Source organism: Hemiscyllium ocellatum, chromosome 36 (assembly GCF_020745735.1).
Source record: "Hemiscyllium ocellatum isolate sHemOce1 chromosome 36, sHemOce1.pat.X.cur, whole genome shotgun sequence".
Taxonomy (NCBI): domain Eukaryota; kingdom Metazoa; phylum Chordata; class Chondrichthyes; order Orectolobiformes; family Hemiscylliidae; genus Hemiscyllium; species Hemiscyllium ocellatum.
Window position 1 is genome coordinate 35,036,594 of NC_083436.1, and position 108,851 is coordinate 35,145,444.

The 108,851-nt window shown below is 42.1% G+C and overlaps 1 protein-coding gene across 8 annotated transcripts; it reads right to left on the reverse strand.

The window, feature by feature from the left end:
- Positions 1 to 404: 404 nt before the first annotated feature.
- Positions 405 to 78,694, reverse strand: sgms2a (sphingomyelin synthase 2a). 8 transcript variants are annotated; one of them, XM_060851561.1, is made up of 8 exons: positions 78,612 to 78,694; positions 77,979 to 78,106; positions 65,257 to 65,334; positions 32,099 to 32,827; positions 17,048 to 17,165; positions 15,439 to 15,592; positions 8,870 to 9,036; positions 405 to 3,344 (listed from the first exon to the last, which is right to left on the reverse strand). In XM_060851561.1, the coding sequence occupies exons 4-8, from the start codon at positions 32,539 to 32,541 to the stop codon at positions 3,165 to 3,167; spliced, it is 1,062 nt and encodes a 353-aa protein (XP_060707544.1). In that variant the 5' UTR covers positions 32,542 to 32,827; positions 65,257 to 65,334; positions 77,979 to 78,106; positions 78,612 to 78,694; the 3' UTR covers positions 405 to 3,164. The 8 variants fall into 8 exon arrangements, with proteins under 8 accessions (XP_060707544.1, XP_060707545.1, XP_060707541.1 ...); XM_060851562.1 differs by lacking the exon at positions 65,257 to 65,334 and having other exon boundaries at positions 77,986 to 78,106; XM_060851558.1 differs by lacking the exon at positions 65,257 to 65,334.
- Between the last annotated feature and the right edge of the window lie 30,157 nt (positions 78,695 to 108,851).

A 108,851-nucleotide genomic window follows, 5' to 3' on the forward strand; every position in this document is an offset into this window, starting at 1 on the left:
CCATGACAAAGGTTGTATGATACTGTCCTGAAAGTCAGGTAGTTTGCGATGAACAAATGATCTGTTTGAGGTTTGGTGGTTGTTTAAAGGCGAGAAGTGGAGGCGTGGGGAAGGTCTTGACAACTGCCATTGCCTGAAGTGATAAATGAGGCAGAGTGGGGATGGTGGGGGGAGAAAGTAAAGTTAAACCACTCTGTCAATTCACATTAGAGACTGACCAGCAACCAATCTCCAGTCAGAGACAAAGAATTTGAGTGAGGTATAGAGAAGACTGAAGCCACTAAAGCTTAAAGTTGCCAGAATTCTGTTTCATTAAATGCAGTCCATACAATCCAACAAGTTTTTAAACAATCAAATATTTTATTTTAATTGTACACAATTACATTTTGTATGACAAACCATGATTATAGAAACAAGTGTATAACATTCACAAATTAGAGATAAATACAAGGTACGAGATTATTAAAAGTAATTGTCTAAAATATGAAATCAGCATTTTTGAATAGTAAAAATACAAATGATTGTTTTCTGTAGTAAAGTCTTGAAATTTTCTTCAAGATTTGATTTGGAAACATTTTCTGTTTGTAGCTAGGGATGATGGCAAGGTGCAACCTTCAAGGGACTCAAATCAAGCCTTAAAATTCAAATTATAATTACCTGCACTCCTTGGAATGGAAAATATATTTGACTCAATAGCTTCATCAAGTTAAAATGTTCTAAAAGGGAGTGGGCTCATACTGCGGTGTCTCTGTCTTTTAAACTTGTGCTGAGTAGGAATGGGGCACAGGGTTAATCATAGCCTAGCAGCATCTATAGGGCATTTGTTTTACATTACAGGAGTAACAGGAGTAGAGAAACAGCCAGTGGACTCTCTTCTGACTCTATTACAGCCAAATTACACAGAAAAAGGATATCCTATATAAAATGCCAATTTTCAAACTACTGCTGACCAGAGGTTCAACTCAAAAAAGTTGACCAAGGTATAGTAGACCTGATCTTACAGCTATCTCTTTTTTCTAATACTGAGCAACTCTCAGACAACATAGCCCCACAGATGCCAAGCTTGGAGAAGGCCCTACCTGTACAATTTCCATGCAGGAAGTCACCAGAAAAACTGGCAGGCAGGATTGGAAAGGTCACCATAAACTATTTTTCAAATAACTCCAAGGCCGGATCCTCGCAACAGGGTACTGGTGTGTCTGTGCAGCTTTCAAGGGAGAGCAAGAGATAGACATGGAGGGGGTTCATCCACTTCTATGCTGTAACAGCGTATATGTGTATGTGCAATTCTAGTTTCACTTATGTGCAGTTTTAATATTATCCTATTCTTTATGCAAAGAGGCAAACGGGTTGTATGCAGTAACCAAAAGGTTGGACAGAGACCCAAATGCATTCCCCTAAAACCACAGTTACTCACTCCAGTACCAGGCACAAAACCCATTTAACACCACCACATGCAAAAAGATATAATGCCATTCATGAAGTCAACAGGAAACTTGTTGTTCTATGCTGTATATAGGTTTTCTACGTAATTATGGCTAAGATTTTGTGTGGTAAGGCCTAGGATACAAAATTGTTCCTTCACGAATGACTACACCATAACATTTTGTAGCAAGCTGCTTCAAAATAAAATAGGTACTACACTGATGCAGTGCATGCCTAATATTCATCTTTAAAATGTGTCATCTGTATGGGTTCTGTGTTATTGGAGATGACATACATATTTATACATAAATACACTTCACAGTGTCCAGTGTTTTGGGTAACAACAAATTCTAGCAACTTAAAAGTTTAGTTTTGTTTACTAAAATGTATGACTGGTGACAGGAAAACAAAACTATTGCAGATATAAACATTTAAAGTCTAACTTGACAGGAGTCTTTATGGACATTAAATAATAAATTCCACAACTGCACTCAGTGCAACTGCTGTCAGAATTTACCTCTTGGGTCGAGTATTGTTGGACCTTGCCATCAAAACATTGATCCATAAGAATAGAGCTTTAAATCATTGCCAATTGAGTGAGTGAATTTTAAACCATCCCATACTGCACTTTGAATCCTCCCACCCTTTCCCCTTCCATCTATTTTCCACCCACAATCTCGGGTTTTATTGCCGAGCACTAGTTTGGAAGTTCATTCTCGTGATAACTTTCTAGTTACATGCCTACTTTCCACATGAATGCAGAGTGAGCGAGTGGTGGAAAACCATCTTGGTGTTGGTTTTACCCAGTATTATTCAGCAGTACACAGAGTCAAATACTAGGAATCTCTACATAGCTGTCAGGGATAGGAATGCTGACCTCCACATAGCTCAGCAGCATTGATGCCAAGTGTGGGGTCTCTCAATTGCTGAGATCATTGAACACAACCACAGTCTAAACAGGAGACCTCAGCTTCACATCTTCTCTGCACTTGCACACAACCTTCATGGGGTGGGGGGGGGGAAAGAGGGGATTGTGCAGAAGGGATGCAGGAGTTTTACATTTCCATGTAGTAAAGCTATTTAATTCTAGACAAATGATTTTCATCATGAAATAAATATACAATAGTGCCCAGAATGGGACCCCATGAACACCTTTTTGGTTAATTTCTTTTGGCTTGTGCTACATGCTCCCATCCCAGAATCCTGGTTTTAGAAATTCCAAATTCACAGTTGTAGTTATACATGAAAGAATGTGCAAAAATAATATATTGCATAGACTTCTTAGAATATACTCAGCCATGTTGTTAGTTCTCTGGTATTTCAATACTTCCAATCCTTCCTTCAGTTAAAACGTTCAAACATGGGCAGAACTACTCTTCCAGAGAATCTGACTGTATATCCTTATTATCTAGATCACAAGTGAGACTTAATCTGCAGTCTTCACTCATGATTTAACTGACACTTCAGGAATGTCACAGAATTGCACTATAGCCAGACTTGCATTTAAAATGTAGTTGTAGTTAATAAAAACAATTACCTGGGCCTGCAAATCATTGGTTCCCCACTGTTCTAGATTCTTTAGGCTTACGTTCAAGTTGGCATCTAGAAAGTGCTCAATTTGTTTATTAGATGGAAGTGAACGTAAACCTCAAAAAGATAGATATAGATATATATATTTTCCTTTTGATCGGGTGCTGTGCAGGAAAAGACTGAGGATCACTGGGACTCCTGCCACCTTCTCACATCTTTTGAGCCCGAGAGTACCTCCAACAAGATGACTTCAGACAGTTTGGAAGCCAAGAAAGTGGCCACACATAGGAGCAGGGAACTGAAGTATGCACGTTCTTCTCAAAGAAAAGGAAAACCTGGAACCACCAGGCCTGAGAAAATTGATTGGTCTGTGAGGGGGTTTTCAATGTCTGTTGAGAAAACGAGAATTTATATCAAAAAATCTTACACAATACATTTACTCACTCAAACAGGAAAAAAAATACAATGATGCAGAGACTTGGACACCTAATGGAAAACTACCCAAAATCCAGGTTACGTTGCCAAACATCAGTACTCTGTACAGCTAAATCTAAAGACACAATGTCCCCAACATAACACATGGTTGATCATACATCATTGTTGCTCACAAATAAATACCTGCTGACATTTTAAGAATATAAGTAAACAGTTGATCACATGGAAATGTATAAAATTCTTAAAGGTTTTGACTGGATGGATATGGAGAATATATTCTCCCTGCTGGAAAGTCTAGAATTAAAGGTCAGACATTTAGAAACAGGATGAAAAGCAATTACTATTACTATTACTGTTATGTAGACAGTTCTGGTGCGTGCTGTCCCTTGAATAGAATGAGCCAGTTGACCCAGAGTTGGGAGCTTTGATCAGTCTAAATTTGTCTGTGTAGTTAATAAGATGTGGAATAAATTATTCCTGGTTTAAGCGCTACTGGCCTATCTTTTGGTCTATTTATAATTTATAAATTGATCCAAACAAAAACTTTTGTTTGGGGATGTGGTTAAAATTCTTTCATCTAATAAAACATTCCAAGGGGATTTTCTAAATGTTGTCAATCTTCAGGAAGGAGAAGTCATGCCTGGAAAATTTATTAGAATTTCTTGGGGAGGTAACAAATAGGATAATTAAAAGGTAAACAAGTAGATGTAATATATATGGATTTCCATAAAGGTGTTCAATAAAGGTCCAGTACATTTGGTTAAATAAGAAAGAACCCATGATGTTAGGGGTAGGATATTAGTATGGATAGAGAATTGGCCAACTCATAGGAGACCTCCAGAGAGTAAAGAGAATGGGGCAGCCTGTAACTAGTGGAGTGCCATGGGGCTCAGTGCTGGGGCCACAATTATTTACAATACATATTTATGATTTGAATGAAGGAAGTGATTGTGCTATTGCCAAGTTTGTGGACGACAAAAAAAAAGTGGGAAAGCAAGTAGTGACGACGAGAGACAGCTTACAGAAGGATATAGGCAAGTTAAGTAAATTGTCAAAAACTTGGCAGACAGAAAATATGGGAAAATTTGAGGTTTTGCACTTTAGCAGGATGAATAGAGGACCCAAATATTATTTAAATGGAGAAAGACTAGGGTAGGTGATGGCCTATTGGTATTATCGCTACACTATTAATCCAAAAACTCGGTAATGTTCTCGGGATCCAGGTTTGAATCCTGACACAGTAGATGGTGGAATTTGAATTCAATAAATAGAAAATCTGGAAATAAGGATCTACTGATCATCACGAAGTCATTGTCAGAAAAACCCAAATGGTGCACTAATATCCTTCAAGGAAGGACATCTACCATCACCACCTGTTCGGGTCTACCTGTGATTCCAGACCCACAACAAATGTGGTTGACTCTCAGTTACCCTCGGAAAGCCTTTCAGTTGTATCAATAGCTATAAAGTCTCAAAGAAATGAAACCAGACGGATCATCTGGAATCGACCTAGGGACTGGAAAAAACAATGGCAGAAACAGCCCCATCAACCCTGCAGGGTCCTCGTGCTAAAATTGGGAGAGCTGTCTCACAGACTTATTAAGCAACAGCCTGACAGTCATACTGTCAGAATTATAACTTACAATGTCCAAGACACCACCATCACCATTCCTGAATATGTCCTGTCCCACCAGCAGGGCAGAGGTGGCAGTACAGTGGTATAAAGTTGCTCTGGGAGTCCTCAACATTGATTCCATGAAGTCTTGAGGCTTCAGGATGAACACTGGAAAGGAAACCTGCGATTATCACGTATTTCTCTCCCTCAGCAGATGAATTGGTAATCCTCCATGTTGAACACTAAGAGGGAGCATAGAGGATGGGGAGGGCACAAAATGTACACTGGGTGCAGGATTTCAATGTCCACCACCAGGAGTGGCTCAGTAGCAGTACTACTGTTCAAGCTGGTCAGGTCCTAAAGGAAAGGCTACTAGACTGGGTCTGTGGTAGGTGGTGAGGGAACCAAAAAGGAAAAAGCATACTTGACCTCATCCTCACCAATCTGCCAGCTGCAGATGCATCTGTCCATGACAGTACTGATTAAAGTGACCACTGCACAGTCCTTGTGGAGACAAAGTACCGACTTCACATCAAGAATAACGTCCATCATGTGTGGAACTATCAGCTAAATGGAACAGACCTAGCAACTCAAGACTAGGCATCCGTGAAGCACGGTGGGCCTTCAACAGCAGCAGGATCATATCCAGCACAATCTACAATCTCATGGCCTGGCATATCCCCCACTCAACCATTACCATCAAGCCAGGGATCAACCCTGGTTCGATGGAGAGTGCAGGAGGGCATGCCAAGAATAGCACCAGGAATACCTGCAGATGATGTGTCAACCTGGTGAAGCCACCAAACAGGACTAGTTGCATACCAACCAGCATTAGCAGCAAGTGATAGAGCTAAACAATCCCACAACCAACAGATTAAATCTAAGCTCTATAGTCCTGCCACATCCAGTTGTGAATGGTGGAGGATTCAATAAATCACTGGAGCAGGAGGCTCCACAAATATTCCCATCTTTAATGATGCAAGAGTCCAATACATCAATACAAAACATAAGACTGAAGCTTTCGCAGCAATCTTCAGCCAGAAATGCTAAGTGAATGATCCATCCAGGCCTCTTCCAGTGGTCACCAGCATTACACAGATACCAGTCTTCAGTCAATTCGACTTAGCCCACAAGATATCAAGGAACAGTTGCAGATACTAGATGCCGCAAAGATTATGGGCCCTGCCAACATTCTGGCAATAGTACTGAAGATTTATGCTCCAGAACTTGCCACTCCTCTAACCAAGCTGTTCCAGTAAAGTTAGAACACTGGTATTTACCTGACAATGTGGAAAATTGTCCCCAAATACATTCTGCAGATAAAAAGCAGGACAAATCCAACCCTGCCAATTACTACCCCAGTCTACTCTCGATCATCAGTAAAACGATGGAAGGTGTCATCAACAGTGCTATCAAGCAGCACCTGCTCAACAACACCCAGTTTTGATTTCACAGGGCCACTCAGCTCCTGTCCACATTATAGCCTTGATTCAAACCTGGACAAAAGAGCTGAATTCCAGAGGTGAGGCGAGTGTGACAGCCCTCGACATCAAGGCTGCATTAGAGAATGTGCATCAAGAACCCTTGTAAAACTGAAATCAATGGGTATCATGTGACTGGTTGGAATCATACCTGACACACAGGAAGATAAATCGTGGTTGTCGGAGGTCAACCATCTCAGTTCCAGGACACCTCTGCAGGAGTTCCTCAGGGTAGCGTCCTCGGCCCAACTATCTTCAGCTGCTTTATCAATGACCTTCCCTCCATCATAAAAAGGTCAGAAGCGAGGAGGTTCGTCAATAATTGCACAATGTTCAGCACCACACGCAACTCCTCAGATATTGAAACAATCAATGTCCAAATGAAACAAGATTTGGACAATATCAGTCTTGGGCTGACAATTGATAAGTAACATTTGCACCACCCAAATGCCAGGCTATGACCATCATGAATAAGAGACAACCTAACCTACTGCTCCTTGGTGTTACCATCACTGAATCCCCAATATCAACATCCTGGGGATTATCATTGATCAGAAACTCAAATTGGACTCACCACAAACAGTGGCTACAAGAGCAGGTCAGAAGGCAGGAATACTGCAGCAAGTAACTCACCTCCTTACTTCTCTAAGCCTGTCCATCATCTACAAGGCACACGTCACTTGCCTGGATGAATGCAACAACACTCAAGAAATGGACACCATCCAGGACAAAGCAGCCTGTTTGATTGGCACAACATCCAGAAGCATCCACTCTCTCCACCACCGATGCTCAGTAACAACAGTGCACAATATCTACAAGATGCACTGAAGAATTTCACCACAGATCCTCGGACAGTATCTTCCAAATCCACAATTACTTCCATCTTAAAAAGGAGAAGGACAGCAGATATATGGGAACACCACCACCTTCAATTTCCAAGTTACTCACCATCCTGACTTGGAGATATGTCACCGTGCCTTCACGGTCACTGGAATTCCCTCCCTAATGGTATTGTGGGACAACCCACAGCAGGTGGACTGCAGCAGTTCAAGGCGATAGCTCACCACCACCTTCTCAAGGACAGTTAGGAACAGGCAATAAAATGCTGATCTAGCCAGTGACACCCACATCCCACAAAATGAATAAATAAAAAACAAAGCCTGCAGAAAGTTGCAGCACAAAGGGATACTAGTTTTTTTTTGATTCATGAACAAGCAGTCCCCAAGTTCAGCAGGTAAAAGGGAAGGCAAATTGAAATGGTGGTTTTTATTTCAGAGGATTATAACTCCTTATGCCAAGCACGAGCAGTTAGGCACCCACCTGATGCAGGCACATGTTTCCCCATCTTTGAGGTCATTGGTTTGCAGTTCCAATTTATGCCTGCACCATCCTGTTCTCCACTGCCCGAGTGTTAGCTACCTCACTCACCCCCATCTCCTGATTATTGCTTCTCCCACCAAGCCCTCATTCTCTCCCAGACCTCACCTGCCCCTTTCTGTCTTCCCCTTCGTTCTCCCAGTTTGCCCCTTCTTGCCCAGTCTTCGCTGCCTCTTGCTTGAGGCCTTACTTGGCACTGCTCTCTTTGTGCTCATAGGACCATTTAACAAAAGGGGAGATAAAGAGTAAAGCAATACATTTCCAGTTAAATTGTCAAATCACCAGTGTCCCATTAGATCAAAAAGTTTCACTTCCATTGTGACATCTTGAAATAGCTCTGGCAGAAAACCTCAAGGCCATGCAATAACTATCTGATACTCTTAACTTCTTAACTGTACCATTTTAATTGAAACCGGCAGGTTTTGTGTTAGAAGGAGAGGTGATAACACTGTTTGCAGTTTCCAGGTGCAAGCATGCTGAGTCTGGTCTCCATCATCACTGTCGGGAGACATAGGGAGCAGTGCATCACCAAACAACCATTCGGCAGTACCCACAACACAATGTAGATGAGCTAGAGAAGCTGGAACAGATCATCAAGATAGGGAGGGGCAAAATCAGCAACAGATGGGAATTTTAAGAGTTTAAATTGAACGTCATTGAAGTTTGTGAATCTGTTAAATTCTCTATGCTGGGCAGTTGTGACTGCATTATTTTAGACATTAAGAGAACCAATCCATGTGGAAATAGTTCAGGATGGTGGATTTGAAGTAGAAAATCAGGTGCAATTTTAATTGAATGACAAGAGAAGGCTGAATAACCTACTCCAGTTCCTGCTTCTTATGAAATGTCATGGTCTCATATGAGAAGTGGTTACTTGGTTGATAGTTAAATTTGGAAGTGATTTTGGGGAGGAAAAAAAATTCTGTTTCCCGTTCTACCAAAAAAGGTGGTAAAATAGCTGGGCTTCAAGATGGATTTCTCTTTCCATGCACAATGAAAAACTCACCGGAATATTGGCCATCGTATGGTACCACCAGAAAAGCCTCGTTGTAACGTAATAGGCCACTAAAACATCCACACTGTAATGCTCATGGGCTATCAAGATACACAGAATGCCACCTGCACTGAGGAGCCAACAGACCCAAGGGTACCACCAGAACTGACGTGGCGAATCTGTGGAAAATAAACCCAAGGATATTAAATTCTGGTGTAAAGTTCAACAGTTTCAACCTTAAGTGGTTAGTTACCGGTCCTGCTGGATTTTGCATCTGTAAATTTACCAACCTGATTTCCATTCCATCGTCATTTAGCAGTTGATGCAAAGCAGGTACCATCACTCTGCCCAATTACCGACCGACAAATATCAAAACATACCCTATAGGATCCTTATGAAATGTCTCACAGGTATTTATCAAATGCATGCTGTGTTCATTGTAATAAAATGTAATACTGTACAAACTTCTCATCTGCAGCAGTGGCTTCTAAGATCATGGCAGACAATAAGCTAATCTGCCTTTCAGGAAACCAAGGAGATCATGAAAAAAACAGTTTTGCAGCGGTCTGAGTTTACTCCACGGTTAATCGGTAGAATATATATAAATGTGGATGTAAAACCAGTGTTCAAATTTATTCTGTCCATTTGCTCCCATTGTACTCTGAGGTAATCTTCTTTACTATCCGCTACACCTTCAATTTTGATGTTATCTGCAAACTTACTAACTACACCTATGTTCACATCCAAATCATTTATATTAATGATGAAAAGTAGTGGACCCAGCACCAATCCTTGTGGCCCACCACTGATCACAGACCACCGTTCTGAAAGGAAACTCTCCACCATTACCTTCAAGGGCAGTTCTGTATCTAAATGGGTAGCTCTCCCTGTATTCCATGTGGTCTAACCTTGCTAACTAGTCTACCACGAGGAACCTTGTTGAATGCTTGCAGAAGAAATTTGACCAGAATTGACGCAAATGTGTTTGGAAGCCTTCTTGTCAGTAAAATGTAGACTGCTAACAAAGTGCTGTTAGAGCCAAAGCTGAGGAATGTGTTTTTATAACATGACCTTGCAGCTGCAAAGCGTCTCAGTTCCTCTGGTCCCCTAGACACAGTTCTGCTTCATAGATGATGTTTTGTTCATTTTGTCTCCTTATCGGTTTCTGTTTCTGCCTAGTTAAACTTGCAGTATAAGATAACATTCAGTTTTATAGACATTAAGAAATGTAGGTCTGGACAATGTATGCAGACTGCCCCTAGGTTGGGTAGTTAATGGGCAGTGGGCTTGTGATAAACCATATATCACACTGTATCTCATTGGAATTGTGTCAAACTTCTCCGAACGAAAATGTAGTTCCCCATGGCCATGATTAAAAGCTAGTTCATTGCTCAAGTTCTCACCTCCTGACTAATTTGTTTTAAACAATCCTGCAAAAGATTTACATTTCCCCAACAATGCCTCACTGAAATCTGTATAGATCATGTCTACTGTTCTGCCCTCAATCCCCTATTACTTCTTCAAAAACATCAATTGAGTTAGTGAGACATATTTCCCACACAAAAAGCCATGTTGACTATCCCTAATCAGTACTTGCCTATTCATATTTATGTAAATCCAGTCCCTCCGGATTCCCTCCAACAACTTGCCCACCACCGATGTCAGGCTCACTGGTCTATAGTCCCCTGGGTTTTCCTTACCCCTTTCCTTAAATAGTGACATCACATTAGCCAACCTAGAGGTCTCCGGCACCTTACCCGTGACTATCAGTAATCCAAACATCTGAGCAATGGGCCCAGCAATCACTTCCCTAGCTTCCCATCTTGATCAGATGGACCAGTGGGCCGAGGAGTGGCGGACGGAGTTTGATTTAGATAAATGTGAGGAGTTGCATTTTGGGAAGACAAATCAGGGCAGGACTTGTACACTTAAAGATCAGGTTCTGGGGAGTGTTGCTGAACAGAGATCTTGGATTGCAGGTTCAACGATCCTTGAAAGTGGAGTCACAGGTTGATTGGACAATGAAGGTGTTTGTATGCTTTCTTTTATTGGTTAGAGTATTGAACATACAGGACATTGATTAGGGTACATTTGGAATAGTGTGTGCAATTCTCATCTTCCTGCTATAGAAAGATGTTGTGAAACCTGAAAGGGTTCAGAAAAGATTTACAAGGATGTCGCCAGGGTTGGAGAGTTTAAGCTATAGGGAGAGGTTGAATAGGCTGGGGCTGTTTTCCCTGGAGCGTCGGAGGCTGAGGGGTGATCTTATAGAGGTTTACAAAATCATGAGGGGCATGGATAGGGTAAATAGAAAAAAGGTTCCTTTCCCTGGGTGTGAGTCCAGACCCCTGGGAGGGCATTGGTTTAAGGGGAGGGGAAAGATTTAGAAAAAGGATATAAGGGGCAACTTTTTCACGCAGAGTGTGGTGCGGGTATGGAATGAACTGCCAGAGGAAGTGGTGGAGGCTAGTACAATTGCAACATTTAAAAGGCATCTGGATGGGTATATGAATGTGAATAGAAAGGGTTTGGAGATTGGGGCCAAGTAAACTTGCAGGTTGAGTCAGTAGTAAGGAAAGCAAATGCAATGGATGGTATTTATTTTTGAGAGGAGTTGAATATAAAACCAGGGATGCACTTCTGAGGCTCTAAAAGGCTCTGGTCAGGCCACATGAATACTGTACACAGTTTTGGCCCCCATCTCTCAGGATGGATGTACTGGCCCTCAAGTGTGAATGGAAGAGGTTCATGAGAATGGTTCCAGGAATGAAAAGCTTCACATATGAGGAATATTCAAGGCCTCTGGGTCTATACTTGACAGAGTTCAGAAGGATAAGGGGGAATCTAATTGAAACTTACAGAATACTGAATGGCCTGGCAGAGTCGGTGTTGGGAAGATGTTTCATTGGGAGGAGAGACTGGGATCCAAAAGCACAGCCTTAGAGTAAGGGGAAGACCTTGTAGAACAGAGATAAGAACCACCTTCCTCAGCCAGAGAGTGGTGAATCTACGGAATTCGCTGCCCCAGGAGGCCAGGTCAGAGTGTATTTAAGACTGAGATAGATAGGTTCTTGATTGTTAAGGAGATCAAGGTTCATGGGGAGGAGGTGGGAAAATGGGGGTGAGAAATGTATCAGCCATGGTTAAATGGCAGAGCAGATTTGATGGGCTGAATGGCATAACTTCTGCTCCGATGTCTTATGGTCTAAGTGCAGTCAAATGGGACTAAAAATTTAGGATCTGGTTGGCATGAAGGGTCTGTTTCTGTGCTGTATATCTCAAAAAAAATAAAGTTGAGCTCAAGTCAAATCCATATGTGTCAATATTTTCCCATCATATCTTCTGTAAGCATGGTTGAAATGAGTAATGACGATATAAATTGGAATTAAAAAATCATACAGCATACTCTTCCTGTCAACAGTGCCACTATTGTAATTACAGCATGATAACTGTACACAGTTTCCATTATAATTTGGAACACAATTTATAATGGAAGCAAAGTTAAGGCCAGAATGGTCAATTTTGTATTAAGTGGACTGAATAACATCTACAGACAGTGTGACAGCCCTTTGTAACAGGATTTCATAGCTTATACAATGCAGAAAGAGACCATTCAGCCCAACCAATGTTTATGCTCTGCAAGAGCTTTTTTCAATTTATCCTTTTAATCCATTATTGTAAGCCTCTGTTCCCTCCCCCATCTTGTGCATGTTTGGCATCCCATTAAATGCATTGATTGCATTTGTTTCATCCACTCCCTTTGGTAGACAGTTCCACATTCTCATCATGCTTTGCATATAACACTCTCCTAAATTCCCTATTGGATTTCCTGATGACTATCTGAAACCTCTAGCCATGTTCTTCAGGAACATTCTCACCTATAAGCATGCTAACAAAACCTATCACCATTTTAACAACCTTGATTTAAACCCCCTCCCCCCAAATCTTCTTTTCCCCAAAAGAGTATCACAGAATTGCTCCTGCACAGCAACAGGTTATTCAGCTCTTGTTTTTACTGGCTGTCAATGCCAATTTATTGTTTTTTTACATTAACCCCGCACATTTGTTTCCATTTAAATAAGCATCCATGTCCTTTTGAATGCCTCAGTTGCACTTCCCAGGCAGTGCATTCCCAACTCTAAATTGCTGTGTGAAAAAGTTTATTTCTCATCTTGTATTTGCTTCTATTGCAAAAGACATTAAAACTGTGCCGGAGACCCATATTGTCCATCCTTTCCTGACAACGTTATTGGCATTTCTGAGATCATCCTTGTAAATCTTTTCTGTATCCGGTCTTGCTCTGACCACTCTTTAGCTAAATAATTATTTCACCTTGCAATGTCTCACCAGTTTCCCCATTTTGCCTCCACTACACTATCCCAGTCTAAAGCTTCCACCTTGACACCACCCTCTTGACCTATCCATTACCTTTCCCATCTATCCACTCCACCTCCTCTCTGACCTATAACACCTCCTCCCTACCTTCATCTACTCATTGCAGTCTCAAGTTACCTTCCCCCATCCCCCCCTCCCATTTATCCCCCGACCCACAAGCCTCATTCCTGAGGAAGAGCTCATGTCTGAAACACTGACTCTCCTGTTCCTCAGATGCTGCCTGACCTGCTGCGCTTTTCCAGCATCACACTCTTGACTGATCTCCAGCATTTGCAGTCCTCACTTCCTCCTTTGTGACTCAAAACAAAGTCTCACAAATCCCAGAAGTTCAGATCTGACTCTCAATCTGCACGGAGTTGGAGGTTCCCCAAGGCATGTGAGGTACCAGTCGTTCAAGGTGTATGTTTCAAACTGTAGGTTGTTACAAATTACCAGTTAAAAGCCAGATCGTGTTTGGCAGGGACAGGGTCAGTTTGCTCACCATGTACTGCTTTATATATGAACTGCCAACTGGGCATTGTATTCAAAAATGATATCTGGTCACTGTGTACTATCACCAACTTTATCTCCAAATGAAAGAATAGGAAGCAGTAAAAGTGTGCATGTGTGTCTGTTGCATGCATCGTGTATGTGCGGACAGCTGTTGGATGTGTGTTGCACGAGTTCATTTGTGTTGTGTGAGAAGGGAAGAAATATGGGTGGCTTGGATGGGGCTGGGAAACTGGACACTGAACTCAAAAATACTAAAATTAAGTTTGATCTAATCAAAACAGCCATACCAATTAATTTTGTTTTAATTGCGCCCAGAGATTAAATAACAGAAAACTCCATGAGTTAAATCTATTGTAGGAACAAAACCAAATGAAATTAGTTTGGGGTAAAATGCAACGTTCACACAACATTAATAAATGTTCTTTTTGGGAAGGGAAGTCCTGTTCTTGATTAGTCTGGCCTAAATGTTACTCCAGACACACTAGCAATGTGACTGATTCCTAACTGCCCTCTGGACAATTCAGGTTAAGCAACAAATGCTAGCCCAGCCAGCAAGCCCTACATCCCAGGAAAGAATAAATTCTGTTTTTAAACACAAAATAACTTGATATAGCCCTTGTTCATTAAGTTTCATCACAATGCAACTGTCTGTTTATGTCTGGGTGTGGTGCAAATTAATGTGAAAAACATTACAGCCTCTGGAAACAGAGCCTGATACAAGTCATATCGAAAATCTTGGCAGTGCCCTATTGAAGAATTGAATGAAGTCTCTGATGGTTATATAACTGGCTGCAAAACTTGGATATACACAACTATGAATTAAAGGAGAACAACATCAAACCACTTGTATGGAATTGGGCCTGGGGCAAGCAGACAAAAAAAATCAGGATGAAACTTGCTTGTCGTGAAGTGGCCAATCATTGGTTTCTAATGATTTGCAGCGACCACTGTTCACAGCCACCCCTCAACTTTACAGTTCTGCTCTGTTCTAGTCTTCCAAGCATAGGCAAAAATCTGGGAGAAAGCGAGGACGGCAGATGCTGGAGTACCAGAGTTGAAAAAGGTGGTGCTGGAAAAACACAGCAGGCCAGGCAACATCCAGGAAGAAGGGCTTATGCCCGAAACGTCGATTCTCCTGCTCCTCGGATGCTGCCTGGCCTGCTGTGTTTTTCCAGCACCACATTTTTCAACACAGGCAAAATCTGGGAAAACAATCCAAGCTGTATGGGAAATTGGATAGAAGAGTTCAGATTCCTGGAGGAACTGCAACTTGTGAAGAACAGATGGTGTCATTTTGAACATGGGCTAGGACCAATGTCCTTTCACAGAGATTAACAAGAGCCAAGAAGGACATAAAATGCTTGAGGCAGGGAGTAAACAAGAAAAGTGTATACTGTTAAAAGGTATAACTGAGTCAGAGGCAAAAAAAGAGAGAGGGTATCAAAAGAACACAACAGATTAAAGGAGAAAGCTGCAAGTGATAAAACAGGAAATGCAAACTAAAACCCTCTGCCTTTTGATGCAAAGTGTATAAAAAACAAAATTGTCACCCAGAATCGTTAAGTAAATTGGAATTTCATGATATCACGGCAGTAACTAAAACGGAATTGTAACAGGGTCAGGTCTGGAACAATATGCCAGAACTCCAGCAAAAGTCATTAATACTCCCACACCAACAAACAGTAACCACTTACATTCTTTGATAAACAAGTAGGTGATCGTCAGCATGACAGTGTGACCGCTGTATAGAAAATCTCCACACATGATATGCGAGCCAGTAATCGAAAGTCCTCCGCCAGAGATTAACTTTAAAACTCTTTGCAGCTTGGCCTGAGAATCTCCATTCAGCTGGGAAAGAGCAAAACAACCATGGATAAGAAATAGCAGGCTGACAATTTAGGATCCCTGCTACTCAAGGCACATCCAGTCCAGACACTATACACCCACTGTGGCTCCCAGCTTGGGGTTGAGTGAGAGTTTGGAAGATGCAAGAGTGTAATTGATACCAGTTATCCTCTGTTTTTCTTACTCCCAAAAGCACAATGACAACTTTGGTTTTTAGGTACCATCAAGCAGACAATCTCATTCAAAAGGAACCAACTGAAAAACAATTATGTGAGCAGTTAATATGCATTCTTCCAATAAAGCCAAAATATGAACCCTAGAAACATTTACAGCTATCTTCTTTCCTAAATAAATAGACGTGAAATGAATGCAATGCAATGTTTGGATAAATCGTTTGATGGATTGAAGGCTTTGATTATGAAGCATGACAACTTATGAAGATGCCCAAGATAAAGTTTGTCTGTGGGATTTCAGAAAAACCCAATACTTTGCACAGACCTAGCCACTTGAACTGTAAGCCAGTTATATCCTGTTCCATTTTTTCCAAATGTGGGGAAGCAAACCTGCCTCAGCTGTGTCTTACTGGAATCCATTTTGCCCTTTTCACATCTATTATTTACACCTATTTTATATCTCAATTTGTCCTTGGCTATCACTGACACTTTTTGCCTTTTGTTCTGGGCACCCTCACCATCTGTTCCACTCATTCCTCCACTCACCTTTAACATCATTAAAAACCTCACATTTTTCAGCCCCCCAACTGAAAGTTCTGAAAAATATTAAGTCAGATTTGAAACACTAACTCGTTTCTCTCACCCCAGATGCTGCCGGTCCTGCTGAGTTTCTCCAATAATTTCTTTGTGAGGAACACAAGTTGGAGATGGGCTACAATGCTGTAGCTCCACATTTCTAATGTGCAGGTTCTATGACCAGAGTTTCATGCTAAGATATTACCTCTATTTTAGGAATGATTCAGTGTTAGTCAATTGATGTGAAAGTTTCAATTTGTTTTATCAGAAGCACAGGAAACCATTTTCAAATTTCTTCCTTCAAGAAACCCTTTAGGTACATCATTCAAATCCCATTGACCTTCTCAAATCATTGCTGGACCCCTCCCACCTCCTTTTGGAATATCAATACCCAGAAGCAAAACATTCCCTTGCTATAAATAATGTTGAATTTATATTTAACAAATAACATGGCTACTAGATGGTATTATGGATGAGAATGCTGATCTCCCTCTTACTGAGTCAATTGTAGCTGTCCTACTACACCCTCCCACTCAATCTCTACAACTGGGATTAGTCAAATTGCTGCTAAGCTAGGAACTGTCCCCAGATGGTTTTTGTACCTCACAATAGACAGGTCCTTAGCAATAGTGAAATCTCATTAGGCAAATCAAAAATAAAAATAAGTCGCTCTGCATTTGGTAATTTTAAAAAAAAGTGAGGACCTTACCTTTGGTGCACACTGGAAATGCATGCCAGGCACAGGTAAAGTGGTGATGTACATGGTGATACACCTATACAGGTATAGAGTTCCCATTATGAAGAAAAACCTACGCCCCACAATTGATCTGCAATGGGAAGAAAAATTTGCAAAGTCAACTCAGAGTTAAACTAAACAAAACTATTCAGCTATACAGATCTCACTATTGTACCACATAGAAATAGCATTGTAATAACATGCAACAGATGTCCAAATCTCGGTTCCAATTCCAGTGGCTTCTGAATATGCACTGGTTAATGGCAAAAAAGGGATGAATTATTCATCAGTATACATTCACCCTGATGTCCACAACCAGGCTCCACTGACCTGTTATGGTATAATTCCCCAAGTGACCATTATTCCTGAGAGATTATTTGTCTAAAGTGCCAAATAACTACCTGACATTTGTATGGTGGGGGTGGGGAAATTTTGCTATCCTGCAGTGACTGCCGAAAAGGAACGATAGCTCCTGGTGGAATTCCTGCTGAGGGTAAACTTGCCTAAGTGTCAAGTTTTTAACTGAAATGATGAAATTTGGCAGCAGTGTACATACGTAGCATCTACATCATAGTGCTTGGAGTGACCTCAGGAAGTCCCAAAATACTTAACAACAATGAAACGCTATTGAAATATAGTCACCGTTACATTCACTCACCATCCTGACTCAGAAATATATCACTGTTCATTCAGGGTCGCTGGATCAAAACCCTGGAAGTCCCTCCTAAGGGCATTCTGGGTCTCCCTATCGCACATGGACTGCAGCAGTGCAAGGCAGCAGCTCACCAGCACCTTTTCAAATGGCTACTAGGGACGGGCAATAAATGTTGGTCCATCCAGTGACAACCACATCCTATGTGAGTAAATATAATACCAGTAACGAGGCAGCCAATTTGCACACAGGAAACTCCAAACAAATGACTGAATTTGTTTACATTAAAATATCAAGTGACCCATTTATGCCCCTCCTGCGATTCCTATTGCCAATGAATCCAAACTAATATGTTAATCCCTAAACCATGAGCTCTTACCACCATGACAATGATAAAAGTGTCTAACAGAAACTATTCAGTCCATCCTATCTAGACAGATTCGCCAGCTGAGGATTGTGCCTTGGTGCCTTTTCTGTGAAACCTGCACATTGATTACTTGATTGGAAACGATGCCTCAATTGAATTTGCCTCTGCCCCATTTCCAGGCAATGCATTCTAGACCCTAACTACTCACTGAATCAAAGCTTTATTTTTCCCTCTCCCACATTGCATTCTCTTCTTTTGCAAGACACTAAATTTGCATCCTTTCATTCCTCATTTTGAGTGGGAGCAGTTTCTCCCCATCTGCTCTCTCTGCAGGCCTCTAGATTTGAAAGATTTAAATCAAACCTCCTCTCAGTCATCTCCTCCCCAAGGAGAAAACAGTCTGAACATCTCCAATATTTCCTCACCTATGAAGAGGTGAACCTGCAGTTAGATGTACACTTCAAATGTAACACCTAGTCAACTGCCTTCTGTGAATCGAAGTTCAATATACCCACTGGTTCCCACTCACTGAGGGTGCTTGTTACTTCCATTAAAACTGCAAAAAAAAATTACAAAACCACGATCAGTGCGATGGCATTGAGATTTTCTTACTGTCCTGTTATAACCTCCATTATAATAAAATCCACGCAATTTCCCAATGACAGCTTTTCCAGTATTTTCTCTTTTGGTTTTCACTTCAGATTTCCAGCCTTTTTTGTGCTATTTTGTTTTGTATTGATGTTATTATCTCTTCATGTTGCCTATAGCAGTGTCCTTGAGGGATTAATCTTCAATTTCTGGACCCCTATTCACACCTCCGCCCCTTCCCAACCCCCACAAAGTCTGGCAACCCAACAATGAGCGCCTCACTCTGGAAAGAATTTAGGCTGGGTGAAATTAAAACAGACTAGCTGAAAGCCGACTGCAGAACTCTCAGCTCAGTGAAATGGAAAATACATGGTTCCAGATCACATATTAGCGCTTCCCCCAAGAAATGATTTACAACTTTAAAAAATATTCACAGAAATGGCTATATCATGCTGATTCCAAACACTATAGTGTGGGGCTGGGGTAGCTTTTGCCACCATCTTTCCTTGACTGGATTGAAGGGCCTACTTTAGTTTACAGCGATAGTAGAAATCCATGAGTTAGTCTTCATGAGAAGAGCCTTTTAACCAAAGCTTGCTTCAGACAATTGCATGACTGAAATAAAGGTGCAAGTAACTTGGTAAGTTGGACAATATTACAAGCACTGATGTGATCTACAATACAGGCCTTCATCCTGCAAGATCTGAAGCTGTTCTGCTGTTTTCCCACTAACCCATCACCAGACTGGGTGGGACTTAATGTTGGAGATGCATTAACCCTGTATGAAGTATTATCAACAAGCATTACCTTACATAACAGCAACTCATTCTTCCCATTTCTCTCCCTGTTGGTTTCAGCATGCCTTTGGAGCTCTTTTCAAAGCTGTACAGCTAGTTAAGGACATGATGGGTGTTTGGATTATTCTATCCTCCATGCAGTAGGAGAATTTCTGCCTTTGCTTAGTAAGCCCCCTAATAGTTGATCTGGGTGTGTCTATCACATATAGGATTAAACCTCATTCCAGGCACTATGGCAATAGGATATACCATAAAAGTGGCTACCCAATCTAAACTTGCAGTGAAATGTGCTGCATTTTCTATTGGTTCAGCAACTTTCAGCTTCTGGAACGGTTTTTAAAAACAAAGACAACTAGCGCTACGTTATAATGGAAAATGGCGTGTGTTTTGGCTGACCTATGGAATTAAAAGGTTAATGTTTCTCACAAAGTGGAAGCTTAGAACAAAATTTGCAAGAGGTCTACTTTGCACCTAAAAATAAATCAAGTGTTCCATCCTCGGTAGGTACGAGTGAGGGGTTTCTGGCAAAGACTACAGGTTCCATTTCTCAGTGGGCACTCAGTCTGAACACCAATTGCAGAAAAAAAGTGGAGATAAAGTTATTTAGGGCTTCAGTGGTTCCCTGTTGCAGGGGTGAACTTTGGCTTCCTGATATTCTTGTTGTATGGAAATCTGTTTGTGTAGTTCAAACTGGGGAGTGGGGGAGGAGGAAAAGTGGGAAGGGGGGGGAGAAAGGGGGTAAAAAGAAAAAAAAAGGGTGGGTGAGTGGGATTGATAGTCTCATAGTATAAAATTGCTAGACTATTAATCCAGTGACTATGGGAAAGTTTGGGCACCTGGGTTCAAATTTGAATTCAACTGAAATAAATCTGGAATTAACGAGTTTAGTGACGCCCGGGTAACCATTGTTGATTGCTGTGGAGAGCCCATCTGGTTCACTGTTGTCCTATGGGGAAGGAAATCTGCCATCTTTGCCTGGTCTGGCAACATGGCTGACTCTTAACTATCAATGAGGGATGTGCTATAAATGCTGGCCAGTAACACACACATCCTGTGAATGAATGAAAAAAAAAAAATCATACTCCAGGCTGCCTTGCTGATTAGAGACTGGAGATCAAAACTACTCAAGACTTTGAGTTAATGCCAAGCAGGATGTTTTCATCCAGTTACATGGCCTGACCTTCATCGTTTGACGTTGTGAAAGCCCATAGATAATTTCCAACTTTTAGGGTGAATCACCTTATTGTTGGCTGTGAGAGATTGATAAGCTACAGCAACTCTGATGCAGCTACTTCAGTGAAGCAATTCCACCCTTGTGGGGTCTCGTTTCCAGTTGTATACCAGGCATAAAAGCTGAGAACCTGGCAGTGAAGCCCAATGAGAAGTACGATTCTTATCGGGGCAGGTGAGAGTAACTGTTCACACCTTTAATTGAGAGGAGACGGTGGAAGTACGGTTATGTCACTAGACCAACCACCCAGAATCACAGACGGATATTCTGGGGACACTGTTTTGAATCCCACCATGGTATATGGCAAAATTTGTTTTTAATCAAAATTTGGCATTACAATCTAGCTTAATAATGACCACGCAACCGTTGAGATTAACATTAAAAAAAACTAAATGTCCTTGAAGGAAGGAAGGAAATCTGCCATCTTTACCCAGTCTAGCCTTCATTTAACTTCAGACCCATAGCAAAATGGTTCACTCTCCACTGTCATCTGGACAATTCGGGATGGGCAATAAAAAGGTTGGCCTAGCTAGAGATGCCTACATTGTATGAGTGAGTTAAAGAATGCAGAATAAATGCATGAAATGACTAATACACTTATTGATACCTTTAAAGGAGAGATGTTTACAATGGTCATTTATCACTATTATGAATGGCTGTCAACATTTCTACAAAACTAGGGCTTGACTGGGATTTGCAAGGATGGGTAATACTGGAGACATCGCAATAATCTTCACACCAGATGCAAATTCTTCACTTGCTAGAGCCTCCAGTCACGTGTCTCATCTGTCAACATTTTTAATTTGCTACCCTTTGTAAATTTACTCTTGTTGAAAACTTTCTAAAACGGCAAAGTAGTTTGGGTTATTCCTTTAGGACAAGTCAACAGACAGCTCCCAATATCACTCCGTGGGAGAATTCCTGCCTCAAAAACAGGGATCATGAGTTCAAGCTCCACTCAAGCACTAATGCAGACCGTTCAGACATTCACTGCACAAATAAAGGTAGTCCTGAATTACAGCACGTGCTCTCAAGCAGAGTTCATTCCCTCAGATGGGCATTAAAAAAAGGTCACTGATGAGAAAGGCAGTGGCCATTGTATCCTGGCCAATATTTATTCCTCTACCAACTCCTAAAAATCAGAGCTCCGATGAATGGTGATCAACCTTAAACATTATCTCTACTTATTTTCCAATAGAGTTGCCTGGTCTATTTTTTTTTAATTTCTCAAAGCAGATCACTTATCCACTTGGGAGCTCACTGCTTGCAATTTGACTAACCCCAACACTTAGAAAACACTTAATTAGTTGAAAAGCATTTTGTATGTCCTGAAATTGTGAAAGGCACTATATAAATGAAATAAAACATGCTTGTTCTTTGTTTTGGCGAAGAGAGAGTGCTACCTCCCTTTTCTAGATATTTGGCTGAGTCTTTCTAAAGACATTGTGCAAAATATAGACCAGGGACTGTATTGACTCAGTCAGGCAGAAGTTCGATAGGAATGGCTACTTGTGTGTGTCCTCTGATACAAATGTAGTATAATCAATTCTCCTCTGCTACCTCACCTCCACATTGAACGATCCAATATTCCCATAGTCAGGAATTGCTGAATTGGCAATTCCCAACCATACAATCTATTATAGTGTTGCTGTCATGGAGCTGCTGGCAGAGGAAGGTGTATGGATTTGGTGGTGGATAGGATTACACATTCTCAGTGTGATTCAGGAAGAACAAACACAAAGAGAATGCCAGGTTTGAACTACGGTGGCAAGGAAGCCAATAATAATTTCTCTGCTAGAAAATTTATTTTGCTACAATCTTATGCCATCCAAATAAGACTGCTGGACAGAATTTCTTTGCTTTCTGTCACTATGTTCTCTTAGTATCATCTTTAAGTCAGAAGTGATGGGTCTGCATTACCAGCCTTTACTAATTGGTAATTATCTTATAACCCTGCAGTCTCTACTTATCACAAGGGAATTTAACAAAAGATACCCTCATTTCTCCATCTCTTTGTCCTCCTGATCAGATTGTTAACACTCTACAGACCAGATTCACAGGGATTTGTGAATTGAGTGGAATACAAACCTCAGCTTTTGGAGAGAGGAGGTCTAGCAATTATGAGAAGAAAGAGGGTTTCCAGGCTCAACTGCTATATAAAAAAATCACAAGACAACATCACTTGGTGTTTTGACTGATTGACACCTGCGAACAAAGAGGAAAGTCATCAGCAGATGTGTGTTCAGTCCATTGGATGCGTAACTGTTCCACTGCATGATAGCCTCGTGCTGATCATAGAAAAACTCAGACTTCAAATACATCTTTCATCTTGACATTGAAACACATTTTAAACAAAGAGACTTTGTTTCTCTTACCCCCCTGCAGTACTCCAAATAAAAAGTATGTTTTTTTTCCCCTCACTCGTAAATTTGCTTTTCACTTTGATCTCTGCTCCTACATTCAGAGGAATTTTGGTTATTTTCTCTATCTCAACATTGGCTCAGTGATAGCACTCGCTTTGCAGTGAAAAGGTTCAAGTCCTGTTCAGTGTGCTCAGCTAGCCTATCTAGGCCCACACTTTAGGACAGTGCTGAGGGCAGGCAGCACAGTCAGAAATGCTCTCTTTCAAATGGCCAAGAGATATAGGAGCAGAATTAGGCCATTCCGCCCACAGAGACTGCTCTGCAACTGGATTGTGGCTGACATGTTTCTCAATCCCATTTTCCTGCCTTCTCCCTGTAAACCTTGCTCTCCTTACTAATTAAAAATCTATGAGATGTTGAACTGAGACTGAGACTATGTCACACTACTCAAACAGCAGAATAATTTTTGACGTGCTTACCCTCAACAAGCATCACAAGGACACTGCTCACAGAATCACTGAAGTGTTAAGGTGCAGACAGCAGCCATTTGGCCCATATCTGCACCCAGCTCTCTACATGAGCATTCATGCCATTCTCCTGCATTTCCTTGTATGTAATTTAAACAGAAACAGTCATCCAATACCCTCTTAATGCCACAATTGAATTTGAACTTCCAGGTGTTGCATTGCATATCCTAACTATTTGTTGTGTGAAAAACATTTATCAAATTTGCTTTCTTTCAGAAATCCTTTTAAAACTGTCCTCTCATTCTAGTTTTTTCTTCACAATGGGGAACAGTTTCTCCCAGTCTTTCCATCCAGCCCGCTCAGGATATCGAAAATGCCTAGAGGTTTTCCTCAAGGGAAAAAAAAAGTCCCAATCTATCCTCATCTGTCTGTTCCAATCTATCCATTGAAAATCTCTTCAGCTTGCTCCTTGATGCATTCACATTTCATATAACGTGGCACCAAAATCTGTGTATAATACTCCAGCTGGGGTCTAAAAAGTCTCTAATACAAGTTACCTTCTTCCTTTTGTATTCTGTGCCCCTATTAAAACACCCAGGTTACCATATGTTTCATTAACTACTCTCTCCACCTGACCTGCTACTAATGACACCTCCCCCCCCCCCAATAACTTTTTTTTGCTGTGTAGATCTTCAAGGTCCATTTGTGTCACTCACTTCTGAAATTGGGACTCAATATTGGCACCAATTGGTGTCCACCAAACAGAGTGGCTACAAGGTGCAGGTTTAAGGGAACATTGCAGTACACATACAACACCCAGGTCCCTCTGCTCATGTACCCCTTTAGAATTGTACACCACTCATTTTAGTACCTGTTGATCCATTTTCTTCCTACCAAAGTGCATTGCCTCACTTCTCTGCATTGAAATTCATCTGCCACTTATCTACCCACTCCACAAATGTCTGCACAACAAGATTTAGATAACTAATATTCAATAAGAAAAGCTTTTCATGACATTGACAAGAGTGATACTTTGCATGTGTCAGATCAGACCATTAGGTTTGAAGGGGAACTAGTAGACATTACACATCTGCTGTCAGACTCCTATTTCTGTTTGCTTTGTCAACAATTGCCCCACGTTGTGCAGAGTTCAACCCAACAAGGCTACACTGTGCCAAAATGTGTTATCGGGATGGCTTTCATTGGACATCTTTAACAGTGTTAAAAGAGCTGCAGACATGAACTTAGCCCTGCTCAAACAGTACAAATATTTACTGCCCCAGAAAGATCACAATGCATTATCTGATGGATTGCCAAGTTAGCCAGTATGTAGTCATACAGCTGCGGAGTTCTCACAATGAAGATACATCTACATCCCATGAGCTAAGCTCAGGAATAACCTCCACAAGCTGAAAGGTTAAAACAAAACCAGAAATTGCTGGAGAAACTCAACTAATTAACAACATAATGCAAGCCAAATGGTGAAGTTTTGTCACTGAAAGGTTATGCATGCCAAACTCATTCTTTGGAAAAGGGAAAAAAAATATCAAAAGACAGACATGGAAGTGGCCCTTATGGATGTTTTTTAATCAAGCTGTGGTATGATACACCTCTGGAGTATGTGGGACTTAGTACGTATAACAGTACAGCACAGCACAGACCCTTCAACCTACTCTAAAATTAGACTAACCTATATACCCTTCATTGTACTAATCTAACCAAGAGTCGCTTAAATGTCCCTCATGTATCGGACTCTGCCACCACTGCTGGCAGTGCATCCACACACCCACCACTCTCTGTTTAAAGAATCTACCTCTGACATCTCCCCTAAACCTTCATCCAACTCACCTTAAAATGCCCCCCCCACCTCCCCCACACCAATGATATACATTTCTGCCCTTGGAAAATATCTCTGGCTAGCCACTCTATCTATGCCTCTCATCATCTTGTCCACCTCTATCAAATCACTGCTCATCCTTCTCCAATGAGAAAAGCCCTAGTTCCCTCAACCTTTAAGCTATGCCCTCCAGCCCAGGCAGCATCCTGGTAAACCACCTCTGCACCCTTTATAAAGCTTCCACATCTTTCCTAAAATGCAGCAATCAGAACTGAACACAACATTCCAAGTCTGGTCTAATCTGGGCTCTATAAAGCCACAGCACAACCTTCTTGCCGTTAAACTCAACCCCCCTGCTAATGAAAGCCAATACACCATATGCCTATTTAACAATCCAATCAACTTAGGAGGCAACTTTGAGGCATCTATGGACAGTGACCCCAAGATCCTGCTGTTCCTCCACACTGCCAAGAATCCTGCCTTTAACCCTATATTCTGTGTTCATATTCGACCTTCAGTTTTCCAGGCTGAACTCCATCTGCTACTTATCAGTCCAGTTTTGCATCCTGCCAATGTCCCATTGCAACCTACAACAGTCCTCCACACTATCCATAACTCCACCAACCTTCATGTCATTGGTAAACATACTAACCCACCCTTCGACTTCCTCATCCAAGTCACTTATTTAAAAAAAAACAAACAGCAGAGGTTCCAGAACAGATTCCAGCAGAACACCACTGGTGACTGAACTCCAGGCTGAATACCTTCTATCTACCACTATCCTCTGGCTATGGGCCAGCAATTCTATATTCAGACAGCCAGAATTCCCTGTATCCCATGCCTCCTTACTTTCTGAATGAGCCTACCATGGGGAACTTTATCAAATACCTTATTAAAATCCATATACATGACATCCACTGCTCTATCTTTGTCCATGTGTTTTGTCACATCCTCAAAGAATTCAATAAGGTTTGTGAGGCATGACCTGCCCCTCACAAAGCCATGCTGGCTACCTCGACTCAAACTGTGATTTTCCAAGTGATCATAAATCCGGTGTCTCAGACTCCTCTCCAATACTTTTCCCATTAGAGACGCAAGACTGACTGGTCTGCAATTCCCAGGATTCTCCCTAGTCTTTCTTGAACAAGGGAAGATTTGCTACCTTCCAGTCATATGGCACTATGTCAGTGGACAGTAAGGATGCAAAGATGATTACCAAAGGCACAGCAATCTCTTTCCTTCCTTCCTGTAGTAATTTAGGGTATATCCCATCTGGCCCAGGGAATTTATCTATCCTTTATTTTGCAAAATTTTCAGCACATTCTCCTCAGAGTCAGATGTACAGCATGGAAACAGACCCTTCAGTCCAACCTGTCCATGCCGACCAAATATCCCAACTCAATCTAGTCCCATCTGCCAGCACCAGGCCCATATCCCTCCAAACCCTTCCTATTCATATACCCATCCAAATGCCTCTTAAATGTTGCAATTGTACCAGCCTCCACCACTTTCTCTGGCAGCTCATTCTATACACGTACCACCCTCTGCTTGAAAAAGTTACCCTTTAGTTCTCTTTTATATTTTTCCCCTCTCACCCTAAACCTATGCCCTCTAGTTCTGGACTCCCCGACCGCAGGGAAAAGACTATTTGTCTATTTACCTTATCTATGCCCCTCAATTTTGTAAACCTCTATAAGGTCACCCCTCAGCCTCCGACACTCCTTATCATCAACTTGTTATAGTATATCAGTCTATTTCACTCTGCCCTCAGAAACTTCAAGGTTACTCCCTGCAGTGAATACTGAAGAGAAGTTCCCTCCACTATCCCTGATCAGCCTACCCTCACTCTGGCTTTCCTCTTGTTTCTCACGTAAGTGTGGAATGCCTTAGTGTTTGCCTTAAACTTACCCACTAAATCCTTTTCAGGCACCCGCCCCCTTACTGTCCTAAGTCCATTCTTCAGTTCCTTCCTGGCTATCCTGTAACCCTCTAGAGCCCTGTCTGATCCATGCTTCATCTTTAAGTAAGCTTCCTTCTTCCTCTTGAAGAGATGTTCCACATCCCTGGTCACCCAAAAGTTCTTTCAACCTACCAACCCTTCCTTGCCCCAGTGGGGCAAACCTGTCCATCACGTGCTCCCTAAACAACCTCCATATTTCTGTCATGCAATTCCCAGAGAACATTTAGGCATCTGTTTGTTCCAATAGCATTGTAAATCCCCCTCGCCCAATTAAATACTTTCCCATGTCATCTGCTCCTATCCCTCTCCATGAGGGTAATAAAGGTCAGTGAGTTGTATCACTATTACTGAAATGTTCTCCCACCAACAGGTCAGACTCCTGGCATGGCTCGTTGTCAAGCACCAAATCCAATATGGCCTCCCCTCTAGTCAGTCTATCAACATATTGAGTCAGGACTCCTTCCTTTACACACTTGACAAAACTGCTCCATCCAAATTGTTTGGAACCTTCTTTGTTCAAATAATAAGAGGTAAGTTAATGTCACCCCGACAATAACCCTGTTACTTCTGCATCTTTCCAAAATCTGCCTCCCAATCTGCTCCTTTGTTTTCTGTTTGCTCTTGGAGTGCATGTAGAAAACTGCCAGTAATGTAACTGCTCTTTTCCTGTTTCTGACTGCCACCCATAGTAACTGTAGACAAACCAACCTCAACAACCTCCCTTTCTGCAGCAGTGACACTATCCCCAATGAGCAATGCCATTCCTCCACCTCTTACCTCCCCCATATTCCTTTAGAAACATCAAACCCTGGAATATCCAAACATCATTCCTGCCCATGATATTCAAGTCTCCGTAATGGCGACATCATCATAGAGCGTGGATCAGATCTTGGGACTGAGTTCATTACCCTTATTCCTGATACTTCTTACATTAAAATAGACACACCTCAACCCATCACACTGAATGTACCTTTGCCCTATCAAGTGTCTATCTCTCCTCACAGACTGTCTGCACACCGTATCTGGCTATTCACTACCTACTCCATCAGCTGATCTGTACGCCGGTTTCCATCCCCTGCCAATTTAGTGTAAACCTTCCCAAAGAGTTCGAGCAAACCTCCTGCCGAGGATATTGGTGTGCCTCCAGATCAGGTGCAATTTGTCCTTCTTGTACAGGTCACACCTTCCCCAGAAGGTATCCAAATGATCTACGTATCTGAAGCCCTCCCTCCTCCACCAGCCCCGCAGCCACACGTGAACCTGCACTCGCTCTATCCCTCGCCTCACTAGCCTGTGGCACCAGGAGCAATCGCGATTACGTCATTGCTCATCCAGCCTTCTAGCTTCCAACCTAATTCCTGATATTCTCTTTTCAGGAGCTTCCACCTTTCCCTAACCAATGTCATTGGTACCAATCTATACCACAACTTCTGGCTGCTCACATTGTCCCTTAAGAATCCTGTAGACTCTATCCAAGGCATCCCTGACCCTGGCACCCGGGAGGCAACATAACATATGGGAGTCTCGCTCGTGACCATAGAATCTCCTGAATGTTCCTCTAATGATGGGCTCAGATAGAAGTGGGGAGAATAGGAGAGCAGTGATAGAGAATCATAGAGCCAGGGCGGCATGGTGGCACAGTGGTCAGCACTGCTGCCTCACAGCTCCAGAGACCTGGGTTCAATTCCCACCTCAGGCAACTGATTGTGTGGAGTTTGCACGTTCTCCCCGTGTCTGTGTGGGTTTCCTCCGGGTGCTCCGGTTTCCTCCCACAGTCCAAAAATGTGCACGTCAGGTGAATTGGCTATGCTAAATTGCCCATAGCGTTAGGTGCAGGGGTAAATGTAGGGGAATGGGTCGCGCTTCGGCGGGTCGGTGTGGACTTGTTGGGCCGAAGGGCTTGTTTCCACACTAAGTGATCTAATCTAATCTCGGTGTCAGAAACCTGGCCACAGTGGCTTTCCCCTGGTAGATTAGCCCCCTAACAGTATCCAAAATGGTATGCTTATTATTGACAGGAACGACCACTGGGAGGGGTCCCTGCACTGTCTGCCTATTCCCTTTCCTGATGGTCACCCAGCTACCTTTATCCTGTAACTTAGGGGTGACTACCTCCCTATAACTCGTCTCTATCACCCCCTCAGCCTCCCAAATAATTTGAAGTTGATCCAGCCACAGCTCAAAATATACCAGGACAGGCCCAGCAATTCCCATGTCTGTGTCCACTCCTGTGGAGCCTTCGCTCCACCTATTCATGAGGTAACTCTTCAAGAGGGAAGTTTATCTTCCTGGCAGCCCCCTGGTCCGCATTCTCACTGTTCCCACACATAGACGTGAACCCAGGACTCCTGGCTCAGAGGGATGGAAACTACCACCTTACTACAAAAGCTATCAAGCTGCCCATATAGGCTTGCAGCTAACCAGCAGGTTACGATGTACTCTGAGCACTTTCTGGTGTTTTAACAATTTAATTCTAACGCAAAGCCAGTACAATACATTCCTCAGTTTTTCTGTGAAGTTAATCTGCAGAATATTGTGTTACAGTGCACATTATTGGACTAGCAATCCAGGGGCTTCGATTTTGTGGACACTGATTCAACTTGTAACACGGCAGCTGGTGGAATTCAAATTAATTTACTTAATAAAGGAACGTGGAATTGAAAACTAGTCGCAACAACAGTGATGAACATGATAGAGGGAACACTCGTTGCGTATTTTGTGTCCATGCCTTAAAATGTAATGCGGGAAGATATTTTACTGTCCCCAGCATCATCAGAAAGCCATTTACAGCAAATTTTCTGCTCATCCATCTGGGAAATGTGGTCATCCATGTGCCTCAAACCCTGGCAATGCATTAACTTGATGCAAAGTGAGGCTTTCAAGGAGGTTTATTGAATACAGATGTGCTCATTAGACCACTGTCCTTTCCTGAAGTTTACACACCAGACATCACTAAATCAGAGGGAGAGTGACTATCAACTTCCTCTTAAGCTCCAATGGCTGTCAAAAAAAAATGCAGATATTAGAAGCATATTGTGTGAAATACTTATTTTGAACAAAATCAAAAAAGGACATTCATCCAGCAGTCTGTCCTAAATTCCAAGATGAGAATACCAGAGATGAAAGGACTAATGCACCCAACACCCTGTATTTCTATCCATTTCCAATCAAATAATCACACTATCATAAGAAATGCCTTTCCAGACATGAGCATGAAATAGGTCTCAGTGGCTCACAATCATAACCAGATGTGGGCTGACTCACCCATCCCCTGCTGATCCCAGAACCCACAAATCTATTTGAGAGTCACAGACATGTTCAACACGGAAACAGACCCTTCGATCCATGCCGACCAGATATCCTAATCTAATCTAGTCCCATATCCCTCTAAACCCTTCATATTCATATATCCATCCAAATCCCTTTTAAATGTTGCAATTGTACCAGCCTCCTGTGGCAGCTCATTCCATACACGCACTACCCTCTGTAGGAAAAAGTTGCCCCTTAGGTCCTTTTCATATCTTTCCACTCTCACCATAAACCTATGCCATCTAGCTCTAGACACCAGGGAAAAGACCTTGTCCATTTACCCTACCCATGCCCCTCATGATTTTATAAACCTCTACAAGATCAACATTTAACCTCCAGTGCTCCAGGGAAACTGCCCTAGCCCACTCAGCCTCTCCCTAAGCTCCAAGAAAAAAAAAACCATTGCTCCAAGAAGAAAAAAAACATTGCTCCAGGCTAACCTAATACTTACGGCATTTATTTTAAAAAATGTAATCAAGAGACAGACCTCAATAAAACAAATCAAGAAAGAATCCACTCTACTCACTATTGTAGATTTACAGCAAGGCTACACTTAAAACTATGCACTTACCTGTTCCTGTGCTGCGAGTCTGTCCCACAGGTTTCTGCGAAAGCAGTGGTGAATTTCGCTGTTTAACATTACCCAGATGCACTCAGGTGTCCAGAGATACATGGAGTCAAACAGCAAAGGCAGTAGCTGCACAGGTTCACTGTGTTCTTGCCATTTCCCTATTGTTAAAAATCTACCTCAGCCCCGAAACTATCTAATGGCCCAGCTTTGACAGCGCTCAGTGGCCAAGAATTCCAAAACAATCACTACCCTCAACAAAATTGTCCTCATTTATGTTCTTACCAGTCAACCCCTTATTCTGAGATCATGTCCCCTAGTCCTCGATTCTCCCTCAAGGGGAAACAACTACTTCATATCTACCCTGTCAAACCCTCCAATACTCTTGCAGGTTTCATTAAGGTCACCTCTCATTCTCCTAAACTCCAATGCACAGTTTGATGAACTGGTTTGCAATGCAGGTACTGCCAAAAGCATGGACTCTATTCCCACACCATGAGGGTACCAGCCTTTTCAACCTCTCCCCTCACTCGAGGTGTGGTGACCCCCTGGCTAAAATCACCACCAGTCATCTGTCTTTAATGACACAGAGTAGCCCAAGATTTGGTAAGAATCTGGTAACATAACCTTTTACCTTTATCTTAATGAGTACAGACCCAACTTCTCCTTATAAGAAAATCCCCCCCATTGCATGGATCAACCTTCTCTGGACCCCATCCAATGCCACTATATCTTTCCTTAGACAAGGGGATCCAAAGGAACTCTGCAGAATAATCCACTTGCATCCTGTAATTGACAGGTCTCACCACTGTTAACTGCAAGCAGTTGGATGCTATGAAGAGAGCACCAATCAGATGAAGAATTGTATTTCAATGCATCACTCACCGGTATCGAAGAAGTAACCATTGGATTGTCCAGAGGCCAACGAGGATCAAACCATTGACTTCCGAGATCTTGAAAGCCCACTCAACACGGTCCACATAGTCAAAGAACGTATCAGGTAGTGGAGGATTCTTCTCCTTGGGTGGGACTCTCTCATGTACAACAGTGATCATTACACTCGTCATAATCAAGTTGAATAGTGCATAAATAAAGGCAACACCAGTCTTCCACCACTCCATTGGAAATTTACTGCGTGCATCTGGTAAGGAGATTTGTACATACTCCTGTGGACATTTCTGACCTTTCCGGATGCCATTTGGTAAACTGGTAGACTTGCTTCCCTCAGTGTCAACAGGGAGTAGGGTAGACCTGGCATGACCACTGCAAGGCATGCTCTGCTGACTGTGTGGATGTTCTTCAAACTGTAATGTCTCGATCACATCCATCAAGGTCTGAAATGCCGACAGTCAAATAAAGGGAAAGAAAGTCACAGAGTTACCACAATCGTTGCAAGCTCTTGTCCTCCTCTTTTTAAATGATGGTGAACAAAATATTGTAGCGCATGCACGATTATTTATAGTATGGTGGTCCATCGGTTGAAAGTGGTCATCGTAGTAATGGTGTATGGTGTAATTCCAAAAGGTTCAATGATCGAGTCCCAGAGGGAGATTGCAGCAAAAGTGTCCAAAGTAGTGCAACTATTACCTCATCCCACTCTCATTAAAGTGGCATCTGTGAAAAGACAGCCAAAAGTAAGTAGTCAGGTTTTGCATTATTCTGGAAAGTTTCACACATTCAAACAGGTTCTATCCAATGTTTCACCAATTGTGCTGGACACTGACTAATGGGGTGCCATGTGATCCATGGTAATCAGCCCCAGAATTTATTGTTCAAATGCACATGATGCTTGGGAGAGTCTAAGCAATCTCTAAAGACAAGTTGTTGTCCTGTAAATGTGGGTATTACAGCTAACAACAATCCTATCCTGATCCAACACTTCCACTGAGGACACTGGATAATGAAGATCATCATGGCCAAACTTTCCCTTCCCACACCCACAAGCTAGTGACCTGACCCTGGTCACCTTCATTATCCTGGAGATAAACAAGCTCAGCATAGTGCAGGAATTCAGTTTTCCAGATTGGTTTAGCTCAGTCCCACTTTCAACAATTCACCGCAGGTGAACTTCACAGTTCCTTGGATTCACATCCTAAGCATTGGTCATAAAAATAGTAAGCTAGAAAATTCATCACAAAATATGAGTAATAGTCAAGTAATCTCAGACTAGGATTTGGCAACAGTAACAGGAGATGCGATTGCAAAGAGTGAGTTTCAATTTTGATGGAAATGTAACTTCCTATAACGTACAAACATGGGTCAACTATTGATTGTCAGGTGAGTTATAGAATTACAGAGTAATAGAGACATACAGTACAGAAACAGACCCTTCAGTCCAACTTGTCCATGCCAACCAGGTATCCTAACCTAATCTAGTCCCATTTGCCAGCACTAGGCCTTTATCCCTCAAAACCCTTCCTATTCATATACCCATCCAGATGCCTTTTAAAATGCTGCAATTGTACCAGCCTCCACCACTTCCTCTGGCAGCTCATTCCACATACGCACCACCCTCTACATGAAAAAGTTGCCCCTTAGGTCTTTTATATCTTTCTCCTCTCAGCCAAAAAATTTCCCCTCGAGTTCTGGACTCCCCCAATCGAGTGAAACAGATTTTATTTATCCTATCCATGCCCCTCATGATTTTATAAGCCTCTATAAATAGGTCACCCCCTCAGCTTCCGACTCTCCATGGAGAACAGCCCCAGCCTGTTCAGCCTCTCCCTATAACTCAAATCCTCCAACTCTGTAAATCTTTAATGAACCCTTTCAAGTTCCACAACATCTTTCCGATAGGAAGGAGACCAGAATTGCACGCAATATTCCAACAGTGGCCTGACCAATGTCCTGTACAGACACATGACCTCCCAACTCCTGTACTCAATACTCTGACCAATAAAGGAAAGCATACCAAATGCCTTCTTCACTATCCTATCTAGCTGAGATTCTACATTCAAGGAGCTATGAACCAGCACTCCATGGTCTCTGTTGAGCAACACTCCCCAAGACCTTACCATTATGTGTGTAAGTCTTGCTAAGATTTGCTTTTCCAAAATGCAGCATCTGCATTTATCTAAATTAAACTCCACTTCCCCACTCCTCAGCCCACTGGCCCATCTGATCAAGATCCTGTTGTACTCAGAAGTAACCTTCTTCACTCCACTACACCTCCAATTTTGGTGTCATCTGCAAACTTACTAACTGTACCTCCTATGCTCACATCCAAATCATTTATATAAATGACAAAAAGTAGCAGATCCAGCACCGATCCTTGTGGCACTCCACTCGTCACAGGCCTCCACCTTCACCCTGTCTATCTTCAAGCCAGTTCCATATCCAAATGGCTAGTTCTTCTTGTAGTCCATGAAATTTAATCTTGATAAGCAGAATCCCATGGAGAACCTTGTCAAATGCCTTACTGAATTCCACATAGATCACAATCACCACTCTGCCCTCTTCAATCCGCTTTGTTACTTCAAATAAAAACTCAAATCAAGTTAGCGAGACATGATTTCCACGCACAAAACCATGTTGACTATCCCTAATCAGTCCTTGCCTTTCCAAATACATGTATAGGATTCCCTCCAACAACTTGCCCACCACTGACGTCAGGCTCGCCAGTCTATAGTTCACTGTCTTTTTCTTAGTGGCATCATGTGAGCCAACCTCCAGTCTTCCGGTACCTCACCTGTGACTATCGATAATACAAATATCTCAGCAAAGGAACCAGCAATGACTTCCCTAGCTTCCCAGATACACCTGATCAGGTCCTGGGGATTTATCCACTTTTACGCATTTCAAGACATCCAGCACTTCCTCTTCAGTAAGATGGACATTTTTCAAGATGACGCCATCTATTTCCCCATTTTCTATAACTTCCATGTCCTTCTCTGCAGTAAACACGGATGCAAAATATTAGTTATTATCTCCCTCATCCCCTACAGCTCGACACAGGCTGCCTTGCTGATCTTTGAGGGGCCCTATTCTCTCCCTAGTTACCCTTTTGTCCTTAATATATTTGTAAAAACCCTTTGGAGTCTCCTTAATTCTATTTGCCTAAGCTATCTCATGTCCCCTTTTTGCCCTCCTGATTTCCCTCTTTCATATATTCCTACTGCCTTTATAGTCTTCTAAGGATTCACTCGATCCATCCCGTCTATACCTGACAGATGCTTCCTTCTTTTTCTTGACCAAAACCTCAATTTCTCCGGTCATCCAGCATCCCCTTTCATCCTAATAGGAATGTACTGTCTCTGGACGCTCATTGTCCCAATTCTGAAGGCTTCCCATTTTCCAGCCGTTCCTTCACCTGCGAACATCTGCCCCCAGTCAGCTTTCTTGCCTAATATTGTCAAAATTAGCCTCCCTCCAATTTAGAACGCCAACTTTTAGATCCGGTCTATCCTTTTCCATTACTATTTTAAAACGGAATAAAATTATGGTCGCTGGCCCCAAAGTGCTCCCCCACTGACACCTGAGTCACCTGCCATACCTTATTGCCCAAGAGTAGGTCAAGTTTTGCACCTTCTGTAGTAGGTACATCCACATACTGAATCAAAAAAGGTTTCTTGTACACACACATTCCTCTCCATCTAAACCAGTAATACCATGGCAGTCCCAGTCTAAGTTAAAATCCCCTACCATAACCACCCTATTATTCTTAAAGATAACTGAAATCTCCTTAAATTTGTTTCTCAATTTCCCACTGACTATCAGGGGGTCTATAATACAATCTTAATAAGGTCATCATCCCTTTCTTACCGCAGTTCCACCCAAATAACTTCCCTGGATGTATGCCCAGGAATATCCTCCCGCAGTACATCTGTAATGCTATCCTTTATCAAAAGCACCACTCCCCCCCCCCCCCCCCCCCCCTTTTTATCCTTCCTGTAGCATTTGTCATTAAGCTGCTAGTCCTGTCCATCCCTGAGCCATGTTTCTGTAATTGCTATGATATCCCAGTCCCATGTTCCAAACGCCTTCCCTGTTAGCCCTCTTGCATTGACTATCTCCCTGGGTCCCAACCCCCACCTTACTAGTTTAAATCATCCCAAGCAGCTCTAGCAAATCTCCTTGCCAGTATATTCATCCCCCTCCAATGCAGGTCCAATCCATTTTGCTTGTACAAGTCATTTCTACCCCAGGAGAGATTCCAATCAGCCAGAAATGTGAACCCTTCTCCATGTACCAGCTCCTCAGCCACACATTCATCTGCTCTATTGTCCTATTCCCATCCTCACTAGCTCAAAGCACCAGGAGTAATCCAGATATTACTACCCTCAAGGACCTTCCTTGTAAATTCCTGCCTAACTTTCTATAATGTCGCTTGAAAATCTCATTCTTTTCCCTTCCTATATTGTTGGTTTCAAATGTGTACAATGACCTCCTGCTGGTCCCTCTCCCCTTTGAGAACATTCTGCACCCTCTCCGAGACATTCTTGATCCTGTCACCAGGCAACACACCATTCTGATTTTTTGCTGCTAGCTGCAGAAACGTCTGTTTATGCCTCTGACTAGAGAATCCCCTAACATAATCCATCTTCTGGAACCAGACGTATCCCTCATTGCATTAGAGCCGGTCTTGATAACAGAAACTTGGCTGTTTGTGCTACATTCCCCTGAGAGTCTATCACCCTCTATATTTTCCAGCATACTTGTCTGAAATGGGGATACCACATAAGACTCTTGCTCTACCTGCCTACTTCTCTTACCTTTCCTGGAGTTAACCCATATATTTGACTGTATCTACAGCTTTTCTCCCTTCCTATAACTGCCATCCATCATACTCCCAGCTCTTGTAATTTCCTTATTGCCTCTAACTGTTGCTCCAACCGATCCATTCAATCCAACAGGATTCGCAACCAAAGACATTCCCTGCAAATATAATCCTCAGTAACATGTAAACTCACCCTCAACTCCCACATTCAACAAGAGCATATCACTCTACTAAAGACAATCCTTGCTCCTGCACAATCTACAGACCCAGAAATAGCAGTTTTAGTGCTCTAAAAAAAAACACTCCAGGCTAACAATACTTATAGATTATATTTTTTAAAAAATTAATCGAGAGACATCTCAGTAAACATATAATCAAGAAAGAACCCACTCTACTCACTATTGTAACCTTTTATGTAAATCTACACTTAGAAACGGTGTACTTGTCTGTTCCTGTGCTGAGCTCGCTCATACAGGTTCCTCCAAGATCAGTTGTGAATTGCACTGTTTAAGTTTTCCTTGATGCACTCCAATGTCCAGAGATACATTAATTCAAATAGCAAAGGCAGTAACTGTGCAGATTCACTGCTGTATCAGTTAGCAGTGTAGGTTTCTTTCTCTCACCCGAACCACGTGCAACCTTTTGTCGGTCCTTTCTCCTTTTGACTTTTTTTTAAATCTCTAAAGCTCCAAAACAATTCAATAGTTTTAGCTGGATTACATTCCAATTTGTCGTCATCTTTCACCCTCAGCCAAATCTCACTTCAGGGAGTTGAGCACATAAACCATTGACGATTTTAAGTACAAAAGAGAATGCTGTAGTGTTGGTGGTGCCACCATTAAGTGAGGATCATATTATAACCTCTTGGGTGAACTTTAATGATCCCATGGCTTTAGTCAAAAAAAAGAGTTCCTCTATGTTTTGCTCACATTTTTAAAAATTGGAGAACGTACTACTTATAATCCCTGTTTGTGGAACCCTGCAGCACACAAAGTAATGCCACCATATCCTTTGTGGTTATAGTGACTGCATTTCAAAAAGTAATTCTTTGGACCTATGGATATTCTGAGATTGTAAGAAATTCTATGTAAGCTTAAGTTTTTTTTTTAAAATCCATCCCGAATTTTCAGACAATTACTTGGGTTGGACAAACTAATGTTTTCTTGAGAACAAAAACGGATCGAACTGCAGATGCTGTAAATCAAACAAAAACCAAAATTACTGGGGAAGCTCAGCAAGTCAGAGTTCCTCAGAGCTCAGAGGAAGGGTCACCAGATCAGAAACGTTAACTGATTTCTCTTCAGAGATTGCCAGACAGGATTGCAGTCCAGAATCTCAGCAGCAAAACAGCACATTAAATAACCCAGCACTCATTAAGTATTTGGCTAGCATCAACACAGATTGTAGGGTCAACTCCTCGAATGAAGCTTTTAACCTCGCCTTCTGAATCAGAGGCAATTCTGTTTCTGAGAGCATGCTACTCACAAAGTTGGTGCATTTGCCTTTATTACAACACTACTACATTTTGGCTTTGGCACATCATGAGGTTGCTTAAAAAGGCAACAAAAAGGCACTTTTTTTCCCCTTCTCTCTGCAACAGAAGCCAGCTAATAGAAATATTGACTTTTGGAATGTGGTCTACTTCAGACATTAGTCCAAAAACATTTGGATGAGTTAACATTCTGTTATTTAACTGTTAACAGGAAAGTGAAATATTTCAGCACCTACTAAAAGACAGAATGCTGGAGAAATCCAGCAGATCTGACAGCATCTGTGGAGAAAGAAAGAGTTTACAGTGAATTGAGTAAGAGTTTTGTTTGGAGCTTCAGGTTCTGCCAGACCTATAGAAATTCTTGAACACTTACTTTAATATGGTTCAAAAGAGATACTAGCATAACAGATAATCAAGAACAGAGGTAACTAGGGACATCTTGAAGCCTGAGCCAGTGCATATCACATGTTTAACTACATTACATGGATGAGTAAAGAGATTTGTTACAATTACAACCCCTCAAATTATTAACAATAATTTGCCAAGGATGCAATAAAACAAAAGGGTTTTGTGGCACTATAGTAGAGTGAGCCAGAGACCAGGGTTCAAGCCCCACCTGCCTTGAATACATCATAACCCACCTGGAAAGGTTGATTAACTAACTAACTATTACAGACTCAGCCCAAACAATTTATACATGGAAGAACAGCAATAAAGATTCATTTAAAACTTTAGGCTGTGACCTGCTGTGTCTAGTTAGTGCTATATTGAGATATTTAGGAATTACTTTCCATGGAAGCAAGTTGAATTCAGAAATCAAGTAACCTTTGGTGGAAATTGATTAATTTTGAACGTAGAAGAAAGCAAACATCTCCATAATCCAAATTGTTGTGTGTTTAGTCAAGAAGAAAAAAAGTTAAATTGCAATTAATCAAGTTTATTTAGATTGTGTTGGTTGCCAAGCACGGATTTGCTTTTGAAAAAAAAATATTGGCTTATGTAGGACTTAAAAGCTAAGCAGGTATCATAACCTAAATCCCTCAGTAAAGAAACCCTCACTTTTAATCATTATTCAGACAGACTGACTATCTTATTAATACAGATTGCTCCCTAAAATGGCAAATTTATTGCTTTAAACTCCAAGCACAAATATCAGTTCAGAGGACTTGAGCATACTTTAACCAAGGGTAGAATGCTGTAGGTTATACATAGAAAATAACTTTTTCAACAAATTATAACCTTTCATCAACAAATGTTTAGTTATGCATCTTATAACTCTGGAAATTTGCAACACTCTGCATTAGAATTTGGATGTACTGCTGTTTGCTATGGCCTTAGCAGCAATGTCAAGACATTAGTCCCTTTGTTTTTAAAAGGTAAAAATCAAGAAATCACTCATGGCAAAGTTACAAACCATTCCTCAATTCAAGGCTGAATTGATGCCAACACCTGAAAAATATACCTGGTTCTTCTCACAGCTCAGCCTCCCACTCTACAGCAGACACATTGTCCCTGCTCTTCCATACTTAGCTTGTTAAGTCATTCAGCAGCCACACCCTCTAGCAAGATGTGCAAACGGGAATTTATTTAAACTCCAATGTATTTTAATTTTATTAACTCCAGCTGCCAAGTTAGCTCCAGATTGCCAAGTTAGCTAAAGGTCACTGCAACCTTAACATCAATTCGCAATTCCATTCATCTCTGCCCTCTTACAGGCTAAATTAGCTGCTTGTGGAGGTAAATCAAAGTTTACGATACAGTCCTTTTAAAAAAAAAACAAAATTGCACAGCACGTTATTTATTCTGCGTGCACATTTAAAAAAAAGTGCTATTAGATTTCAAAAATGTGTCACCATTTCTAGGTGAAAGTTGACAAAGATGGACCTTATTTTCTCATTTGTTCTGCACGTGCTGACAATATGTTAAGTGCTCCAGTCAGCCATGGCCACAGACAAACAATAACCTTAGAATACCGTAGCAACTCTTACAGACATCTAAGAAGGGCTGCTTTCCATTAGTGGTGCTCAGTAGATAGTGATCAACATTGAGCTGATTCCATGTCTGTTGAAGTCTAAGTTGGGGAAAAGTGATTACAGCCTATGAATTCTTCCAATGGTGCGTATATTGTTAACAATTACAAATTAATCTTCAACAATTGCTTTCAAAACGATAGCCAGGAGAGACCAAAGCAGCAAGGTGTCCTGGATGACCATCAACACACTGCTGACACTCAGTCTCACACCATTCGGAATCGGAAATCCTTCATTCTTGCTCAATTTAAATTCTGGAACTCCTTCACTGTCAGTAAAAGAAGTGCATAAACACCGCAAGGACTTCCATTTATTGCCCATTCCTTTTATAGATCCTTGCTACATCCAGGTTCCTTAATTACATTTGAAAAAACAAACCAGTAAGAGTTGGCTTTCACCACTAGAATGTTCTAAGTTAAAAACACTGCTCTCAAAATTGCACTTCCTCTGAAACTACTCTAATTCCTACCCAGAACGGCAGTGACTCATACAGACCACATCTGCTGGGAATCTTTGTTAACTCAACAACTCAATCATTCCGAATATGTAGAGTTATCGACTTGAATTAGTCACTTGGACGGGAGTCTCACTTGAGTCAATTTTTCAACTTTTGACTTAACTTGGAACAATATCAACTTGGTGACATTCCTTAGTTCAAAAGCAATTTAAAAAAATAATAAATCCTGACACAATATGTAGTTATTTCAATGCTTCATTGTGAACTCTGAAATACAGAATCCAGCACGGGGATCATGTTCCCCTCCTGCCTGATCCCACTCATTCTCCAATATCAACAATGGCAATGAACTGCCAGATCCATGGCTGCAATTGGCTAAACAGCTCGACTCACCAGATTCCCCCTCCTGCTCTGCGTCTCATGTGAGGAGACAGCTGTTTGTTAGCATCCGTGGAAACCAAAGGCAACAGTAGGACAAAACTAACGCAGGAGTTCACAAATGTGTGTCTCTCATGCCAGCTCTTGGAATGCTTGGGTCTTCCATGGCCATGTGCCTGGAATTGGGGGGAGGGGCAGGGAGGAGATTGTCAGCACACAAACAAACCCTTTACACGCTTAAATGCACCAACTGCATTAAAACTTATTTTCAATCAACCTACTCAGTCACAACTCCAGGGTAGGTTTGACTTAAACCAGGGAGCTCTGGTCCAGAGGTATGGACACTGCAGCACAACACCATCTAAATGCTCTGAATGTTGAAACTCCCATGCTATTCTGGTAATTGCTTCAGGGCCAAGGTGCATTGCTCTTCCAAGTCAAGCCATGATCAAAGGTTGTCTTGTTTTGTTGCAGAAGTTATGAAATTTTAGTCACAAAGAAAAATACTGTACAGTAAACAGGCGAAATAAGACACCAAATGCCACCCATGGCTTCAAACACCACCCTGAAAACTAAGTTTTAACTTTTGTTTCCTCAGAAGTCAATAAAACTTTTATACATGCTTCCACTTGAAGATACACCACTCTTCCAAATCTATGGCAACTGACATTGTTCTGAACTACATCAATCACAGTACTGTTAGTCCAAACTTTGCTCCCTTGGCTGGATGTCTGGGGATTAACAGTACAGAGTAACACAATAGTGTGGGTTCAATTCCTGCCCTGGCTGAGGTGATCATGAAGGACTCTCCTTCTGAAACTCTCTCTTTGCCCGAGGCATGGGAACCCTCAAGTTAAACTCAACACCAGCTGTCTCCCTCCAATGAGGGTGCAGCCCCATGATCAGATAAGACTATGGTGACCATACCTTAGTCAAATCTTTCATCAGGAAAGACTTGCCAAGTTTACCTTCGCTTATCGCATCAATAATTTAAAGGAAATGAGAGCTTGGAAAGGAGGCAAAAAGAATCATCTTGTAGCCACAAAACTAATATTAGTCTATCTGAGTTAGGAAATGGGTAGGTGTGGGCTCGCTGGGTGGGATGGCTGTTTCCACACTCTACGGATTCCAAGGATGTTGCCAGGGTTGGAGGATTTGAGCTACAGGGAGAGGCTGAACAGGTTGGGGCTGTTTTCCCTGGAGCGTCGGAGGATGAGTGGTGACCTTATAGAGGTTTACAAAATTATGAGGGGCATGGATAGGATAATAGGCAAAGGGTCGGGGAGCCCAGAACTAGAGGGCATAGGTTTAGGGGGAGGGAAGGTATATATAAAAAAAAAGAGACCTAAGGGGCAACTTTCATGCAGAGGGTGGTACGTGTATGGAATGAGCTGCCAGAGGAAGTGGAGGCTGGTACAATTGCAACATTTAAGAGGCATTTGGATGGGTATATGAATAGGAAGGGTTGGGTGGGTTATGGGCCGGGTGCTGGCAGGTGGGACTAGATTGGGTTGGGATATCTGGTCGGCATGGACAGGTTGGACCGAAGGGTCTGTTTCCATGCTGTACATCTCTATGATTTCCTATGCTTGCAATTTAATCCCCAGAGTTGCAACATTATCAAAAAAAAGTACAGGTTACAAGTTTTCACTGTAGAGAAAATAAAAAGTCGATTTGGGAATGTGATTTAGTTCCAATTGTATTACTGAGAAGAGGAGTGTCTACTAAGGTGGTTAGGATTAGAAAAGTTGAAATCCCATTGCTCACCGGGTATTCAGGCACGCACATGTTCTACCAGGGATCACTGATCATTCTTCTCCCGGGCACTCAGAAATTGAAGGATTTTTTTTCTGGCCAACAGCGTTAGGACCCAAACAAACATTCACTTAAATGCCCCCGCCCAGGGTTGCCAACACTCCCAATTTTTTCCCCCGTTTAAAACCTTTTACTTGTCATTGCACCGCAATGCAGGACATACCCCGAGACGGATATTGACAGAGGCGCTTTGAAAAGGGGGACAGAATGTAAAGAAATAGGAGCTACATTCGGATCAGAATGTACAAGTCCACACCGTTATCTCACTGCCGAATCTGAAGCTCCGCACTATGATGTAGACTGTTCCACACAATGTGTTGTCAAATTGCCTTAGCAACTTGGCTCGACTGCAAAAGCAATGTCACACTTCTGGGCTGGAGAGATCCGCTGCATCACACAATCCTTCCACGCAGTTGGAAACTGAACCACAAAGCCGCTTGTTCAGTTAAACCAAAAAAAAAATCTGGGAAGTGTGTGGATAGGCATCAAACGACAGAGTGTGGGCACAAAACAATTGGTGACCAATGTACATGGGAGGTTAGAAGTCTTAGTAACTAGCAGCAACACAGCTTTGAGTGTTTGTGGATCTTCTGGGGAACAGAAAATGAGAGTCTGAAACATGTTTCTTAACCAAGCTGGTCAGAACAAGCTGTTCAGAAATGTTATTACGTACCTCTGGTGCAGGAGTGATCTAAACCCTGGCCTCTTCCCAGCTCAGAGGTAGGGACATTACAACTGCATCACTAATGTGTGTCTTTAATTTTATCTTCTAAATAAAGAGAGAGAAGTTGATGTGTATTATACTTTTCTTGCTCTTTGAAAGTCAGCAGGATAAGCTGCAATATAAAATAATCACACCTAATGTTTAAATTCTGTCATTCCAAATTCTTACAACTAAGTCTTTCTGATTATGAGGCAACTTGATAATTGCCTCTAATTAATGCTCCCACAGCGAATGCAGAGTGCCTGGTGATAAAGGTGAACTAGAGCTGTTTCAATCAACTTTCTTGGACGTGCTATAACACAACTTCAGAGCAGGTAGGACTTGAACTCACATCTTCTGTGTCCCTAACATCAGTCTTTAACATTGAACAAATACAACTCTGCTGGAACCCAGTTCAAACAGATGAGAACAGGGAGTCACAGATTGGAAGGACATGATATGTGACTAACAGCAATTTAGCAAAAGGCTAGTGGTATGGAGAAAAGAATATGGATGGTCTGGAGTTCTCTCTTGATGCCTATAGGCTTACTACAAAGACAACCTGGTCAAATAGCACAACAACTGTCTTTTTTTCTAAGAAAGGTAAATTCTGGCTTAAAATGTGGCTGTTCTGGGAGTTTCATTAAGAGATAGCACGGGAGCAGGCATGGGGTGGGTGATGTTGCATTCCTGGATTATTGGGACCAGTTTTAGGCTGTCTGTGTAGCCAGATCAGGTAGACTGGAGAGCCACAAACAAAGAATGCTGTGACTTGCCAATGGTTTTGGGGAGTGTTTATACTAATGTGCAGGAGTGGGATGTGAGAACCAGGACATAATAGGAGGAAAAAAAAGCAGGTACCCAAAAAAAAAGAGTGGGGAGGACTGATAGCACTGAAGTAAAAGATAGCAAGGCATTAAAAGGGACCAGGACAAGAGGGGATGCAAGAATAGATACATGCACAGGTGGAGTGTGGCACATAGATTAATGAAATAGACACACACACAATACAATTTTATAAGAACAATGGAAACCTGCGCTCATAAGGATAAGACTAGGTATGACTGATGTAAACCTTGTATCCAGGAAAGTCAGGGAAAGAAAAGAGGAAAGAAAGGAAGCAATGGTTTGAGAAACTAGAACTGAAGAGGGCTCACCGGACCCGAAACGTTCACTCCATTTCTTTCCCCCCACCCCAGATTCTGCCAGACTTGCTGAGTTTCTGCAGCAATTTGTTTTTCTGTTTGTTCCAGTTTCCTTAATCGCTCCCCATGAGGCCATTCCAGCATTTTAGAGATTAATCTGGTGAACCTCAGTTGAATGTACTCTATGGCAAGTGTATGCGTCCTTAAATAAGGAGACTAACGTTGCACACAATAGGAATTTTCATAGAATCCCTACAGTGTGAAAACAGGCCATTTGGCCCAACAAGTCCACACCAAGCCTCTGAAGAGTAACCTACGCAGACCCATGCCTCTTTTTACTTTACATTTACCCCTGACCAATTCACCTAACTTACACATCTTTGGACTGTGGAAGGAAACCAGAGCACCCAGAGGAAACCCACACAGACATAAGGAGAACATGCAAACTCCACACAAACAGAGAGTCACCAGAGGCTGGAATCTAACCTGGGTCCCTTGCACCATGAAGCAGTAGTGCTAACCAATGAGCCACTGTGCCACCCTAAATTTGGTCTAATGTTGCCTGCATATCAATTCTGGAACGTTAATCAAATCAACCTGCAGACTCTAAATTAAATTTTGCAGACAGGGGAGACCAGTGCTTCCCAACAGCCCCATGTTCATACTCCAGGGTAAATGTCCCAACAAGGCTCTATTCAAATGCAGAAAACATCTTTACTCCTGTATTCAAATCTCCTTGAAATGAATGACAATATACTTTGACCCTTTCTAAATATTTTCTGCACATGCATGCTAGCTTTCATTGACAAACAAACCGACTCTTTTGGATATCCACATTTCCCAACTTTGCACCATTTAAAAATATATATTCTGTCGTTCTCTCTTCCTTCTACACTGTTTAATATGCCACCTGCCATGTTCTAGCCCATTTACTGAGATTGTCCGAAGCCCCATGCATCCTCCTCATAACCTACATTTCTATCCATCTTTGGAAATATTACCATTAGTCAAAACATCCAAACCATTATTATAGACAGTAAATAAGATCATAACATGTAGGAGAGAAGTAGGCCATTCAGCCCATTGAGTCTATTCAAACAGATCCTGGTTGATCTGACAATTCCCAACTCCACTTTCCTGCCTTTTTCCCATAACCCTAGATTCCCTTATTGATAAAAAACACGGTCTCAGCCTTGAATATACTTAACACTCCACCGTTAACAGCCCTGTGCAGAAACAAATTCCACAAAATAGTTATGGACCAACCCCTGATCACTGTGGATTACTAGTTACAGCCTGCTATCCTGATTACTTTTACCCCTTGCTTTCTGTCTATTAACTAATTTCAGCTCATTCTAGTATATTCCTCCCAATCTCAAACCCACTAATATCATTTCCTAATCTTCTGTGTGGGACCGTTTCAAAAAGCCTCCTGAAAATTCACATTATACTCATCCACTGGTTCTCCTTCCTCTATGCTACAAGTAACATCCTAAAAATGAAATGCAACAAGTTTGACAAACTTGAATTCCCTTCCATTATTCTAATGTTGATTCTGCCCAGTTTGGCTAATTTCTTCTTCACTATGTCATCACATTCCTTTAGAACACATGCCAACATTTTTCCCAATACAGGCATGAAGCTAACACGGTAAAAACAATGAAGGGCTTTTGCCCAAAACATTGATTTCACTGCTCCTCAAATGCCGCCTGAACTGCAGCACCACTAATCCAGAATCCATGAAGCAAACACATCTACCCTCCTGCTTCCTCCCTCTTAAATACTGCAGTTACATTTGCTACCTTCCAGTCAAAAAGAACCTTTCCAGAACCCGTAGAATCCTGAAAGATAATCTGTAATTCAGCCACTAACTTATTTGTTACTTCTTTCAATGCTCTGGCATCACACTCATCTTGGCCATGAGGTTTATCAATCTTCAATCCAGCTAATTTTTCAATGCACCACCACTTTACTAATATTCATTACTTTTAACTTTTGTTTTACTTCTTTGAAGTCAGGCATAAAGTAACAAAGTTTCTCTACAATAAATCTTTTCTGTAACGAGCCCACATTTGTCCTTGCTAATCTTTTTCCTCATGTATTGACAGCAGCTTTTACATTCCTTGCTAGCTTGCCTTCATAATCTCTTTCTCCTTTCCATGTCAGTTGTTTGGCATTCCTTTGCATGGTTGTTAAATTGCTCCCAGTCCTCAAGCTTACCATTATTATTTGCATTCTTATAGGCCATTTCATTTTATCTATTGCAATCTATAACTTGTTACCCATAATAGAGTCCTTAAGATCTTAATGCTATAAAAGAGCATAATTTGGCCCATTGACTCTCTCTGCCATAGAATCAAGGCTGCTACATTTCTCAACCCTATTCTCCCACCTTCACCCCAAAACCTTTTATCCATTTAATCAAGAACGGATCTAGCTCTGTGTACTCAGTGACTTGGCCTCCACGACCTTCTGTGGCAATGAGTTTGCATGGATTCACCGTTCCCTGGCTGAAGAAATTCCTCCTCATTCTCAGTACTGAAGGGTTGGGTCTTCATTCTGATGCTGTTCCCTCAGGTCCTAATCTCTCCTACCAATAAAAACCACTTTCTCCACATCCACTGTATCCAGGTCTCTCAGTATTTTATTTCAATGAGATCCCTCCCTCATCCTCCTAAACACCATTGGAGTACAGAGCCAGAGACCTCAACTGCTCCTCATATTATAAGCATTCCCATAAACCTCCTCTGGACCTCACATCTTTCCTATCCCTTAGAGATTTGTGCCTTGAGGAATGTATATCTTTTGCAGACTTTAAAATACAAGCCATCATCTGTCTACCATCAAATCTTTTAGTGTTCCACCCCCCCATCCCCAATCCACCTCAGCCAACTTACCCCTCATACTCAATTTTTTTTGCTCAGATTTAAGATCAGAGTTTCACAATGAAATATGTCAATTCAAACGTTATGTTAAATTCTATCGTATTATAGTCATTGTTTCTCAAAAGTGCCTTTACAGCAAAGTTATGAATTAGCCCTTTCTCACTACATGACAAAGTCAAAATAGCCAATTCCGGGTCATCCTCAATAAAGAGGAACTGCGATTTCCGAAGGACATGGGTGGGGAGTTTTTCGTTCGGATAATCGGATGCTGGATAATCAATGTCCCTCTGTATATTGTTCCATAAATCAAACACACACATACATTCCTCCAAAGCACTATTGATGACCTAGTCAACCCTGATGAGGAGACATGGAAATCATTCTCTATTATTACCCTACTATTCACACTACATCTCTAATTTCCTGATTTATAGCATGCACAACATTAGGACTACACTTGTTTTCTTAAAAAAAACCTTCACCAATGTTTACTTTCTCTTGATCCTTAGCACTGCACAGAATGATTCCATAGCTTGATCCTTCAATCATATGATTACTTCAGTAAGACAGGATATATTATCCCTCATTAGGAATGCTACTTAACCTTTTCTCCTCCTTTTTGTATATCCCTAAAATGTAGAATATCCTTGAGTAGCCATTTCCCAATCTCAGTCACTCTGTAACCTTGTCTCTAATGGCAGTTAAAACATAAGTTTACATTCAAAATTAAACCTTTTTGCAATGTTGTGCACATTCAGGTAGAATGCTTTGAATCCAGTCTTTTTAACAATGTTGTCCATTTTAACCCCATTTGATGCACTGCATTACTTTGTCTCTATTTTTACTTACTACTTCTATTCCTTCTACTATTTTCACACTCGTTGAATCTGAGCTCTGTACTCCGCCCCTGCCAATCTAGTTTAAACCCTCCCAAACAAGAGTGGCAACCCTTCTTGCAAAGATGTTCATTCCAATCATATCAAGATGCAACCAGTCTATTTTGTACAGATCTCACCTTCCTTGGAAGTGGTCCCAAAGCCTTAGAAATCTGAAGCCCTCTCTCCTAATATAGTTTCCCAGACATGTTTCTAATCATTCAATTCTCCTGTTTCGATGTTCACAAACACACACAATGGACAAAGGGGGATTATCCTCAGTGTACTGTTTTGCACTTCTTGATGCCAATGTGGACCATGACCTCTCACTGTTCACCTTTCCCCAGAAAAATAACATGCAACTATTCTGTGACCACCCTTGATGCTGGCACCAGAAAGGCAACACAACATCCTGAAATCAGATTCCCAGCTCCAGAAATACTGGTCTATTCTCTGAACTCAATCATCCCCAATCAGCACTGCCCTTCCACTCTCCATCCCTCTCTCCCATACAACAGAGACAATGTGGCTCTCACTGTACTCCTCTGGAGAGCCCATCACCTTCACCTGTATCCAAAGTGGAATACTGATTTGCAAATAAGAGTGTCTCAGCGACTCCAGTACCATCTATTCCATACCTGCTTGAACACGCTTAGTCTGCAGTGTAAACACAGAACCATCTCCAGCCACTGCTCAAGATCCAAAATTCAGAGCTCAAGCTTATGCAGACAATAACATCTCCTGCAGATGCATTAGTCTGGGACAGCGTTTCCATGGCACACCACATTCCATCCACCTGAGCTGCCTCTCATAGCTCACCAGTTAGTCCGACTGTGCCAAACCAGGAGCTGAATAATGGATGGCGAAGAAAGTAAACTAAGATGAGAGAGAGAGAGAGAGAGAGAGAGAGAGAGAGAGAGAGAGAGAGAGAGAGAGAGAGAGAGAGAGAGAGAGAGAGAGAGAGAGAGAGAGATCCTCGATCCTCGATCCTCCTGACTTCACCTAACTCATCGTTCACCAAACCTACTCTGCTTGAAATCTGGTCTTGGCTTTATTTATATTCTTTGAAGCTGTACAACAAAAGCTAGACTGAACCAGTTTAAGTAAATATCTCAAACTACTTGCCAGTGGAGCCTGTTTACCTTGTCTAGGCCAGGAGAAACATTCTTATGTTACCTTAGTTCTTAGTCCAGTAAAAACCCGTTAAATGCTGGCTACTGACCACACCTCTTCAAGTATTTTGAAACTTTATGACTCACCACTCAAACTTACTCCAAGGGTAAGGACCAAAATAGACTGAGACTTGAAGAAAGCACAGGCCATAATCTTCAAATTCTCCTTAGTTATAGGGTGTTGACAGAGGACAAGCCGATTAGCAAAGGTGAAGCTAAAGGAATAAAATGGACAATGGCAGCAGGATCATGAAGTTGGTCAAGTGACAGGAGTGTGTTATGGTTATACAATAAACACAAAATACTGTGAAATGCTGGAGATCTGAAATATAGAGAGAATGTGCACTTAACAGGTCATGCAGTGCCTCTGGAGATGCTTCTTCAGAATGCTTGGTGATGAATGACTGCTTTTCTGACTCCTAAGGGATACAGGGTTCACCTGGGCTTGGTATTAGGACACTGCTTTACTGGAACTGTATTGCTGAGCTGCAATCGTTCTTATGGAGAGCTGACACCTGACATGATGGATCACATAGCCTTTTTGTTGTGCTGTAACCATCATTTTTACAAAAGACCAATGAAGGGCTTATGCCCGAAACATTGACTCTCCTGCTCCTCAGATGCTGCCCGACTTGTTGTGCTTTTCCAGCAGCACACTTTCTGACTTTGATCTCCAGCATCTTCAGTCCTCACTTTCTCCTACAAAAGACCCCTCCCCAAGAATCTATAGCTTTTTAAATTTTGTTCTAATTAGTCACCACCACAAAACTAGCTGTACTTAGAGGGTCAAAGCACCTGCTTCCTCTGAATACATGGATAGAGATGAGGGGTATCGGTTCTGGTGCTGTCCATTGCATTGTACCTAGATTCTCAGGTACACAGGCACCAAGAATGAGATTTGTAGCTATGAGAAGGGTCTCCACCATGCAGCAATATGAAGTGTTGAACTCTTAAGAGGAAAAATGTTCAATCGTTATCAAAACACTAACCATATCTTTTAAAGAAAATAATTATTTTTCCCTCTCATCTCATGACCAGTCCATTTTAATTTTCTACCTCACCGGATGCAATCTCAAATGTGTCTCACCAAATTCTGCAGGGCATTGATCACCAGTTTACCCACTGCTCAATATGTCTAAATCTCAACAAATAAATACCTCAATTTAACCGTTGCTTCATAACCTCATATCTTCACTTGACAATGTTCAGCCTCTCCTAATTGTCCTTCCTCCTCCAAGTATAGAGGGCCTCACTACTTTGGGTTAAACTCCTGGTTTTCCTCCTTAGATGGCTTGGCTTGAACTTTAAAATTAAGTGATCCCTGTTTTAGATTTTCCATCTGGTTTCTCTGCATCAACTCAACCAACTCCCTTTATCATTTTAAGAGACTATCATTCAAACATGGGTCAGCTGGCTGAGGCTAGAACATGTTGCACAATGGCACCAATGTCAAACTTCACTTCCATTTCAGTTGTAGTGGTAGATCATAGAGGCCTATCTCCTTGCCTTGCCCCATGTTTGATGCAGAATGTTGCTCCCTTAAGTTGGTCTCTCTCTAACCAACCATCTCTGTTTCTATGATTTGGAGATGCCGGTGTTGGACTAAGGCAAGACCAAGCAGAGGCTATAGCAATGGATGAATGTACATTTCAGGACAATCAACAGACAGCAGTGTTCCCTTCCAGTCAAAGGGCACTTCAGCGGTCTGGGACATTTGACCTTGGACCTTCAGGTGACCATCCTCCAAGGCGGACTTTGAGACAGCCAACAATGCAAAAGTGGCTGATAGCCAAGTTCAGTACCCATGGGGATGGCCTCAACCAGGACCCTGGGTTCACGTTACACTACAGGTGATTCCACAACACTGTCTCATACACTCCCACACTAAAGCACATACGCACCCTCCGTGTTATACCTCTTTGCACTCACTTTCTCACAGACACTCATAACAACCCCCCAACATACACAAGTTTGTGGGGTGAATTTGTACTTGCAGAATTACATGTTATTTTGCTCAAAAATGGCACAAATCCATGTAAGCTTCTGTAAGTCAGTTTTTTAGATTAGAATCAGCCTGAACAATGTGGCACAGACAGCCTCACACAGGGCATCTCACACCTTCAATGCATTATCTGGGCCAACATGACACCAATTGTTCAGTTCACTTGAGAATGTAACTTTTAAAAAAATTCAGCGATTTACATATGAAAGAGCTGAAACCAACATAGTCATTCTAAAAGTTGAGAGACTTAAACAATCCAGGTCTTTTTCAATATATAATTTCAGTTACATCCCACTGTAAGATTTTGCGATGAATTCTGTGTCCTACGATCTTATACTACACAACACCTGATGAAGGAGCAGCGCTGCGAAAGCTAGTGCTTCCAAATAAGCCTGTTGGACTATAACCTGGTGTTGTGTGATTTTTAATCTCTGTTCCTAGGCTATTACCCCAGCCTCAGTATGTTTTGCAACAACTCAACTCTATCACAGATTCAAAACAGTCAAGATTAAGGGGAGCACAAATACAGTTTTCTTGTTCAAAGCAATATCCAACTTTTGTTGCTAGAACATAACTAGGAAAAAAAAGGCAAGAAAACAAATTTCTACTGAAACAACATTATTGCTCATAATATTGCAGTGAGAGGAATGTGCAGTAATAGCTGTTCTAGCTTTAATTATTGCCTTATTTTGTACAATTGCTGATCATCACTGAACTGTTCTAATGGTTAGGCAATGACAGGAAACACAAACCACATTTTTACACACCAGGAAGTTTTCATTCAGAATGACACACAAGCACGGGATTCCAAATCACAACCAACTCACTTTCATTCTGTTCTTACACCGTGTATTGCAAAATCCATAGCAACAAATATTGTTCAACAAGAGATTTGAATTTCAAGTTGATGGATGAAAGAATGACCCAACACATTGACATTTTAAAACTATTACTGGAACAAAAGATAAAAAAAAATTGAATTACTGTTTTGTCTTAAGCACTTTATGCTTTAAATCACAGAAAGGATCATTCCTTTTTATATTTTTCAGACATTACACTTCCCATGGAATTATCCTTAGTTACTCTTAGCTTTAAGTGGACTCCTTTAATCTTAATTTCACTGAGGAGTAACATTGTATGACTATCCCTATGAACTTTCCTCAATATTGAGAGCTCCTTAAATCCACTACCAGCAGGAAAGCTTGTTTCTCTTCTCTATGTTATGCCACAGCAATCTCGCAGCTTTCTTAGATGGCTGCAGGTTCATCTTTTTACAATTCATTTGTGGGACACCAGTATCACTGGCTGGGCCAGTATTTATTGCCCGTCCCTAGTTGCCCTTGAGTACGTGGTGGTGAGCTGGCTTCTTGAACGGCTGCAGTCCACCAGCTGTGGGTTGACCCACAATGCCACTGAGGGGGGAATTCCAGGATTTTGACCCAGAAGTAAAAGGAATGGCAACATATTTTCAAGTCAAGATGGCGAGTGGCTTGGAAGGGAACCATCATTTTGAAATGGTCACAAATCTAAGGAATTCAGTTTCTCTGTTGACCGCACAGAACTGCGTCTATGATAGTCAGTGATTTGGAGGGAAGTCTGTAATCTGATCTCATTACGACTGTCGGTTTTCATTCCCATAACAATGTTCAACACATTAACCAGAAATGAACTCTGAGGAGCTATTCTTGATCCCAAATCCCTTTCCTCTTATTAAAAAAAAAGACAGCTTACAGCATAATTATTTACAACCCACTATCTTCAACATTGGAGACTTTGAGACTCAGAGTATACCCATTATAAACTCAGACAGCAGCCATTGTCTCCAAATATAAAAACTCTGCATCATCTTCCCAGGAAAACAATCTAAGCCTTCCTAAATTCTAAGGTGCATAAGCATTTATAATCATATTTAAAGTACAAGCAACAGCTTCACAATGCTGCAGCATGGAGTGTTGAACGCTTAAGACGAAATGTTCAATTATCAAAATGTTCACCATAAAAGTTAAAGAAAATAATTATTTCCTCCTTTCCATCTCATACCCAGTCCATTTCCAACAAACTACCCCAAGCTTACCGCCAGTCAGATTTCAGTGTCTGAAAGTTAAAAATAACTTTATAAACCTCACAACCATAACATGGAGCACATGTGAATCTTTACTTAATGTATGAATGGCAACTACCTGTAGGATCATAAAAAAAAAGATCAAAACTAGGAGCAACAGTAAGCAAATTCAGTCCCTTGAGTCCAACCTGCCATTTGATACAATTTTGGCTAATCTCAAGACGGCACGATTTAAACTTTTCACTGAACTCCCGTATCCCATAAGTTGAGTATGTGAGATAATGAAGCTTAATTCTAATTCTAAAAATTCATTTCGGCCTCAACTCTACTTTGCTGTTCTCAACTCAATTAAACACTCAATGTACAATCAGCAATGATGTATGTTAACATTTTAAAAAATGATCAAATACTACAAATGTTCAGTCCCTGATATTAAAGAAGTGATCACCTCGCTGAATTAACAGAAGACATGCAATCAAAAGGACATCCTTGTGATAAAGCGACAGAAGCAGATTTTGGAATATTACACCTGATGAGAAACACAAACATGTTACTTTTGTTGGTGCATGCCCATTGCAAAAAACAAAATCCTGCTCAATTAGCCAAACTGACTTGTTTCTTTGAAAGTGGGGGCCTAATGATACTTGGAGCTTGAGTATGACAGTATTTTCCAAAAGTCTGCAACGTGCAACAATATTTGTAAGGGTTCCAAATGTAGGAATGATTTTGAGAACGGTGGATTATTTAGTAAATGCACAGTAACACACTTATTTGCCTCTCTCATCTAGAAGGCTTGTTAAATATTTATCATTTGATATTCCTTTGATTCAATATTCCACTGACAAAAAAAATTGATAAGCATCTGGCAACTTGCAATTATTGAATACACCATACCAGAGGTACTTCTGACAGTGCGGCCCTTCTTCAGCCTAGGAAGTTCAGGCTTTAAACCACAATCCTTCTATTTCTGCAAGGTACCTCTGAGCTATGCTTCAATATACGTTGAAACAAAAAGATTAGAATTCTTTCCCGTACTCACTGACAGTAATGGGTGGAATTAAATGGACAAACGATCCAAAGACAGTGGTCCAAGAACTGTTTTCTGAATGCTGTGGACAACATTTATCCCTCCACCATTATTGTTTAAAACAGACTGGCCAGTTAGTTAGCTTATCCTCCGTGGGATCCTGCCTTGTATAAATGACTGAGTGTTTCCCACTTCACAACAGTGACTTCACTTTACATGCACTTAACTGAAGTACTTTGGAATGTCCCAAATATGTGAATGACACCAAATAAATACCAGCAGTTTTGGATGTAGGTTTGCTCACTGAGCTGCAAGGTTCATTTCCAGACGTTTCAATACTCTACAAGGTAACTGCTTCAGGGGGCCTCAGACGAAGCAACGCTGAAAATTCCTGCTTTCTATTTAGGTGTTTGGGTTTCTTTGGGTTGGTGATGTCACCTTCCAGCTCAGTGAGCAAACCTATATCCAAAACCTCAACCTGAGCTACAAATCTTCTCAAAACTCACCAGCTGATTTCTCACTTTCAAAATTAGGATCAGGCCAGGTATTAACATTGGCACAGTTGTGACATTGCTTAACGGGCTGCAAATACAGAACAGTGACAAAACACAGGAACGATGGTCTGAACATGACTTCATTTCTTTTCTCACCTGTAGCTGGCAACATGCCAAGCCAAGCCATGTCAGACTCATCACATTTCCTGCCAATGCTTGTGACGGCAATGGAGTAAACATCAATAAAAGTTTCAGCTCCAGCTTTAACCTTCCTGCGCATTGCTGATCATTCTGGCAATCGTGACCCTGAGGGAGCAAGTAAAGCAGCCACCTTATCTGGGTTTCCACTGGAGAGATTTTATCAAGCAAGGTGACGATTGTAAAAGGAGTGTCGCAAATTACGGAGTTCTGAATCATACTAGCTCATACAGCTTCAGCCTGGCTTTGCTAACACACCCGCGGCAGAGTAATTCTGTCAGGAACAGACATACAACACGGGTATGTACAGTCAGATAAAAGTCAAATTGAAGCACTCTTCAGGAACATTCTATGAAAAAGGTACACACATTTTCCCACCCAGAGAGGGTCTCATACATACCAGAGTCAAGCCATGGATGCAAAAATGTAAACCGCATTGTAACCTTCCAAAACATTCTCTCTATCTAGAAATAACCTGCTTGTTGAGCAGTTCTACTTTCGGAATAGTGCTCAACTCTCAGCGTTGTCAATAGGATTTGGCTAAAAGTGAAACAAGAGCAGCATCACGACATTGGAGGAAGGATCACTGGACCAGAAACATTAACTGATTTCTCTCCACAGATACTGCCAAACCTGCTGAGTGCTTCAAGCAATTTTTGTTATTTTGTTCCTGATACACAGCACCCGCAGTTCTTTCAGTTTTTATGTAGCATTTCACTCTTTGACAAAAAATTAGTTTTTTTCAAGTTTGGGTCTCATTCAAATGTATAATAATTGTGGTATATTTACAAAGCTGAAAAATGAGACATTTCTTCATTCTTTTCAGTTAGTCTCTCTGTGTCATCCTTTTTTCCCTTTGAGATTTGGCTTTGAATGAAGTTTTCAAACTGACAATTCCTGGTTCAGACACTCAGTAACAATCTTTCACACTGCTAAGCGAAGAATATTGGTATACAGTTGCTTAGCATAACCATCACAAATCCTCTGTAGAGTGTGCCATCACTCATCACTAAGAACACAGCCCCTCAGAGTGTCAGTAGAAAAATAATGAGCACCACTCATTTACAATTAAATCTACCTTGTTGGAGGTCTCAACATTAACAATGCATACAATCGGTACTTCAAATAAAACATCAAATTTTGAGATCATTGTTTCCAAAGTTAAAAGTAGCCTATTGCTATGACCCTGGTGTATAGTGACACACAAGGTCTATAAATGCTTTGTGCATTATGTGCGATTCCAAACAAGTCATTCTTGCTCCCTGACATTCTAAACAGTTACACATTGTTGAATGGCTCAAAAGTACAACAACAGCAATTTAAAATTGAAGATATGGAGACAGCAACAGTTAAAAACTAATGAAGCCAGGTGGTCTTGGTTGTATGTTGCACTTTAACTGACAGAGGGGATTTAAATGTGCTCCATTCCCTGTGGTGCCCACTAGTCACAGAAGGTCTGAAGCTGTCATTATTAAAAAACTGATTCATCAAGATAGTGCAGCAAAAGGTGCAAGTCCCTTATAAGTGTATTGATGGTCTATTAGATATTTTCTAGTCAATGGGTTTAGGGATGTTATTGTACACCTCTGATGCAAGTGAATCTTAAACCCAGGCCTCCTGGCACAGTGGCAGGGACACTCATGATGCAATACAGATCCCTATCAGGACTCTTAGTACTTAATTAAACCAAACATGTCACCCATGTAAATTGATATAAATCAACATTATTAATTTTTGAAAGTAGAAACCTTGATATAGTTTTGGACATCTGTGAGGGAGATTACTAGGGCAACATTGGTTTGATTGTTATTGAACGTTTCAGCCAAGTACCAGATACCAAGGCAGCTACAATTGTAGAAATGAAATGGGCGACTAGTGGCACAGCACACCCAACACGGAAAATAAAATCATTAACTTCAAGATAACATGAAAATACAAAAGGAATTCACATTATCTACAAATGAACGACAGGCAGGTATTAAAACAAAAGCCTAACTGGCTAATGGGTCATGTCCAGCGACAAATCTCTCTCAAGCAAAGATCGCTTTACAAAACTTCAAGAAAGTAGTCTTCATGTGTACAAAGTCAGGCAGACAACTCAGCAAACAACTACTAAAACTACCAGACCAACTAGAAAGGCTATGGATAAGAATAGTGGGTAGTTGGGGAGGTAACAAGCAGCTCATTTTTCTGTTTTTGGGAACCAAAAGAGCTATTTCGCACTGCGTAGGATGACTTATGCATTGTTGAGGACACGGAGTTTTCCTCCCAAGGTTAATAGAGATTCTAAGTAATAGAGTCATTCCTCATTATGGCAACTATCAACTTCTTCAAATTGTGTTTCAAGAAAACTGGTATCCAAAAATATTTACTGAGCAATATACACAGCAGTAAGAAATTCCCAGATGTTAAGTCCATTTTAAATCCTTCCCATCTCACCTTAAGCCTATGCACTCTAGTTTGGGACTTCCCCTACCCTGGAAATGCAGATTTTGAGTTGCAGAAAGAATTTGTAGCATTCCTGTTCACAGAAGTTTGCTGTTAATGGTAGCAATTCTGCCTGGGGAACACTGTTCTGGATGGAGTCTGCCAAGGACAGGAGTTATACATTATCCACAAACTTGCAGACAGTAACGATTTGAACAGATGTTAGAAATAAATAAAAAATAGATTTCAGCAGATTATATGCAATTGGAGAAAGTTTTATGCCTGGCAGAGTTTGTTTAATGTAGATAAATACCATGTTATACTTGAGGGTGGGCTAAAGCCAAGCAAGTATACGACATCCTGGATTATGGACGCAAGGTTATTAAGCAAGGCGAATATCCAGCTATGAAAAAAACATGAATCTTAGGTTCATTACTAGTACTTCACATCTCCAGCAAAACAAAATGGAGGTTCAAGGCTTTTCAAATGAGATTGAATTAGGATGTTTTGGGATGCTCTAAGTTTGGGGTAAAATGAAGGGGGTCATGTAACCTGTCCTGAAGTCCTCCAAACAATAAGTCAGGATGATATGACTGTCAAAGATTAAAGGAAAGCTCAGAAGGTTTTGTTGGGAAGAAAGTGCAAGGTGTTCATATTTGGAATCAATGCAGCAGCATTTGTCCTTACAGCAATTAGACTGTTAGTCTCCAAAATTTGCAGGCAGTGTGAAAGACAAAGTTTAAACTGCCCATTTCATTTGAACACTGGATAGGGCTGATGTCTCATCTCACTGCCATTTTTACCTAGATACAAGGCCCACGTGATACACATTACCATGAAATGTACTATGAAAGAGAAAGGATTTCGAAGATGCACCTTAATCTCCTGTCACCAAAGTGACTTAGAAATATATCACTGTTCTGTCACTAGGTCAAAATCCTGGAACTCATTGCTGAACAGCTCCACATGCATATCCATTTTCCATGGAATCCAGCAGTTTTCAAGCACCTTCTGAAGGGCAACTGGGGATGGACAATAAATGTTATTCTAGCCAGTGATGTCCAAACCCAGTGAACAAGTTAGACACAATAAAAATCCCATGACATTATTTAAAGAAGAAGAGTATTATCCCAATCTCCTGCTTAATATCTTTCCCACAACAATCAAAATGACTTAAAGGTGGAATCACAGACAAACCAGGTAGTGAAGGAGGCAGTTGGCACACTTGCCTTTACTGTCAGTGGACTGAATATAGGAGGAGTTGGGACATTGTGTTAAGGCTGTACAGGATATTATTTAGTCCGTTTTTGGAATACTGTGTTCATGTCTGGGCTCCCTGCCATAGGAAAATTGGTGTTAACTTGAAAGGGTGCAGAAAAGATTTACAAGGATGTTGCTAGGGTTGGAGGGTTTGTGCTACAAGGAGAGACTGAAGAGGCTGGGGCAGTTTTCCCTGGAACATCGGAGGCTGAGGGGTGACCTTATAGAGGTTTATAAAATCATGAGGAGTATGGATAGGGTAAATAGGCAAGGTGGGGGAGCCAAAACTAAAGAGCATAGGTTTAAGGTGAGAGGGGAAAGATTTGAAAGGCATCTCAAGGGCAACTTTTGCATGCAGAGGGTGTTGTGTGTATGGAATGAGCTGTTAGTGGAAGTGGTGGAGGCTGGTACAATTACAACAACATTTGAAAAGGCATCTGGATGGTATATGATTAGGAAGGATTGAGGGGGATATGGACCAAATGCTGGCAAATGGGACTAGGTTTATTTAGGATACCTGGTCAGCATGGATGAATTGGACTGAAAGTTCTGTTTCCATGCTGTCCAACTCTGGACTATTATCTGATCATTTACTTCAATTTTGCTTGAGATTACTTGATGTGTTCAGTTTCCATCAGTAGTCATCTGGAGCACTGAATGTTACAAGGTCATGAAAGGTGCTATACAAATGCAAGCTTTTTATCCTTTTAATTTTTAAAATATATCTAATCAAATATACCCTTCTGTTTCCTCAAAACATTATTGCTCACCAATTTCTATTTCTGGTTTCTACTAAAATAGAATCTGATTCGCCTCCAAGTTATTTTGGACCTCCTCCCTATTTTGCTATTTCTTCAGGAGGGTGTTCTACATTTTTCAGAGCATTCTTTGGAAAACTGTTTTTTAAGATACATCATTACTTTTTTATGGTTGGAATATAGCCCAGTCTGGTGGGTTTGGGTCAGGTTAAAAGGAACAGGAGCAAAGAGCAGGAGAGAGAAATTTATAACCATGAAAACAATGGTTAAACTTAGCCTCCACTGATTGATACACAGAAATCTGGAGCTTCCCCAGTGTAATTGTTTTCTTATTGAAATACAGTTCAACAATCACACTTGAACACCCTAGAAACTAGCTATAGTTGTCGACGCTGGTTCAATCATCATGACAAATGTGAAGTCCTTCACAAGTAAACCAACAAGTTCCAACACGTACCAGACATTACAACTCTTTAAAAAGGTTGGATTATGACTGTTATACATGATTAGACAGTTACTTTCTGTACTCAATAAATCTAGAGGAGTTTAACACGATATGGTAGGAATTTACAATTAAACAAATGGTTTTCGATTAAGTTGAGAGAACAGGACAAAAAGAGTCACCTACCTGCTCTAAAAAGGCAAATTCAGGACTGACCTCAGATCTCTCACCCGGAGAGGGCAAACAATATTTGAAAAAGACTTCCTGAGGGAGCAATGGAGGCAAAATCTCGAATTTAAAATGTAACCAAGTGCAGGAATGATAAAACGATGGGCTTATTCTGGCTGGGGGGATTATAATGATGGATGGTATATGGCAATTTAATTCAAGTTTGCTCTGTTTGCATAAATGAATATCTTGAGGACTCTCCTGCTGTTAGAACAACTACCCAATATCAGATTAAACCGTGGAAAAGTTAACAAAAATCAGAAATTGCTGGGGAAATTCAGCAAGTCTGACAGCATCAGAGAGTAGAAATCAGACTTAGTTTTGAGTCTGGTGACTCATCAGAATATTAACTAGTTCACTGGATCCAAAAAGTTAACTGCATTTTCTCTCCACAGATCCTGCATGACCTGCTGAGTTTCTCCAGCAATTGCTGATATTGTGACAGAGGTTCAAGGTCTGGATGAGGAGTGAATGCAACATAGATCAGGTACCGAGCTGATATACTCTAATACCTATAGGCTAACTAGACAGGAGTTGAGACAAAACTTTTTAAATGCCTGGAACGCACTGTTGAAAAGTATGATAACGCCAGCGGAACTTGATGCATACCGAACAAAAAAGCTTTTAGGGATATGGGAAACCAAGGGTGAATTGAATTGGTTTTTGAAAAAGCTTGCATAGACTCAATGGATTCAATGACCTTCTTCTGTGTTGTACTGTTCTAGGATCCTAGAAGGAGCCCAGACCTCTGGGCCTAACACTGGGTTGATAACCAGTGGAGAACTCAGTTCTGATGAAGCGTCCTCACACTCAAAACATACACCGTTTCCCTCTCCACAGATACAACAGCAGGTAATGACAGTGGTCATATCACTAGACCAGTAATCCAGAACCCCAGGTGTCCATGGGATGGGAGTTCAAATCCCACCATGGAAGACAGTAAAAGTTCAATTTAAGCTTTTCGTTAAATAACCTGTAAATGAAGAAAACTAGCCTAATGGCAACTACTACCAACTGTTGGAAAACCCATCTGGTTCACAAATGTCCTTTAGTGAAGGAAATCTGCCATCTTTACCTGGTCTGGTCTACATGTGACTCCAGATCCACAGCAATGGTGGTTGACTTTTATCTGCCCTTTGGGCAATAACAAATTTACAAATAACCTGGTGGGTTTCTCCAGTATTTTGTTTCATTATTTCAGATCTGCTGTAATTTGCTTTCAATGACATGATTTGTTCATCGATGGAACAGAAGAGAGCTCACGGGTTTAAATACAGAGTTAACACCGATATCTGACAGGAGAGTCGAGTCACATCCTCCCCACCCTATTGTGGTCCCAAAAGTGCACTCAAGAGTTTCAACTCTGAACAATGAACTATTTAGCAGGATATGCACGGTGAAATGAACATTAGAGGGCAAATGAAGGGTGCAAAAAGAACATAAGGGGTGAGTTGTCAAGAGGCGGGAAGGAATAGATCTGTCACTCACGAAACAAATTATTAAAATGATCTAACCACATAATCTGCTCCACCCAGTTTACCCCCTGCCAAAAACAAATCTATAAATCGTATCACTGTTATCCAGGCAATTTCAAACCACAATCTAAAAGAGATTAATTGAGTGAGCAGTGTTTTGCTAAGCAGCTGATTAATACATTCCCATATCACAAGGACAGAGTTTGAGCTCTGTTGTGTCCCCCCATTCGATTTTAATGTTGGTGCCTTTCTGTAATGGACTTTCAACTGTTTACAAGGGTCTCACAATAGATGTGAAAACTACCTTGGACTGGAGGCCTTAAACTGCAGCAGGTTCTTTTAACTTGGATGTTAGGAGGGTAAAAGGGATGGGCTAATCGGTGTTTCAAATTCAAAAAAAAGATCTGATGTGAGATTTCAGCTCAAGGGCACAGATGTAAAAAAAACACAAGACTAGTGATAAGGAAGTGGAAGGATAATCAGTGAAGAATGTTAAAATGGAGTTATGATATCAGCCATGATCTGACTGAATGTTGGAACAGCTCCAAGAGCTGATTAACCCTCCAACCCATACCTTGCCATAATCTTACATTAAGATCCAATCTGACCATCAAGTTGCACAGCTCCATCACTATATTCTGGATTCCGTTAGTGCCTGATTAAACTATTGGAAATACTAATCGTCTAGGTTTCCACAGCCTTTAAGAGTAAAAACATCTACAGATTCACAACCAAGCAAATGCTAACCCCTCACCCTTACACGACGACCTACCCAACGGCAAAATCAAGTTACTAATCTCCTTGTTGAACCCTCTAAGAATCTGAAGTTTGCTGCTCATTCTAATCTCTGAAGAACAGAGGTCCAGTCCTCGCTCCTTGGACATTCCAATCGTCCCAGGAATCTCGACTGACCACTCAAATCTGCACAATGCCCAATGTCATGGATTCAAGCTGCTGGCTATGTTAGGAATGGCAACTCCAGCTGAATGTAGTTGTATCTATGTACAAACAAAAAAAGGCCTACAATTTACTGTCCAATGCCTGTTGTTTAAAAAGCTGAACATTTGGTGGTGTGTGGCGAGAATTGATCCAGACTGATGCTGCGTTTGATTTCATTCGAGTATTGCCAATCTACTGAGATAAATAGAGATTCAGAGTGGGAAGACAGCAGTAGTCTCTGGCCTAATGCCTGTCATATTTGAATACTCAATAGCATGTGGTCCTTGCAGTTAAAGGAATCAAGGGATATGGAGAAAAAAAGTGGGAGTGGGATACTGAGATTGCATGATCAGCTGTGATCATATTGACTGGTGATGCAGGCTCAAAGGGCCGAATGGTCTACTCCTGCTCCTATTTTCTACATCACTTTTTTGTGAGAAGAATGGTCAGGTGGCTGCGGTACTGACAGAACAGCAGCACTTGACATCTTTATTAGAGGAGGGAAAAACATACAAACTATAACCAACCAATCTATTCCAGGACGGTATTTCTGCTTCAACAAAATTTTATTTAACTTTGAAAGTCACCAAGTTGCTTTTGGCACCGGTCTAATCGAAAAGGTTCACTGCGTTTCTTCAAAAATCTCCAGCACTTACTGTGTTTTGATCACCTGATTTTTATTCACCTCCATTTTATCAATGCAGCTTTCACCGGTTCTTGTGATGTAATGGTAGTGACCCTACCTGAGCCAGGTGGTCTGGGTTTAAGTCCAATCTGCACCAGTGTGTCATCACATCTATGAACAGGTTTGTTAAAAAGAGAAATGAAGGCAGATTTCAAATGCTTTTAGTTCTTCCATGGGACGTCAAGGCCTGGTGGCACAGTGGTTAGCACTGCTGCCTCACAGCGCCTGAGACCCGGGTTCATTTCCCGACTCAGGCGACTGACTGTGTTGAGTTTGCACGTTCTCCCAGTGTCTGCGTGGGTTTCCTCCGGGTGCTCCGGTTTCCTCCCACAGTCCAAAGATGTGCGGGTCAGGTGAATTGGCCATGCTAAATTGCCCGTAGTGTTAGGTAAGGGGTAAATGTAGGGGAATGGGTGGGCTGCGCTTCGGCGGGTCGGTGTGGACTTGTTGGGCCGAAGGGCCTGTTTCCACACTAAGTAATCTAATCTAATCTAACATTTGCTGCTAGTCCCCAAATGTCCTCGAAGTGAGTGGCTTTTTTTTTTCCATTTCAGAGGGTGCTTAAACATTAATCACATTGCTGTGGGTCTGGAGTCACATGGAGGCCAGACCAGGTAAGGGCAGCAGTTTCCGTTCCTAAAGGGTATGAGTGAACCAGATATATTTTTACAACAATGACAGTTGATATGATCACCATGAGTGAGGTGATTCTTAAATGATTTTAGATTTATGGATTTAAGTTAAATTCTGCCAAATGCCAAAGTGGGATTTGAACCCATGACCCCCAGAACCGGAGCCTTAAGATTGCCTGTTCAGTGGCATTGCCATGATGTCACTACCACTGATATTTTGCTGGCACGTGCTACAAGGAAATAGGGGTGAAATTTGGGCTTGAGAATTCCTCAAGTCTCCAGCAATGACTGATCATTGACTTATAGAACCCCTACCTTGTGGAAACAGGCCATTTGGCCCAACATGTCCACACCAAACCTCTGAAGAGTATTCCACCCAGACCCATTCCCCCTGACTAATGCACCTAATCTATACATCCCTGAACACTGGCTATTTAGCATGGCCAATTCACCTAACCTGCACACCTTTGGATTGTGGGAGGAAACTGGAGGACCCAGGGGAAATCCACTTGGACACAGGGAGAATGTCTGTCTGTGTGGAGTTTGCACAATTGCCAGAGGCTGGAATCAAACCCGGGCCTCTGGCCTTCTGAGGCAGCATTGCTAACCACTGAGCCACCGTGCTTGCCTGATGCAGAATGATGGAAGACCTCCCAGATGTAACTCAAATGTTTATCAAATATTGGCTGTTTCACACAAGTGGCATGGTGTCTGCAATATAACTGTATCTCCACTGTGTTGCTCACCTTTACTCTGTGATGAATTTACAAGATCTCAGCATACATGGACCTTTCTTCCATTCCCGTCAGGTATACTTCAGTACTCTAAACAATAGATCCCATTCAATAATTAAAAACCTTCAAAAGAAAACAATGTGAAGTGTAGAGAGATGACAGGTTGGGATGAGTGTTACATGAAGCAGCAGCCAAGAACAAAGTAGATAAACTAACAATCACAGAATGTGTCCGATTGGCCCATCATGTCAATGAGAGTTCCTGAACAAGCATTTTATCTAGTGCCATTCTCCTGCCTTCTGACCCTATCTCAGACCGTCATTCCTTTTCAAATCACCAACTAATTCCTTTTTGAAATAACAGCTACCTCCATCACGCTCTCATGCTACTGTCTGGACACTCAGCCGCTTGCTGTGTGAAGCAGCTTCTCCTTGAACTTCTTTCACCAATTCCTTTAATCTATGCCCTCTTATTCTCAATCTCAAGTGAGAACACTTTCTCCTTACTTGCTATGTCCACCCCTCTGATTTGACTGTTCAAGATCAGATTTCCTCTCATGGGAGAACAGCCCACTTCAAATCACGAAGTTCTTCATCCCTGGAGCTACAATCATAAACCTCCTCTGTACTCTCTCTAATGCCTCCACAACTCTCACTCTAGCTTCATGTTGCATTCAACTGGCCAGTTCAGGTGTGAAACTGCATGCATGGCTGGATATGCTCTTTTTCAGATGGTGTGGGGAAGCAGGCCTCAAATGCATTTGAAATGTTAGATTTTATTACTGCAAGACTGTGGTTGCAAAGTTCACTTATCAAAACTGTTCTTTTCTTCAGCTAGAAGAGAAGCTGGCAAGGAACATGGATTGTTAAAATCAAATCCTCCCGTCTTACTACTGCATCCAACTGCAGGGATCAGCCCATCGCTGATCACACCAATACAGTGTAATCTCATTGAACAGGGGCTCTGGCAGGGTTGTCAATGCTCTGCAATACTCGAACTCTGGCAGCATATTTGCCGTAATTATGGTAATCTTGTACGCATAGTGCCAACACCAGAAATGCATTACAATCCTGTCCATCTTTCCAAAATACACATGCTTTGGAAGGTGATCTCTCACTCCTACCTCCAGCATGGTACCCGTACCTGATCCGATAATATTTATCTTTGTTCATGCAATGCAGGAACCAGATATGGGCACCACAGTGCTGAAAGATTAACTAAATATTTATTACATCTCCTGGTCTATGGCTTATGCTCGAAACGTCGAATTCTCTATTCCTGAGATGCTGCCTAACCTGCTGTGCTTTGACCAGCAACACATTTGCAGCTATACACATATTACAATTGCAGACTTTTGAGCGTCTGGGTTAGTAACAAACTATTTTTCCAACATACTCAAACGGCACAATTTAAGACAGAAACTGAGACCTTTATACCCTCAGGTCACACGCTGATGCAGTGGCGATATATTACAAGCTTTACTGTGAACTGCCTCTAAGACAACAACATAACTCCAGGTTTACTGCAGTACAGCTGTTTCCTGCACGGTTTGTTTTAGGTATTTTTAAACAACCTGTTCGAAAATGTTACTACACACGTCTGAGGAGCAGGTGGGATTTGAACCCAGGCCACTTGGCCCAGAGGTAGGGAAATTACCACTGCACCATAAATACCCACTCACTTTGTTAAAAGGCCATCAAGTTCCAAGGATCAAGTAGAGCCACATGTCCAAACTGCTTCTTTCAGTTGTTATCAGCATTTTGGTGCTTGATGGGGTTGTCTTAGTCAGAGAAGTACAGCACAGAAACAGACCCTTTGGTCCACATGTCCATGCTGACCAGATATCCTAACCTAATCTAGTCCAATTTGCCAGCACTTGGCCTATATCCCTCTAAACCCTTCCTATTCATATACCCATCCAAATGCCTTTGAAATGCTGTAATTGTACCATACTCTCCACTTCCTCTGGCAGCTCACTCCATACACGCACCACCCTCTGCATGAAAAAGTTTCCCCTTGGGTCCCTTTGAACTTTTTCCCCTTTCCCTCTAAACCCCAGCCGAGGAAAAAGACTTTGTTTATTAACCATATCCACACCCATGATTTTATAAACCTCTATAAGGTCACCCCTCAGCCACCAACGCTGCAGGGAAAACAACCCCAGCTTATTCAGCCTCCCCCTATAGGTCAAACCCACCAATCCTGGCAACATCTTTGGAAATCTTTTCTGAACCCTTTCAAGTTTCACAACGTCCTTCCAATAGGTGAGAAACCAGAATTGCACACAATATTCCAGTGGCCTAACCAGTGTCCTGTACGCCCGCAACATGACCTCCCAACTCGTGGGGAAGAAAATCTGCCACCTTTTCCTGGTCAGGCCTACATGTAACTCCAGAGCCAATGAAACACAGCTGACCCTTAACTTCCCTCTGAAATGGCCGAGAGAGCCACTCAATTTAAGGGCAGTAAAAGGATTCTGGCCTTGTCAGCAATATCCATCTCCTACACAAGCCAATTGTTTTTAAGAAACAGCTGATCCTGAGATAATACTCTGGTCACATATCCACTGGGATCACAGCTTTCCATCTCTACAACATTGTCCAGCTCTGCTCCTGCTTCAGCTCAGCTGCTGACAAAAAGCCCATCCAGGTTCTTGCTGCTGCTGGACTTGAACAGTCTCCAGCTCAGCTTCCCCCTATCCCCGCAAAACAGTATCTGGAGTCAAAATGCGTGGCACTGGAAAAGCACAGCCAGTCAGGCAGTATCCAGAGAGCAGGAGAATCGACATTTCGAGCATAAGCTCTTCATCGGGAAATGTCAATTTTCCTGCTTCTTGGATGCTGCCTGACCGGCTGTGCTTTTCCAGTAGCACACTTTTTGACTTTGATCTCCAGCATCTGCAGTCCTCAAAATTTCCCCCACAGTATCTTGGACATGTGCAGAATTTTACCGTTCACCCAATACTTCCCTTCAATTTGGTTTAAATCAGATTCTGGATGATCAATCACAAAATGCCTACAGTGTGGAAAGAGGCCATTTAGCCCGTCAGGTCTGCCCTGACCCTCTGAAGAGCATCCCATCCAGACTTAGTGCCCCACTCTATTCCTGTAACCCCACATTTACCATGGTTAATCCATCTTGCCTACCCATCCCTGGCCCTTCAGCCCAAACTGGTCCAGAATGATCATGGAGCCCACATCATTCAGTTCTGCACACTGTGACATCAGCACACACACCTCCATTTCACTTTAATTTCATTTTTAAAAAAACACCGACCAATTCCACACACACACCACTGCCTGGCGTTGCTTTGATCTCTTAATGGAAGGACTGAGTGCAGTGGAGGCCAGGACACTAAATGTCTTCAAGGCAGAGATTGATAGATTTTTGATGTCTCGAGGAATTAAGGGCTACGGGGAGAATGCGGGTAAGTGGAGATAAAATGCCCATCAGCCATGATTGAATGGCAGAGTGGACTTGATGGGTCGAATGGCCTTACTTCCATGTCTTATGGTCTTATCCAGCATTCACCATGGAGCAGAATTCAAACCATTCCTCTGGTGCAGTGGCTTACGGTTGGAATACGGATGGTGTGGCTAGTATTTGGTGCTGCTGTTACAGCAATGCTGACATTGTCCCTCAGGGAGTGAGGAGTCTTCATCAGTTGTTGGCTAATAGAGATGGTAATGTCTGCTTTGAGCAGTGAAGAAACCACTGGTCCCAAATTACCCGAATGGGGTATGTGCTTTTTGTCACTTTACCTTTGTGCATGCACACTCCTTGCATCATTTATACAATTCATGGCATTATAGAACATCAGAGGGTACAGTGTCAGAATGAAGGAGCACCAAATGAAGTTTGTGATGAGGAGGAATTTCTTCTCTCAGGGAGAAGAGAGTTGTCAGAACTCCTTGCCACAGAGAGCGGTGAGGGTAGAACCCTTGCGTATTTTTAAGGCTGAGAAAGGTAGTTTCTTGGTCAGTGGGGAAAATCAAGGCTTCCATGAAAATGGCAAGCAAGTGGACATGTGGAATGCCGGATCAGCCATGATTCTAATGAATAACAGCAGGCTCAAGGGGCTGAATGGCCTACTCCTGTTCCTTTTTTATGGTCTATTAATAACCTCAGGGTATTGTAAACATTTAACAGCCAAGTACTTTAGGACTATAAAAGTTATTCCTTCTACACAGGAAATTTAGCAATTTGCATACAATAAACTCAAACTTCAATGAGATAATAATCTTTGTAGATACTGATTCAAGGTTAACTATTGGTCAGTGCACAAGGAGAATCCCCTGTTCTAATAGCACCATGTGATCGTTAGAATCACCAAAAGGAAATGGTGAAGCATTTAATCCAAACAACCACATTTTAGATTAGATTACTTAGTGTGGAAACAAACCCTTCGGCCCAACAAGTCCACACCGACCCGCTGAAGCGTATCCACCCAGACCCACTCGCCCACGTTTACCCCTGCACCTAACACTACAGGCAATTTAGCATGGCCAATTCACCTGATCGGCACATTTTTGGACTGTGGGAGGAAACCAGAGCACCCGGAGGAAACCCACACAGACACGGGGAGAATGTGCAAACTCCACACAGTCGCCTGAGTGGGGAATTGAACCAGAGTCTCTGGCGCTGGTTCATCTCTCCCCCAGTATGTCAATGAAGTATCAATTTAGATTATATGCGAGCCTGGACTAAGACTCAATTGAAGGCAAGAGTTTTGCAACCGAATGTTTGAGCAGAATACCCTCTATCCCAGTTAATATTTCATTTCAATAAATCTCCTGTCCAAGTCCAGGAAGGAGGCAGGGAGGGGAGAAGCAAATAAAAGGAGATTCTCAAAGTATAGCTGCTACAAATCATTATTTATTTATTCTAAGTCATTCATCATCCGGAGTCAACATATGATTTAGAATTATTAGCTAATCAAATACAGAGCAGTTGGGAGACAAGAGGAAAGTATCACAATATTACAAAATACAGATGCGTTGGTTTGAGGGCGATTTAGTAGTTTGGATCAGAAATTGGCTAGCTGAAAGAGGGTGGTGGCTGATGGGAAATATTCATTCTGGAGTTCAGTTACTAGTGGTGCACCGCAAGGATCTGTTTTGGGTCCACTGTTTTTCGTTATTTTTATAAATGACTTAGACAAGGACAGAAGGATGGGTTAGTAAACTTGCTGATGACACTAGGGTCAGTAGAGTTGTGGATAGTGATGAAGGATGTTGTAGGTTAGAGAGACATAGATAAGCTGCAGGGCTGGGCTAGGAGGTGACAAATGGCATTTAATGCGGAAAAGCGTGAGGGGATTTACTTCAGAAGGAGTAACAGGAATGTAGAGTACTGGGCTAATGGTAAGATTCTTGGTAGTGCAGATGAGCAGAGAGATATCATTGTCCAGGTACACAGATCCTTGAAAGTTGCCACCCAGGTCGATAGGGTTGTGAAGAAGGCATAGTTAGTTTTTATTGGTACGGGGATGGAGTTCCGGAACCATGAGGTTATGCTGCAGCTGTACAAAAAACTCTGGTACGGCCAAATTTGGAGTTTTGCGTACAGTTCTGGTCACCACATTATAGGAAGGATGTGGAAGCTTTGGAAAGGGTGCAGAGGAGATTTACTAGGATGTGGCCTGGTATGGAAGGAAGGTGTTATGAGGAAAGGCTAAGGGACTTGAGGCTGTTTTCATTAGAGAAGAAGATCGAGAGGTGACTTAATTGAGACATAAGATAATCAGAGGGTTAGATAGGGTCGTTGAATGGTGACAGCCATTTTTCTCGGATGGCAGTGGCTAGCATGAGGGGACATAGCTTTAAATTGAGGGATAATAGATATAGGACAGATGTCAGAGGTAGTTTCTTTACTCGTAGTAGTGAGGCCATGGAATGCAGTGCTAGACTCGCCAACTTTAAGGGGATTTAAATGGTCATTGTATAGGCATATGAACGAGAATGGAATAGTGTAGGTTAGATGGATTCCACAGGTCGGCGCAACATTGAGGGCCAAAGGGCCTGTTCTGCGCTATAATTTTCTATGTTCTAATATCATTGTGCTTTACAGCTAACTGGTACAATTCCAAATTGGGTCAAAATTTCTTTGTTAAAGCAGCAATAATCAAAAGGTGGTTTGTTCCAAATGTTCCTACACCTACGGAAATCTGTCAGAGATATTTTTAGTATTTCATACTTATGGAAATTACTGGCAAAGATGGATTTCATTTGCAATAGTTCTGATGTTACATTCTTGAGCAAGGCACTTGTGACAATAGCATTTCAGAGGTGGTGCATCTGGCACTGTTAAACTGGAGTCCGTTCTGCCCATTAAAAGTAGACTGAAAAGATCATTACACACATTATTCATACATATAACGTCAGAGCAGAAGCAGGCAATTTAGCCCCTCCTGTCTGCTGCACCATTCAATAAGATTACAGCTGATTTACATATCTTCAGATTGACAGTCCCATCCACCCTGATAGATTCTCATCAGGCGAGGTGATTGAAGGTTATCTACTTCCGACTTAAAAAACACAAATCAATGAGCCTGCCACCAACACCTTTGCTCCTAGAGATTTGTCACCCCACAACTCCACTAAATCATTCAGGACTGCTTCCCTAGCGATTATAATTTCAACAAATTCCTCTGTTCGTTTAACCCCCTGATTTACTGAGAGGTTTCTTTCATCTTGTATTGGGAGGATTGAAGCAAAGTATTCATTAGATTAGCTATTTCTTTATTATGTATTCTCAACTCCCCATTCCTCACCAACACTCACTTTACTTACTATTTGATTTTCTGATAGCTATAGTAACTCTTGCTATCAGTTTTTACATTTTTAGGTAACTTCCTTTCATATTCTAATTCATTCGAGTCATTCTCATATTCTGACTAGTCATCTGATTTGTCACTCATCTTTGGTGGGCGGCACGGTGGCACAGTGGTTAGCACTGCTGTCTCGCAGCAACAGAGACCCGGGTTCAATTCCTGCCTCAGGCAACGGTGCAAACTCCACACAGACAGACATTCTCCCCCGTGTCTGCGTGGGTTTCCTCCGGGTGCTCCGGTTTCCTCCCACAGTCCAAAAAATTGCAGGTTAGGTGAATTGGCTATGCTAAATTGCCCATAGTGTTAGTGGCAGGGGTAAATGTAGGGGAATAGGTCTGGGTGGGTTACACTTCGGCGGGTCAGTGTGGACTTGTTGGGCCGAAGGGCCTGTTTCCACACGAAGTAATCTAATGTTTTAGAAAGTTTGCTGATGACACCAAAATTGGAGATATAGTGGACAGCAAAGAAGGTTACCTCAGATTACAACAGGATCTTGATCAGATGGGCCAATGGGCTGAGAAGTGGCAAATAGAGTTTAATTCAGGTAAACGTGAGGTGCTGCATTTTGGGAAAGCAAATCTTATACAATTAATGGTAAGGTCCTAGGGAGCGTTGCTCAAAGAGACCTTGGAGGCAGGTTCGTAGCTCCTTGAAAATAGAGTCGCAGGTGGATAGGATAGTGAAGGCGGCGTTTGGTATGCTTTCTTTTATTGGACAGAGCATTGAGTACAGGGGTTGGGAGGTCATGTTGCGGCTGTACAGGACATTGGTTAGGCCACTTTTGGAATGTCGCATGCAATTTTGGTCTCTGTCCTATCGGAAAGATGTAGTGAAACTTGAAAAGGTTCAGAAAAGATTTACAAGGATGTTGCCAGGGTTGGACGATTTGAGCTATAGGGAGAGGCTGAATAGGCTGGAGCTGTTTTCCCTGGAATGTCAGAGGCTGAGGGGTGACCTTATAAGAGGTTTACAAAATTATGAGGGGTGTGGATAGGATAAATAGACAAAGTATTTTCCGCGGGGTCGGGGAGTCCAGAACTAGAGGGCATCGGTTTAGGATGAGAGGGGAAAGATATAACGGAGACCTATGGGGCAACCTTTTCACGCAGAGGAAAAGCTACCAGAGGAAGTACTGGACGTTAGTACAATTGCAACAAAGGCACCTGGATGGGTATATGAATAGGAAGGGTTTGGAGGGATATGGGCCAAGTGCTGGCAGATGGGACAGATTGGGTTGGGATATCTGGTCGGCATGGACAAGTTGGACCGAAAGGTCTGTCTCCGTGTTGTATGTCTCTTTGCCTCTAATTATATGCATTTTTCTTAAATTTGACGTTTTCCTTGACTTCTTTAGTTAAGCATGGATGGGGACCATCTCCTTGGAAGTTTTCCTTATGCACCTGTCACGATTATGCTGAAGTATCCCCTACCAATGCTTTTCTGATCTTTCTCCTAGCCTTATATTCCCATTCACTTCAGCTCGCTCAGTTTACATGGCCACAGCATTGCCCTTGTTTATGTTTAAAGTACCAATCCTAGACTCACTCTTCTCCCTCCACTTCAAAAGAGAAGGAGATTAATTATTTCAGTATCTCGGCCAATATTCCTCCATTAGCCAACTCCATGCACAAATGTACATTTACCTTGTTCCTTCAAGGGAATATATCATAAGCTACTTTATAAAAGTGATACATCTGAGCCATACAAGATGATTTTAGAAGGATAAATCTTGGAAAAAGAGGTAGGTTTTAAAGATCATCTGGTAGGACTAGAAAGATAGAGAAGTTTAAGAAAGGAATGCCAGACCTCCATGGACCCAAGGAGCTAAAGACAGTCACCAGTGGTGGAGTATAATCTTTTCGTCTGCACTGTCCACAGGGGTGGTACCAGGGGACTGGAGAGTGGAGAATGTTGTGCTCCTGTTCAAAAAAGGGCATAGGGATAACCCTGGGAATTACAGACCAGTTAGAATTACTTCGGTGGTAGGCAAAGTAACGGAAAGGGTACTGAGGGATAGGATTTATGAGTATCTGGAAAGACACTGCTTGATTAGGGATAGCCAGCACGGATTTGAGAGGGGTAGGTCTTGCCTTACAAATCTTATTGAATTCTTTGAGGAGGTGACCAAGCATGTGGATGAGGGTAGAGCAGTGGATGTAGTGTACATGGATTTTAGTAAGGCATTTGATAAGGTTCCCCATGGTAGGCTTATGTGGAAAGTCAGTAGGCATGGGATAGTGGGAAATTTGGCCAGTTGGATAGAGAACTGGTTAACTGGTCGAAGTCAGAGAGTGGTGGTAGATGGTAAATATTCAGCCTGGAGCCCAGTTACAAGTGGAGTTCCGCAGGGATCAGTTCTAGGTCCTCTGCTGTTTGTAATGCTTATTAATGACTTGGAAGAGGGAGTCGAAGGGTGGGTCAGTAAATTTGCAGATGATACGAAGATTGGTGGAGTTGTGGATAGTGAAGAGTTGTGGATAGTGACAACAGTGCAGCTGTTGTCGGCTGCAAAGGGACTTAGATATGATGCAGAGCTGGGATGAGGAGTGGCAGATGGAGTTCAATCCTGTCAAGTGTGAGGTTGTCCATTTTGGAAGGACAAATAAGAATGCGGAATACAGGGTTAACGGTAGGGTTCTTAGTAAAGTGGAGGAGCAGAGGGATCTTGGGATCTATGTTCATAGCACTTTGAAAGTTGCCACTCAGGTGGATAGAGCTTGTAAGAAGGCCTATGGCGTAGTAGCCTTCATTAGCAGAGGGATTGAATTCAAGAGTCGTGAGGTGATGTTGCAGCTGTACAGGACCTTGGTACGGCCACATTTGGAGTACTGTGGGCAGTTCTGGTCGCCACACTTTAGGAAAGATGTGGAAGCTTTGGAGAGGGTGCAGAGGAGATTTACCAGGATGTTGCCTGGAATGGAGAATAGGTTGTACGAGGATAGGTTGAGAGTGCTAGACCTTTTCTCATTGGAATGGCAAAGGATGAGGGGTGACTTGATAGAGGTTTGTAAGATGATCAGGGAAATAGATGGAGTAGACAGTCAGACACTTTTTCCCCCAGGTACAGATTGTTACAAGGGGACATAAATTTAAGGTGAAGGGTGGAAGGTATGGGGGGGGGGGGCGGGGAGTCAGGGGTAGGTTCTTTACCCAGAGAGTGGTGGGGACATGGAATGCGCTGCCTGTGGGAGTGGCAGAGTCAGAATCATTGGTGACCTTTAAGCAGCAATTGGATAGGTGCTTAAGCTAGAACAAATGTTCGGCACAACATCGTGGGCCGAAGGGCCTGTTCTGTGCTGTATTGTTCTATCTACAATTCATGGTTTTCTCACTCACTTTAAGGAACTTGATTATTTTGTGACGGAGGGTGGCTGATTGGAGGTCAAATTTCTGGTATTCTTAGCACAGACTGTTAGAGTCTAAGAATTTGGTAAAAATTACCTTTCTTTAAAATTCTACTATTTAAACGCTTAGGCTTAACACAAAGTTCAACATGGTTTTTTGCAGAGTTTATTATGTGATTCCCTTACATCGCTATTTGAGTATTAACCCTTTACTTATAATTATGGCTCAGTTATGGCAGAAACCAAAAGTTGCACTCCACTTTCAGACATTGCGGTTGAGAGTATATGCTGAATCATTGTCAGTCAGCTCTCAAGTCAAGTGAGATTTCCAAAGTGCACAATGTTTTTAAATTGTACTCCTGTTTAATTGTTTGGTCACAACGTAGCATTTGAAAAATATCTGCAGATTAAACTGGTGAAGAAATGATTTGTTTAAACTCGCACCATCACATTTGCTAACCTGGGCAGCCAGTCACACAAACATGAATCACAATGCATTAAGAATTTTAATAAATGAGGCATAAAGAAACAATGGACAAAATGTTTAACTGACAGATCAGTTTCATGAGCCACCTGGCTCACTAGCTAACTTGAAGCAGTTCCAGCCATGCATGTTGCAATGAATATTTATGGGGAATTTTGTGGGTTGCACCTCAGCCGCAGCTGTAGAAAACCCTAAAGATATCTTGCAACTGCACCAGCGCAGTGAGCAGTGAGCCCACCTGAAAGCTAGTGAGGGACAGCTTCTGACCAGGTATTTCTGAACTAATTGGGTGGGGGGTGGGGGCAACAGTGGTACAATAATCAGGAACTGAATCAAGGAGCAGCCTAACAAGCAACAACTGGACAGACCAGATTTGTTGTTATTCCAGTCTTGTGAAATTTAGGCCACACAGTGTTACTTACAATATCTTCCCGAGTGCACTCACTTTTTAAAGGATCTCTTCTGGACAGTTATTAAGTCATTCATCTATTTCCAAAAACTTCAAACCCACACTAATACTAAAATAGCCAATACCTAACACTTTTGTTTCAAAGATTACTTACTTGACTTCAACAATAAAGTAATTTCCAGCCCAGTTCATGTATTTGATCAAAAATCTTCCAGTGACAAGTTACTCCCTGCTCCTTCCATTTAACTCCATTAAACCTACAATTCCCAAAGTGGTGTATAAGAGTGAAGAACAAGCAATAATTCAGCATCTTGCATGACCTCCACAACCCTAAACAATTCACAGTCAGTGAACAACTTTTGAAATGTGGTTACTGTTGTAATGGAGACAATCCCAACAGGTCATTTTTTAATTATTCTCTTGCGGATCATGGGCATCACTGACTGAGCCAGTGTTTATTGCCTGTCCCTAGTTGTCTTTGAGATGTAGTGTGAGCTTCCTTCTACTGAAGTCTCTCTGATGTAGATAGTACCATAATGCCCTTACAGAGAATGTTCTAGGATTTTGACTCTGTGACACTGAAGGAATAGCAATATATTTCAGAGTCAAAATGGTAGGTGGCTTGGAGAGGAACTTATGGGTGGTGGTGTTCCAATGTATCTGCTACTCCTGCTCTTCTAGATGGAAGTGGTTGTGGGTTTGGAAGATGCTGAAGATAATTTTGCACGCAGTCCCACAGCAAGCACACTCAGTGAAACTTCATGAGAAATTATGTACGTACCTGGACATTATCCCTTCTCTCATGGAGACCTGGGACACATGTCTATAAAAGACAACCATAGGTGAAAGCCTAGTGGCATCATGATTTGGCTATTAATGCAGAAAGTCAACTAACGTTTTGGAGACCACTGTGGCAGATAGTGGAATTTAAGTTAAATTTAAAAATCTGGACTTAAGGGCCTAATGACCATGAAACCATTGTCAATTTTCAGGGAAAATCTAGGCAGTTCACTAACCTCTTTTAGAGAAGGTAATCTGCCATCCTTACCTGGTCTGGCCTGCATGTGACTCCAGACCCATAACAATGTGGTTGACTCTTAACTATCCTCTGGACAATTAGGAATGGGCAATAAATGCTGACCCAGCCAGAGATGCCCATATTCCATGAGCAAATTGAATTAAAAAAAAGGGCAATAGGGCCTTGAGAATTTTGAATAAACATCTTGTGGAAGAGGTAACACTTCAGGCAGTGCTACACTCCTTCAGTAGTGGTGTGTCAGCCCATACCACATGCTCCAGTCTATCGAATGAACCACCTAATCCAGAGAAATAAAATACACATTGTGCTACTGCTAATTAACAAGAGTAAAACATGGTTGGCCTTATTCTTATCTTGCCAAGAATTAGAACCTTAATTCTAAAAAAAACAATTCAATTAGCTTTATCAACTCTCTCAGCTGCTTGTCCTGTAGGTTCCCAGCTCCTGGCTCAGATTTAATCTAACCCAGAACGTGTACAGCCCGCTATTCGGAAGTAGAATCAATCACCGCTCCCAAATCCACGTTGGACTCAGAAGTAAACCTGGTCAATAGTTGGGGGGCAAAGGTTAGTTGGAACTCAGCACGTAGGCATCAAGAGCAGGCACAAGAAACGTTGTGTTCTTACCCAGTACCTCAAACCCGACGACCTCTTCACCTTTAACACCAACATCAGTTGCTCCTACCAGTGACTAACTGGGTTTGTACGAAAAAGGGTATCACGACCGGTATCATTCAGGAGTCACAGGGGAATGCCTATGGACTCGGAGAGGAACAAACACAGGAATAAACACACCAGTATTGAGGAAAATAGAGTAATTACATTCTGTCACTAAAAATAAACTCCAGCATGGAAATAAACACACTGCCAGCTTTGATCAGGGAAGCAGCCGCTGAGAGTAGGAAACAACAGAAAACTTCATTCTAACTTTGATAATCTGCATTTCTACACCCCACACCCACTGTCAGGATCTCCCAGTGTCTTAATTCAACACACAACTTTGCAGTGAGTCGCCTTTCAACAGCTCCTCTCTCCTACAAACAGTTCCCTTCCATACCAACTTTATCCAAAACAGCTCGGTCAGAGTCCCTCTGAATCACACTCCCAGGTAGACCAGGTCTTCAGAGCTGCTTCTCACTTAAATCCGGTGTTAAGACACAAAAGCTGTGCCATCATTATCCAGACAGTACCCCATTCCCCGCTGGAACAGAGTCGTTATAATTCCCGCAAAACTTCGGGAAGTGCTGAAAAGCCCCTTACCACAGCTGGGACCACTCAGGCCCCTGGACTGTGAGTCCCCTCCTCTATGTGCTGTGCTAGGACAGGTCTGCTTATGGTGAACGGCGCAACTCTGGATTAAACCCAGTGTAGAGGCTCCACCTTCAGCCCAGTCTACATAAGAACCCCTCCCACAAACACTCTTCACGGTTAAAACTACACACTTTAGAACTAGTTTCATTTTCCTTTTCACCTCACAAACTCTCTGCTCCTCTTATGTGTGTGTTTTAAACTAAAACATTTTAATCTTGTACACATAATGCAGAAATGATAAAGAAAACTGGTTTACCTCCCCAGAATTTAAAGTGAATTTAGATTCACAACAAATTATCTGACTTCTGCGGTTGGGGTACAATTCCGATTGTGAGGTCAGACGTGTAACCCAAAACACTATAAATCGATTGTTGTATTGTGAGGAGCTGTTGACATTTCTTATAAAAGTAGAAAATTTAGATTTGAAGCAATGTTACTCTCTCGACACTGTGAGAGTGCCTTTAAGTGGATTGGGGACGATCAGTTTTTCCACAAAAGACAAAGATTAAAAAGATCATTTAGTCCCTCAGAATACTGTGCTCCAGACTCTACTCCCCATTTCAGTATGCAATGCTCTAGGGGGAGTTTGCCTCCATGTAATATATGGCATGCATTTATATCCCATCTTCCATGATTCATGAAAATCCAGAAACTCTCCCCAGTCAGGGATGTGCTTTTGAGGCTGAGTCAATTTGTGCAACTGTCCTACTTCTGCATCCATTCCCCATTTCCCAATAGGATTCGGTCTGTCTGAATCTGTCTTCTTTTCCAACCCATGCATATCAAATTTAAAATTGATATTCTGCATTCACCTTAATGTGTCTTGGGGCGACAACGTTTCACCAGTTACCATGAACACAAAAGGAAAGCCCCTCAGATTTGGCTCCAATGTAAGTATGTTCCTAAAAGCTAGCATTTACTTGCCAGTACTTTCTGTCTCTCTTTGCCTTCACTGCCCAGCTGATGCAGCCAACTGCTGACACCTTATACAGGGAGGCTGGCCAGTGAGTGTCAGCAGGTGTTGACAATAGGGAGCATCACAGCCTCATGGTGTCCTGTTCCCCATAGACACTCACAGGTCACTGGACATCAGCTTTCAACCCTCCTAGGCCCATAGTTACGCCAGACCAACAACTACCAAATGCAGATAAATTCCAATAGTTCATCGCAACGTAGGAACTTTTATCAGGAAGGGATGTTTGTCTGAAAGATTCAGTTCAACAGTGCATTTAACAATCAAAGTTGATAAAATATCTGTAAAACATAGGTTCAGCCTCAACTGGTGCTGTATCCAGTGCTGGCCAGTTCACTTTAGGAAGAATGTAAAGGCATGAGGAAGGGTGTGGATAAGATCGAGCATTGGTTGGAGTTGCTGGGACTGTGCACCTTGAAGAAGAGAAGATTAACAGGAGGCTCGACAGTGTTCATAACTGTGAGGAAGCTGTTCAGAATAGATGGGGAGAAACTGTTTCCATTAGCAGAAAAGTACAAAACCAGAAGGTATGGGCCGTGTTCCGCATGGATTTCCTCCGGGTACTCTGATTTCCTCCCGCAGTCCAAAGGTGTTCAAGTTGCATAGATTGGCCATGCTAAATTACCCATAGTGCCCAGGGATGTGCAGTTTAGAGGATTAAACATGGGAAATGCAGGGTTGTGGGGATGGGGTGGGGATGGGGTGGGTCTGGGTGGGATGCTCTTTGGAGGGTATGGACCCAATGGGTCTTCCACACTGTGGGGAATCTATGATTCTATAAAGTGATTGGCAGAAACTCTTTTTTGCATGTTGTGTGCTTCACAGTGCTGTAGAAGAAGATTCAATCAGGGCCTTGTAAACACAACTTGGAAATTATCTGAAGGGAAGGTTTTGCAGGTCAATGGGGAAAAGGCAGTAATATGGGGCTACTACTGACACAATGGATTGAATGGCCTTCTGTAAGTGGTCAATGATTTTATGAAAACACTTGGTGTACAGTACTGAATAGGTGCTAGTCACAGTTCAGACTTGCCTCTCAATCAGAGGTTCAAGGATTCAGAGATTTGAGCTCCTAACTGAAGTTGACCATGCAGTGCAGTATTGAGGGATTGCATTGTTGGGGAGTGCCTTCTATGACACAAAATGGAGAACCGATCTGGTTTCTCTGGTATTATAAAACATCCCACAGCATTAGTCAAAGATCAACTGAGTGATTTCATGGAACATAGAACAGTACAGCACAGAACAGGCCCTTCAGCCCACGATGTTGTGCTGACCACTGATCCTCATGTATGCACCCTCAAATGTCTGTGACCATATGCATGTCCAGTAGTCTCTTAAATGTCCCCAATGACCCTGCCTCCACAACTGCTGCTGGCAACGCATCCCATACTCTCACAACTCTCTGTGTAAAGAACCCGCCTCTGACATCTCCTCTACTTTTCTCCAAGGGGTCAAAACTATGACCCTTTGTGTTAGTCATTTCTGCCCTGGGAAATAGTCTCTGGCTATTGACTCTATCTATGCCTCTGATAGATTTCTCTCTGATTTCTCCCTATAGCCTGGAATTGACACTGTCAAAGGAATGAATTGGTTACAATCACTTGGCTGACTTTGAGAATTTGCTGTAAGCAAATTGCATTACCCACATTGACCACAATCAAAGCGCTTGATTGATTACAAAATGCTTTGGCATATCCAAAGGTCATGAAAGGTCATTCTGTCTACAAATGCTTGCTAGAAATGGAGCAATCGCTTGCATTTTCTTTCCTTGAAGCATTAGTTGAGAGTCCTTCCTTTCTGTCTACAAGCTACTTTCACTTGTAAATATACTCACCAGGATTCATAGAACTCTATGAACAATAGTACTGGCCTTATCAGAAACCTTGTAAACAGGGCTTGGACATTTACTCACGTTGCAAAAATGACACAAAAATGGAGTACATTCAAGCAATCCAGCTGAGCTTGGGAGTTCACAGTTCCTCATGATTTCTCCATGGCAACTCCAAATCGCTCAGAATGAAATTACCCTCAAATCAGCACCCTTTTCTCCTGCAATCTAAATTGGTATGCTCCTTTGGAAGTTTGGCATTCTTGTGCTCCTCTGAAGGCATGAAATAAGAAAAGCTTCAGTAACAACTCTTCAGCAGGATGCACTTAAAATCTTTCTTGATTCGGTGCACAATTGATTATACGTGTTTTCATCTCGATATCACTAAAATTGAAAGAGGGAAAGTATGTAGAGAATTGGTTTTAGTGTTGTGTGGCTATCACAGCAATCGGAGTTTACACCATTGTCCTTAGCCAGGAACTGTAAAGGTAGCATGTAAGAAGGCCTTTGCACAATGGATTGAACAAATATACACAGAGTTTTGTAAATTGCAACTTTGTGAAGTAGCAATTTCTCAACCATGTTCAGCCTGATTAAACTGCTGAAGTGATGTAGTAAGATACATAACAGAAATGAGCAGGCAGTGAAATTATTAGAGGTTTCCTCTGCTCTTGTGAATTCAAGGAACGTGCACTCATAGCTGAAAATATGACTACTTTTCCAGGAAAACTAGAAAATAGACTATTATTCAATTGGAGTGAGGCTACAGTAGGCTGTAGTATGGTTGGGGCGGCACGATGGCCTCATAGCGCCAGGGACCCGTGTTTGATTCCTGCGTTGGGAGACTGTCTGTGTGGAGTTTGCACATTTTCCTTGTGTCTGCGTGGGTTTCCTCCCACAATCCAGAGGTGTGCAGGTTAGGTGAATTGGCTATGCTCACCCATAGTGTTCTGGGATGTGTAGGTGAGGTGTATTAGTGTGGGATAAATGTCTGGGTGGGTTACTCTTTGGAGAGTCAAAGTGGACTTGTTGAGCCAAAGTGCCTGTTTCCATACTGTAGGAATCAATTCTTATGTAGTAGGAAGATCTGGGTGTCTTTGTACAGAAATGGCAAAATATTATCTTGCAGACAGAACAAGTAATTAGGAAGGAAAATTGATGTTTAATGGAATGGAATAGTTAAATGGAGTAGATGTACAAAGCATTGCTAAGGTCATACTGAGAGTACTACACACAGTTTTAGTCTCCTTGGTTAAGGAGTGATAGACTGCCATTGGAAGCAGTTCAGAGAAGGTTTACTTACCCCTGGGATGAAGAAATATCTTTTGATGAAAGTTTGAGCAAGTTGATATTATACAAACAGGAAATAGAAGTGTGAGAAGGGATCTTATGGAAACATATAAGATTTTGAGGGGTTGGACAGCGATAAACTGAGCAAACATTTCTTCTTAAGAAGAATCTCGAGCTAAGGAGCAGAATTGTAAAATAACAAGTCTCCTATTTAGCACTTGAGAAAGTGGTTAGTCTTCGGAATTCTCTTCCCTAGGGAGAAGTGGGTCCTGGGTCATTGAATATATTCAGGGCAGAGTTGACAAATGTTTCATTGAATAAAGAGTCAAGAGTTATGAGGGACAAGAAGTTCTGCTACAGGGTGTGTATAAATAAAGGGGAATTCTAAGGGTCTATGAAATTAAGTTGAACAAAAGCCATTACCAGTTCAGCCACGACTTTCTCAAATGATGGGGCATTCTTGAGGGTCTAACTAGCTCCTAATTCTTCTAATCTGATTTAGTATTGGGCACTGCACCTCAGGAAGGGTACACCGATCTTGGACAGGGAACAGTGAAGATTGGTCAGGATGAGTCAGGGCCTGAAAGAGTTAAATTATGAAGAGAGATTGCAAAAAACTAGGCTTTCATTTCCTTGGGTATAAAAGAAAACGCAGGGTGACCCGGAAGGGATAGGGGCTTGGTCTGAGTGGGATGGTCTTCAGAAGGTTGGTGTGTGCTCAATTGACTGAATGGCCTGCTTCCGCATTGTTGGGATTCTATATCATCTCTCCTTCCTGCAGTAATTGACTCCTTAATTAATAGTGCAACACAACCACCCATTTTACACTCTCCTCTGTCTCGCCCAGAATGTTGAATTGCCAGTCCTGCCCTTCACTCAACTATGTTTCTCTAAAGGCAACAATATCCTGTTTCCAAGTGTCAATCCACACTATTCTGCACTATTTGCCTGATCTTTCCGGACTGTTTGATGGTCACCCATTCCCTTCTTTCCTCTGAACTCTGGAGCTGTGGTGTGACCCCTTCAGTTACATGCTATCCATATCACTCTCAGCCTCTCGAAGTGCCACAGTGTCCCTAACCATTGGTCAAGCTCTGAGACCCGGAGCTTCAGTTTCTGTAGCTGGGAGCATTTAGAACATATTACAATGCAACGCAGAACAGGCCCTTCAGCCCTCGATGCTCTCTCGTCCTCTTACACTATCCCATCATCATCCATGTGCTTATGCAAGGATTGTTTAAATCTCCCTAATGTGGCTGAGTTAACTACGTTGACAGGTAGGGCATTCCACACCCTGACCACTCTCTGAGTAAAGAACCTGCCTCTGACATCTGTCTTAAATCTATCACCCCTCAATTTGTAGTTATGACCCCTCGAACAAACTGATGTCATCATCTTAGGAAAAAGACTTTCACTAACTTCTTGTACAAGTGGTCATCTGGAGATCACTGGCAGCTTCCAGCACTCCACACAATCCTTTCGGCTAGCCTCTCCTGACATCTCTTACATTTACAATGGATGCCTTACACTAGAATTATTATTAGGCTTATTTTTATTGGACATCCTTCTCTTCAACAAGGTCAGGAAAAGGTTAACTGTAACTAAGTTCCCACAGCTCTAATTCTGTGGGATAAGAAAGCCTTAAGCAATCATTGTCAGGTGCCGAGTACTCAATTTATTTGATGATGTTGTTTACTGTTTAACAAGTAGTGACATGTGATACTTAAATCACTCTGAGATGACAAATAGAGCCAATGTTTGACATAATCTCCAAAAATCCAGTACACTCTCAAGGTGACAAGAGTTTCAGACTGGATTATGTGTTCAAGAAGCCTTCAAAAATGAGATAACGAGAGTCCAAAGACGGTATGTTCCTGTAAGGGGAAAGGGCAAAGCTGGTAGGTGTGGGGAATGCTGGATGACTGGAGAAATTGAGGTTTTGATCAAGGAAAAGAAGGAAGCATATATTAGATGTTATGAGGGTGTAAGGGGTACTGTACCTTTTAAGAGAGTTAAAAGCCAGCAGAACTACCAGATACAGCACCAAGTGTTCTGAACAAGGTAACAACGTAAGATTTGGTTGAACAACAAGAGTAGCTGGGTTGCTTGGAGACAAAAAAAAAATCAAGTTTGGTCAATCCGTTTAAATTATGCCCCAAAATACCAAACTCCAATCAATTTTGAATTTAGTATTTTGACAATATTTACACCAATGAAATGATCCAATGCTTTGGGTATAAAACCAAAACAAAATTGAACAGTTGGAGGAGAACTCTGTGATAGACCTATCCAGGGAAGGAGTTTGCACAGTGGAAATAACCTGGAGAGCAAATATATAGAAGAAGATACAAAGAGAAGACTCAACAGCTGGCTGGTTTTGAAGTTTGTATTCTTCAGTAAATCTTAGGTGGGGGTTTTAATCAGCTAGTATTGTAGAGGGGGAGGTTAGAGAAAGGAGTTGTTAATTAATTAATCTGTTAGACTTTTAAAAAACTTTAAAGTTGTTAATTTTTACTTTGACTTTTGAGAGAGTTCTTTTGCCTCTTGAATTTTCACAGTTTAAAGCACAGGGTGGCTCTTTTGTGTGTGTCAGGTTTAAATTAGCAGAGGGGTTTACCCCGTGTTGTAACACCGGTATAGAGAGCAGAGATCGAGTGAATCCTTAGAGTGCAAAGGCAGTAATAGTATACTTGAGAGGGAAATCAGGAGGGTAAAAAGGTGACATGAGGTAGCTTTATAGGGTAAAGGAGAATCCAAAGGTAACCAGGGTGAAAATAGGATCCCTCAAAGATCAGCAAAGCACCCAATGTGTGGAACTGCAGGAGATGGATGAGATATTAAATGTGTATTTTGCATCAGCATTTACGGTGGAGAAGGACATGGAAGACATAGAATGTGGGGAAGTAGATGGTGACACCTTTAAACAATGTCCATATTACAGAGAAGGTGGTGCTGGATGTCTTAAAATGCATAAAGTTGGATAAGCCCCCCAGGACCATCAGGTGTACCCTAGAACTCTGTGGGAAGCTAGGGAAGTGATTGTTGGGCCCCTTGTTGAGATATTTGTATCATCGATAGTCACGGGTGAGGTGCCAGAAGACTGGAGGTTGGCAAACGTGGTGCCACTGTTTAAGAAGGGTGGTAAGGACAAGCCAGGGAACTATAGACCAGTGAGCCTGATGTCAGTGGTGGGCAAGTTGTTGGAGGGAATCCTCTGAGAGACAGGATTTAGATGTATTTGGAAAGGAAAGGACTAATTCGAGATAGTCAACATGGCTTTGTGTGTGGGAAATCATGTCTCACTAATTTGATTGAGCTTTTTGATGAAGTAACAGAGGTTTGACAGAAATGTGATGGGTGTGATCTATATAGATTTTAGTAAGGCATTCAACAAGATTCCCCATGGGAGACTGATTAGCAAGGTTAGATCTCATGGAATACAGGAAGAACTAGCCATTTGGACACTGAACTGGCTCAAAGGTAGAAGACAGAGGGTGGTGGTGGAGGGTTATTTTTCAGACTGGAGGCCTGTGACCAGTGGTGTACAAAAGGGATCGATGCTGGGTCCACTGCTTTTCATCACTTATATAAATGACTTGGATGTGAACCTAGAACGTGTAGTTAGTAATTTGCAGATGACACCAAAATTGGAGCTATGGTGGACAGTGAAGAAGGTTACCTCAGAGTACAGCTGGATCTTGATAAGATGTGCCAATGGGTTGAGGAGTGCCAGATGGAATTTAATTTAGATAAATGTGAGATGCTGCATTTTGGAAAGGCAAATCAGGGCAGGAATTACACATTTAATGGTAAGGTCCGAGGGAGTGTTGCTGAACAAAGAAACCTTGGTGTGCAGGTTCATAGTTTCTTGAAAGTGCAGTCACAGGTAGATAGGATAGTGAAGAAGGTGTTTGGTATACTTTCCTTCATTGGTCAGAGTATTGAGTGTAGGAGTTGGGAGGACAACTTGTGGCTGTACAGGATATTGGTTAGGCCACTTTTGGAATACTGCATGCAATTCTGGTCTCCCTGGTATAGGAAGTATGTTGTGAAACTTGGAAGGGATCAGAAAAGACTTACAAGGATGTTGCCAGGGTTGGAGGATTTGAGCTATAGGGAGAGGCTGAATAGGCTGGAGCTATTTTCCTTTCAGGGTCGGAGGCTGAGGGATGACCTTATAGAGATTTATAAAATCAAGAGAGGCATGGATAGGGTTAAAAGACGAGGTCTTTTTCTGGGGTGATATCAAAAGGTCATTTTTGTAATAAAATAATGTGACACCTTTAGTACCAATCACTGGTGACTGATGGAGTACAGACTGGGCACCAAGCCTCTTCCCTTAGCTAGCCTTTTGTTAAGTCTGTAGTATGTGTGGGGAGGATGGACCACAGCTCAGTTTCAGGTTAGAAGAATCTTTTGCCTTCAATGTAATTTATTACATCTCAACCTCAGAAATATTAACTATTTACAAATGAGAGGTAGAGAAGACAACGACTTTTCCATTAGGAAACGGTGTCAAAGTGCAATAGATTCTTCACTCACTGGTTGCGTGGCATTGTTGGACTGGGTGGAGCTCGATATAGCTTAACAATTAACTTTTAAAAACATTACTTAAACAACAAGGTACTCCTATGAAAATTAGCAGATACAACATCCAAATGTTGTTGAGGCATTTTTCCAAAAACAGGGATGACAGATTATTGTTCTACAGCGGTAGTAAAAAATACAGAACATTTCGGTGGAGCTAAGTTATATATCAGCTGTGATATATTTGGATAGCAGGACAGGCTTAAGGCATTCAATGGATCTATCTATGCTCACCGATGTTCCTACGATCTGACTATTTTAAGCTTTTTTTTTAATGATAACATTGTCAATGGTAGTTATTATCTTTCACTCAGTGACAGAAAGAGGGGAGAACAGGATAAGATAAATTAAGGAACAACTGCCCCCTCATTATTTGGACTAAATTCTCCATGAGATACTGCAAAGGTGACTAAAACCTTGTTCAAAGAGTTGGGCTGGAGGAGTGTCAAATGAGGAAGTCAGCTGATTCATTAAGGACTGAGTAATTTACAGGAAAAAAATGCTTTGGGCGATGGAAACAAGCAATTGCTGAAATATGCAGCAACTTTTCAGTCTACAGGAAATAAAGCAATAGTTTAAAACAGGCGAGCTGGGCTCTTTTCATAGTTCAGGCTTATTAGGGTGTGTGAAATTAAGTGCCCTCTTTATCTATGTAACCTCCTCCATCCTTGCAGCACTTTGATATCTCTCTGCTTCTCTAATTCTGGCATTTTATGGGCCTTTGTCCAGCCTTTAATGGTTGCGCTTTCAGTTTCTACAAGCAGAAATTCCCAAGCCTTAAGTCTTTTCCTTTCTGTAGCTCTCCCCTCTAATCTTACTCTTTCAGAAAATCTTTGGTCCCTTTCCTGTTACCTCCCGATGGTCTAAATTTAGTTTAGTCACGCTGCCATGGAAACTCAACGGGATGATTAACTGTTATACACATTTTTAATGAATCCCTGATAGTTTCTGACAAGTGAACTGTTTCTAAACAAGAAGAATCACAGTTTACATCAGCGTTCTTGGAATAGAGAATGGAAAAATAAAATCTTTTAAGGATCTGGTGACTTCCTGATAGGAATGTGAGCATGGAAGAGAAACAGGCCTGATAGCAACGAAAACAAATTCCTGGAAAAGCTCAGCAGGTCTGGCAGCATCTGTGGAGAGAAATCAGAGATAATATTTTGGGTTAAGTGACCCTTCCTCAGAATGACAATGTGGACTTAGTCTGATAACAGGGTGTGAGCCTGCCAGAGTCCCAATCTCCACAATATTGCAGTGGGCTATTTAGGAGAAAAGTTATCTGTCAGTGAAGAAAATGCTCTTTGACAGTCAATCAGGTAAAGAAAAGTCTGTTTGCTTTCTAATGGGTGTAGGGAAGCGGTGCTCTGTGAAGTTGGATGTTTCAGGTGGATGGGGTGACAAGGTGGCATATGGATCTGGAAAGCTACTGAACGTTGTGCAATCATCAGTGAACATTCTCATTTCTCATTCTATGATACGGAAAAGGTCATGATTGAAACAGCTGAAAATGTTTGGGCATAGCACACTCCCCTGAGGATCTCCTGCAGAGCTGTCCTGTGACTGAAATGACTGACTTCCAGTGACCAAAACCATCCAACTTTCTAGGGTGTAGGTTTGCTCGCTGAGCTGTAGGTTTGATATCCAGACATTCCACTACCTGGCTAGGTAACATCAGTGGTGACCTCCAAGTGAAGTGAAGCTGTTGTCTCCTGCTTTCTAAGTACAACCCATGGACAAAACCAACATCATCTACAAAATTCCATGCAAGGACTTCCACAAACACTACGTAGGACAAACAGGAAGAAAGTTAGCCACCAGGATACATGAACATCAACTAGCCACAGCTGCAAATGTGTTGCTGGTCAAAGCACAGCAGGCCAGGCAGCATCTCAGGAATAGAGAATTCGACGTTTCGAGCATAAGCCCTTCATCAGGAATCGAAACGTCGAATTCTCTATTCCTGAGATGCTGCCTGGCCTGCTGTGCTTTGACCAGCAACACATGTGCAGCTGTGATCTCCAGCATCTGCAGACCTCATTTTTTAATCAACTAGCCACAAAAAGACATGACCCTCTCTCCCTCGTGGCCCTACACACAAATGAAAACAAAAACACCATTTTGACTGGGACAACACATCTATCCTGGGACAGGCTAAGCAAACACATGCCAGAGAATTCCTAGAGACCTGGCACTCCAACCACAGCGCCATAAACAAACACACAGATCTAGATACCATCTATCAACCCCTCAAACAAACAGGAAATGACATCGCCACAAACCCCAGGAACCCCATCCAGGAGAAAGATATAAATAGAAAGCAAGAGACAACAGCTTCACTTCACTTGGAGGTTACCACTGATGATATTACCTAGCCAGGTAATGAAACACCTGGATATCAAACCTACAGCTCAGCGAGCAAAATTACACCCTTAAACCTCAACCTGAGCTACAAACCTTGCATCCAACTTTCTGCTAAGCATGTCTATAATCAATGGTTAATTTTCCTGATTCCCATTGATTTCCGTCTTGTCAGGGTTCCTTGGTTTCATACTTGGTTCAATGATGACAGTGTGGTGCTGAAAGAGCACAGCAGGTCAGGCAGCATCTGAGGAGTAGAAGAATCAACATTCCGGGCATAAGCCCTTCATCAGGAATTATGCCGTAAAAAGTCAATTCTCCAGCACCACACTCCCGACTCTGATCTCCAACATCTGCAGTCCTCACTTTCTCCCTTGGTTAAATGATGCCTTGATGTCAAGGACAGACACTCCTGTCTGGATCTCAATTTTTTTTCCATGTTTTGATAAAGGCTGAGTGGCCCTTGTAGAAGCTAAGCAAAATGTTGACGAGCAGGACAGTGCTGAGTAAGACTATAAGGCATAAGAGCAGAAGTGGGCCATTCAGCCCATTAGGCCTGCTCCTCCATTCAATAGAATTGTGGCAGGTCAAAGTGGGCAAAAGGGAGTAGGTGCAAGTAGGAAGTTCACAAGAATCTAACCATTTGTGATGTGGGGCAGGTTTGTTTGAGCTTCTGGTTAAAATGTAAAACAGCTCTGATTAAAACATTTTTTTCATTGATGCGCTGAAAGCTTAAATTTGGAGGAAATCTGGGTTCTAATAGCTGTGCTTGGAAGCACGTCTACAGGGTAAAGAGTCTTAATAAATGGACTTCTGTGTTTTCAGGCAGATCAGATTGGAAAATGCTCCGAGCATGATGGAAAATGTCGCAACTAGAACAGATCAAAGCAATAAAGGACACACTTATCCAAAGATCAATACTGATTGTGTTAAACATTACAGTAAGTGATGTGCTGTATGGGACCATAAAATGAACTGCATGATTCATTTTTTTTTAAAAAAAGGAACAATCCAGGGAACCTGACTTTGTTTGTTTGTTTGTTTGTTTGTTTGTTTGTTTCTCATGCAGAGTTCTGGGATTTGGAGATTCCATTGCACTTTGATCCACAAGCGTTCCTTTTTCGATGGTAAAATTAATCAAACGTTCATTTAAGCTCAAATTATATACAAATACTTCAGTAATCCTATCCATTTATTTTCCTTTTTGGTTTCAGCATATTCATGAATGGAGTTTGTTAATATCATTACTTAATGTTGTCCTTTGTTGTGATTAAACAACAACAATATGGATGGATACTTCCCTGCAATTTCTCAACAGTGAGGCTGCGTTCTTTAGGAATAGATAAATCTATATAAAGCAGAATATTGCGAGATAATTCCCTAGTTGTGATAAGGATCATTTTATGGCTTCCCTTCCTATTCTCACACTGATAATCTCTGATGTTTTCTTGGCCCATTTTATTCCCTCATCTATTTGCTATCTTTTTACATCACCCAGTTTAACCTCAGCAGCAGCTCCCTCAGTCCCTCCAAGGGATTGAATGATCCTGCTGTCTTTGCCACATTTGGTACTGGATGAGCAGAAATTTTCTCCCACTTCATTTTAGGCAGCAAATGTTTGCCGTTCTAGTTCCAAACTCCATTCCTATTCCCAGACTCAGATTAAACCCGTCACTTAATTAATTTGGTTTGTTACATGTAACCCCAAGATAAGTTTTCAACTACATATCCGTGCCATCGCTGAGACTTCCTGACCCTGAACCTCCCATTTCTGGATGGTTGGAGGCTGTACTTATGATTGCAAGCATACACTGGAACCACAGTCAGGGCCTAACACACCTGCCAGTGAAATATCAGCATCTGATCAGCAACTCCTCTCTGCCTTGGAACCTCCAGAAACATCTCCATACTTGAAGACAGAGTCCTTAAATACAGACAGATCTGACATACTTACTTGGATAGTTACCCAAGAAGTGCTGGACAGATTAACTCCATGTCTAACTCTTGAGTAATTATACAACTGACTACCCTGCTACCAATTTCCCCCTCAGATATCTGATCAACTCCCCACCCCTGCCACCTGACTTGTCCTAGCCTGAGCCATATACCCATTCACCTGCCCATTACCTAACTCCTACCTGACTCATATACCCACCTGGCACCCTACCCATGAGCAAATCTGCCCATCTTGCACCCTACCTATTTGGCATCAAACTCACCTGGCTCCTCACAAGCTTCCATCCTCTCTCTCGCACTTACCTCAAATCCTAATCCTTGACCCATGTACCTCACCCACATTCACTCTATATCAAGTGTCCAAAGACCCTTCGGTGCATTTGTAAATCAACTTGCCAGAAAACCCCATGCCTCGTTTCCCCCAATGAACCAAATGATGAAGACTTCAGCTGCTGCTGAAACCCACACTGTGTCCAGTAAAACCTGAATGAACTCTAACATTCTATTCTCTGTGCATTTGAAATGATCTGGAACTCTTCCTCCTGTCATCTTAACTCGTACTAAACCTATTCACCTTACCATCCCATTCCCTGACTCTCATAGGCTCCTGGTGGTTTTCAGGAAGATCTGAATGGAAGAAAGGAAGGCAGAGGCATTTAGGAAGAGAATTCCCAAATATGGGACTTGGGAAGCTGAATGCAAGAGCACAGATGAGGTGGTTCTGTGGACCCTGCGGATGGATGGGAGGAGGGATGCTGCAGACAATGGTGGTGAAGAAAGAGGGTAATGATTGAATGCAGAGTGAGTGGGGAAGGTGGTGTCAATGGTTGTTCTGGAGTTCCTCTGTGGAGGCTATTGGTGAGCAATTGCAATAGGACTACCTTGATCAGGATGAACTAACATGTCAGGCTTTTTACCAATGTTGGCACCACTCAGTTTTCTTCCATGGTGGTGCCCATTCATTCAGATACCTCCAGGCCATCCCAAGTGCAAAGTAGCCTGTTTGCAGTGGGGTTTTCTGTACTAGATCGGTCGGAAGTTGAGGCCCATCGTCCATGTACTGGAATTGTAGAATTTTGTGCGTCTTTGCCTAGTGAAGTCTTGAAGTCACATGACATTTCTTCCCAGCACCAAGGAACCAACAGGGCATTCATGGACGGAGGCATATTTGACTTCCTCAGTTGTAACCCTGCTCTTCAACTAGCACTGACTCATGGGAGTAGGGTTTCACAGCAAAGGGGAACCCTCCACTGTCTTACCCAAGTGGGCATTCTACATGTGCCAAGCTGAATATCCAAAGTCCAGCTGGTTCCTTCCATTCAGAAACTATCTTCCTTGAGGGGCTGGACCCTGAGTAGGAGTCAGCTCGTTTGTAATGGGGAGAGGTGGACTGAAGGGAACTTGGGAAAAACATTCCACCCATAACCTTGGAATCCTGCAAAGCCAACTGTGGTGCTCAAAGTGCTGCCTTGGGATTTTATCAGAGAGCTCAATAAATCAAAGCAGTGCAGGGATCCTCTGGCCTTGGAATTACTTCAGGTAGGACGTTTACACCAGCTGCCATTTAGGTACTTCAAACACACACTTTCTGTTGACATGTTCATCCCCACAACTTTCAGTTCTGTACGTAACTTTGCCCAAAATGAGTTCTGTTTCTTCTTCCAAATAAAACTGAAAGGTTAAGGCCAGCATCATCCATCGGCTGTTATTCAGGCTGCAGCTGTCACAGTACAAAGGGAAAAGGATCTGGTATTGGACAATGGTGTTTCTCCCCTTGCATGGTACCTTCCCTGGAAAGCAAGTGCAGCAATAAACTGAGGATCTTTACAAATCGTCAATGTAAAAACTGTTCCTAGCTCTTCAACCAATGTACTTTCTAACCAGGATGCAGGCCATGGTCTGAAGGATGATGGGATTATTCAAATGAATCGTCCTTAATGAATGCCTTCCTGGCTTCTACTGCATTGATTCCTGAGAAGGTACGGAAAACCTGAAGATCCATGCTTTTCTTACATCAAACTTGATTTTGTATTTTTTTTGTTTCAGTCACCAATATGACATGCAGTACATCTCTTCACCTGGATGAAGAAGGGTGCAAATAAAAGCTAAAAGTAATGATGACGGGTCATAGGCTGAGGATACTCTCGATGCAGCCATTGTGATGCAACGGCTTTGAGATCACTATTCAGGTATTGACAACCTTCACAGACCAGCTCCGTCATTGCAACACAGCTACTTAGCTAATGAATGAAGGCGCTGGCTTGGTCTGTCAGTGTTAGCTCAGTAGTAGAGCTCTTCCCTCTGAGTCAGAGGTCTGTGGGTTTAAGTGGGTCTATGGGCGGCATGGTGGCACAGTGGTTAGCACTGCTGCCTCACAGTGCTAGAGACCCGGGTTCAATTCCCGCCTCAGGCGACTGACTGTGTGGAGTTTGCACATTCTCCCCATGTCTGCATGGGTTTCCTCTGGGTGCTCCGGTTTCCTCCCACAGTCCAAAGAATGTGCAGGTTAGGTGAATTGGCCATGCTAAATTGCCCGTAGTGTTAGGTGAAGGGGTAAATGTGGGAGTATGGGTCTGGGTGGTATACGCTTTGATGGGTCGGTATGGACTTGTTGGGCCGAAGGGCCTGTTTCCACACTATAAGTAATCTAAAAAAGTCCCTGATAGGTAATTTTAAGCTGACATTCCAATGCAATATTCAGGGAGCACTACATTTTCAGAGAGATCCAGAGTTAACAACTCAATAGATAGATGTTATCTATCTTAAGTGAACACAAAGGTTGCATGAAAATATTTCATTTCAGTACATTTAAATGGAGTTATAGTTATGGTTTAGGATCAATGTCCCTTCAAAGTGTATGGCCACATAGCAGCCTTGAAGATACTTAGAAACTAGGAGCATAAGTAGGCCATTTGGTCCTTTGAGTCTGTTCCACCATTCAATATGTCGATGCTGTATCTCATTCCCTATTCCCGCTTTCTCCCTGTGCCCCTTGATGCCCTTAAAATCTAAAAATACATCTATCTCTTTCCTGAATATATTCAGTGACTCGGCCTTCAGTGATTGAGAACTTCATGGGTTCGCAACCCTTTGAGTAAAGAAATCTTTCCTCATCTCCATTCTCAAAGGCCAACCCTGAGACTGTGGACCCTCTGGTTCTGGACTCACTGACCAGGGAGAACATTCTCTCTGCTTCTAGCCTGCCCAGCTCTGTTAGAATTGTTTATTTCAATTAGATTCCCTCCATCCTTGTCAACTCGAGTGAGTTCAGGCCCAGGAGAAAGTGAGGACTGCAGATGATGATCGGTTAGTGTGGCACTGGAAAAGCACAGCAGGTCAAGTAGCATCTGAGGAGCAGGAGAATCAACTTTTTTGGCATAAGCCCTTTATCAGGAATCTGATGGGGGGGAAGGGAGCTAAGAAATAAATAATAGGGTAGGGTGGGGGGAAGGAAGCTGTGAAGGCAATGGGTAGATGCAGGTTGGGGTGATGATGACCAGTCAGAGGAGAGAGTGGAGAAGATGGACAGGTCAAGAGGGCAATGCCAAGTTGGAGGGTTGGATCTGGGATGAGGTGTGGGGAGGAGAGATGAGGAAGTTGATCAAATTGTTGATGCCATGTGGTTGGAGGGTCCCAAGGCGGAAGCTGAGGCATTCTTCCTCCAGGTGTTGGATGGATTGGATTTGGTGGTGGAGGAGGCCCAGGACTTGCATGTCCTTGGCGGAATGGGAGGGGGAGTTGAAGTAGTTGGCCATAGGACGGTGGGGAGGTTTAGTGCGTGTCCCAGAGATGTTCCCTGAAACACTCCGCGTTGGTATCCTGTCTCCCCAATGTAGAGGAGACCACATCAAGAGTAATGGACACAGTAGTTGAGGTGTTTGGATGTACAGGAAAATCTCTGGATGTGAAGGATTCTTTGGGGCCTTAGATGAAGGTGAGTGGAGAGGTGTGGGTGCAGGTTTTAAAACTCTTATGTTGGCAAGGGAAGGTGCCAGGAGTGGAAGGTTGTTTGGTGGGGTGTGTGGACCTAACTGGTGAGACGCAGAGGGAATGACCTCTGTGGAATGTTGATGGGGATGGGGAGGAAATATATCTCTGGTGCTGGGATCTGATTGTAGGTGGCAGAAATGGCAGACGATAATGTGCTGCATCTGGAGATTAGTGGAGTGGAATGTGAGAATCGAGGAGTTCTATCCTTACAGTTGGAGGGATGGGGTTCAAAGGCAAAGATCTGGAAAGTGGAGGAGATGTGCTGGAGGGCATCGACGACGTGGGAGGAATAATTGTGGTCCTTGAAATAGGAGGTCATCTCGGATATTCTGGAGTGGAATTGCTCCTGCTGGGAGCAGATACAGCTGAGGAATTTGGAGTAAGGGATAGTATTTTTACACGAGGGGAGATGGCAGGAGGTAGCTGTGGGAGTCGGTCGGTTTAAAGTAGATGTCCATGTTGAGTTGGTCGCTGGAGACAGACAGGTCAATGAAATGGAGGAAGGTTTCCAAGATGGTCCAGGTGGACTTGAGATGAGGGTGGAAGGTGTTTGTGAGGTCGATGAACAGTTCAATCTCGTCATGGGAGTATGCGATAGTGTCCATACAGTCAGCAATGTAGTGGAAGAAAAGGTAGGGAATGGTGTCGGTGTAACTACGGAAGATGGACTGTTCCACATACCTGACGAAGAGGCAGCCATAGCCCAGGTCCACACAGGTGACCATGGTTACCCCTTTGGTCTGAAGGAAGTGGGAGGATTCGAAAGAGAAGTTCTTGAGGGTGAGGACCAGTTCTGCCAATTGAACCAGTAATGAAGAAACAGCAAAACCCTGCAGATGCAGGAGATCTGAAACAAACACAGAAAATGATTGAAAAACTCAGCAGGTCTGGCAGCATCCAGGTAGACTGAGAAAAGGCATGAATACTTTGAGTCCACTATGGCTCTTCTATAGATCTCTACAAACATGGGAGGAAGGCTTGTTCCATGAAAAATAGCACATCTGTGCATAGAGGCATGGCAGCAGAAAAAGTACATTGAGAGGAACCATGAACTGAGAAAGCTAATTGTGCACTACAACTAGGTGGAACAAGCTTTAGGATATGGTGGCAGAGATTTAAATGAGCTGATGTTTATAGAGGGTAGAGGATCTCAGGCCAGTCAGGAGAGAGGTGCAGAGGTCAGAAGGTGAAAGCATCGGGGCTTCAGCAGCAGCTGGGCCGATCTAGGGCAAGACTTGAAAAGTCGTGTCATTTGCTGTTCCATTTCGTAAATGCTAAGCAGAATGTCTACAACATTCTGTAACTTCACCGCCTCTTCCCCACCCTCCAGGGATGTGTGAGGGGATAGTTACCTTCCTTGTCCCCCTCCCCCGGCTGTGTGAGGGGATGGCCACCTTCCTTGTCCCCCTCCCCCGGCTGAGAGAGGGGATGGCTGCCCTCCCCACAGGTAAGGGATTCTGATTCAGGCTGCCTTGTCCATATACAAAGTGTTATGAAGTTGAAAGCATGTACTGTATCTTTGGAAAAGTGAATGCTCTTTTGCACTGAGCTTACAAGTACCTGTCATATGACTAGCTGGCAGTCCCAGTGTACTGGGAAATTGAAAGTATGTAACATTTGGCTGTGAAATGGATATCTGGGTTGGTTGCTGTTTTGACGACAATTCGAATTTAACCAATCTGTTTAAATTATGCCTCGGGATACTACAACCCAATCGAGTTTGGTTCGATGTTGGCAAAATAAATTCAATGAGATGATCTGATATTAGGGGAAATTGAAGCCTGCAGTTGCTGGAGATCAGAGTCGAGAGCGTGGTGATGGATAAGCACAGCAGACCAGGCAACATCCGAGGAGCAGGAGAATCGATGTGTTGGGCATAAGCCCTTCATCAGGAATCAGGATGTTGGGGCTATAAAAAAGGCAGGCAGTTTGAACGTCAGTTAGAGCAACTGCCATTTGAAACATTCTCTGTCAAAGGTACGTTTTCAGATGCAACATCTTCACAGTAAGAAGAAAGAAGATGACCCAGGGAGATCTTCATTCAGAAAAAGAATGTTACCGGAGATGACAGCTGCTGTGTGGTTTTGAAATTAAGTCGATGTAATTTTAATAAGTGTTTTGTTGGAGGCAGGTAATAAGCAGTGAAGAGAAAGGGGGGCTTATAATTGTGAAGAGTCATAGAGATGTACAGCATGGAAACAAACCCTTCGGTCCAACCCGTCCATGTCAACCAGATATCCCAACTCCATCTAGTCCCACCTGCCAGCACCCGGCCCATATCCCTCCAAATCCTTCCTATTCATATACCCATCCAGGTGCCTTTTAAATGTTGCAATTGTATGAACCTCCACCACATCCTCCGGCAGTTCATTCCATACATGTACCACTCTCTGCATGAAAAAGTTATCCCTTAGGTCTCTATTATATCTTTCCCCTCTCACCTTAAACCTATGCCCTCTGGTTCTGGCTTCCCCCGCCCCTCCCCCCCAAGAAAAGACTTTGTCTATATATCCTATCCATGCCCCTCATGGTTTTGTAATCTTCAATAAGGTCACCCCTCAGCCTCCGACGTTCCAGGGAAAACAGCCCCAGCCTATTCAACCTCTCCATATAGCTCAAATCCTCCAATCTTAGCACCATCCTTGTAAATCTTTTCTGAGCCCTTTCAAGTTTCACAACATGTTCATTTTAGAGTTAAAGAATAAATTGATATTATTTTCTTTAAATAATGGAATTTGGGAATTCTGTCACTCATGTTTTAACAGCTTACGGGGCGAGCTTTTCTGGCTGTTTGGGTTAATTAGTGGAAGGGTTCACCGCCGTGCCATAACAAAAGGGACTTGCCTGCAAAATCAATTCAGATCCTTGACCTGAAACGTGAACTCATTTTGTATCCCCTCTCCACAGAAGCTGCTCAGCCTCCTGTCTATTCCTGTTTTTATTCCAGAGTTTCATCAGACGGTTGTGACATAGAACATAGAACAGTACAGCACAGAACAGGCCCTTCAGACCACGATGTTGTGCCGAACATTGATTCTCATGTAAGGTAAACCTAATGTACGCACCCTCAAATTTCTGTAACCATATGCATGTCCAGCAGTCTCTTAAATATCCTCTTCAGGAATGAGGAAGGTGTGCCAAGCAGGCTAAGATAAAAGGTAGGGAGGAGGGACTTGGGGGAGGGGTGTTGGGAATATGATAGGTGGAAGGAGGTGAGGGTGAGGGTGATAGGCTGGAGTGGGGGTGGGGGCATAGAGGTTGGGAAGAAGATTGCAGGTCAAGAGGGCTGTGCTGAGTCCATGGTTTGGAACTGAGATAAGGTGGGGGGAGGGGAAATGAGGAAGCTGGAGAAATCTACATTCATCCTGTGTGGTTGGAGGGTTCCTAGGCAGAAGATGAGGTGCTCTTCCTCCAGACATCTTGTTGCCATAGTCTGACGATGGAGGAGGCCAAGGGCTGCATGTTGAACAGTTCATCCATTTTACACCTCATCCCACTCTGCCCACTGTAAAAATGCCATTCCATATTCCAATATCGATCCCCACCAGGTCAGAACCCCATTGGTCCTCACTTACCACCCCACCAACCTCCAGATACATCGTATCATCCTTCATCATTTTCACCACCTCCAAACAGACCCCACCACCAAGGATATATTTCCCTCCCCTCCCCTATCAGCGTTCCGGAAAGACTACTCCCTTGTCAGGTCCACACTCCCGGCACCTTCCCCTGCAACTGCAAGAAATGCAAAACTTGCGCCCATACCTCCCCCCTCACTTCCCTCTAAGGCCCCAAGGGATCCTTCTATATCCATCACAAATTCACCTGCACCTTCACACACATCATTTACTGCATTCGCTGCGGCCTCCTCTACATTGGGGGGACAGGCCGCCTACTTGCGGAACGCTTTAGAGAACACCTCTGGGACACCCGCACCAACCAACCCAACCGCGCCCCCTCCCCCGTGGCTGAACACTTTAACTCCCCCTCCCACTCCGCCAATGACATGCAGGTCCTTGGCCGCCTCCATCGCCAGACCATGGCAACATGACGCCTGGAGGAGGAGCGTCTCATCTTCCACCTAGGAACCCTCCAACCACAAGGGATGAATGCAGATTTCTCCAGCTTCCTCATTTCCCCTCCCCCCACCTTATCTCAGTCCCAACCCTCGGACTCAGCGCCGCCTTCTTGACCTGCAATCTTCTTCCTGACCTCTCCGCCCCCACCCCCTCTCCGGCCTATCATGCTCACCTTAACCTCATTCCACCTATCGCATTCCCAACACCCCTCCCCCCACCCAAGTGCCTCCTCCCTACCTTTTGTCTTAGCCCACTTGGCACACCAACCTCATTCCTGAAGAAGGGCTTATGCCTGAAACGTCAATTCTCCTGTTCCTTGGATGCTGCCTGACCTGCTGCACTTTTCCAGCAACAGTTTTCAGCTCTGATCTCCAGCATCTGCAGTCCTCACTTTCTCCATCTTAAATATCTCCAATGACCTCACTTCCACAACTGCTGCTGGCAACGCATTCCACGCTCTCAACTGTGTAAAGAACCTGCCTCTGACATCCCCTCTATATTTTTCACCAAACAGCTTAAACTATGACCCCTCGTGTTAACAATTTCTGCCCTGGGAAAAAGTCTCTGGCTATCAACTCTATCTATGCCTCTCATTATCTTGTACACCTCAATTAGGTCCTTCTTTTTTTCCAATGAAAAGTGTCCGAGCTCAAAAAATACATTAAAAGTAATGAGTTGGCAGGAAATAGATCAGCAAAGGTGGGGTTGAGCTGTCAGCAGTTAGCCCTTGGGCTCTGGGAACTCAGGCAAGCATCCAAATAGAAACAGAACAAGACCATTCACCCTCTCCAGCCATTTATAAGATCTTGGCCAATTTTATTTACATTTTGAATTCCACATTCCTCTCCATCCCCAATAATCTTGATTCTCTGGCCTTACAAGTTTTTTAAACCACCTTAAAGATATTGAATAGTTCCACTTCCATTACCTTCCATGGAAGAGTTTCAAAGCTGTAAGACCCTCTGACAATTATTCTCATAATTGTATAATGCCCAAAGGCTCCACCATCATCAGGAGGATTTGCCCCATGCTTACTGGAAGAATGGAGTCTTCAGCTGTACCAGACTATCCCTCAGCAATACAACCATTAGTAGGCATGAAGTCTTGGATGTGTGTCTAGAGGTGTAGCAAATTCAATGCCTTGAATCACTTACCATGCCAAGTCTCACTGTTTTCTCCTCAACTATGCAGTGGATGTGAACCATCTGTACAGTGGGAGCTCCCCGACAGGGGTTGGGGGTGGGGCAGTGGTGGAATTTGAATTCAATAGAAAAAAATCTGGAATTAAGAGCCTAATGATGACAATAAATCTATTGCCAATTGTCAGAAAAGCCCATCTGGTTTACTAATGCCCTTTAGGGAAGAAAACTGCCATCCTTACCTGGTCTGGCCTACAACATGTGACTCCAGACCCACAGTAATGGGATTGACTCTTAACTGCCCTCTGGGTGATTTAGGGGCGGGGCAATAAATTTTGGCCTAGCCTGTGACACACACATCCCATGAATGATTTTTTTTTTAAAAAGGTCAATTCAGGAGTCAGACAGCCTAGTGTTCAAGACATTAAGAACCCGTCATGGTTTAATTGTGGAAATAATGAGAAACACGTAAAGATACACTGGCAAGTGTGTACTGCAAGATGCTACACCAGGTTATATTAAGGTATAGCACCATTTGTTTTCAACTACCATGTGACTGAGTCTTTTTAGGGGTGGAAGTTAGAAAAGCAGTTGGATTTGTTGGCTTGGGAGATTTGAGCTGTGCAACATGAGGGCATGCCATTTGAAACATTGAGACTCTACGGCTGATTGTTGAAACCTGAACCAGGCAACAATCTCTCAGAATACTGCTTACATGGTCTCCAGCACTGCTCATGCTCTCTAGAGCCCTGAGTACTGAGGTAAGCATCCCATGAAGTGGTGTTAAGCTCCATGGAGTTGAGGAGTAGCTGACTTGCATTAATAGCTTTGGCTTTGACAAACAGTCTTGCAAGGTAAATACAGCATGAGTAACCTTTAAGTGAGGAAACTTGTCGTTTGGACCAGCTGGCTCATGTTTATCCTTCACATTTCTAATCACATTTCTCCACCCTGTTTCCATATCCCTTCAACCTCTTTTCCTTCATCCACCCTGTTCCAATCTAATCTTGATTGCTGACATAGTTTTCTCCAAAGTCATTCACCCTGAAGCTAGTGAAATCCACAGCTTCACAACTCAGTGTAAAAAAAAAGGCCTTTCTTACCCTACTTTGGCAGGATACTTTCTGTCCTCGCTAGATTGGGGTGAACTGTAACCCACATTATTACTGTCTAAATGTTTCATTGACTTGGCTACAAGTTGGGTCACATGGCATGCTGCAGTCCATTCAAGTACACCATGGTGTTTATAGCACAAACATGCACTATCCCAAGATTGTTTGTTTAAAACTTCTCCATGGCAAGTGTTTGCATTTGGCAATTTTGTTGTGTTTGTGCATCCATTCCTGTAGCCAATAAGTTTGCTTGAATAATGCCCACTCAAACTCTGAAAGATTAGCTAGTTAACTGTACCAACAGAAACTAAATACCGTCTAACAGAAGGAAGACATCTGGTTTGATGAAGGGTTTCAGTCTGAAACATTGACTTTTCTGCTCCTCAGATGCTGTCTGAACTGCTGTGCTTGCCTAGCTTCACATCTATTAATGAAGACATATGGCCCATTGAAAAAAAGTTATTTAATTAGCCCTACTTTCCTCTCCACTGCTCTTTACCCACATACTCCAGATTTCTCCTTTTCAACTATTTATGTAACTGCCTTTGGAAAGTTACTTTTGATACTCCTGTTACCAGCCTTTCAGAAGTGCCCTCCCAATCATTGAAGGGTGAACTGACATTCTCAAAAGGAAATGTCCGAATGGTGTGCACCATGGAAGGTTATTAGGAAATGATGTTGTTTGTATATGTTTGCTTCAGGATGGTAGAGGTGGGGAGTCGGAGAGGTGATGACTTTAACAGTAAAGAGCATACCAGAAACAAGTGGGCCAGAACACTGATTGGGGAGAAGGGTTTGTGGTGAAGTTACGTTTTCTCTTCTCCAGTAGTGTCATGAATTATTCAAGGGCAGCCGAACTATAGCCTAGGGAATGATTTTGATAAGGGCCGGGGTGAGGAAGCAGGCCCCAAAAATACCAGAATTGGAGTCACACCTCCCACTTTTAGATTAGATTACTTAGTGTGGAAATAGGCCCTTCGGCCCAACAAGTCCACACCGACCCTCCGAAGAGCAACCCACCCAGACCCATTGCCCTACATTTACCCCTTCACCTAACACACGATTTAGCATGGCCGATTCACCTAGAATGTGGGAGGAAACTGGATCACCAGAGGAAACCCACGCAGTCACGGGAGAATGTGCAAACTCCACACAGACAGTTGCCTGAAGCGGGAATCGAACCTGGGTCTCTGGTGCTGCGAGGCAGCAGTGCTGACCACTGTGCCAGGGTAAGGAAGTAGGCCCCAAAAATATCCTACCAGAATTGGAGTCACACCTTGCACTTTTAGCTTTATTCTGAATCACATGTTAACTGACCAGATGGCTTAACTAACCAGTGGCCCCTGCAGTCAGGGCACAGGATGGGGGATACATCAGGGGCCCAATAATCAGAGCTTCTGCTCTCTCGGTGGTCCACTGTGCTCAGGGCAGGAGCAGCAGCAGGGTCTGTAGGTTCTGTCCTTTATATGTAGCCATTAATAACACATCAGTAACAATTCCGTAAGGTACACAGCACTAGGTATTATTGCCTCCTGAGTAACCAAGACCCATTTCAGGAATAGGTTTTCAGTAAGTTACTTCGGAGGCAGCAAGAGCTGGAAAACAATTTTTGTCTTTGGTTTGGATCCAAGTAAGCTAAGCATTCTGAGCACAGGTCGACAGGAAGTTACCCAATATTGATGCTTCAGTCCCAGGACGGTGTGCTCCATTGGTTGGTGCCGGTTCTTTGCTTGAAAAATGCAAAACGAACCCCACACTGCAAAAGATCTGGTGGCCAGCAAAGAAAGTCGTAAAGCAAAGTTTTGAAACTGCTGCATAATAGAAATACAACAATGCAGGATTGACCTTATAACATAACAAATATAAAATATCTGTGTTACATCTGTTATTTTCCAAAATAAATTGAGCCATTGACTTATCAGCCTTGTATAAAGGTAGAATCTAATATATTTCATCCCTCCATACTGACTTCAGTTTACTTTATTGACTCATTCTGTGGTGCTACACTCCAGCCTGCTCCATCGTTCAATAAGATCATGGCTGATCTGTGGCTTCACTCCATTTTCCTACCTTGGGTCCATACCACTTGATACTATATCTTATCTGGATCTAATTCTTAGACTATGCTCCCAGATTTTGGAATCTTCAACCAGTGTTAATTGTTTATCTTTATCTTTCATTTCTTTTGGGGGGGAGGGGGCAATTAAGAGTTAACCTTCTTGGCGTGGGTCTGAAATCTCACTATCGGCCAGACAGGTAAAGAATAGCAGGTTTCTTTTGACAAAGGGTATGCTAAAACAATCCAATAGGTTCATGACAATTGTCTTTCCTTGTTAATCATGAAGGCCTCAATTGAATCATTGCTTAAACTTCTAAATTCTAAAGAATAAAGGCCTAATTTGTCAGGTCTGTCCTCCAAAACGTACCCTTTGAAACCCAGGTATCATCTTTATAAACGTGAGTTGAACTCCTCCCAGGGCCAAAACATCCTTCCCAAAGCAGCAGTGTCTAGTCGCTGACTAAAAAATTATTCTGAGCCATAGTTTAGAAATAATTATCATCTGAGTGCCTTATTTAACTCCACCAAATTGAATTTGGAAAAGGTTTTATATCATTGCATCAGGGCTATTCCAAAAACCAATTATTACATTTCCCAAAAAGATAACTTCTGAGATGGCAGTCTGCCAAAAAAGTGAACTGTCTTTGGGAAAGTTGAACTGGGTGGTGGCGAGATTGACTTAACTAACATTATGTTGGAGCAACTTTATTTTTTCTCTCCGTCTCCTGCTCATTTGTGCCAAGACGATATCCACAGAAGCCAACAGCCCTCTTGCTTTCTCCTTTCAAATTTAGAGAATGTGGATGTCAATGGAAAATTTGCCCATTCTTAATCATCCTTTGAAGGTGCTGGTGTTTGCTTTCTTCAACACATCCAAGTGACTTGCTGGGCCATTTCTTTTGGGGGGGGGAGGGGGCAATTAAGAGTTAACCTTATTGGCGTGGGTCTGAAATCTCACTATCGGCCAGACAGGTAAAGAATAGCAGGTTTCTTTTGACAAAGGATATGCTAAAACAATCCAATAGGTTCATGATGACTACTGATGCTACTTTAAAATAAATCAGGGTTCACTTAATTATGTTTTTTTTACATTTTGCTGCTTCCTTGGTGAGTTTTGATCCACTTTCACAGATCATAAGTTCAAACCTGTGGATTATTGATTTAGTAACATCATTACAATACTACTTCATACAAACTTCAGCGGACCCAAACAGAAGGAGCTTAGTCTTCCTTGATATTCTCCCAGCATGTCAGTGTAATTTCAATGGAAGGTCATTGAAACCCCAAGGAAAGAAGATAATAACAAGCTTTCTTATGTCTCTTTTATTAAATGATTAAGTTTGGAGACTCTTGATCCTTAACCACAATTTTGGCTACAGATGTAAATATTAAGGACATGTAATGGTAATGGAAATAAAGTTATGGAGGATTGTGACTTGAGTCATATGCTGCAATTTGCTTCTGACATTTATATGATATCATAGGTCTGAATGACTTTTGATTAAATTGGCATAGCCTTAAGTTAATTTTCCGCAGTTGCAAAATGAAATGAATAAGCTAGTCTGTCTTACAAACTATATTTAACTGGTGAGACATCTTTAAGTTTGATGTAATCTATTTGTGACTTTTCACTGGTTCATTACATGGAAAATGGGCTCTGGAGACTATATTTGGAACTTAGGATAAACCATTGCAGCAATAAAGTGTGATGAAGCTGTGGCTTTGAGGTTATTTTGACCTTTTATTTGGAGACGTTTTAAGGCAGATGTAGTGAGCAGTCTGAGAAGATTAACAACTTGTGAAACCATGGGTGTTTTTTTTTAAAGTTTGAACAATAAAAGCAACCTGACTGGGTGTGGTTAAGCTCTCAAAGAACCAGGAGTTTTAGTTCACTTTCAGCAGTTGCTGGTGGAGTTGTGAAAAAGTGGAAGCTATTTTTTTTTTTCCCCCTTTTTCTTGGTTAAAGCCAAAAGCTGGAGGTTCCCTGCCTGCTATGGTAGTTTCATGTGAGACAATCTGTTTTCTGAATGTGCCTTTTGCCAAGGGTATCTTTATGGTATGTTACTATATTGGAACAATTAGTTAGCAATAGTAATATCTATTATTCTGTTAAGTTTTCCAACAGAGTTAAGTTATTCCTTCTTTCTTTCATTGTATTTTAACTTTGTGGATGAATAAAGCGTGTTTTGCTTAAAATCCAGTAGTTTGACCACTTGAATCACATCTGGAATGCGACAACTTATTTTAAAGATAATCATAAAGTCTAGATCCTCATCCTATCTTCTGAATATCTTGAGGGGGTTTGGTCTGGTCTATAACAAAAGTTGAGTGCATTTTTGTCACACTGTCTCTCCCTCTTCTGCTATTTAATTATATCATCTTTTACATACATATCCATTAATACTTATCTGGGGAAACATCTATTAAGACCAGTTTTTAACCTGTATGCTCCAAAGAATATTCAAAACCAACTGAGTCCCATACAGACCAAATGCTACAAATGCTTCATTTGTGAAATCTCCTCCACAACGATATGAGTCTTACTCCATTCCAGTGTATAAAGTGATCCACACCACAGGATACGTTTTTAGCTTTTCAGGAAATTCAAACAGAGGGGCGAGGCAATGACCTAATGATATTACTGCTGGCCTATTAAGCCAGAGATCCAGATGATGTTCTGGGTATGTGGGTTCAAATCACGCCACAGCAAATGGTGGATATGGAAATTAATAAATTTCTGGAGGCCTGGCACTCAACTCTGAACCTCATTTAATAAGCATGTAGAGTTAGACTCCTATAACAACCACTAAGAAACAAAACTGGAAATGATATCACCCACCTCAGCAAACTGGGACACTTAAATAGCAAGCAGACAGAAGATGATGTTTCACTGGAGGCACGTTGATGATATTACCTAGAATATTTGCCAACAAACTTACCAGCTCAGCAAGCAGTCAACAACCTCCGATATATCTTTGCTATGAGCCATGAATTATTTTCTTAAACATCTGCCATTGTTCATCAATCGAATTTTCTGCTAAACCCCTTTCTAAGTCCATTCCATGCAACTTTTGTCCTCAATCCTTTGTAATTACCCTAATTTAAGTTTAGCTCAGTTGTTTCTGGTCCATGATTCTCACTCTCCAACTGAATGCTAAATTCTACCATGTTATGATCACTGTTTCCTGGGCCATCTTTTGTGCTAAGATGATATATTAATCCGACAGCCAAATTGCAACAGTAATGTGCCACAAACAAAAATCAGGTAAATGAACAATTCAGTGAAGAATAAATGGTGGCGAGCAGAACTCCCCTCTTTAAAGCATGCCTCTAAATTTTTAAAATGTATCTATATTGTTGCAAAGGTCAGAATTTGACAAACTGGCAGTGTAAATTTGAACAATAATCTTTATTAAGGGAAGGGTCCTTTTTGCCTTGTGCAATTGACTCAACAATGAATTTTGTCATATTTGTTGAGCAAAGTGACAGATTAGTGCCTGAATGTTATTCTAGTTGTTGCATTTTTGTTTTTTTTTTCATACTTGTATGTGTAACGACTAAGTGCTTATCTCTTCTCCCTGTTTTACTATTAACCTCTTGACCTTCGGATGATGTCTTGACCCATGCCTACAGTCACAAATGTTAGTCTTCTACAGATATCCATAGCCCAATTCTGCTTATGTCCCAGCACATCTACCAGTTAGAATTACTGAATAAATGTAAACTATCAATGTTAGTTAATATATGTGTGTTTTAAATGTTATCAGTTCACCCTTTGTAGAGGCTTTTTTCTTCAGATTTGGGATGTGGATATTGTGAATCAAATTGGCATTTATTGCCCATGGATTATTCCCCTGAAAAGGTGCTCAGTGCTCCCCTCCTGAACTGTGAGGAGGTGTGTTATTAGGGCTGGAGTTTAGGGGTGTGATCCAGCAATGGTAAATCTGTTTGATCCAGGTGAATGGCTTGAGCAGCCATTTCAGAGTGTAAATGAAAGTCGGCAACATTGGTATTGCACATAAGGTTGAAGCTGTCCATAGACCAAAGCTATGGACAGCAAGCTTTGTTCTTTTAAAGGTGCTGGTGAATCACTTTGGTTATAAGACAATGGGGCATCTCCGTGGTCACTTTTGCTGATTACAGCTTTTAATCTCCAGATTCTTCAAATGGATTTCAAATATGCTATGATGGAACATGGAATCACATTGAGTGTTGAGCTAATTGCTACTTTAGCAGTCGTTCAAATAGATGGAATTGAGCAGATGGGAGTATAGGTGGAGTAAATAGCTGCTCTTGTCCCTCTGAGTTCAGGTGGTATACAAGAACTGTGCCTGGGAAAACCCTGTTAGTAATTATTTGGAAATTACACTCGGTAAGTGTTATCGTGTTGCATCTACCAGAACCACTAATTAAATGCTGTTGATTGATGACAGGAACCAGCAATACCACTTCAGCTTATTACAGTCAGGAATGGCAATATTGAAGCACACTGAGTTTATATTATTTTCTGCATATTGTTGTAAATATGATGTAGAGTATTAATAATAATTCTCATTTGCTGTTTTATATCAATATTTAAACTAGCTATGATACCCCTTGAACTGGAATTAGAAACATTCGAGTCATAGAGCATGGAAACAGACTCTTCAATCCAACCAATCCATGCCAAGCAGTGATAATATTTATAAAGTAGAACTATCAGACACTTTTATCTGTCTATTGTTGCTTATATTTATGAGGAGCAGTCGGCTCCTTAAAAACATGTTTTGTGCTCTCCTACATTTCAATTTAAGTCCTGAGCCTTAATAGTTC

Coding starts and splice junctions, on each gene's coding strand:
- sgms2a (XM_060851562.1), bottom strand. CDS start 32,541: ATGGATGTGATCGAGACATTACAGTTTGAAGAACATCCACACAGTCAG. Junction 15,593..17,047: donor ATTTCCAGTGTGCACCAAAG/GTAAGGTCCTCA, acceptor GCTCTTTCCCAG/CTGAATGGAGATTCTCAGGC. Junction 3,345..8,869: donor ATACGATGGCCAATATTCCG/GTGAGTTTTTCA, acceptor TTTTCTCAACAG/ACATTGAAAACCCCCTCACA.